Below are 125273 nucleotides of genomic sequence, written 5' to 3' on the forward strand. Positions count from 1 at the left end.
ATCAGCCAAGTGTGAACACATGCAAAGAATATTACTTTGCATTAGCTCCACAAATGCAACATAAAGAAAAAGGATGAAAACAGAGAAAAGGGGGTAGTATAATAGAAAAACTGTTATTGTCCACTTGTGTCATTGGCAGATCACATGAAACGTGATAATAAGGGATTAAAAAAAACGTCCCATGACAAAGACAGTTTACACAAAGATACATACATACTTACATACATACTTACATACATATATACATACATACATACATACATACATACATACATACATACATACATACATACATACATACATACATACATACATGGGATTCCACTAACAACATTGTTCAAACAATACAATACGTATAAGAAAGCGAGCCTGTAGAAGTTTGAGAGTTTTGAGAGAATAAAAGAGTTCAATAAATGGGGACAAATGAAAATGAATGTGCTGAAGTTCATGTGATAAAGAAGCTGAAGTGAAGATATCCAACATCACTCATTGAGGGTAAGTTTATATCTCTTTTTTTTAAATGTCAATCATTTTATTTTCTTGCTTTAATTTTATGGTAAACTCACAACATTTTAAAATCAAATAACTGTAAATAAGGTTTTGTTAAAATACTTTTTCTGCGCAAATAAATAATTATTAAACATCGAGTTCACCGCGTCTCGTTTTGTTTTTCTTGGTATGACCCTCTGACGTCACTTTTGAGGAAACAGAAACATGCTGCGCTCCACCCCCCCCCCCCCCCCCCCCCGGCCTCTGACATAGTACCGTCCAAAGATGGCGTCCTCCGTGTTGAGCCGCTGTGTGACTGCTGCTGTCAAAGTGAACCGTTTCTCTCCGTCTCTCTCAGGTCAGACTCTCCTCACCCCGGGAAACTGAGGCTTTAACCCACAGCTGCACCTTCAGTGAATGTTCTCCCGCTCTTAAACAGCCTGTCCGCCATCATGCGAGGCCTGTGTGTGTCTGTGTGTGTGTGTGTGTGTGTGACCTGGTGGTGTTTTGTGTGTTGCAGTCAGAAGATGGTTGCTCTCCGCAGCTTACACCGACACCAGACTGTGGGAGGCGAGAGAGAAGGACCCTCACAACCTGGGTAAGAGATCCACCTGAGGGGGAGCCCACACCCACCGAGCACTTTATCAGGAACACCAGGCTGCCTCCGTTCTGTGTGTCCTTTCTGACCCTGCTCCATGTTGACATGTCCACAGCACACGTGTTTTATCACCTTCACATTCTTCCTGATCTTGGCTTTATCGTCCTCTCTGGTTCTCTGTCATAAAGTCCATCCCACGTGCTGTAGACCTTTCCTTTAACTTGGTGAATCCTGCAGACACTGTGTGGTGGGTTTCCTCCCACAGAGGGGGGGGATGTCTGTCCTTATTAGAGACACAGTGATAGACTGGCAGCCTGTATATGCTCCTGTGGGGGATAAGTGTGTACTGGAGCAGGACATGTGTTACAGTGAATGTTTCTAGTCGAGAAGGTCAGTGAAGGAAGCTGGCACTAAATCAAGAGAACGTTAATCTATGATAGGATATCAAACCTTTTTTTATTTTTTCGGTACAGGCTTAAATGCAAAGTGAAAAGAACATTGTCATTTAACGGCAGGTCAGGATCATAACTGCATTTTCCTCTTTGATCACATAGTTCCTTATTTAATAAATAAATAAATTAGCTTTAAGAGTGCAGCTTATTGTTGGTTTAATTTAGTATTAAGAACACATTCAATGTTGCATGACTGACTATGTGCTGTAGTGGAGCTTATACTGTGTGTGCGTGTGATCAACACAGGATGGCAGTGTAACACTGCAGCATCACGGTTCACTGATTAATAAGTGTTCAGTATGATTATCACACAGTCCGTCATGGCCCATATCAAATTCTATTTAAATGAAGATTAAAATTTCTTTAAATCGATCTGAACTGAAGAGGAAGGATTTGATGACAGAATTAAGCAGAAGAGCCTGTGTCTGCAAAGGCTAAACAGTTAAATTCCTCACAAAATCTGTCATGTTTGATTGGACATGACTCCTCAACTATTGAAGATACATACAAACTGTTGATTCCCTTCTGAATCCACATTATCTCAACTACACATTAGTGGTAGTTACAGGTTTACAGCCATATTTGTTACTGTACAGTCAACAGTCCCTGAAAAGAGCCCACCCCCAATGAAAACCCATCTGCTAGATCTAGATTTTTATTTGGATCTGCACCAAATTCCACACACTAACTGAAGCTACACACAGAAATCAGTCCATTAAATATGCCCAATTTAATCATCAAGATCCACGAGTTATCCCCTGAGAAATTGGTGAAAATGTGAAATAAAACACTGAATCTCACAATGTTTAAGAAAGCGACAAACATTTCCTGGAACCGCCCCTTTGTCCAGATCCTCACCAAAATGTAATGGCTTCTTTCTTGGCTCATGTCCCATCCTTCCACCAAGTTTCGTGAAAATCTGTTCAAGCAGGTGTTTCTCAAAGGGATACCTTACTATACAATAAATTCTTAATATTTTGATTATTGCTTGTTTCTTACATGTTAAACTGTGTAATAATAGTGTTGTGTTGTGTGTTGTGTCACAGCTCAACTGGCTGCCACAATGGACAGGACATATGACAGGAATCTCCCAGTTAGCTCTCTGAGCGTGTCGCGGGTAAGCTGCGTCCACATGGAAATGGACTGTTTAATTTGTTGTTTAACTAACAAATGTGTTTGAATATTCAGTAACGATTTATATTTTTCTGTTTGTGCTTCAGTTTGTTGACAACATATCATCTCGGGAGGAAATAGATCAAGCAGAGTATTACCTCTACAAGTAAGAGGAATTACTTTGACTCTTTGTGCGTCTGCATGTCTTTGTCAGCCATCTGCTGCTGCTGCCTTGGTTTCGGTCCACTGTACCAACTTGTGTGCTTATTTTGGAATGAATTGTCTGTTTGGTTTGTCTGTTTTGGTTTATGTTCGGTCACATGCTTTTCTTTGTTCCGGGCAACTCCAGACTTTCCTGTTTACTCCCTCCTCTGGAATCTGCACCCATTCTTCTGATTACAAGATTTAGGATATTTCCCAATCGCACACTTGTTCGCGGCCCATACATTTTCATAATTGAGTAAGAATTGAACAACAACTTCTCCGCTTTGGGAAGTTTCGGAGTAAAACACACATTGAACAGTTTTTGATGCGTTTGGTTTTCACACATTGTTAATATTTCTGGATGAAGTCGGGTGCTTCAGCAGCTAAATGTTTTATTATACATTTGTGACATTTGATTACAGCTGCATGTCACTTCTTTTCTTTTTCACATCTTTCCTGTTAGCTGTGTGCGGATTTCTAAGTTTATTACCCCCCGCCGAGAAGGTTATGTTTTCACCGCTTTTGGTTTGTTTGCTGGTTTGTTTGTTTGTTTCTAAGCAAGTCGGTCAGAGAACCCATTCAAATTTTGTGCAGATCCAGGGAATAATACATGGGGGGAAAAAATCAGGCACATTTTTGGAACTGATATCTGTGAGTGTGGGAGATTTGGTGCAGTTTGACTGGATTTTGGGGAATGTTGGGGCTTGGCGGAGGAATGAGTTGACTGAGTGCCATTCACTTACATATATGTGTACATACATATGTTTTTCATTCCTCCAGGTTTCGTCACAGTCCAAACTGTTGGTACCTGCGAGACTGGTCTGTTCACAGCTGGATCCGACAGTGTATAAAATACGGGGCCAGGGATAAGTCCCTGTACACGCTTAAAAACAAGGTACACGCATCATATTCTCTTCCCTCTGTTATTTAGAAGAGGCTCATCGTCAAAACCAGAGAGGAAATGTAATCAGCGGCTCTGATCAGGGCTGACAGCTGCGGTTATCTTCCAGGATGAGCGATTATAGATCCCATCTTAACAACCCAGATGCATTTTCAAACTGATCTGAGCAGCACAAATAACATCAAACATGTTTGACATTTCCCAAGCATGTGTACTGTTCTTGAATGAGTCGTACTATCTGGGAATCGCTGCATTATTCCAAAGGCAGAGACGTCAACTGGCCGGTGATGTGTTTACATTGAGGTAAAGCGGCGTATACTCTTGTTATGGCCGCCTGTTGTTTTGATTGGTGTCAGTGTCAGTGATGCTGTAGGAATCTGCAGTTGTTATTGTTGTGCATGATATACACCGTCTTTACCAAATCATGTCAAGTAAACAATGTTGAAGGATAAATAATGTAAAAGATCGAGTTGTTGTACATGTGGCGTGAATATTCAAAGTGTGTGTGTGTGTGTGTGTGTGTGTGTGTGTGTCTGTCTGTGTGTAGGTCCAGTATGGAATATTTCCAGATGATTTCACCTTCAACCTGCTCATAGATCCTTACATTAAGGATGGAGACTTTAAAAGTAAGTAACATTTTTCCCACGAAAGATTTAGGGGGGGAAAAAAACAGACAGGCGGCTGAAATCAAGTACAAGCCGCTGTGGCTTTCCAAACACTCTCTTGTTGACTGTGAATATTGCCAGGAGTAGGAGCCGCCTGTCAAATCACTAAAATCATATTTCAAACATTTCTTTCCTTGTTTGTGAAAGACAGAGGTAAAGGAGAAGCCTGATTACTTCTGACATTAGACAGTAAACAGTGTCGTCTTTCAACTAATGAAGGCGCATAGTTCTATCACATAGTTTCCAGGTGTGTGGGCACTGTAGTTTTTTTTTATTTCAGTCAAGACTACAGACACAATCCATACTGTTGGTACATCATCTCTTCTTGTCCTCCTCCTCTGAGGTAGTTAGATGTCACCTGACAGGACAGTTAGCTCCACCACACAATCAACTAACTCCTAATATTCACTTAACAGTAATGCTCGAAACATACTTTTATCTGCATTTCCTTTTGCTTATATTCTTATAAGTTGTTTAAAATGACGATGGAAACTTGGCTCGAGTATTTCTCGATTATAAGAAAACTATAGAATAACAGCAGTTTTATCCAGGGTAACTTCATCCCTAAGTTTTGGCAGAAGCTCCTCTCCCAGAAAAGTTTTCCAGATTCACACACACGAGCAGTCGCTGGGGGCCGCCCACCTTTGATTAGAGGGTGTTACTTTTTTCACACAAATGTCATGAGAAGTAGAGACGTCCCAAATAGTTGACTCTACGTAGACTTTACGTAAACTCTACGGAAGCATTGGCCCTGCAAGGTTCAGACGTTTTGAAACACTAGGTGGCATTATGAGCCATGTTTAAACCACAAATGTAGAATATTATTTTTATAAATTTGATAATACAAGTGATATAAACACCAGTAAGTGTTTCAGCAAAGAACACAAAGTTTCAGTATCACTTTAACTTGATCAGGGTCAAACTGACTCTGCCCTAAAAAACACTGTAATGTTAGCTACAATTAGGTCAAGAAGCGTTACTGAAATATAATTTTAGATGGAAATATCTGAGAACATCATCCAGTACAGCAGCCTGACAGAAAGAAATCCATGATAACAACATTAGAAGACAGTAAAAATGCCCCTGACATGATGTTTCTGTGGTACAGGTGCGTGCTCTGTGGTTGAAGAGGTGATGCTTCAGGAGGCCTTCGACCTTCCCTCCACTCAGATTCTGTCTCTCTACGCTCTGGGCTCTTACTTCGCAGCCAGACCACAACTCACTGTGAGTGAAACTGCAGCCGCAGCAACATGGACGGCGCTATGAAAATAAATGATAGCAGAATATTCTTACTCTTGGCAGGAATGCAGTGCATTACTCCTACGGTAAAGTCATCAATGACAAGTTGAATGACTGCTGATGCTCGGAGTGATGTATGAGGGCTTTATTCATTTTGGAAAAATGGATTCCTGAAAGTCATTAGTGTGTGAATGTTTGTAGCAGAACCAACCAATGTGCTTCCAGATGAAACGTGTGCACTTGTTCCTCGCTGTGTTCAGATGTCAGAGGATCGGGCGATGGGGGCGTCGCTGCTCATTTGCGGACTGAAGCAAGAAAACACTGTCGGCCTAAGTGCTCAGCTACTTGGAAATGCTCTCCTAGGTGTGTGTATTGATTACCTTTTTTTTTTTAAATTTTATAATGGTTGATTGGTCCAACACGTTTTTCATTATGCTCCATGTCTCATTAATTCTCATCTTCCTTTTCCCATCCAGGCAAAGTAGAGATTTTAGGGGGCATTCACGCCGTGTTTCGAGGCATGCCTCTCTTCTGGGGTCGTGGATATCTGGACCGAGCGCTGGCTGTCATGGAGCGAGTAGCTGCTGCTTCTGATGACATCAAGCTGTCCAAAGACACGGTGAGGACATAGACATTTAGATAATTGATCTCAAAGTTGATTTTTATTTAGTTTTATTTGTTTTTGAGGGCTAACACAGTGTATGATAAGGAAACTAAATCAATGCAGCATGGTGTAACCATTGTAGATGGCATTACTCTGAACTGATGCATCAGAATCTGTAAAACAGGAGCAAAATAGTTGCATGATGCAATATCAGAATTCTCTGTCCGTCTGTATGTGGAACGCATATCTCCAGAACCAATAATCTTATTGGTCTCATACTTAACATTTGTATTGTTAAGGGCCCAATAAAGTGCAGACTCGAAATTTGTTGCAATTTAGACACATGATACATACAATATTAATGACGTTTTTAAATAAACATTCGACCAGGGCTCTGTAGCAGTGGAGGCTGAGACTTATCAATGCAAGTATTCACGAAAACGCCAATGATAACTGATTCCCCAGGTTGAGGTTCTTTGTTCTGAGTCAGTCTTCACTGAACTTTGAATAAACACTGAACAGCTCCTTGTGCAGCAGCTTCAGGGCTCTGTGGACTGAGTCCAGCAGTCTGTCTTTACTTTGACGTGGCTCAATTACTGCAGGTCTATTTTACAGATTCAGAAAGAAAATCCCCACAGGAAAGCAAACAGCCCCGTCCAAACAGACATATTACTGCCACTGCACTAGGATAAAAGAAAACAGGAAAAAAACGGAGGCTTTGGAGTAGGTGGAAACCATATTCTTGTTTTGTAATATAAGTAGGTCAGCAGTTTACCCTTTTTATGCTAAGCTTACCTAGACACGTCCACACCAATGAATGAAATAAACACTTGCATGCATGCAGTGTTGTGAGGTTGGCTTATTTCTGATTAGTTCACACATAACTCCTAATATCAGTGACATCATACGTGGTTTATCTTACCGGCAGAAGAGAATAACACAGTACAAACAGTGCACCATAATACACAAACATGGCTCATACAAGCACAGATCAACAAACACGCTGCATGAATAAAACACGCTGCCAGACAGCCTCACAGCCTGTGCTCATTTGGACTTTTGCTATTGATCTGCTCCTCAGACTGTGGCTTTGACGGGAAACAAACAAATTTCCCAAATTATTGGTGTGAGATCTTCTGTGTTTTGAGTGAAAATGCTGCATAGACTCAAAGAGTGATGGTGGTTCTGCACAACATCATGTGAAGAGACAGGCCTCTGTTACTCTCCAGGTGTGGTGTGTGACATAGACAGTCTTCATCCGCTGAGATGGAACACGCATGCTGTCATTTAGCTGTTATTTTTACATGTATGCACGCACATGCGACCGGCTGTAGCGCCTCTAATCCGCCCTGCGCTGTCCAGTTCAATAGCTGAGCTTTGTTCCCGTCTAATGAGATTCTGAGGGGCCTGGAGCACCAAGCATGTCTGTGAGAATTACCGCAACAGGAATTAATGCAGCCAGCGAGACGGCGGCAGAGCAATAATGTAGACGCAGCAGATAACGCCACAGGACACAGAGGAAATATTACATCTCAAATGAAGGTGCTGGCGACTGGAGACTGCCGCCTCAGGTCACCGTTAATCTTACCTTTTCTCTGAGAAGAAGAGGTGACTTGTCATGTAACGTATTCACCCTCTTTCATCATTGTATGACTCTTCCGTCATCAGTCAAATGGGGAAAATATCAGATGCTTAGGTAATATGATAACACAGGAAAAGGCCCTACCAGCTATTTCTGAAGATTTCAAACTGCACTGAAAACATAACATCCTAACATTCATTTCAATTTCTTTTCAGCTGGACTACATGAGTGACTTGCTGCAGGAGTTGTCTTCCAGCTCAGACTCCGAGTCCTCTGGAGAGGAGTCAGGAGGAGAGGAGGACAAGCAAGAAGAAGCTGTAGATGAGGATGATTTGGCCGAGCAGGCTAAGCTTCCTCAGTATGTCACCAGATTCAAGGTGGGTTTCTGTTTCCTGTCATGAGTGGGGTGGCAACTTAAGATTTTTGAGTAGAATCTTATTACACAGCATCCTAGGGTTGTCTTTTTGTAATATTAGTATAACACACACACACATGGGAAGTGGTTTACGCTGTCGCCTCAGAGCAAGAAGGTTCTTGGTTGGTTCTTCTGTGTGGAGTTTGCAGTTTTCCCTGTGACATGCAGGTTGGGGTTAGGTTTGTCTCTGTATGTCAGCCCTGCAATACACTGGTGTGTATGAACCCCCCCCCCCCCCCCCCCCCCCCCCCCCCAATACCCTTAAAGGATAAGCCGTATAGATCATGGATGGAGAAAACACACAATCAAGAAAAAGATTCAGTCTGAGCTGAATTACGGTGTTTGATGATAAAATAACTTTGACCTAAAGTAATGAGACGATGCACATTGTATTGAATTATCTAACTAGCAAGTAAAATAGGGGATGAAGAAACCTTTTCATCTGTTTAAAACCCAATTGTCAGCTTTGGAAAATGATTTGCATCATCTCCATGATAATAATTAGACAGTGATTTGCAGGCAAAGATGACGCTTCATCACTGTAAGATTCTATCCTGCTTTGTTCTATTGTCAAATGCAGAGGGATCCTTTTTTTAAATGATTAGATTAAGAGAAAGTTTCACTGCATCTCTCCAATTGATTAAAATAAAGCTATTTAAGGGAGCTGCCAAAGTGTTATTACCACACTCGTCCTGGGAATCTTTTTAATTGCATTCAGTGTTACACCCACTCAGATGAATTTTATTTGTTCTGAAGATCTGACACATGTTTTGGACAGATTCTCTTCCCCGTAATGCAGTTTTATCTTTGTTTATTAGCTTTCTCTCTTTTCTTCTTCCCTGCCTTTTTTGGCACATGTTGATCTTCTAATCATGAAATTATGACATTGTGTTTAATGAGAAAGTATTGGCTGGATGCCTTGATCACAGAGATTAGAGCTCATATGAAAAGGCCAAATTCCATTAAATTCAATCAAGCTGCACCAAGTTATACACACTTGTAGATATTAGTCCTAAATTTGACAGATTTTCTTTCCTTAAAATCCACGAGTTATTCTCTGAGAAATTGGTGAAAATGTCAAAAAACCTTTCTAGCAATGTTAAATGTTTTATTAAAACTGATTTCTAAATTGAAGTGTGTCTTTATGTGAATATCCAAACCTTAACGTATTTATAGACTCAAGGAAATCTGTCTCTTTTTGTGGGGTTCAGGAATGTCAAAGCTGGAGCATTTGAAATGTATTAAATAGAGTTTATTGGCTTTGGGGAGTTTCACCAAAGTTATTTAAATAATGTAATGAGGTCACCGTTTGACGCCTTCAGCCTTTTTCTTCTTTCTCTACCTCCCCAGGATCTGAGCTGCCAGCTGGAGACTCAGGGTAAAGTGGACTCTGCCTCCCTCCAGGAGTTGGTGAGCACGCTTGCCCAGCAGAACCTGGCTGCTGCAGAGAAACCAGACCTGGAGCAGTACGAGAGCCGGTTGCAGGCCTGGGAGGCCGAGAAGAGGCAGCTGATCCAGAGAGAGAAGGAGATGAGGGAGAAGGCCAACCAGGAGAAAGAAGAGAGGTTAGCTGCCAAGGCTGCGGCTCAGCAGGCATGAAGACGGAGCTGAACCCTCATCACTGATCTGTCCTCAGAGCATGTACAGGAAAGTTGTTTATACGTAGGAGATAACAAATAAAATTGTGACATATTACATCTGGTCGTTTCACTAGTTACTGTTGTAAATGGTCAATTATTGTTTTCTTATCTGATAAATATTGTTCTGTTTTTAATAAAGTTGAATCAGGCTAATTAAAAGTATGAATAATGTCACAATAAAAATAATTTCCATTTTCATTTGTTACAGAAACTCTCTCTCTCTGTTTTATTGTATTTCTGTGCAGGACTATGGGATGATATCATTATTGGAACACACGCTCCCATCAATTGTTAAGCCCGGTGGTTGTGGTGACCTCATGTAATCAAAAAGAAAGGAGAAGCTGGGGAAAGCTCTCCGCGACACATCCGCCCTGTCCTCTTCCTCTCTGCCCGCACTGTGTGTGTCTCTGTCAGTCAAAAGCATCTCTGGGAATAAAAGGGATATTGCACACAAGAATTATTTGCTGATCACCCGTCTAGAGAAAACCCAAACTCTGTGCATGGAACGAACGGAATGCATTTGTGACCAGAAACATTTCCGTTCACAAATGAAATCTTGCATCATGCAGTGCAGATCCAGGTAAAGACTCATAGTGAGAGAAGCGGTTGAAATATTGACCAGTCAGCTGATGCACGACCAGCACTCATCAGTAAAAACAGCACACGGCCAATGGACAAAAGCCTGTGTTGTTTAGAGTCTGCAGAAAGATAAGATAATAGATCTTGGGAGAAGAAAATGCTGTTGTGGTTTTGCACATAATGCATTCAATCCACTCACTATTCAGTATTCAGAACATGATCTTGGGAAGCAGCCTGGTATGCAGTCCAGTATGAATGAATGGCACAAAATCCTGAAACAAGAACCATTGTGAACCCGAGGCTCCGTCCTGGCTGCCATGATCGACCAAAGTTTCCTCGCCACTGTGATGTGTAGAGAGCCCCCCCCCCCCCCCCCCCCCCCCACACACACACAGCAGATGTTTTTAAAAGTCAAAGCAGGTGAAAAAGTATGAGATTTATCAGGTGTCCCAGTAAACCAGGAACTACCTCGCCTCAATTGGATTCTAAAAATACAAGTTTCATTTGCTACATTTACCCAATTTATCCAACTATTGACTGAATATCTTAAGCTGTGATTTAGATTATTTACACGAGTTGCTAATAGAAAATAACATTCATACTCCTGTTTACATGTTACAGAGCACGGTCTAATTATGACATCAAAGGGGAGCCGTTTTGTCAGGCCCAGGTCAAATCCCATGAAAAAAAAAATCCAGAAATGTGTTACTCACTCTCTGATGTAACCTGACCGACCATCCCTGAAGTGATTTGCTCATGCTGAAGACGTAAATCTTGAAAAATGGGTCGTAAAGTTATATTTTTACATTACAACTCAGGTCAGTGCAGTTTTTAGCAAGTAACCAAACAAGTAAATCATACATTGGTATGGGGACTATTTTCAGGTGCGGATTAATACAAATACTCCACTGAATATTACAGCAGCAGGACAATGTCTGCAGGATTGAAGTTAATTACTGTACATGTGTGTTGGTTATTATGAAGGACCATGAAACCCAGTGCATTGTGTGGTTCACTGTGTTGTTATTGGAGCTCTATTTGCACAGAGAAATTAGAGCCAATGAGACAATATTGATTCAAGAAAAATAGAGAATATTTCCAAACCTGACCTTTTAAGTGTTTATCGTTTTATGGCAGAAAAGGGAAAATATTGGATATTTGATTTTGAGTCTACACAGGCATCTCATAACCGCTAATACCATGAATAAAAGTAGTAGAGTGCTTTTTATTTTATACCAGCTTTGCTCCATAGGCTGCAATCGCTCAGGTCTTGTTTTGTGTGTGTTATCTTTATCTCGCACTGATAAGCTTTAAATGACGCATCTGAAATAATAAAACCGGGTCATTCGGTCCTTGTTCTCAATTTAAAATCACTGGTTTGAAAGTAAAAGGGCTGTTTACATTTCGTGGTCGTCGGTTTTTGGCCGTCATTTCGCAGACAGGTATGTTAACACTGGTGATGAACTCAGTCAGGTGAGGTGTCAGGAAGTTTGACGTCCGCGTCACTGGTCATCAGGTGCCCAGAGCCCTGTAAGTGCTTTAATAGGCCTGTGTGTGTCTGTGTGTGGGTTTTCATGGGTTTTTTCAGTTGTGTAGAATCTGAATAAGAATGGTTGATGCATTAGAGCGTGGACACACAACACCTGCTGCTATATCAACAATTTATCTCCACCACAGAGCCTTGTAGAATAAATACTTCAGCTGGTCGGAGCGGATAAAACCAAGGCAGCACATCCTCATCTGACGCTCTGTGTTAAGTGTGTTCTGTATCCACACTGAACAGTATGTTCATGTTTTTTTGTACCCCTAGATTTAACTTTCCCATGGCTGCAGTTTTCTCCTTGTCATTCAAACACAAACTATGCTGTTTTCCATCTCTTTTAACGTAGGTCAACAGGATTTGGTTCCTATTTCTGATTCGCAACAGTGATTTATATCAGAGATGGCAGACCGCAGAGTATCTGTCTCCCGCTCTGTGGAGCAGATTGCAGGATGAAATGTGCGCTGGTTGTGTTGCTCTTGGCCGACGTGCCCACAGCAGCAGAGTCTCCAGAGAAACATGTTTATTAATCTTTCATTACTCATCAAGGTTCGGCCGCCTCATATCTTAACATTTTGAACAGATAAGTGAAAAACTAATAAGGTTTAATTTGTCTGTCTGTTTGCTCTGAGGATATATGTGGCTTTCATGTGTCCTGACACATGGTGCGCTGCTCACATATTAAACTGTTATAAATTAGACAGATGCTCAGCGCTAATTAGAAAAGGGATTTATCTGCTGTCGGATTCATTTGTCTGTTATTTCGTCAACGTTGGCTGATGGGTGTAAACGTTATTAAACAGTTAAAATGTTTGAGTCAATTTATGAAAGATGAGTTTTTAGAAGTTCACCTTATTTACAGATTCATGTTTTGTTAAGTTAGTAGTTTCAAAGTATTTTGAATTAGTTTTGTTTGTCAACTTCCTCCTGTTGTACAAAAATAACGCAAAAATGTCCCACTATCTTGCATCTTTTCACGTCATTTGTAGCTGGAGTCTGTGCAGTAGTGATTGTGGTGTGGAGCCACGGTATCAAGTTCCCACTGATACATACCCTCGACCAATCGTGAGTCAGTCTCAGCTGTCACTCATCTCATCTCATCAGCTGTCTCATCCCGTTATGACAGCATCAAATAACTTATCAAACCCAAATTGGTTTGTTTTTTAAACGTGAACTCCCTTAAATGACAGAAACCATCTGTGAAAAATGTATTTAACATGTACTGTAACATTTATTTTGGTCCATGTCCTATCCACTGACATGGTGGCATTGGGGGGGGGGGGGGGCGTGGTTTACGTCTTACAGTGCAGCCTGCCACTAGGGGGCGATCAAGATGGTTTGGCTTCACTTTTGGAGAGCCGTCAAAATCGTCAATCTGTATCTATGGACACATTTTCTCTGTTTGTCGTATCAACATGACTTCAGGTATTTTTGGTACAACTGGTTAACATATGTCTGTGGCCACATGTTGTCAGGACTTTATTAAAGCTGACATGTGAAACCACTTACCAATTCAAATGTGAGTTGTTTTTTTCCCCTTCTGGTAGGTTGCAAGTGTGTGAAGTTGAAATGGGGGAATTACACAAATCCTGGCCACAATCCAAACCTGTCAACCCGCTCACAATGATGCAACACATCTGTCAGTGACAAAAAGTGTTTACAGCTGTTGCTCATGGCCTCACATGAAGGTGGAGCGGAAAGAGAAGTGAAAAGATGTAATTGATGGTAAAAAATGGGGATGAGAGCACACGCGTTTGGACAACGGTTGCTAAAACAAATGTTGTAATGTTGCGTTCAGCTGAACACTTGAAAAGTGTCAGTATTAAGTGTGTGCAACTATAGTCTATAGTCTATAACTATAGTCTATAAAAACTAGAGCGGCCCTCAGTAGAGTGTTCACCTCCGCCAAGGCCCAACAGCCCCTCTAGGTTCAATCAAGAGTCACCGAATTGCAAACACTCATCGATATCACACCCTTACACATGCTTGACTTTTTTCATCAAGATTCACACACAATTCTCTGGGAAATCAACGAAAATGTGATATAATAATCTTCTAGCAATTTTTAAAACATTTTTAAAAAGTGCAAAATGTATTCTCTCCACACACCTGCAAGGGACACAATTTCAATTTCAGAAAGTTTCAGAAATCATGGGATTTTGAAGATGGAAAGGTGTGTGAGTGTGTGTGTGTGTGTGTGTGTGTGTGTGTGTGTGTGTGTGTGTGTGTGTGTGTGTCCGCCTGCATGGAGGGAGTTGGCTTCTTCAACCATGTCGTCCTCTAACACTGTGTATTAATATTTAAATTTTGCCCTTCTATGTGTTATTAAATTGCTGCTTGTTGTCTTTATTGGTCCTGGATCAATGTGTTAATTTCTTACTATTTACTGTGAACATACTGTAAGGGCAGATATTGGCACTGATCTTCAGGTTCAATCTAATTTCACAAACTTCCGAATCATTCAATTTTGATTCGATTCTTGCTGATTTTCTAACAGAAGATACATTTCAGTGTTGCAAAAGGTGTTTCTCAGAAATTATACCACAAACTGGATAAATATAAAGTGCCTGGATACTAGAGTCACTGTTGGTGTGTTTTCTTTCAGTTGCTAGGGTGCGTTTGTTCTTAAAAATAGATGTTACCAGTTGGTGTAGTTCTCTAATGGATGGGGTTGGATTGGCATGTTTTTGATGCACGTTTTTATTGTCTGAAGCAGGTAATTTAGAAGCAATCATATAAAAGCCACTAGTATATTTTCACTCTTTTACTCACTTCCTGTTGCCCCGAGACTCACATTGACATTCATTAAGGATTACAGGGACAAGGAAGGTGTGTGTTCAACCATTCGACAAGCACTTTGGTAAAAGCTTACTGATCCGTTTAGTAAAGACAAACCCTGGTCACAAATACACCATTAAATGCTGCATGAAAAACATTTAGTATATTGTGATAACCCATCTGCATCTGATACTTGCTGTGATTTGAAATCTGAAGATGACTCTGCAGCTCTATTGGACCACATGGTGCAATGTGGACAGTCGGACATCAACATGACTGATCAACAGACGGCTCCTTGATGCTCTGCAACCAATAAACATTTCCTGTATCTCTCTCAACCTCTGACCAGATGATGCCATAACACTTTATCTAGGCAGCTTCGTTAAAGAGTGTTGACCCAACATGTGGTTAAAACACGTGTCTGAGTGTTTAATGATGACTTCACGTTCTGGCAGGACGTATCACAGCTGTCACACTGGCCTGATGCTGTGGCTCCATGAGGCAGGACGCTGAAAAGAAGCTGGAAATATCTGCAGACTTGTTTCCGCACTTTACTCAAACATTTACTTGACTGTATATGTATCTGCTTGTGTGACCCCTGTTGCATGTGACGTCGAAATTCAGCTGCTATGGGAACATCTGCTGCTTCCTCGGACACATTTTTAACTCTAATATGTCAAGTTTGGAAACAGGTCGGTGGTCCCTCTCCTGCTAGGTAGCCAGCTCATAGGGTACAGCATGTTGCCATGTCTGTCAGCATGAACACTGGGGGGACTGGGGTTGAGGGGGTAGAGCGGTCGTCCTACAACCAGAAGGTTGGATGTTTGATTCCAGTCTGCCCCATCTGCATGTGAAGTGTCACACAGTCCATTTACCATTGACTTACAGAGCAGTCACCGGGTTGGAGGCCTCACTGGAAATGCTGCTTATTGGCTTTGAGTGGGCTGATGTGATGTCATATGTTGCAGGAGGCGCATTGTGTTTCCACAAATTTTTTGGGTGTTTTTTTGGTGTTTCCAACACAAAAGCTCAGGCACCAGCCAATTGAATTGAATATATGCTACTACACAAGCACAGGTCCTAGATCCTGTCTGACGTCAAATGTCAAAATGAGGATGTTGAGAGGAGGCAGCAGCAGTTGGTGAACCCACGTGTTCATCTGGCTTTGGGGTTTCTATCCTGTGGCATTACATGTACAGCTAGCAAGGCATTTCAGCATGGAAGCCAGCTGTTGTTGCATGTCCCAAGTGGGACCTGGTTGTTGTGGTTTTGACAACTGCACCAGAAACAACTCAGGCTCGGCCACTGTCGGGTGCTAAAGCATGAATGCAGCGTCATGCACTCAAAATAGTAGAGATTTCTCTGGCAACAGAATAATCAACTGAAACCACTCGTTAGTGTCGGAGTAGATTTTAAGAAGATGTTTCACAGGGCGATTTCTCAACGACTTTGTTTGGTCCAGACTTCAGGGCTTCATTTCAGTTTAGTCCGACTGTAACTAACATGTGTGAAAGGCACCTTGGACCATGGTCTAAGCCAGCGGACCAAAGTTAAGTCCGACTAAAAACAGGTGGACTCAGTCTGGATCAAACTGAACCATGTTCTGGATCATATGTTTTAAGAACCTGTTTTTTGGACTCAAACACTTCACCCACCCCTCGATCGACATAGTGGTGAGTAGATTAAGAGTGAATTTTCTTTTTTGGTCGAAATATCCCTTTAAACCAGAGAAGATGAAAAAGAAGCAGAGGTAGTTTGCAGGATTGCTGCAGTCTCTGCCTCCGAAGCTGATGCTGGAAGTAGTATCACTAACAACATGCTGCCGTCAGACACAAGCCCATCTACAAACCACACAATGTCAAGTATAGGTAGAAGCAGCCCACGTAGGTAATGACGACAGGATGCATGACATCCGAAGGTCTTTAGTTCACTCCCTAAATTAAAACGTGAAACCAAAACTAACAGGAACAGATGTTTACAATGTAACGAACACACAAACCTTGGGTCAGACTTTGGTCTCATAGTAGAGAAAAAGGTCTGTGTAGATATAAATGTATATATATTATATGTTTGCATCCTTGCTGTTGACTTGTAAGTCACATCAGTAATCTGAATGGAACCCAATGTTCCCATTAGTGACACAGTAGGAGATCACAAACACCGTGTCCAAACAAACTAAGTAGATAGAATTTAAATGAGCAGATGAAATGAGATGCAGCGTCGGTCGCATTTCGCTCAGTTGTTTTGGTTTTGGCTCTTTGCCAGTCACTTTACACCATTTTCTTTAATTTATGCATCATATGCAGAAGAACATCCTGCAGCCTTTTTTTATTTTTCCATTCTGCTCTAATGGGCAGCTGAGGCTCTCTGGTTTTGCAAAGATTAGCAGAAAACGTTCCTAATGTAGCTTTGACTCTCGCTCCCTGTTAATGATTCCCACCATAACGTCTCCAACCACTGGTGAACTTGTGAGGGACGTTTCTTTCCAAGGAATCTGAGTTGTTTGGATGAATTTTGATGTTTAAAGCAACTTCCCATTTTGTGGCTGTTGCTTGAACGTTGCCATGATGAGCAACACGCCCTCTTGATGGATAAACTGTCAGGGAAGAACGTCAGGGAAGTTACTGTGTGAAGTTAATGTTAGGAGTTAAGTGCATGAGAGTAGAGTTCTTTGTCATTTTGACTTGAATGAGCAACAGCCACATGTTTTTATTGTTACAGCCTGAAGTACAAACTGTCCTTTCTGGGTTTGACGTGTGCCAAACGAGGACTCTCAACAATTGTATGAAGAGCAATGTTGACATTAGATGTATGGTTTATGCTCAGATCACTCAAGCTTATTTACAGAGGTTGTAAAAGTACATTTTAAAAGGAGTTAGTGATTGGATCCGTTTGAATGTGATGACCGAATCGACTGTCCAAGCAAGTTGATGGCACAGTTCGATCGGACGCTTGCTGCAAATAACCTCAGAAAGCAGACAGAGTGTTTCTGTCTTCATGTTGGCATCACATGCCAGTCTCGGTGCCAGTTCAAACAGTTTACATCTGATCCTCGGTGCTGCGGCTTTGTTATGTTGAGCGGGATCGCACGCGGATGTTATCTACAAATCTAGCAGAGCCCAGAATAAACACATCCAAACTCTCTCTAAACTCTACATTTAAAAACAAGCTGCAGACGGGGAGTCCTCAAGGGCAACAACCCGTCCACCTGGACTTATTCTCAGAGACGCTGGGAATAAAGTCCAGAGATTGGACTCTAGACAGTTGTACTTGTTTGATTTAGAATATTTTTAAATAACTCTATTTGAAAATACCAGTTCCGTGCTTGAAATAAAAGAAATATCAGGATTGACGGTCAAAACTCTTTGTTGCTTTGTTGTTCTTATTAACAGGCTAAATGTTTCTTAGCACCCTTCCAGGTAGCTAGGCGTTTCCATTTATGTCACTACATTATGAATAACAGTTTAAACAGCTTGAAACATTTGGGGAAATATTCCTTTTATGCCCAGAGTGAGATCGCTGATAATAATAGTCTGTGAATGTGTAGCTGGAGCCAGCATCTTCCTGCAGTCTCCCATCCAGGATTCTAATTTTAGTGCAGAACACAAACAAGATGTGACCTGTTGAACATTATTGATCCTTAAAGGTGATGGTAGGTGGATTTTATCAGCTTTGTACAGAGCCAAGTTATCTGTTCCCTCCTGGTTCCCGTCCCTGTGCTGAGCTGCTACTGTCAGAAGTTATTGAACAATCAAATAACATTATTCTTATCATCTGCGTTTCATTAATAGGCAGCATATATTCTAACAATTACCGTAAACTAACAAACATGAGAAGTATTGAAAGAGTTAAGATAAAACTATACATTTGAACACGTGCTATAAAATGTCAAATCCCTAAGCCGATGATGACCATGTGACACAGTCAAAAGCTCCAACGGCTTTTAAATGGACCTCACAGTGATTATCATGGCTGCTTTAATTATTACCTGTGACGAGGAGGTTATGTTTTCACCCCAGAAGGATGTGGTATGGGTCAGGAAAGAACAAATTAAATGTTGGTGTGGGTCCAGATCAGGGGATGGATCCAAGAACCTGGAGTATTTTTCAACATTTTCACCTTTTCCCCAGAGAATAACTTGTGGATCTTGGTGGAAAAAAATCCGGCACATTTAGAGGATTGATATTCATGAATTGGCTAAATTTGGTGCAGCTTGATTGAATTGAACAGGACTGTCTGGCTTTGGAGGAGGAATGTGCTCTGCCGAGTGCCGTTCTGGTTGTCAAAGTTTTAAATACCTGCCTGTATCTGAGTGATTCCATTCACAAAAAAGGAAATTGTAATAATGGCGGTTGTGAATTGTGTGTATAAGTGGCACATCCCTCCCTGCACACGTTCTGCAGATCCCCACCCTCGATACGAATATGGTTTTCCTTGGTGTGTCTGTACCTGTCCACAGAGACCAGTTCTTACTCCACAGGGAGGTTGTTTAACCAAACCAAAAGGCCTGTGGCAAACCCTAATCTGAGCGATACATCAGTGGCGCTAAAGCGAAACAGATGCACGGTTGTGAGGGAACTAATCCAGAGGTATTCCTGAACGTGGTGACAAATACACTGCACTGTGCCACACATCTGTACTTGTATATCTAGTTCTTGTCCCTCAGTGTAATTTTCTCTCTTGTTCGTAGAAACTGAGTTAAACCCGTGCCAGCTACCACAGAAGAAAAAGTAAAGAGTGTTTTCCACCAATTGACAGCACTTTGGGGTTACAGGGGTCTATAGAGCCAACAAAACCTTTCCATGACACAATGCAGAAATTCCAGGAATTAAAGCCCTGGAAGAAATGGTGTGTTTGGGATGTAGATTTCTCTTTGCTCAGCAAAACAAAACATACAAAACAAACATACACACAGAAAGACCCACACTCGGCCGCGCGATTGTCCATCTACAGAACATAAGCCCGGGTGGTATTTACAGGAGAATGGATTCTCCCGGCAGTGCTGGTGGTCATTACTCTGAGTTTACAGTGCAATCACGCTGCAGGTTATCTGACTTCAACAAACAAATCCAGGAAAAGCACATTCATGAGAAGCCTAATCTTTCAAATCTACTTACAGCATATTCCGCATGTCTTTGGAACCAGACGCACACACAGAGGAGAACACAACAGGGTGCTGAAATCATATTGTAATCTGCGCACAGAGTGGCACATACACACAACAACACTTTACATAACAGCCGTGTTTGTCAAAGGGTTGACATGTTAAGGACACATGTGTTTTGTATACGGTCTATGTTTGATTGGTATACTTAAATATATATTGTTTTTTCAAGGCTATACACATGCCTGTGATCTCAAAGGGCTTCTCCCTGTTCTCTGTTTAAATAAATGCAACAGAAAAACAACAAGTGTGTTTCCCAAGCACACAGGGTCAGTCTGACGGGATGACGTCAGGCATCAGGGCTCAAGGTCACAGGGTTCAGCTTTTTCTCTGAAAGCAGTCGTGAACTAGACGAGGGGGGGAAACTGTGTTTTTACCCATGCAGCTCCGGGTTTATTCAAGACTCAGTTCTTATTCGTGTTATTCAAAGGTCCAACATCCGCCTGCTGGATGATGTGGATGTCAGTGGTGATTTATCACATCTAATGCAGCTGACAGCTGGTTCAGGGTCAAGACAACATTCAGAGGAGCTCCAGACACAGGTCTGCCCCGCCCACTGCTGACAGCATCAGTACAGATAAGCTGGTTCGTCAAACGTGTTGGGAAACAGATGTTAAAAAGCACAGAAATAATGTGGAAAACTAACATTTTAGTTACTCGCACTCCAATTCTATTTTATTTTACAGAAAATTTGGACTCACTAAAAAAGGGAAGATGCTTTTGCAACTTATCGGGACAAAAAACTTTAAATAATAATAACAATATGAAACACTAAAAAACATTAATTTATTGTAATACACCTTCAAAACATATTGCAATACAAAAGTCCGTTGCAATTTACACGCAAGAGTTCTGCACAGCAGCTCTATGCTCCGACGTGTGGTTGGAGGGTGTATTGCAACAATACTGACGTGGGATTCTTTTTATCATTGGCTCTTGCAGTATCCTCAGTAATACACTCGACAAGTTGTTGAGTCTTAATCAGTTTCTACTAAAGACAAAGCAAAGTTTCTGCAGCTCTGCAATTGGTCTAGAAAAATTTACTTTTTTACTTTTTTTGTAGATGTTTCAAAGATTTTCAGTTGCAAAAGTACAACAATTTAATAGATAACTACCATAAATACACTATGTTTTAAAATGGTTTATGAGAAATACAAACCTTATATTTATTATCAGCTCTGTGATCAAATGTTAAAATTTAAATCTGTGATGAAATAAAATCATTAAATCAAATCTCATGTGTGCTACTTTTCCTAATTCAAATATAGGAAGTTTAACTTTTTACAGCTGTCTTTAAACTGAATATGAAGCCAATCATACATTTCAGGTGGATACAAGACTCGCCTCGTTTATCAAAATGTATATAATTTGTCTTTATACTTATTTTAACAGCAAAAAATCCACTTCAGTTTTACAGATGGCCAATTGCTTAACTTAATAATATATAACCCATTGCTGTTGAACATTTGCAGTGAGTGCTGGTGAACCTCTGTGTGATGGTGTTGCACAATATGTCCGAGGCCTCTCCTGCACCGGGCTGAACAGCTGATGAGGGTTGAAGTGAAGTGAAGGGGAGGGACCGAACCCGGCAGGAAGCTTGAAGGCAGAGCCTCATTTCAATGAAGCCACTGGTGTCTGTTGCCTGCTTTTATCTCTCTGTGCTGGAGAGTGAACTCCTGTCTTGCACATCTTTGAGTCTCTGATAGCAAATCACCACTGACACGTCGCTGACCACAGCAGCAGCAGCAGCAGCAGCAGACAGAGGATGCTCAAAGGCACGCAGGCTTATTTTCTAAAGTTTGTCTTCTGAGATAAGTTGCAAGGTGTTTTTTTTTTATTTGACAATGTCACTCAGGCAAATTTCAAGTACATATGAGTTTCAAGCTTTAGACTGGAAATACTGGCGCTAAGAAAAGTTGTTTCACTCGTCTTGAACTGCGTGTAGAGGGCAGAACAATGAATAATCAGTCGATGACCGGGAGGACCATGGTGCCGACCATTCCGTCTGTTATGTTTATTTTCGGGGTGGTTGGGAATGTCATCGCCATCGTGGTTCTCTGTAAAACACGCAAAGAGCAGAAGGAAACCACGTTCTACACGCTGGTGTGTGGACTGGCAGTCACGGACCTGCTGGGCACACTGCTGGCCAGTCCGGTCACCATCGCCATCTATGTGAAAGGATCGTGGCCCGGCGACGACCCGCTGTGCCAGTACTTTGGATTCACGATGCTGTTCTTCTCTCTGGCGGGACTCAGCATCATCTGTGCCATGTCGGTGGAGAGATACATCGCTATAAACCATGCCTACTTCTACAATGATTATGTGGACCAGAAACTGGCGGGTTTAACTCTGCTAACGATCTACATCTCCAACGCGCTGTTCTGCGCTCTGCCGATTTTGGGCTTCGGACAGGTGAAGAAACAATACCCGCAAACCTGGTGTTTTCTAGAGTGGAGGAGCAACAAGACCAGCGATGCAGCCTACTCCTACATGTATGCAGGTTTCAGCTCGCTCCTGATTCTCGCCACTGTCATTTGTAACGTGCTGGTGTGTGTGGCTTTGATAAGGATGCATCGGCGCTTCGTGCGCAGGATGTCGCTGGGAACCGACATGGGGCGCAACGTGGACCCGCAGAGGAGAGGACGCAGCTTCGGGCGTCTGGCCGGTGCAGAGATTCAGATGGTCATTCTGCTGATAGGCACATCGGCAGTGGTGCTCATCTGCTCCATCCCCCTTGTTGTAAGTTCTCTTTTCGTCCACTCACTGTGTCAATTCTAACCATTACGCACGTTTTACGCATGGCTCTTTTAGGTAGAAAATCATTTTTAGAACTGTTTAGTCAATCAATTTGACACAGAGAAGTGTGTGTTATTAGACAATACATTTAAAATATGATATTAAGCTCTAAATAACTTTTTATTCCCCCTTATAAACTATTACTCTCGTCTTTTCCTATATCCACTGTGCACGTTTTACGCACGGCTCTCTTCGGGGAGAAATGTACCATTTGAACATGGAACAATCTGTTCATGGAGTTTGATACAAGTCCACGTGGGTAATTAGGGAGGAAAGTTCAAACATATTCTTATTTATTTTTATTTTCCTCTTTTCTTGCTCTTGGTGACTCTTCTCTTTGGCTACTCATCCACATTTCCACTCTTCCTTTCAAAAACACACACGTGCACATCCAAATGTGCGCACTTGCAAACAATTTAAAACATTCATCCATCTACTCAGCAACTATTCTTGTTGTCCTTGCAGGCGCAGGTGTTTTTGAACCAGCTCTACAAAACTCCAGTTGAAATGAACTTGGAGAAAAACCCAGATCTAAGAGCGATACGCTTCGCCTCCTTCAACCCTATCCTGGACCCCTGGATCTACATCCTGCTGCGCAAGGCTGTTCTCCTCAAACTCATTGAGAAAATCAAGTGTCTGTTTTGCAAAATGGAAGCAAGGGGGCAACAGAGACAGGGAAACTTCCCCTGTATTGATGCTCATCAGCTCTCCTCGGTCTCCAACCGAGACTCTATGCGAGATGTCAACAGCACCTCCCAGACCTTCCTCTACTTGCCAGAGGGATGTGAGGTGTACCCTGGAAGCTGTCATAAAACAGACAGACTCTCTGGCTCACGACCTTCCTCGGCCAGAAACTCACAAGCTTCTTTATCCTCTGAGCAGGGCAGCATTAAAGCTCAGAGCAGAGAAGGGACAGATGTAATCAGGGACCTTTCAGCCGTGCCGTGTCCAAAAGATCCTGCAATCCAGATGTCACTGAACTCTGAGACAGCGGAGGAGAAATGCATCTGAACTAACTGAATCAGGAGAAAATTCTCAGATCTCTCACAGGTAGATCATCTACTGAATTACTCCTCAGTAAGTGAACCTTGAAAACCCTGAAGAATGGGGTTGGCACATAAAAATAATGAATGACTCCTCGCATGAAGTCGGACACATGCTGCGAGAAAGAGACAGAGAAAACTTGAAGTGCTGTGAGCTTTGTCATCTTGTTTCTGCACCCAGCTACCTCAGAGATGGCTATCTGTGACTGTGGGGAACAGATTTTGTCATTTTGCCCAAAACAGCAGTTATCAAAGCAGAGATGACCCACTTCTTCATGGCTCAAGTATCAGTGGGTGAAAAGCAATCCCTCCTAATTTCAGCTACTTTGTTCAATCGTTGTGGAAACCATTACAGTAAAGTGGATGGGGCCAGTAATTTAGAATAATTGAGTCACAAGCTTGTGGTCTATATGGTAAATGAAAACAGTGCTGAATGTGATCCTTATGAGTAATCACTGGCACATGTGCTGCCATTGTAAGGTTCGGGTTGTTTAACAAACTCCATTGTACAGTGCTTTTTGAAGGAGGTATCGTGTTAGTTCTATGACTAATGTACAGTGCAGTATTATCATGTCGTGAATACCGGTGTTTTTGTTCCTCTGTCCTGGAATACACACAAATATGTCATCTCAAATTAAGAAAACATTGTTTTCCATCATACGGGGGGGGGGGGTGACAAAGAGTCCTGTGCCATAATTATTAACACCAAACCAATTTGAATCTGACTGATGGTGATGTTGGACAATTTTTCCGCAGCTACAGAAGATGTGGTGTAAGTCGGTGGACAGATGTTGGTTGGTGCGGAGTATTAAGATGAGCACTTTTCGGCACAGCTGTCAGTTTGAGAAGTGCAATGTTCTAAATGATCCATGTTGTGTCAAATGTTGTCTGTAATAAAATTATTCTTCTCTAAGAGAAGGTTCTAGTTAATAAATCACAAGTCTACAGATGTATTTCTCCACATTAATTATATTCTATGTCTTTTAACCTTTGTCATGTCTGTCAAAGAACTCAAAAGATATTTGAAGAACATATTTGGATGTTGTGTTTCCGTTAGGTCTCCAACCAACAGTTATTCTGCCAGGGACTGTCTAACATAATTGGGTAATTATTTGAAAATTGTGAAAATGACCCATCACATGCACCTTCCAGGAACCGGGGGAAAAGTCTGAGCTGTGAACTGTTTATTTTTTCCAACAAAGGTCAGTGCAGAGCCACAAATATTCAGTTTCCAATGATATAAAACAGAGACAATCACAAATAACTAGAATTTTTTGCGTCAACACCCGCAAATGTTTGGTATGTTGTTTGAAAAGACACAGAACAGTTGCTATGTTCAGCTCTAGTATCCATTAAATCCCTTTCTGTGCAAAGCTGCATTTTTAACAGTGGCAATGTTCCCTCCTTTAATGTGCTATAATGTCAGTCAATTGACACCGTCTGCTCCCGTCTTACCAACATATAATAGACTGAACTTTTGAACTCGTGTTTCGTCTGAGCTTTTCCACTCAAATGAGCTTTATGTCTGCAGTTTCAGCAGCTTTGAAAATCGCTCGCCGCCTCCTTTTCCATTTTTTTAAATTGACTCCAGATTGTTGCCTAATGCCGTGGATTATGTTCTGCCATTCTCGTCTCTTATGTTACCATTGATTATATATTTATGTATATGTATAGATAAATGCTGAGTAACACGACCCTCTGGCGTTTCACAGTACAAGGATATTTCGTTAAAACCAAAGTTTGACATCAAAGTGACCAATTATATTAGGTTTCTTAATACATTTTGAATTATGCAATTTTTTATTATTTGTTTTTGCTGTATTTGAGAATGAAGTCTACATTTACAGTAGTTCAGCATGTTTTTTTCATTTAAATTCATACAATTTTTATGTGTGTCAAAACTAAGCAGAAATTACAGATAATTCAGGAATACAAATGCGTATAATGCCACTGTACGTTACTGCACTACAATTACACAGCTTACGTGGCCTTTGACATGTCGTCATATGTTGTCAACATAAAGCGGAAGTTGCTAATATGATCAAGTTTCTCATACTTCCTTATTCCTGGGTAGGTTTGGTGAGATCATGCCATGACCCGCATCAGTGCAGACAAATGGCCATGAGAAGAGCTGGCTACCGCGTTTCCAAAGTCTACAGACAAACAAACAAAAGCATAACACTCGCAATGAAGAATCCTGAAAGCTTAGAAAAAAAGCCTCTGGATCTTGGTAATGTGTCAAATGGCTAACGCTAGACACACAGAGAAGGGGAGAAAAAACCGAGCATGTTAGTCCAATGGAAAATAAAAGGAAAACAGGATCTCAGGAAGTAGACCTGGCCGAGAGAGCTTCTCCCCTGAAACAATAAACACAATCTGAGGCTTCAATTCATTGCAATTAAGCTTAAACAAGCAATGCAGTGGCTAAGGTAAACACATCGCCGAGACGCCTAAGACAGAGTGGCAGAGCGGCCTCCAGACTCTGGGAACGACACACATTAATCGAATTAAACTGTGAAAAATGGGATCGTACAACAGTGAGACGCTACAACAAGCCTCCCACTTCTCCGCAATTTGATCCTCTTTGCTCTCCCTCACCTAATTAAATGTATAAATGGACAAGCAATGAGGCTGATGTTTACCATCTGTGTGAACAGGTGTACATTCACACCCCATACAAATGAGCTGCATAGAATAGCCTCCCTGACCTCAGGTTTCAGCGTCTCCTCTCAATGTCTCACTCTTACTCACAGGCCAAGGGGTTAGTATTTTTGGATGTATTTGGGTGGGAAGCGGTGATACTTGGGTAAAATCCTAAGTGGATAAGTGATATACAACTTTGAACAAATGTTATTACAAACCTGTGGAGCTGCTTTACATCAGCGGGGTCGTTCAGTGACGCACTGCACTCTGTCACCTCCGGGCCCATTGATACACAGCAGAAAACACCTGCTGCTCCACGACGTCTGCCGTCACCCGCCATTGAAAAGGACACGAAACAATCCCGGTCCAGAAATGTGGCAGAGCTGAAGTAGAACAGATTCACAAAGTGATAATTGAGTGTTATAAGAGCCTGAGCTTCTGCCTATGAGTGAACAAAAATAGGTATGAAATGGAGTTTGCAGTTTCCCTGAAATTAGTGAGAAGACCACCTGTTTTCTTGTTCAGATTTTTTAAATATATATATATATACACACACACACACACTTTGATCAGTGAAGGTCAAGAGAAGTTAATATAAAAAAATACAGAATTGTTTTAATGTTGTTCCTATATGTCCAAAACAATATATTCAAATAATATTCAAAGCAATGGACACACTATTTCTGGGATATTTATATATATAAATCACAACAAGAAAACTCTCTTTATATATATATATATACATATTTAATAGGAACTATTTCATATAAAATTTATTTTCGAAGCAATATATTTGTAAATTTCAAATTAACCTTGATTTAATGTCTTACTATATCAGATCAGATTATCTGCAAAGAGTCAAAGTCTTAGACAAAACAAACGAAACACAAAAATAATAAAAGATGACAAGAAAAAGTAAATTAATTTTTTTTTTCCTTTGGGGGTGGGTGGGTGGGGGGGGGGGGTTAAAGGGGTTAGAATCCCAGCTTCATTTATGTTGGTACTTTGTGTTCAGTTACAGCAATGTGAGCAGCTCCAGGGAAGGAATGGCTCACCCTCCTGACTCTGTTAAGTCCCACACAAATATACAGTATGTAGAGCCACTTATTTCAAAGCCCTTTAAAGCAGAATTATGAACACCAGCAAGTTCCCATGAAACTAATTGGTAACTTTGATCTCCATTGTTATATAATACTCGTGCAAACAGGAAAAACTGAGCCACATTACGTGACCCATCAACAAGCCACAGAAAACACAGAAATCTAGATTTTTACAAGGATTTGTTTTACACCTTTTAAACTATTTGCAGATCAATTTGTTCCTGTAAATGGGAAGTGAAATAGTTTCCAGCAAAATGAAAACCTTATTGTGCTCAGACCTCCGAGTGGAAGGAAATACAATATTTACATATCTGATTATGTTTTTTTTCCTGGGACAAGTTTAAAGCGGACAGACAAAGGTTCAAAAGCAATGCAAGCATTATAGCGTCTGTTAATAGTGCAGATATGTGTGTGTGTCACTGCGTGTGTGTGTGTGTGGGTGTATACACCAGGGTCACATTTTTCATATTTTCCAAGTGTTCTCCACAATGCACAGTGGGTCACTTCAGTGGGTTTCTGAGTAAGAAATATCCATAAATTTCCAATTCGTATCACACACAGACCTCCCAGGAAAATTCACATTACTTGCACAAACTACATGTTGCTGAGGAAATTGACTGCTTAGCGTCCAGATGAAAGATTAACGACCGAAATCATCCGTCATTACGTGCTGTGCACCTCCCACACTCTGGGTCGAGATCAAACCAGTGACATCAGTTGTATGTCTTCATCTTAGAAATTACAAACGACAAAAAGCAACAAGAAATCACACACAAACACACACAAAAAAACAGAAATGGTAAGAAGATATAAGACATGCATCAGGTTTGGTGCTACAAGAAAATGCACTGAACGCCTACAACCATCTGCAGTCGCTAAAGCTGAAAACACACCTAAACTGCATCACTGTGGCACATCATATAATGTCTACCACCAATAGGAGGCGCCATGCTGCGACAAGCCGACAGGACAAAGACCGTGTGTTTATGACATTTATCAAAAATCACAATCTGTCTCCAGTCTCAACCTCAAGTGCTTTTTCTTTAAATAAAGATGGATGACATGAAAGCTCCCCAAAAGTGAAGCCAAAAGATCTCAGTCACCCCCTGGTGGCTGGCTACAGTATAGCTCATAAATCTCGCCTCATCCATCTCAGAACCTGCACGTACAAAGTTGGCCTACACAGCAAATACATTTTTTCCAAAGAGAGTTTCTGTCATTTTGGGCAGTTCTTATCCCACTGATACATGTGAACGTGTTCATGTTCTAGGCTTTAATTAGTCTACAGACTTTACCTAAAAGTTGAGTGTTTTAGACAAAAGTGTTGAAATGACAACTGTCAGTGGCATGTGGCTAATGTGAGCTAATAAAGTAGACAGTACCATCACGAGTTAGTTAAATAAATAATAAAGAAGGACAAAGTTGCTGATATCAACTTTTTCAAGACTGCGTCCTGCACAGCGGAGCTCTAGAAAAGTTTATAGAAGGAGCTGTGCATTTTTTGCCAATACAACTTTCCATTTGAATGATGTCACACCGGAACAACCCGAGTTGGTAGCGTTCCAGTTGCACAGGAACAATGTTTACGTTAGTAAAAACTACAGCTTTCACTACTGTCGGTGCCATCTTGGATTTCGAAGTCAGGGGTGGTGAGGTTCCTCTGACCTTCAAAGTCGAAATTCTGTTAGAATTGCAACTTCCGAATCATTTTGAGCTCTGAGGTTAAATGGAATGTGGCTTACGCTCTAATAGACTCATTACTGCCCCCTGAGGCTGGGCTGATTTTTCGTTTGGTCAGAAATCGACCACAAAAAGGGACAATAATGAGGTAATTCCACGTTAAAAAATAAAAAAAACTTTGTGTCACAAAAGGAACAAATTAAGTTTTATCAAACAGATTTCAACTTTTCTGGGGGGAAACTTCAATGGAGTCAAATTAGGTCGTTGGTTTGGCAAATGTACGTCTGGTTAACCCCACTTTCATTAAAGAGCAGCACACAGCAGCTCCCCTGGGCTTTTCTCAGGAACCTTCCAGACGAGCTGTACTTGATATATGTGGCTGTCGCTAACACTCTGCTTTGACACGGTGGAGAAATACTACACAGTGGATATGATGGTCTTGAACAGAGCTTTTTTTAACGTAGCATGTAAACCAACAAGTAAATGTAGTTGGTTAGTGATATACTGATGCTTTGTTGCCATCTAGGTTTTCAAGCAGATATACCCCCCCCACACTTTTGAACTTGTGTGTGTGAAAGATTATTGACAACACCTCACAAAGTATTTAATTCCAATGAGAAACTCTGAGTTTGACCTCAACACAAACTACTTACTACTGTCATTTAGCGAGACGTTGGGCCGACTGCCTAAACATCCTCAACATGATGAAACTGTTCATGGAGTCATTCGAACATTTGAGCATGTGGTCGGGCAAACTTGACTAATGTATGTAAATTTAGGAACGGTGGTTTCATGACCTTTGAAACAAGCCACAACTCAAGTGTGCTCGTGCACGTATACACGTGCGTGTAAGTGCTTTCCAGCACTCAAACAAATCGACCACGCCACTGTTCCATAAATACATAGTACTAAGAGCAGGACCATAACTAATACAGAGAGTCATGTCCTTTGGATGTACATTGTTGTGTTTACATTTTGATAATTGTATTTAGTTAAACATGCCGGGATTTTTATTGGCTGATACCAGTATATTTTAAACTTGGTGTGGGTTCTTCAGACCATCAAATGGAGAAACTTTGTGTCATACATAAAACACAGACCAAAAAAAGGAAAAACGATAAATCAAATGATACTGATGTTTTCCACAGGTCTCTGTAGCTGTGGGTCGTGGGTTGCTCGGACATTATATTGGACATAACAGCAATATTTCTAAAATCTCTGGTTATGGCGCTGGTTAAAACAAATAGGAGAGAGGGCCAATGTATACTCCATATCACAGGGAGTCCAAAAGTTCATGTACCTCTTAAAAACTAAAACATTTAGAATAATATCTCCATAATCCAGTGCTCATTAGGTTGTTCACAGAAATAACTGAACAAGAAAAGTTGTTTTTGTAAGTATAGTACAACTAAGGATTTAGTTTACTATAGAAAAACATTTCATTAATCCCATCAGAAGGACTCATCAGTTTACAGTTGTTTGTATCTTATTTGAGCACAAACGCTGATAGTTAACACAACCGCACAGAGAGGTGCTCCAACAGGGAGTCACATGTCCACACCTACTGGAAGCCAACAGCTCCCCCCCCCCCCACTCGCGCTGCCGTCTCTGCCAACTCTGCTTCTTACTCAGTGATTCTTGGAGCTCTCAGCATTTTTTATTTTTTTTTACAGCTGCTGAGTCTAAGAATGTTTCTCCTTCAATGCTCAAATAATCATTATCCCTGCATCACCTATTACAAGCTGACTAACATTTCCCCTCCTTGTTTATCCGCACCATTAATCATTTATTTCAAAAACAGGTTAATTTGACCGCAGAGCTTCTCCAGATGCCGGAGGCCGTGCTTCTCGTCCGCCCGGGTATCGTGTTACCGTGTCTTGCTCTGAGGTTTCCTCAAAATTGGTGGTCAGAAACAATGTTGGTGGGTTAAACGCTGCTTGTTTCCTGATTTATTTTAAGATTTCAGCACTTCATAACTCAAACCAAGATGCCCTGGTTGCCAACATTAGCATTGACTGATGTATAGAGCCAATTCATAAACCACAGAGTGCATGAGTAGGAAAGCAAATGATTTATCAACGGGTCTTTGGAAGTGTATACGACTTAAAATAACAAAAATATAATGAAAAATACAATAATCGGGACAAAGTGGACACAGTTTTGGTCAATATAACAAATTTATGATACTGGGTTTACTTTACCCTGTAATAATTGTCTGTTTTTACTCTGTGTAAGTTATTCATATGACAACTGTAAAATGAAGTTCAACTTTAACCTTGTACCTATCACAAATGTAAAGTTCATTGTAAAACAAAGATTTTAAACACATAAGAGCAATCATATTAATATTTAGAAACACCCAACCATACCATAGTTTAGTTTGGTTAAATAACTTTACAGTAAAAGTTAAAGTTAACAAACACTGGTACTGGGTGGTTTTCCTCTCAGCTTGGCACCGTGTAAGTTGACACATTGCTTGCTTTGGTGCTCGCACGTGCACGCTCAGCATGTCTTCTGCTGCCTCTGCAAAGATCATTCCTACGTCAAGTATTTGAAAATTGCCTCCATCTCGTTAGTTGTGCCTCCGAGCCAGTGGCTTGCACGGGAATGCGTCTGGTGAAAGGTGCAGTGCACCCGTGAATCGTGATTTAGTGGAGGGGGTCATTTAGGTCACAGAGATGGATCAACAGCAACAAACCATAAATCAGGTGCTTTACGTCGAGCTAAAATAATTTATGAAATCATTGACTTCAAAGGCCATGAAATTAGTGGGGAAAGTATGTTTCTGGGTATTTCATGAACAAACACTTCTCAAAACAGTGACTATTACGCATGCTATTAATCATAATAAATGTGCATTGTGTGTGTGTGTGTGTGTGTGTGTGTGTGTGTGTGTGTGTGTGTGTGTGTGTGTGTGTGTGTGTGTGTGTGTGTGTGTTTAAAAACGTATCGTCCTACGGCTCAATTTTCGTCTTCCACTTGTGATTCTGGAGTTCAGCTCCTACCAAATGTAATGAGGCGCCTCCCTCACTTCGCCCTGAGCGGTGCCAGTAATTGTCGGCAGTGTGGATCAACGTGAATGTAAGTGTTTTACCAGCGACTGGGAACAAGTGCGCTGACTTGCACACAAACTATATCAGATGTCGCCTCCTGAGTGCACTTTCAGCAGGCATATATTCTTGATCTCTCTCTGTTGCACTCTGTCTCCTTTGCACCCACCACCTCTTACGGTATTTTCCAAACAATATACCTACAGGGGGAAAATCGAAGCCAGACTTGATGACTCTCCAGTGTCCGAGATGGACGTCACCTCTTTTGTTACCTGCCTTTATTTATCAGTGTATACTGTGCAATATAGTCCCATGCAGTTCCATATAGTATTCTCATATAAGGTGAAACAGGCTTTAGAAGATAAACAGACCGACTCACATGTCCTGGGCTTCGCCAATAATCTGAAATAGTTATGAATCATCTTCCAGGAATTAGTCAGATCAGAAAGATTATTTTTAAATGTTGAATTGAAGAATAGAAATGTGGAAAGGACATCTTGCTATCTTGCACTAAGATGTTGATCAATTACTCTTAAAGCACAAATAAGCAACTGTGTTTAATAATCATGAAATTAAAATAAATCTTATTTGTTAAGTTACTAAAGCATTAGTGATGTGATTGTTTCACAGTTTGCCCCAAACTGTTTTCTTATTCTAAAGTCTGCTTTCCAGGCATTAAAGGGTGTGCGCTGCGTTGTGTTATCCACTTATTTGGTTAAGAAAGACCATATGTTTGACTTAACTTATGGAAAAGTGTCTCGTGAATTTGCAGAGTCGTCTTTTTTCTATCATACCACTTTTCTCAACACTAACCACTGGAGGCCATAGTCAGGACAGCTACGGCCTAATGTATTCTCTGAGAGGAAAAACAAAAATCCAAATTCCAGTCATGTTCAGTTCAAGGACACTTCAGTCGTCTTTCTGAGACCATTTGCTCCATAAAAACTGCGACACACCGGGGGTGTCTTTCTTTAAGAAAGTAATCTGCTTAAAGTGCACATATCTTTTTTCAATTTAATTAGAAACTATAAAACAAGAGAAAACTCCCGCTGAAGGTTGCAGGTGGCGAGGAAAGGTTCTGAGCCCATAATAAGGTTTTATAATGGGGTTGAACACTGATGCTCACAGGGTCACATTCTTTTGATTTTGCCTGTTCAAGTCATGAACTTTGTATCACAACTTTTTTCTGTGCACCAAACAGGAAGAGCATGTTGTGATGTGATACTTTAATGTTTGGATTCTGGGCTGTTTTCACAAACAAGATGCCTTTCTACTTTCCATGAGAGGGAAGAAATTGCTTTAGAGGAAATTGTATTAACCAGAATTGGAAGAGAAGACAATTTCAGTTTATTTCAAACTGGTGTATTTCGTATAAAAATGGCTATTGAGTTATAAGAGTTTCAGGGGAACTGAGGACTCACATTGAGGCGAGTTACAGCAGGCAAGCATCCTACAACTTTCCAAATAAACAAGAAGCTTAAATGAATAATTTCAAACACTTGTCTCCGAGTCTGACTGAAAGTACACCCAGGAAGTGTTTACTAATGGCTGTTCCAACTGGCTACTTGCTGTGTTTACTTTTGGTTTGAGTCAAAGACAAGTGGTTGAAAGTTACATAAAAAAAATTGATGTTTATTTGGAAAGCTGGCGTCTGCTCGCACCGATATATACCTTGTTTTGTGCAAGTCGCCTTGTTGCTCCGAATCTCAACAACAGAGGTGGTGAGAGCAAAGTCAGCGCGGCCCCGAGATCCGCTAAGGCCACGTTTGTGGGAAACGGACCAGGTTGGAAAAAAAATTAATCCTAAATGTTAACAACTGCAAACACGACCCAAACCCAACAGTAAAATTCAAAGCAGAGAACTGGAGGCCAAGCTTTCTCCCTCGTCGATCACCAGACCTTCTGATTAAAGAACCAACACCAGGCTCAGTTAGAAACTTGTGAGTATAGTGTAACTTAATATCATATAAGAGAAGTTTGTAAAAACAAAGCAAATCGCACTTTGTCAATGACGACCAAAAACCTTTCACGGGCTCTGTGCACCTCCACAGGTGTGTTTGATTTCTCTCGCCCACCGGACCTCATGTCAAGTTAACGCTGGATCTACACAATACCCCACGGACCAATAAGAACAGCTACAGTGTAAGGTCATGGAAGATGACGACATTTATTTCATATGAACCCCCATAGGCACATCATGGTATAATGTGGACGTGGAAACATTGAGCGAGTAGCTTTATGCAGACAACGAGAAAATGATTGGGCCTGATAGCTGAAGGGTGACTGGAGCTGGACTGCATTTTGAGAGCAAAGTGATCTACTGGGGCGATGCAGAATTATGAGCTCTTTGAGATTCTATGGAGTTTGCTCATTAAAAGCTTTTTACGTAAGCAGAACTCTAGTCTGGGTTTGAACGGAGCCAATGCAGAGAAGCTGGTATGGGGACAAATGTTCTCTTTTTCCAGTTCTTGTCAGTTCACGTCTCCCAGGGAGGTTAAAGGGATAGTTCACCCAAAAATGAAAAATTTTCACCTGGAGGGGTCGATGGAGTGAAGTGTTTAAGTCCAGGAAACACTTTTGGAGTTTCAGGGGTAAACGGCGTCGCAGCCAAATCCAATACAATTGAAGTAAATGGTGACCACTTCTCAAAAACAGAAAACGTAAAAAACAGAAAAAATAAACCGCCTCCATACTGTTTCTGTGGTGTCATCCAAGTGTCTGTAAGCCTCAAGATTCAAATTCAACTCGAAACAGCATCATTTACATCATGTTTTAGACTAAATGTCTTCTGATATCTTCTCCTAGTTCCTGCTGCAGTTCTAAGGAGAACTCATGAGTATCACGAGAACTCACCATAGCTGCAAGAGTAAAGAAAGACTACTGAACAATATCAATAACAGTTATGAGTGTGGGACATGAAGGTGGTTCAGAGAGAACCTCCACCTGTACCAGGGCAGTAGTCAATGCAGCTGATGGCTGTTAGCTGATTACTCCTCAGTGTTAACAGGCAGCAAAAAGAGCTGCCACAGGGAGGAGAGACACATGAGAGACACAAGGACAGAAGAGAGCTGAGCTGCCACAGGGAGGAGAGACACATGAGAGACACATGAGAGACACAAGGATAGAAGAGAGCTGAGCTGCCACATGGAGGAGAGACGCATGAGAAATTCATGAGAGGCACATGAGAGACACATGGACAGAAGAGAGCTGCCACATGGAGGACAGACACATGGACAGAAGAGAGCTGAGCTGCCACAGGGAGGAGAGACACATGAGAGACACATGGACAGAGAGCTGAGCTGCCGCAGGGAGGAGAGATACATGAGACACATGAGAGACACAAGGACAGAAGAGAGCTGAGCTGCCACATGGAGGAGAGACGCATGAGAGACACATGGACAGAAGAGAGCTGCCACATGGAGGACAGACACATGGACAGAAGAGAGCTGAGCTGCCACAGAGAGGAGAGACACATGGACAGAAGCTGAGCTGCCACATGGAGGAGAGACACATGAGAGACACATGGACAGAAGCTGAGCTGCCACATGGAGGAGAGACACATGAGAGACACATGAGAGACACAGGGACAGAAGCTGAGCTGCCAAGCAAAGACTGCTGGTAACTTCAAGTAGAGTTAGTTGGATTTATGTTTGTTCCCGTTTGATTAAGATTAAAGATGCTGAAAAGCAACTGGTTTGTCTCTGGCTGTTGTGGCATCTTTTATTGCCTCTGTGACAAACATGAATCCAACCAACTCTACTTAAAGTGTCCAGCAGTCTCTGCTTGGCCGCTGTCTTCTGTCAACATATCAGCTTTAACTTTTACTCACTGAGGGTCACTTCCACTTGTCGCTATGTCACCTGTTAGCCAGAGCGATAATACTTTGACCTCTTTCAGTGTTGCATAACCACCACCCATCCACTTTCTGTGAGAAGGGACGAACCACCTTGTCCTTGTCAAATAAATCAGTGTTTAGGTTTCACCATGATCTGATCCCTTTGTCATAACATCATCTGACCACAATCATGGACTCCTGGGCTCTTGGCCGAGCAACATGACAGTCACTGTGTTCATCACGTATCCTGCTATGACAATCTATTTCCTCTTCATTTCCCTCTGCGCATCCTGCCTGAACCGTCGGACCCACCACTGCGTTTGTTTTGAGAGTCTTTTGCAGAGTGTCTTCTGTGTCGCGGAGCCGCAGCCATGTTATCACTAAGTTCCATCTGGACGGGATAGAAAATAAACATGTGTGGCTTTGGGAAACCAATTAAGCTTATAATCCAAAGAGTATGAAAGGATCCGCAGTCAGAATCACATACAGGAGACATGTCAGATTCCCACTGGAGGTCACATGACTCCTGGACGTTCACATATCTAAAATAAAAAAATAACGTCGTGAAATGAAGAGAGGACAAAATCCAAATCAGAATTATTGATGCTGAGTAAGACTTTGAATTGGTCTTAAAACTGTAAAAATAATTATCCAGCAGGTCTCATTTAAAAACTCAGCTCCAAACATGTTTACTTTAATAGTGCCAAATAACTAGGATTGTTTTTTTAAGGTTAATTAAAGTCATAATGCAAATCTATTTCTAATCTATATTGTCTCTGGGCAAATGGTGAAAAAATTAAATTACATAAACAACAACTTGAGGAAACAGACTATTTTTTGTGTAACCCCATCATTACATGTTTATATATTTAAGTTGATAGTTGGTTGAATGGACTGGAATTGGATTCATCCCCAATTTGAGCCAATTTATGCCAAAGATATCTTCATTTTTGGAAGGTCACCCAATTACCATCATACAATTAATGTGTCTGCTGCATCTCATTAGGTTTATTAGGTTACATTGGTTATTTAGTGACTCCAAATAGATTCCGAGAAAGAAAGAACCATTATGTGGTACTGATTACAGGTAGGAATAAAAAAAATCAATAATCGGTGGATACACTTCCTGGTTGTTAATTCCACAAAGAAGGTTATGTTTTCACCTTTGTGTTTTTATGGTTTGTAACTTTGTTTAATTGTCAGCAGATTTGTGCAAAAAGCACCAATCAGATCTGGTTAAAGGGGCCATTATATGATTTCATCTATTTCCTTTACATTGCAAGATATAACATTTTTAAAAACATTTTCTTCAATACTCAAGATTTAGTGTGTGGATCTTAATGTAAAGAATCAGACGTATTTATAGTAATGACTTTTGTGAGTTGGTATAATAAAATTCAGATCCGACCTCTACCGTTTTCCTTTTATTTTTCTACAGCGAGAGCCAGGCAGACTTGGCCTCGGTGGAGCTAAATGCATCACTCCACCAATGTAGTTTCAAGATGCAAAGCTGGCACAACCCTGGGACTTTTATTCATAGGATGGTAGTTGAGCTAAACCTGCATAAAGGGGAAATTTCAACCATAAATTAATAAAGAATAAAGTGAATGAGCAATTGCTTTGCAAGTATAATAAACCAGTGCATCCAACTTAATTAACCAAAAAAGAATGAGGTCAGAACTTCGACTTTTCTCCTAATTTTCGTTCCAAACTCTCGGGTTCTTTCCAGGACACTTTCATAAATTATTAGGAAAACAGATTATTGTTATGTTTTCTGTGCGTTGTGAGCAAAATGTGTCTGAATTTACTCCAGTCGGTGCTGATGGAATTTGCTTAAATCACAGAAATGAAATGACTACGGAGCCAAAAAAAGAAAATAATTTCCACCAACACATAATGTACGAAGAAGTAGACAGACTAATAACTTCTTGGTTTCGAGTTATAAGTTACAGATGATTCTGTTGGACCAACAATGAAAGGACGAATATAGTTTGGGTCGTTATCTGGGGGCCTTTACAGTTTGTTCCGATAAACAGCTCGGCAGTGATAATGAGTTTGACCGATGAAATGAACTCTGGGATTCGAATCCTTTGAATATGTTCAAAGAAATTACAGATAAATGCTGCGTCTGAGGTTGCGCATGTGGCCCCTCTGGACACGTACTCCCATGACAGTCGTCTATCTGCTCCTATCTGCTCGTTTGTAGTCCAAAGTGCTTCCTTCACCCTCTGAAAGAACTTGAAAAACAGCTGATTTGCTGAAAGGAAGCTGGTCGGGACAAACATCTTGAAAGACGTGATGGAACATCTTTCCTCTGCTGATACGCATCTCAAAAATATGTCAGTCTCTTTACCCAAAAGTCCCATCCCTAAGAAAGGTTGCAGAGCAGGGCCAAAAGTATCAGCGGCCCTCTCACTATCCACCCACACCGATTTAGAGCTCATTACTTTACTTGGTCTTAATAGTTTTTGTCATGTTATATAAGAGCTGTTTCTTTAAATTGATTTGCTGATCCATTTCAATCTACTCTTTGGAGTCAGAATACATCTGCAGAAACATTTAAAGGAACACTTTCCTGTGTACATTATGATTGCATGATGGAACAGCAGCCCCCGATGCGGAGTTTAAGAAAAAATATGACATTTAAAGTGAAATTTGACACGCGCTCTGACCTAAAACTTAGGCACCATTCTCTCTATAACCAAATTCTGCAAAAACACTTTAACATTTCTGAGTGGTTAGAGCATAATTCCAGGAATAAAACATTAAATTGACAAGTCGCAGGTGCAAATATGAGCTGTTAAATGATTCCAAATCAGAGTAGAGTGTTTAGAGCAGGGGCTCCAAGTTTGGATAAATCACCGCGGCGAGAGAAGAAGACGGAGAGGGAGGATGGGGGGGGGGGGGGGCAGGGAAACAGAAGGAGGAAGATGAGGACAAGGAAGAGGAAGAGCATCCAGGGATTCAATTCATCACACAAGGCAAAATGTCTAGAGTAGAGCCAAAGGAAACATCACAGAGACGGGGAAACAAAACACTTTGTTAGACACAAAATGAATACAGGATGAAGACCTTTCATTCCTTTTTCATGATTATTATTGTTATTGTAAATTGTGTATTGTACAGTAGACACAATAACACATGTTCTTCCATTTCGTTGTGTATGTGTTAAAAGCTTGATATATGACACGGTTTCGTTTCACTATTTACATGTGTTCCACTATCCCTGTGCATCCTAGTATATAAGTACAAAGAAAATGAAGGATGTTGATATTTTATTTATGTATAAAGCTTTACTTCTATAGGCAATGTTTGTTCTTGTTTGTTGTTTTTCTTCTTCTCTGTTGAACTGTGGGAATATGCAGACGTGTTTCCATCAAATGTTTAACAACTGAGTCCAACCATTAAGAAGAAAACCATTTCATTACACTAGTCACAATTTGCATGATGCAACCACTTCTCACCCTCTGATTAACAATTGTAATTGTGCAAATAATAATTAAGTTTTAACCATAGACTGTAGGTTTTAACCCACATGCAAATGAAGGTGTCTCCCTCTACTGGCTGTGATGAAAATAACAGAAAAGCCAAGCCCCTGCAGAAGATGTGAGTTCTTTGTCTGAAATGTTACGTTTACAGCTGAAGAGCAGTTCTGCATCCTGGGGTCTGACAATAATGTTTGTCTCCCTTCATGTTGATTTTTACAGAGGTTCTTCTTTGCACTATCAGATATCATGTGTATATAATCATTGAGTTTTATTAGGATGGAAAAGGCCTTGGAATTTAGGGTGTCGTACTAAATAGCAGTGATCAAAGGGGCATTCAGAGGTTTTAATTTATTATAAATACCAATTTGAGAATGTGAAAATACCTGTTTTCAAAATCCTTGAAAAAGTGTAAAAAGTACTTTTCCTGCAGTAGATGAATTTACTGACAAAACAAATACAACTCACTTTGCTTAAAGTCACTCAAGTCACGTCTTCCCTCACACAGAAGGTGATGTAATTCAATAATGTTTCAAAACAACAAATAAACAAAAAGTTATAACATTCACTGGTTCTTCTGGTCCTGGTTGTAACTTTATGTAGAATGTTCAAATGTTATGTTATAAATAGTTTGTGTTATTATATGTACATTTGCTTGAATAAAACCAAGTTAAAATAATCCATTGTCCATTTATAATTGGTTTAGAGGTCATCATCACCCACTTGGATTGTGCACATATCCAGACTCAGGCCGGCTGAGTCTACATGTTACATTATGTTGTTTTAGTTTTTTAGTTTTTTCATCCTGTTACATTATGAATCAACCATAATTATGTGCCTCATTAAGTCACAAAGCTGTTGGCAGTTTAACTTTATAAAAGCAGGACAATTACAAGCCACCGATTAGCAGCTCTCCACTCCCACAGAGGGTTTCCTCCTGTGGTCAGGTGACAAGAAGGACATTGACATTTTTAAGTAGGTCAGAGCATCTGCTGTTGTCGTGAGGTGAGGTTAACCAGCAAAGGGTTACCCCCTGGCTGCCTGTCAAACTTCAGCCTGAGAGCTCTGACTCGGACCTGTGCTGCCAGTGGGTCACTCGTGCTCTGTCACGGGTCAGTTTAATCAAGTTTCACCGGAACACGCGGGAATCGGTTACAGTTACAAGGTAGTAAATAAATTAAAGATGCCCACAAAAAAGAAAAAAACAATCCAGAGAGCAGAGGAGGATGACGAGGACTCGGAGGATCAGGAACCAAAGCCCAGGAAGAAGAGCAAGCAGCAGAAAAGGAAGCAGCTGAAAGACAGTGATGAAGAAGGATATAATTCTGACACATCAGGGCCTGATGTGAGGAAGAAGGGAAGAGAAAAGGTCAAGAAGAAGAAGAAGAAGAAAGCCAGAGAGGACAGTGGGGATGACTTGAGCAGTGAGTCACAGAACACAGATAATGAAGATAACAATAATGACTCCAAGGGTAAAAAGAGAGGAGGGAAACTCCCTGATGTGATCGAGACCACCAAGAGAGACTCAAAGAAGGTCCAAGACAAGATGGGTGGCAAGGATAAGAAATCCAAAAAGAACACTGACAAAGAGGAAGAGCCGGCAGCCGGGGATGAAGAGGAGGGGAAAAAGAAAAAGAAAGAAAAGAAGAAGAAAGGTTCGGTGGTGGGGGAAAGCGATGAGGACACCAAGAAGACAAAGGGCAAGAAGAAGAAGGCTGAAAACTACGTGGAGATCTACGAGAATGAGCTCCGCAACTACGAGGCAGAGCAGGTGGAGAACTACGAGGATGAGTATCACAAGAAGAAAGGTAACTCAAAAGAGGTGTAAAAGATGTGACGTGTGCGGATGAGACGATTAAAACCAACTCAATAGAGAAGCTGCACGTTTTGTTTGAGGAGAGACATCTGACACCCAGCGGAGAAGTGACTCCTTAATAGCAGATATATGATTCTGAGTGACTCCACTTGCGATGTGCTCATGCTTTTGTTGGATGTTCATGGTAACGTTACACTGAGTGAAGAGCTGTCCGTGTATGACCAGTAACCTACAGCTATATGACACCTGTCACTAACCTTCACACAGGCGGGTTACACATCCTACAAGAGTGTCACAGTCGTCTAAAGTCAAATGTAAAAACCCTAATTTAAAGACTCCCACAATGATCCCTCTCAAATCCTTCATCATAGTGGGATCAGGGCAATTCAAATGTTTTACAATTTTCAAAATGTAATTAAATTTTAAACAAACATTTACTTCTTAATTTGTACTAAATCAATTTATAATCACTTGTCATCTTTAAATGATGAGAGAATACATTGGTTTTTCAAAGAATAATAAAAAAGTTAAATTTTGGGTCAAATTTAAGTTAGTTGTGTTTTAACTTAGTTTATTTAATTTCATTTACATGGCCTTTTCACATCAACTATTTATTAATAACCTGCACTAACTACATGAAAAACATTCATTCTACTTCCACCAAACCACGAACAAATTAAAAAAGATAAAATGTAATAGTGAATCTTGATTCATTGACTCATCATCCACCCACATTCACTGACTTTGTCTGATGAGACTGATCTTAACGTCACTGACCTTTGCTGCACGTGCACATGTTGGGGCGCAACAATTGCAGACCCCAATGATTCAGCAGAGCTCGAATGCCACATTAACGTGATGTCGGCAGAATGTGAAGAAAAGGAAAAGCACCTCTCATTTTGACTTTAGTGTTAAAGCAGTATTGAAGTGTGGTTCTTCCTACAGGCAGTGGAAAAGTGTAATGACTCCTCAGAGACACAACCCAACCTCAAAAAGAGGTTACTGCTCCTAAGTAGGAAATGGGTGGGGTAGTCCTTTTCCATATCTAAGGATCCTTTGTCTCCGTCCATGACTCACCCAACATCACCCTTTATCTTAACTACTTGAAAGATTCTCCATTGGGTCTCCATGTTTATTTTAAGCAAATTAAACAATCAAAACTTTTACTCCCGTTGATTAGAATGATCCGAGCTGTGAAATGAAAAATCTGGTTTGTCACGTTGGTAGAGTAGTGAGAGCACAACATGCATCACGATCCTGCATCACGTTTGTATCTCAGTTTCCGTTTCAGAATCATTACACCCCTGTTTACTCCTGTACCTCACCATCCTGCTCCTGTTTGAATCATGTCATTAACCCCCCCCCCCCCCCCCAGTGTACGAGGTGGTGACCATCACCGGAGACGAGAGAGGAGCCGGCACCGACGCCAACGTGTTTGTCACTCTGTTCGGAGAATATGGCATCACTCCTAAAGTCCACCTGGCCAGCAAGTAGGTCCTCCTCAAAGATTGTTAGATTTTAGATGTAAACTCATCTCGTACTTGTTGTTGAGAAGATTTTAGAATTTGTTCAGATAAAAGCTAAGTTTGAATTGATTTAAACTTCACATTTCATTGAGCTTGAATTAAATACTTATTACTAAACACTGTTTTTATCTCTTCCCTTTAACAGCACAGAAAAGAGGTATTTATTTCTTCATGCAGTGTTGGTGGCTGCTCAGAAACACTGTGTGCTGTGATTGAGTGTGAAATTTGCAATGCACGGATTTGCTGCATGATTTTGTCAATGTTTTATTATGCATCTGAAGGGAATGTTGAATATTTTCTTTTTTTCCCACCTGACACTTTCCTGGTGGATTCTTTTGTGTTTACTTTGTGATCAAGAGTTTGATGATTGAAAAGATGATGAAGAAATTCAAGTTGGTTCCTGAAGAGTTTACTGTTTCATGATTTCAGGAGTCGCACGGCCTTCGAAAGAGCCAAAACTGATGTGTTCAGAATCAGAACGCACAATATTGGATCTTTGAAAAAGATAAGGTACGTTGGACTCAGACATTTCATCCCTGATCCGTTTTTTCTTCATTAATATTCAGTGTAGCATATAGTTACCAGCTTCTGGGATGTTTCCTCCCCTGATTTAATTACAAGTAACACATTTTTTGCTCCAGGATTGAGCACGACAACACAGGGCTGAGCGCCAGCTGGTTCCTGGACAGAGTGGTGGTGACGGACGTGATCAGGCCCCACTTGAGGTTTTACTTTGCTTGTAACAACTGGCTGAGCAAGACAGAGGGAGACGGCCTTTACGTCAGAGACCTGCTGGGCAGCATGGACCCCATGGACATGCCCAAATGTACGTATACACATAGTCCTAACAGTGAATATACAGCATCCCCATTGCCTCCAGTGAATCAGCATAAACGGGCCCAAACAAACTCATAAATCAAGATTATTTTTATTCTAATTTACACAGTGGTTAGTGTTTTTTTAATTGTCCTCTTGATTTTCTAGATAATAAATATATAGTGAGCGTTTTCACTGCAGACGTGAAAGGCAGTGGAACAGATGCAGACGTCTTCATCAATATCTTTGGGGAGCTTGGAGACACAGGTAAATAACAGAGAGGCAGGTTTTCACATGTGGTTTAAAAAGTCAACTTTTTCCCAAAGTTGATACCAGCTTTCTTTCACTTTGCCTGATGACTTTAACCATTTGTTTCTATTTTAGGCGAGAGGCGACTTGACAACGACAAAAATAACTTTGAAAAAGGCACAGAGGACAAGTTCACCATGGAGGCACCAAACCTGGGCAAAGTGAGGAAGATCACCATCGGCCATAATAACAAAGGCTCCTCAGCAGGATGGTTTCTGGACAAGGTAAAACAAAGATAAAACACATGGCTCTCAACCAATCGGTTATCAAGACAGATGAAGAAAGAACAACATTGTGTTTAACATTAAGGGCTTTTAGGGAATGATCATGAAACAAATCCTCCGTCGGCTCAGTTCTGTCTCTACACAGGTACTTAACACACAAGCCTCTTATTTCCTCTCAGTCATTTCATCTGCTACTCATGTCCCTGCTCCTCCAACATAACTAAGAGATGACAGACGTGTACACACTCACAAACACACACACATGTCGTCATCCTACCCTCTGTGTAAAGGGAAACCGAGCCCCATTAAAGGATTAGCTTACACCAAACCGACGAGTGGGTAGATTTGCTGCAGCACAGACTGACATCAAAGATCAGTGACAACAAAGATAATCATAGAAAAGTAATGTACTTTTCAATACTTTTTCGCATGTGGTTTATGCTGCTGTCTAACCTTGATGATGACATATTCATGAGTAAACAGTTTTTAGGGAAGGTTATTTGATTTTTAATATAAGTTGTGTACACTCCTACCTCTGTTCACTTGCAGGAAATAAATGTTAATTAATTTATAAAGTTAAAATATTCATTAGCTGCCAATTTACTATTATTTATTTAATTTAGCTAGTATTTAGTATAAAATGAATGGCACACGAAAAGGGACCGAAACATATTAGTATAATACCCAGTAGCTGTAATATCTATTTGTATCTTTGCAACCAACTTCATCTCATACAACGTCTTTACCTGTAACTTTTCATAACTTTTTTTAAAACAGATTTTCTATTATATGTTGGTGATTATGTGATTATCTTGTTCATTTTAAAATTTTTCCAGGTGGTTGTGGACGATATGGGAAACAAAATAGTTTACGAGTTTCCAGTTAATCGTTGGTTTGCCATCGACGAGGATGACGGGAAGATCCAGAGGGATATTCTAGTCGGGGGGAACCAGCCCACAGGTGAGGTTAAGATCTGGAAGAAATTTATTTTATGAGCCTGAAATAAAATGTACCTACCTCACATTTCATCTTCCTTATCAGTGAATGCAAATATGGCGACAAGATGAAAATAAGTTCAGTATTGTTTTCTCATTTTGACTTTTAATGCCAAGATGCTCTAAAAAAGAAGACTGTTTTCTTTCCAGCTCGCCAAAAAGCCTTCCATGTGATCATTAATTCTCCTGTAAGGATATCGATGTTTAGATCTGACGGACTAAATCCTACTCAGTTGCTCAGGGAGTATTGGTGCCACGAACCATAATGACCTGCTGGCAGAGCCTGGGATAGCCTGACATGTAACTGTACCCCCCAGGTATTGTGTACAACGTCCAGATTGTGACAGGCAACATCCGAGGTGCTGGGACCAACTCCAAGATCCATATCGTGATGCACGGCTCCAAAGGCACGAAGAACAGCGGCAGGGTAATGACAACAGACTGCAGACTAGAAACAGAGTGGACAACTTGTACTTTCCTTAACAGAGCAGTTGTTATTTGAAACTGAGAAGATAAAAAAGCTTGCTCTTAATGATAATTGTAGACAGTTAAGTTAAGTATTTGTTCTAGTTTTAATCCGTACAGGTTTTATGTGAGTTTGGTGACATTGTACATACATACTCATCATTACAGTTTAATCTAGTTTAGTTGCTGCTATTTAAATTCATGATAATCATAATAATCAGTGTTATTGTCACATAGTGCTATAGACAACACAAAGACATAGACAACAACAACAATATAAGTGAATAAAGTAAATTAAAACAATACTGAGGTGAAAGGCTGATGATCTCGGCCTCCACCACCCCCACCCTGACCACGCTTCTTTCAGTGACCTGAATGTATTTCATCCAGGTGTTTTTAGAGGGGGGGAAGTTTGAGCGGTGCCTGACGGACATCTTTAACGTGGAGATCGCCGCGCTCCTCAGTCCCCTCAGCAGAGTCACCATCGGACATGACAACGACGGAGTCAGTGCTGGGTGGTACTGTGAAAAGGTACACTGAACACACACACACACACACACGCACACGCACACACACACACACACACACACACACACACACGTACTGTACCTGTGAACATTATAGTATGTGGATTAATAATCTATGTGTTTTTCTTCTTCACAGGTGGTGGTGTATTGTCCATTCACAGGGATCGAGCAGACGTTCCCCTGCAGTAAATGGCTGGATGAGAAGGAGGGAGACGGGCTGATAGAGAGAGAGCTCTATGAGATGGTCTCGCTCAGGCAGAAGAGACAGAAAAGTAAGTTAAACGTCAATAATTATAGTCGGACAGCGGTATCTAAGATGTACCAAACCATGACATGACTGCTGAATCCAAGATGCTGATTTGACCTGGTTCTCCTCAGAGCACCCGTGGTCCTTGTGGATCTGGACGTCGGATATTCCCAGCTCAGGGACGGACGCAGAAATCTCTTTCCAGGTGTACGGACAGAAGGGCAAGTCAGACGAGATCAGGCTGGACAATAAAACAGACAATTTTGAACAGGGACAGGTGGACAGGTTTATGGTGAGAGGCCTTTCCTATAATTCAGTACCCCGCATATATTATCATCCACTATGTTACATAAGGTCACTGTGTAGAAAACTGCTTTTATCTTGATGTGTATTTGCAGGTCGAGCTGCCTGATTTGGGAAAATTGACCAAATTCCGTATCTGGCATGAGAAGAGAAATCCTTTTGCAGGATGGCATCTCAGCAAGGTGAAGAAATCTCATATCTAATATTAGTATATTTTAAATATATATATATCAGATATCTGGATTCCGTTTTTGACATTGCTTTGTGATTATTAAGCAAAAGTTGTTTTCGAGTTCATGTTTATCAAATGTTTAAATCCTTTGCTGCCTATTTAAGGTCTAGTTTTTTCTGCCCACCTTTACAATAAGCAAAGGGGACAGTTCTGGATTCCAGACAGAATTCAAACACTCAAACGAAATGATAATCCAGACACAACCTCACATATCAACTCCAATAGACTTTTCCATTGTGTTTTTCCTGTCAGGCGACTCTGATGAAGACACTCACAAAGGAAAAGTACACGTTTCCCTGTGAGCGTTGGCTGGACACGAATGAGGACGATAACGAGGTTGTGAGGGAGCTTCCTGCCACCGGAGAGCGGAACTCCGAGCCGCTGCCGTGTATGAACACAACCAAACACAATCTGCTTTGCCAAGCACACAGAATGATGTAAAAACTTAATTGATCTATCTTATTCGTCTCTGCAGTGATAAAATACAGAGTGACAGTTTGCACGGGGACTGTCGGCGGCAGCGGCACGGACGCGTCTGTGTTTCTCAACCTGATCGGAGACCACGGAGACTCCGGAGATCGTCAGCTGGTCAACTGCAAGAACAACATCAACAAGTTTGAGAAAGGAAGCGTGGGTAGACGCAGTCCAAATCACTGATCAGCATGAGTTCAATGAACCCAACTAGCTGCAGTTTGTTGCTTCTGGTGTTGATGGGTTTTCTTTGTCTTTCTAGTTGGACGAGTTCATCGTTGAGGCAGTGGCCATTGGGCAGATCCGCAGGGTGAGGATTGGACATGATGGGAAAGGTGGAGGCTGCGGCTGGTTCCTTGACAAAGTGATTGTAAGAGAGGAGGGCCAGGCCGAGGCCCAGGCCGCCGAGTTCCCCTGCAACAGGTGCAATGGTCACAGCGTCAATAGTTAAATATAAAGTGATAGAAGAAATAATGGCAGAGATGAGAGTTTGATTACTGAATATGATTTACAGGTGGCTGGATCGCAACGAGGATGACGGACAGATTGTTAGAGAGTTGGTGCCGTTCTCAGATGGACAGCGTCTTTACAGTACGTCCCAATTTGCTTTAACGTTTATATCTGATCCCTGTACACGGAGCTGACTGTATATTTTGTCTTTGTGTGTCAGACATTGACTATCACATCGCGGTGAAGACAGGGAGCATCCCCGGAAGCAGCTCGGACTCCAACGTGTTCGTCAAACTCTACGGAGAGAAAAGGGACACCAGTAAGATGATGCTGCTGGTCTCCGCCAACAACCTGGGGAACTACTTTGAGACGGGCCGCATTGACATCTTCACCGTGGAAACCTTTGATATTGGACAGGTGAGGGTTTTAGAATCAAAAATCAAAGGGGAACAGTTTAAATAGCGTCTTCCATTTATTCCTTTTTCCAGATCAGCCGCCTGATGATCGGCCACACCAATGAAGGCATGCGAGCCGGCTGGTTCCTGGACAGTGTTCAGATCATGGTCCCTGTCCACGGGAGACATTACATGTTCCCCAGTCACCGCTGGCTCAGCAGGGACGAGGCTGACGGCAAGACAGAGGTGGAGATTTACCCGAGCGAGATCCTGGACATGGAGCAATGTAGGTAACAGTCCCACTTTCTTACGCTAGAAGAAGAAACACTTGTGTTATTTTAATCGATATATAAAATGGGATTGTCATTTCAATATCTGCTCTATTTCAGTCATATTTGTCAAAGCAATATTCTCAGATTTTGTGCTGTTACTCCTATTTTATTCACGTCCTTATACATACTGTAACACACACGTATTGAATGCATGTTTATATGAACTCTATGCATCAACAGTAAACCTGAACCAAAAACGATCTGTGTGTCCTTTGTCAATTTGTATTTTCCAGTGATAAACTATGAGGTAACAGTAGTGACTGGAGATGTGATGTTTGCCGGCACCAACGCCCGAGTTTACCTCCAGATCTATGGAGACAAAGGAAAGACAGAGATCATCAGGCTCGAGAGCAGGTCCAACAACTATGAGCGGAACACCACAGAAATATTCAAGGTATGGAACCTTGGATTTCAAGCTTTTAGTGGAAATGCATCTCAATGCCAAAGTACAAAGTTATTGTCCAGATGCTTGTTTGAGATGAAACATCACACGTTGTTCCCCAGATGAATGGCAAAGATGTGGGGAAGATCTTCAAGATACGCATCGGTCACGATGGTTCGGGGATCGGATCCGGCTGGTTCCTGGAGTCAGTGGACGTCAAACATTTAATCATGGCCCTGGTGCCCAAAGAGAAGAAAAAGGAGGACAAGAAAAAGAAGAAGAAGAAGAAGAAAGATGAGGATGATGAGGAGGAGGATGGAGGAGAGGAGATGCAGGAAGTGGTGCTCACGTATCGCTTCCCATGTTCTCGCTGGCTGGCCGGGGGAGAGGAGGATGGCGAGCTGGTGGTGGAGCTGCTGCCCGAGGAGGCCGAGGAGCTGGAAGGTACAAAATAAAACCGACCAAGTGAGATGATGGAGAGAAGAGTCGAACATCAGATCCCAGGCTTCATCTGTCCCATGTCAAAAAAACACACACAGTTCATCTAATCTCAGTGTCTTAATGCTGCTTCCAAGTGTTACACATATCTCAGTACGTCCCACAATTAGGCAACTGCTTCACACCAGTCCAGCTGTGGGCAGTAGTGAGCATATAAACCGGTTTTAGGACTGACAAAATTTAATTAAATATAATCAAAGAAGATTAAATGACCTGGAACACCTACATTTGCTTTCTATATTCTTCCCTCTTCAGAGAGCCAGATCAGATTTTAGAACCATGAATACGGACATATACATATAGTGAATTAATTAGTAAAAGAGTTTCACAACATAGACAAGCTACACACCAGTCATTTTTATCTTGTTGCATAAGAACACTCTCTCTCTCATTATTCTTTCCAGTGTCTGTTTTATCAGTTGTTGAGTTCTCTAAATTACCGTGTAGAATATACAAGTACAGTCTACACACAGACATATGCATGGGTATGTTGGCTTATTTATATTTGAATTATTTGTAATAAACCTCAGCACATATCTGTATCTTTCACTCTGAGCTGATGTTGAGGACACGCATGGTTTTGATTTTGACACAGTTTCCTGACCGACACGCAGCATGTGGCAGGTTAAAGAGGTGTTATTAATTCATCGCTTGTGTTGTCTGACAGTCAACACCTATGAAGTGTGCGTCTTCACTGGTGACATGCTGGGAGCTGGGACTGACGCCAACGTCTTCATCAATATTTACGGAGAAAACGGAGACACCGGAGAGCGCTATCTGAAGAACTCTGACAACCTCAACAAATTTGAGCGCGGGCAGGTGTGACATTTTAAATCAACTGAAAATAAAATGAAGGGATTGAATTATTTAGATTTGTTAAAAAAACCTGCAGGGAAGGTTAAATCATTTATATTACATATTTTATTGTTTTTCCTCAGCTGACAACAGTAGGAATGTTTAATGGGATTTTCAAATTTTACACAACATGCATTTTTTACCAGGGCTGCACAGTTTTATCCATATTCCTGGAGGGGTATCCTGCTGGAAATGAACCAGCGGTTAGTCAAAGACTCAGGCACTTCCACAGTGGTGTGGGTGGGGGGGTATTCTGGGGGGATTACAAACTCCCCTGCAGGCGAGCCGGCTGAGACGGAGAGCAGCTCCGAGGCCTCCTCTGTGTCATTGAACCTGTCCTACTTTTACTCATTACTTAATCCTGACCGGTGAATTATTCATGTCTGCATCACACCTGCTTCTGTCGGGAACAAAAAACTCACATTCACAGGCAAGTAGGTTTATTTCTTCACACGGATTAAAAGCCACAAGAGCCTCGTGTCAGTCAGTGACAGGGATGTTTGCTTGGGATGAGAAACAACGACACGTGCTGTATTTATTTCAGACAGAAATGACTAACTAATAAAATATTCTGATTAGAACAATAACTTAAAGATTTTTTTGAAGTTTGAGGAAGATTAAAGGTTCATTCTCCACAAACAAAAACAGATGTAATTTGCAGGCCTGGTTTATTAGGCTGCATCATAGTGCGTCGGTGTAGCTAATGAAGCGTCCAATGTGTAATTTATATAAAAATAATATTGAGAATTGTAATCGATAAATAAGATGATTAAAATTAGTTCCATTTCAGTCAAGCATTAAAATGCTGCTTACACGTTAATGTTTCTGGAATAAGGAGTCAAATATAACGATGTTAAAGTCTCAATTTTACATAAGAGATGCTGAATTTTGATATTATAATTATATTTTGTTAAAATATTAATGTAATATTAATTCATAATATTTTTGAAAACAAGACTTTTGCCGGTAAGGGAGTATTGTGTTGTACTGTATTGTATTGTATCCGACCATCCTCACCATCATTTCCACTTTATCAAATTAAACTTTAATGTTGTCGGTAACAGAAGAGTATCTGCGGTTGCCATGTTTCGCAGGAGGACGTTTTCACAGTGGCGGCCATTGATCTGGGTCCTCTGAAGAAGCTGCGGATCCGCCATGACAACACCCATTCTTACTCCTCTTGGTACCTGGATCGTGTCGAGATCGTGGACACGAAGGATGACACGACGTAGGTGAAACCGGCAAACAGCTGGTCAGGATGTAACAGCATGTGACCTCTGAGTTAGAGTTCTGATTGGAGAGGTTTCTTGTGTCTGCAGGTACTACTTCCCCTGTAACCGCTGGCTCGCTGTGGATGAGGACGATGGGCAGATAGCGAGGGAGCTGGTGCCAGTGGACGAGGCCTTCATGAGGCAGGATGAGGATGAGGAGGGGCCAGCTGCCACCCTCGGCCTGGAGCAGAAATGTAACACACTTTCAAAGCTTTGTTTTAATAGAGGGGGCGATCAAAGGGTTCATGAATTTATCTAAGTGGTGGTACGTTCTGGCGTAGACAACAGCATTTGTGAAGATGAAAAGGATTATTGTATTGACCTGTTAAATTCATCTTACAGCCATGTCTACCACATACACCATTAAAGTCAAAACCGGAGATAAGAAGTACGCTGGTACCGATGCCAACGTCTATGCCATCCTCTTTGGAGAAAATGACGACACAGGTGAGATGCTGCGCCTCACCAACATCCTGGCGTTGCTGTGGTAACCTCATGCTGCACGTTACCGGCCAAGCAATCTGAGTTCAACATTGTCATTGTCATTCACAGGGGTCGTCAACTTAAAGTCTTGTAAAACCTACAAGAACAAGTTTGAACAGGGGATGATCAACGAGTTCACTGTGGAGGCAGTGGACTTGGGCGATCTGGAGAAACTTCGCGTCGGTCACGACAACTCAGGTGGGGAAGAAACGGCTCCACAGACAAACAATAATAGCACAGTACATGAAACTGAATAACATGTCCAATTGACAGGGGGTTCTCCCGGTTGGTTCTTGGACTGGGTCGAGATCGACGCAGCCTCGCAGGGTCAGAGACTACGCTTCCCGTGTGGCCGCTGGTTGGATAAGGGCGAGGACGATGGGGTGATGGTGAGGGATCTGTATCCCGCCGATCTGCAGACTGAGCTCTACATGCCGTGTAAGTGAACAGCCGTGGAAGAAGTGCTCGGATCCATTAGTGAAAGTAGCAATACACCGACTGAGAAACGTTCCTGTAAAAGTGCTTCATGGTAATTTTGCTCAGCTGAAAGTGTTGAAGCATGAGCAGTAAAAAGTAGTGAAATTGGAGTTTTTAATACTGTGTGTAAGTGTTATTATGTCGCTGTGGATCCTTTTAAACTGCACAACCGTAATAGCACTCTACGCTTCTTCAACCACACGTGAAACCGACCAAATTACAACATTGCAGCCAAAAATACAGTTGCAGTCATGGCCATGGCTAGTTTATTTTCCTGAAACTCTGCCAAGGCCCCACAGTCCCCTTAAATTCAATGATGCTGCACCGAATTCAACACACTCATTGATATCAGTTCCCTAAAATTCCATTTCCCGGATTTTTTAAATCAAGATCAAAATCCAATGTAAAAGTCCAGAATATGATACCAAAATAACATCAAATAAGATAACTTGTGCACACAGATTATTATCCTGCACTGACAATTTATTATATTTTGTGCACAATATTTAACAAAACTTTTGTTAAGGTCTTCATGACAGAGCCCATGAGTGTCAAAACTGTGCTTATACGTTCTTTACCTTTCTGTCCTCCCTCTTGCCTGTTTCCCTCTGATTTTCAGTCGTTCCCTATGAGATCAAGATCTACACCAGCGATGTGTTTGGTGCGGGAACAGACGCTGATGTGTTCATGGCTTTGTACGGACCTAAAGGAGTGAGCACCCAGCAGAAACCCCTGTGTGTCAACAAGAGAGAGAGACGTCTGTACTTTGAGAGGGGAGCTGAGGACATGTTCATCGTAGAGGTGAGTGTGTAGATTCGGATTACTACGCTCCTGTAGACCGCGGCTGCAGCTCTGCAAACACTGTGCTGTCTTCTCCCAGTTGGAGGATGTCGGTGATGTTATAGAGAAGATCCGGATCGGACACGACAACAGGGGCACCAACCCGGGATGGCACCTGGACAGAGTGGAGATCAGGCGACAGCTCAGGAAAGGAAAGGTGGGGGAAACCTTTGAGATTACATCTGCGTCAATAAGTGCATCATGTAGAGTTTCCTTATCTATGGCCTCATTAGAAGATGAATAATGTAACACCTTCTGGCTCACACATCTCTCACAGTCAGCTGCTCTCTCCTTCAGTGTTACACAGACACAGCTGGGCCCAGTTTGGGGATGAATATGTCTGTGTTTAACCACAGGGTTCAGAGACAACCATTTTCCCATGTGAGTGCTGGCTGGCCAAGTCTGAAGATGACGGAGAGACGGTGAGGGAGCTGGTCCCCTCGGACATCATCACGCAGAAGCTCCTCCGGGACGGGACGCTGAAAACCACCGAGACAGAGGTGGAGGACGCTCTGGAAAGTAGGTTTACTCTGATTTCAGCGCTGGCATGCAACTAGAAAACAAGGTTACAGACAAACGGGTGGATAAACAGACAGAGCGAGCAGGAACAGACAGCAGGAAACAATATGCAGGTTCCTGGTGCACACACTTTGATCAATTTGGAAAACGTCATGAAGTCCAGTAAAGATGCGAAGGAGAATTCATAAGGAGCAGGAAATCTGAATAGATTATTAATTTTAGATTATTAAGTGTTCATGTGGTGTCAGAATAATCGGGGAAAAAATTGTTGTTAACACAAACTCAAGTCAGAAAAATCTCAAATAAGTTGCTGACATCATCCCTCTTAAACCAATGAACATCATTTTACAATCAGCCTTAAACAGAACACATGCAAACTGAATGTCCATCTCTTACAAGCATTTTCATAATTAACCTGCAAACATTTTAGATTATTATTTTTATATATGGTCTGCCCGTGTTCAGCGTCGCTGAAAATGCTGCTGTCGAACTGAATCTCATTTCCTTTTGTAAAACATGGTCCAGATAAGATGCACTAAAGCTCCTTTCCTCATCATTCAGAGAATTCAAACATCTGTTATTATGGCTTATTTCACTCAATTATAGGAACCTTCCTGTTAAAAAGACTATTTAACCACAACCAAACACACACAAGGGGCGATGGTAATGAGACACAACGGAGCAAGTAATCACAAAGGCAGGAAGTTAAACAACCAACACACACAAGATAAGTAATTAAATAGTAAATAAATAAATAAAATAAAACTGGAAATGAAAAGGAAGGGAAAACACTAGGAAACCATGAGGGTTGTTTTTCACCATTTAGATTTATTGTATAGACAAAGCATTTCCTCGAATAATTGAAAAAATAGCATATAGTCACAGTCACAGCATGAAAACTCAACATTTACTCATTTTACAAATCCGTGAGAAAACAAAGTGTAGCCTGCATCTACTCAGTTGTTGATTGATTTCTTTTTTCCACCACAGCTCACACGTACAAGGTGTCAGTGCGGACAGGTGATACGCACGGAGCCGGGACTGATGCCAACGTCTTTCTCACCATCTACGGAGACCTGGGAGACACAGGAGAGCGCAAACTGGTCAAATCTGAGAGCAACAAGAACAAGTTTGAGAGAGGAGCGGTATGTGGGGAAACGTGGGATTGATTACGTCACATTTCTTTCAGCTCTCTTGAGGTAAAAGCGTGATACATCCTCTCTGCCCCTCAGGTGGACAAGTTCTCCATCGAGGCTGTGGATCTGGGGCAAGTGTTTAAGATCCATATTCGTCACGACAACTCCATGATGGGGGCTGACTGGTACCTGGACCAGGTGGAGGTGCTGGATTTGGAAACGGAGGAGGTGTACATGTTCCTGTGTGAGCGCTGGCTGTCCAGAAAGAGAGAGGACAAACGCATTGAGAGGACCTTCTTCGTCAAGGTGGAGAGAGGGAGATGTATAAGCTGTTTTCACACATGCACCGTAAACCTGAACTTATGGAGACGTTCCCCGGAGGAGCTGCATGTGTGAAAGCAAATGAATGGAATCAGTTTAATTACTCTGCCGGCTTCCTAGTAAAAATAAAATCGGTGTAATGTCCCTTTAAGCTATGTTAAAGGGATAGTTCACCCAAAAATGAAAATGTACTCATTATCTACTCACCACTATGCCGATGGAGGGGTGGGTGAAGTGTTTGAGTCCATAAAAAATGTCAGCTGAGGTTTTTCTATCAACTGCTGCTGCATTGAAACGAGTTCTGAAATGGGTGTTATTGTGTTATTTGTCTGGTGCAGGGGTATGAAGGTGAAAGAAGCACTGATCCATTTTCCAAGATGTTGGCTCAGGCCAAACTGGGGCTGGACAGAAATGCCAACAAGAAGAAAAAGAAGAAAAAGGTGGCAGTGGTGGAAGAGGGTCCAAGTAAGATCACAAAACTGTTCTTCAAGTTTTCCGATGAGGAGATTGAGTCCCTGTTGATGATCTCCTGTTTTTCTGGAGGAATTTAGAGTTAGACAAAAGGCTTGATGCACTCTCACATCCACACAGTAAAGAAGTAACATGCAGCAACAGATTGAAAGAATGGAAAATAGCTAACTAGGCTCAGGATGAGAAACCATCTGTAAACACTTTAACAACTTACTAATTAAAACATTATAGGTTTGGTTAATTCAACGTTAATAGACAACAATTGCGGCGATGTAGGGGATAAAAAAACTAAATTGTTTTCTAATCAGAGGTTTAAAGAGCTGCTGATATGGGGATATCAGCAGCCCCCCCAGATCGAACCAGGCAGTTTCCCTTTGTTTTCCATTCTTTATGCAAAGCTAATATAACCAGGTGATGAGACTTTTTACTGCACAGACCCAAGAACATGAGTTTAGATAGCGCTAATAAAGAGCCCTTGGAATATAATCTCCCTAAAGTATTTCTTCTCTCTCTCACCTAGTCATCCCCTATCACTTCACCTTGTCCACGGGGATAGACCGTGATGCCAGCACCACAGCCAGGGTCTATGTCATCATCACCGGCCCCACCGAGACTGAGACGGAGCGACTGTGGCTGGACCTGCCTGAGGGAAAGACGTCCTTCACAGCCGGCACCATGGAGCACTTTGTGTCTTATGGAACTGACGTGGGAGAGATCAAGAGGGTGGAGGTGAGAATCTGGGACCGTCTCTGTTGCTAAATCTGCGAAGCCGTCTCGTCTCTGCCACCTCCTCAGATGACGTCGAAGATTTAAATAAAGCCATTCTCACGCAGCATAATTCATTTCTTGCCTTCCGGTGCCAATATCAAACAAAATCAAATGATATATCAATTCCTACTTTTATCTTCCCCCTGATTCTCTGTCCTCCTCAGCTCGGCCATAACGGCGTCACACCAGAGAGCTGCTGGCTGGTGAATGAGCTGTCGGTTGCCGTGCCAACCAAAGGTATCAAGTACAATTTTCCATGTAAGTGCTGGCTGGCGAAAGACCGGGGAGACGGTCTCACTGCCAGACTGTTCAACGTGTTGGACTCCAGCACAATCAACATTATCCGCAAAGTGAGTCAGACTGCGCCGGAAATATCACAGCGTGGAAACCCATCTTTTTACGTGTTGTATAAAAACAGATTCTCTCTCTCCTGTATCTGTGTTGTTTGCTGGATATTGTAGGTTATTTATTCAGCCACAGTGGTCACGGGTGACACTCAGTACGCAGGGACTGACACCAACATTTTCCTGACTGTGTTCGGAGCCAATGGGAGCACAGAGGAAATGCTGCTGCCCAAAAATGAGATCAGGTCAGTCCTCCTCTGACCTCACAGTCACACCGATTACTTGTCAAGAAAGGAACTGTGAGACATTTTGAGGAACATGTTCATTTGCTTTCTGCATGAGTAGACTTTTATATATTTCCTGTTATTATGAAGTTGCAGCCAGCAGCTAACTTATCTTTGAGTGGAAACAAGGGAAGGTAACTGGCTCAGACCAAATGAAACAAAATCCAGCTAACGACACGTCCAATGTTTACACATTCAAACACAAGTGTGAAAACAAACATTTGTGCTAAACTCTTCTTTGGCGTGAGTGAGTCTCTGAACTCAGTCTCCAGAGAGTCACTGCTAACAGCCAAGAACGTGTAAACACATTTTTTAAATTTCAAATTTGTTTTTCTCTGGATTAAAAAAAGTGATATAATGTGTTAGTCAGTGACGTGCTGGTAGGTGGATTTTGTTTTGTTGGGACATAGACAGGCTTACTGCTTCCAATCATTTCCATCATAGACTGTTTACAAAGATGGACGACAGGTCTCCACTTCCTCTTGTGCCAAAATTAAGCCAAAACATCCTGGATGCAGGTGCTGCCATCTTGTGATTTTGACATAAACTGGAGCCAGAGGCTGGGCAGTATCGAGGTCGTGCTTGACCAATCACGAGTCAGCCTCAGCTGTCAATCATGATGTTTTACACAGTTTTAATAGCATCAAATAACTAATTCAAACCAAATTTATTTGAAAAATGTGATAAGAACTACTTAAAATGTATTTACATGAACTTTGACTTCTTCATTTGGTTCATGGTTTCCAATATGCTAAGATAAGCTAAGCTAAATATCTGCTGTTTCTATAGCTACATAGTTAGCATACAGACACATCATCTCAACCCTCACCAAGAAAGCAAACCACTTTTAAAAGCGAGATAATACTTACACCAGTATATTGTCCACATGCAGGTTTGAAAGAGGCCAAGAAGACACATTCAACCTGGAGATCGATGACATCGCTCCTCTGAAGAAGATCAGAGTTCGGATCGATGGCAGCGGGAGTCGCCCCGACTGGTTTCTTGACAGTGTAACACGATCATATTTTTACGAACTTTAACATATCAACCTACAGAATAATCACGAAAATCATTTGCAATGGCACTTGAATTGTTAAAATTCCTACAAAGATCACAGAATATCGTTTTGTAACAGAAGGCACAGATTTCTTTAGCAGTGCAATCAATGGGCCCCAGCTAAAACTTCACCTGCTCCAGGTTCTTAAATGTTAATTATGCAGGTTATAATCAAAACTGTTACTCATGTGATTTGAAAATTGCAGTCGTCTGATTTCAATAAAAAACAAAATAATAAGTAGATAATAATTAAGGCTGAATTCAAAGAGCAGCTTCAATATTTTGTCCAATTCAGTTGAATCAGAAGCAAAAATACGAATGTGATTATGATTGGCACAGTCATATCTTGTTTAACACTTTCGGGCCACAAACACAGACTTAAATGTCTGAACAAACGCTTTTAGATCCTGATGCGGAACCTGACCACAGAGGACGTGTATCTGTTTACCTACGAGAACTGGCTGTCGAAGACCAAAGGGCCAAAGAGGACGAAGGTGTGTGAGCTGGCAGCGGTGGTGGACGAGGAGGAGATGGTGGAGAAAACAAGCTACATCATCCAGGTCCAGACCAGTGATGCCGGATGTGAGTCACCTGAGTTTTATATAGTGTTAAATAAATAATAGCATCAATGAGTCAACAGGAAATTAATCTGCAACTAATTTGTGAACCGTATTTATATCCAGTGTTAACAATATGTGAGGCCACAGGGTTCATTGGTTCATGTGTATTTTACCAGTAGACGATTATGCTGTGTCCAGGTCATGGTACCATTCATGCAGCCTTGTTCGGACAAATCTAACACTGAGTAAATACCTCTGGTGTTTTAGGTGCCGGCACTGATGCCAACGTGTTTGTGATTGTGTTTGGCGAGTACGGCGACACTGGGATGCTGCCCCTGAAGGAGAGCACCAACAGGAACAAGTTTGAGCGTAAAATGAAGGATGTGTTCAGGTTCCCCGACCTGCTCAGTCTGGGCGAACTGTCCAAGGTCCGAGTGTGGCACGATAACAAAGGTGAGTAAAAACTATTTTTTCAATGTTCTTTTACAGCTTATCTCAATTGGATAAGAGTGATTTGGATTTTTGGTTTCTGACACTGAGATGGGTCAAAGTAATCTACTTTTTTTTTAATTAAATTTACGAAAGTCTGAAATCTTTTAGCTTTTGTATTATTCTGTCCCAATCGTTTGGATCCATTTTTACAGTTTATCACTGTACATCAAAATATTTGAGTAAACTAAGCTAAATTTAATAAGTATATTAATTACATTTACAGCAAACTTGAAGGTTTACTTATTTGAAAATAACACAATTCGACTATACTTGATAATGTTAATATATTATTGTTTTTCCACAATAATTCTAATGTAGCAGTACTTAATCTATTAAAAATCATCTAACTTAAAATATACAGTCTGTCGTTACTATATTATTATATTACGATATCAATTTACTTGTATGACCTACTTAAGTCTTTGTTGCATTCAAATGTCTGAACTCTGCAGAAACAGCAGATAAAATACCAGAATCTTCCCTGTTTGTAAGAAGAAGAAAAAATGCATCTGTTCCCCGACATTAAAAGAATCCTTAAGGAAACATGGAAACCTGTCGGCCTGTGCAACTTTGCATTCGGTTGCTGTGACACACAGAGGGTGCACAGCGTGTTTTCAAATTTGTTGAAGGGTGAAAATTCAGATGATTGCTTTAATAAATATTTTAGTATAGAGATGGTGAAGTTTGTTGCTGCTGCTGCTGTAAACAGGCCCTTCTCCTGGTTGGCACCTCGAGTACATTGACGTGAAAGACGAGGCCATGGACCAGACCTTCAGGTTCCCCTGCGACCGCTGGTTGGCTAAAAACGAAGACGACGGGCAGATAATGAGGGAGCTGGCCTGTGCCAACAACGACTCCATAGACCTCAGTGACAAAACCAGTGAGTTGCCACTGAAAAGTCTGTGGGCTTAATTATAAACTCTCTAATTGCCGGGGATTAATGACTTGCAGCTAATTTCAAGCATCTGCCAGATGTGACTTGATTACAGAGCGACCGTCTCTCTGCAATCCCACAGAATATGAAATTGCCACAACAACTGCGAACACAGACGGTGCCTCCACCACGGAAAACGCCTGGATCGTGTTGGAAGGAAGAAAAGCTCGTTCCAAGGAGTTTGTTCTCGAGAATAAGAAAAAGAAGTTCTTATGGTAGGTCTTCAAAGGGAGTCTAGGTGCCTCGGCTCACGGTAAAACCCTGTTATGTCGTCTTACGTAATCTCTTCTCTTTCACATGTTTTGTTTCTCTAGCCCCTTTTATCTTGTAGCTTCACTTTCTGTTCTCCGAGCCTGTGCTCTGCGGAGAGCTAATCCCATGAGACGCACAGGAGAATAGTTCTCTGGCAGACCAGTGAATTTAACTGTTCACCGTTCAGGAGCAAACTCGGCTTGTAGCTGAAACTTGTTTTTGTCCTTTCACAGCGGTGCCACCGACACATTTGAGTTCTCGTCCAAGCACGTGGGGGAGATCGCCGGCATCTGCATCGGCCACATAACGAAAGAGGGTAAAAAGGTGAAGGGTGAAGCTTTCTGGCACGTTATGGAGGTGGTGGTGACAGAAAAGGAGCTGGGGAACAAGTAAGTGGAATCTACATTTTGTTACATTAAATATCACGTTGAAGGAGTTGATTTGACTCTGAACTTTCCCTCCTGTTTAGATATTTCTTCCAGTGTGACGCACAAATCCCCTTGGCGGCCAAAAAGGACAAGTTCCTGAATTTTGAGTGTTATAAGTCCATCGAGAGCTTCGCGAGCAAAGTCCGCAACCTGGTTCCCGTCAAGTACGAAATCATCGTCATCACCGGGGATGTCAAAGGAGCCGGCACGGACGCCAACGTCTTCATCACCGTCTACGGCGTCAACGGTGACTCGGGCAAGCGTCACCTGCGGCAGAAGTTCCGCAACCTTTTCGAGCGAGGGCGGACCGACCGCTTCGTTCTGGAGATGCTGGACCTCGGGGAGCTGCTGAGGGTCAGAGTGGAGCACGACAACAGTCACTCAAACAGCAGCTGGTATTTAGAGTGCGTGGAGGTGACCAACACGGCCAACTCCGTCACAACCATCTTCCTGTGTGGGAAGTGGCTGGACCCTCACAAGGCCGACGGGCAGATTCACAGAGTGCTCTACCCCAGATACTAGCAGGACACATGGGATGAAGAGTGGGCGAGCGTTTCCTTTAGAGAGAGTTTGTTTTTTAAGGCATGTCAGATGAGCTTTGTGAGGAATAAGATTGAAACTAACAGAACTGAATGTGACTCTTTTAAAGGATAACACCTGTGTTCTTTTGTAAGTTTGTGCCAACGGTTTAGTTCGTCCCTCTACCAACCTCCGAAAAAGCCATTTGCGACAATCTTTTCTTGTACGTTAAAAATAAACAGACCGGAATATTGCCCAAAAGAGACAATCCAGCAAAACAAACATGTAGTTTTAATTTCGTTCTTTCTTTGCTCTTTGTTTTGACGCCAGTCTGCTTATTGTACATCACCTACAGGTGGAAACAGCCTATATCGTTTATTAAGTCTTTCCAATGAGTCCAGCCAGCAGAACATTCACATTTTCACAAACTGAAATTAATGCTCACAGATAAACGCTTTACAATAATGATTAATTGGGGACAAAATGGTTTTTCAACACAAACTTTATTGATAAGGATCCTTTAGATTTTATATGAATGTGACAGAGATATATTCTGAGAAGGACGCTGTGTCTAAATCATTTCAAGCAAGATTGATTAATTTTAATTGATTAATTGCATTTGAATGATTAGACCAGGATGACAAATTAAACCACACTAGATTAGTTGTCAGCATTTTAGGCAGTTTATTTGAAAAACACATACAAAAAGATCATATACAAGACAATAAATAAAAAAGAGACAGAACAGTTTGGGTTAAGCTATGCAACTTTTTGCATCATCATTAGTAATAAATACAGTACAAAATCCACCCAGAGTGAATCTAAAGATTTTCCACAATATTCACTGATCATGTTATTCTTCATTATGATTTAGCTATTGCTTTCATATTATTGATACATACTTCTACTTTTCTATAAAATACTCAAGATCATAAAACATTGCGCGGTTACAGCAAAACAGCAGTGTGTTGTACAAAGATGGCCACTTCCCTTTTTCACTGGCAGGTTAATAATCGACAATTTTTTCAGCAGCAAAGAAACATCTGAAATATTCAAGAAGGTACAGCATCATATTAAACACATCTACAGAGCTACTCCCACATACACATAGGAAAACCTGAGAAGGACATGCATTAAAAAGCTTGTGCTTTAAGTTCTACTGTTCATTCCGGTTCATCAGCTTGAGTTAATACTATGGCTACTGTCCAGTTCGCTCTGGAGTTATGGGGGTACACTGTGGAGGGCGTTGGGTAAGGCCAGTGAGAGCACGAAATGAAAGAAGAAGAATAGTAAGACCAGCCAGCGTCATTCCAATCCGATACAGGTTATAATAATTTGCAGGATTAGTATTAGTATTTTTATAAGAAATGCACACCGAAAACGTAGTTAGCTTATTATACCCAGGTGTAAAACACGCTATCTATATTGTATAACCACAGTACACCAGAAGTTTGCTCAATAAGATCAATGGCTCAAGTTAGCATGTTACATACTTCCAAAAATCCCACACAAAGCAACTGCCAGCAATACAGAAGAACGAATAATACAGCTCGTTATGTGGGTCCTAAAACAATAAGCACTAAACTGAGATCCAGATATGATTGAATATTGTGAACGTGGACGTAATAATACAAATAAACAAAACAATGAAATGTTAAAATTAGGACTGATTATGGGAAACAAAGCGCTATCATACGAGGAAAAGCAAGCAAACCGTGGAGCCGCACTAAGACAAAGGGAGCTGTACCCCGCCATCTGCTTTGAATCAAAGCAGGGACGATGTTTAAACAATAAAAATAAATCATTCAGACGTAAATATCACGAGATGACATGAATGGAATGTAATCCAGATCAACAGCACCATGCTGGCTAGTAAATGTGTCGGGAAACTCCCCCCCCAGGTCAATTTTTCAACAATTTTCTTTTTTTCCTCCTTTGAAAAAGAAAACACAGACGGCATGCAAAAGCATCCCCACCGACCAATGCATAATGAGGTATTCTTTTTTTTTATATTTTGTGTTATTTTAAATAAATATATTGATTAAATTGCAAAGTTATGAGATAGAGACATTAAATATTCCACCACAATAGCTAGCTAGCTACAGTTAGTAATAAATAATGATTGTTAAATACTTAAGGCATCTTTAATCACAGCATTCTATGTGAACTAGCGAACCTCCATTTTTCATCCATCTGTAGTTTTTTGGATGGAGGTCTCATACAAAAAGGAAAGAAAAAAAAGCAACACAAACAGTCAAGTTACCCTCCAATAATACACAAGGAAGCATGAAAATACTTGAAACTGAGAAGAAACACAAACTCTAGGACAAGAAGAACCCACATCACCAAACCAAAAAATCAGGCAACTCCATATTATAGTGCATTTACAAAACACAAGCTACATTAGAACAACAATAAATATGTTTTTGCAGCATTGCAGCCTTTTCTTCACTATGGTTAAAATGGACAAGGACTCGGCATATTAGTACCATGTCCAAATTGGCATGTGAGCAAAAAGAATACAAGTAATAAGAAAAAACAAATAAAGAAATGGCAACAAAAAAAAAAGAAAAAACTCAAATCGACAATTGAAATAAATGTTAAGAACAATTGTTTGGTATTTTTCAAATGGATGGCTTTTTCTCCCTTTCACCCTCCTTCAAGTGGACTACGCCGACATGGTTCATGCATGATATAGAGAAAACGGCTTCTATCACCGAACATATCACAGTTGTTCTAGCAATACCGTACACGACTACCATGGGAGAGGGGGGGCTGTGGGGACAATCATACACATTCTAGCACATATCACAGGCAAACTAGTTTGTATTTTTCCCTGTAACACCAGACACAGTCTTTTTATTAAACAGTGGGAGCAACTTAGATTTGAAATGAAAGGAGCCGATACACAACAGAGGCAATTCGCCGCATATAAGAAATCACATGTGCTTGTTCGATAGGCAATAAGGTTCCGGTAATAGGTGACACAAATGTCTGATTTTATTCACTCTGATGGCAAGACTCAGGCACTGCATCCTCAAGCCCATGCCGGCCTCTCATGACCACGATCATGCCGTGAGCAAGGCAACACAGAGGAGTTGCTGTTAGACACGGACCCACCGAGCAGCTCTTTGAATCCTAATCGTAGACACTAGGAGAGAAATGCTACATTTGTCCGAGATCTGTGTCTAAGGGCAACTTTGGTCTAAACTCGGGAGAGGGAGGGAGGGGAAGGGTGGTGGGGGGGGCGCGGGGTGCATTCTCGTTCCTCCTCTATGAATGAGTGGGATCGTCAGAGTCATAGTATACGCTTCACATGCACAGACACAGTCCCTGTTTCTACTGCTCCACAATATTAACGACACAGCCCAAGCCTGCCAGACAGCATGCACATCTGAGGCCTCCGCTCTAGATTATAGAGGCCCCGACTACGACACTACACAGATCACTGGAAGCCATGCCTGCAGTTAGCGGGTTTAGCATCAAACTCTGATGGCGTCCACCAACCGTTAATCCAAAACCGTGTTGGACGAGAACGAGGGATTTTTGGCCTTTTTACACAACTAGCTCTTCCTGTCGTTGCCTATGATTGAACGCGCGTGAGTGTTCTCACCGTCAGAGCTGCATTCACCCTCTCTGTTCTGTAGGTTTATTTTTGCACAAACATATTTCTCAAAAGGCTTTTTGCTTGCTACACAACACTGTTACTCTGTAAATACTTATTCAGTACTATACTCCATTACACCACAAGCATTCAGCTACAAGAGTTCACACCAAACAACCTCATGCTAATCATTTGATAATATTCTGTACAGATGTGCTGAGGGCTTGGGCAGAGTGCAGCTTAAAGGATTTTTCACAGGCCTGGGGGGGGGGAAGGGTTTAGATGTTGTGGCAGAGACATGGCCTTAATACACCACACTGAGCTGGGGAGGTTGGTGGTCAGTGTCCTCTCTCTCTCTCTCTGTGTGGCTGTATGGAGAAATGTACACAGGGTACACTGACAGAATCGTGTGAAGCCTCAGCACATCTGTCCATACGTGTCCGCTGCTACGTTTACATCCAGCAAAGTTCCATTCAACCAACCTTCAGTCCAGCCGCCGATCTGTGCGTCAACCCCCTGTCCCTCGTTGTGTTGTAGGTGAGTGTGCTTTGTTGATCCCTCTGTCCCGGCCGTCTCAGGAGGCGGGCTCGTGGAGTGATGCAGAGGGGGAAGAGGGGTGTTTGGCAGAGCTTTTCCCCCCAGACAGGAGGCAATGGAGAATTCACAAGACCAGATCCGAAGCTGCGGGAGTCGACAGGAGCCATCAACTGTCGGGGGTCAGCTGGGTCTCAATGTCTACTCTGCAGATGGGGCATTTCCTGCTGGTGCCCAGCCACTGGTCCACGCACGCCTGGTGGAAGAGGTGCATGCAGGGTAATCTCCTGCGGACACAGAGGAGACACGGTTAGGATTAAAAAAATAATTAATTTTGTACAAATCATAGAAACAAGTTCTAGCTGCTGCCTGCTTTGTATTTGAGTTTCTAGTATCTGAAATTTCTTGGACAAATCGGCAAAGATATTTTTTTCCTTCTGGTTTTTTTCTACTTTTTTATTATTTATAGTTATAACAAAATTTAATGCCTATTTTTTATGATATGTATGTCAGACATTGAGCGTCACCTCAGTGTTCATAAAGAGTGAAAACTGTGGAAATGATTCTGATAGTTATATACTATAAACACTGTAATAAATAACATAACTAAGAACGGTTCTAACAGCTGGATGTAACTGAGGTGGCTACTCAAGTCAAGTTAAGTTAAAAAGCACATGCAACCTGCCGTAAAATAAAATAACAGAGAAATAAAATATAACACGGTGAGAGCCAAGTTGAAGCCTTGAACTGGTTGATGAGCATGTGATTTAATGGCTCCTGTCGTGTTAAGTATCCAGATTGTGTCTGGAATAGACCCAGATGTCTGCCTGTGGTTCACATTTGGCATCAGACTGCGTCTCAAGTGACCTCTTGTGATCACGTTTCGCGTCACAGCTCACATCTGATTTTATCTGTGGGGAAACTGTGACTGCTGCTAAAAAATGCACTGCTCGACTTGACAATACTGTTAGCAAGAGAATTCCAGGCTATTTAATGAGGACTCCACATATTGGTGCTCTAGGAACATGTTTGCATTCATTCTACAGTTCATATGTCAACATGAGCCCTGTGATCTGAGTCTGTCTGTTGTTAAAAATTGCTTTAATCAACCAGTAAGAAAAAAAAGTCCAATTAAAAAGTCAACAGTTATAAAATATCTCAGATGTCCCTAACCCTTTTCTTAACATGTCACTCTGAGTTCAGATTACCTTGAACGCATCACAGGACACTTGTCTGGTTCACGTTACTTTATAAATCAGATTGTTTCAACTTCACACACATTCTATATTTTCTCTTTGGTGAGTGTGTGTCCTGAATGCAATAATAATCACCTACGATTTGTGTCCAAAGATATGTGCTCTTCATACATTTACTTATTTTAATTCTAAGTCAAAGCAGGCACGATTACTGAATGATCAGGAGACCGGAGAGTTTATGGATTCAGAACGTAACAGGCTGAATAAACATATTCTACAAGCTCATAATTAGAAATGCAGCTTTCCTCTGAACAGGACCCAACTCTTAAAATATCACGGGACTAGAAACACCCAACCCTGGAAATGATTTCACCTACTTTATTTATTCATGACTGTTTTTTTCTTTCTCAGAAAATAAAAATTAACTTGCTCTGTCACTTTGCCAGTTTGACAGATCACAACACTGGACACACATCATAAGATTTGTGAAATGCTAATGTTGTCTTCAGAGAGAGTTGTTATTTTTTTTAAGATGAGGTGCTGGAAGAAATCCTGTGATCGGATTTTTGGACCTGATGCTTTGAACTGACTTGGCAGAACCAATTTATGGTTAAAAACTGATTCAACTCTATGGCTGTGAATCCATTCTGAAGCACTGCTATAGGAAATGTGTGTTTCTCTCAGGTCCAGTGTGAGTGTGTATGTGTGTATGTGTACGTGGAGCTGTTCCCAAACAACCTTAAGAGCAACAACACTGTATCTCCATCGACTGCATTGTGTAGTTCCCAAACCGAGCAAATGAGACACTGCTTTATCTCCATCTCAGGAATTTTCACGCTGATCTAAAAACTCACCACGCAAAAGAACATAAGGAGGATGATCCAGTGATTACCAACAAACTGAGCTCTGAAATAACACGGCAGTTCATCCAAATGTTTTCAGCTAAACAACACAACCTGCCAACCTCATGGTGGACGGAAAGTCAGGGACGTCTCGTCTGGAAACCGTATATATATATATGTGTATCTGTACCGAACTTCATGGCAATCCAATAGTTTCAAGATATTTTTATAAAATCCCAAAAGAAAAAGAAAAGTCTCGATCGCCAAGGTCACAAGCATGTTCCTATGGAGACTAGGGCTGGGTGATTAACAATAAAGATAATTATCGCGAAATAACTTTTCCTCGTTAGAAATAAAGACATGGTCGATACAACGTTGATAGAACTTATTCCATCCATGTTTTGACAGACAACACGAACAGCCAACGATAATGAGAACAGCATAACCAATCATGTGGCTGGAATAGAGTTACAGCCACGCACACAACAGACTGTGGGAGTAATAGACAAATTATTAAATAAAGTGGGGAAAGATCTGGATCAACCCATCTATCTGGATCCAGTCCAAAAGTTAATGGGTTCTTCCTGAGGTCATTCTCCACCCTTCCACAACATAACAGAGTAAACACATCCCCAAGCCGACAACAAATGATATGTACAGCTATCATGTTCACATTTGCATAACCCCCTATTGAAAAAGCGGTTAAATAAATAAATGTGCGGTTGTACCTGACGTCCTCTCTGTCCTCCAGCATCGACAGACAGATGGTGCACTTCTCATCTGTGTCCAGCTCCTCATCATCCAGACACATCTTCAGGTCCTGGGGTATTCTCTGCAGCGAGCAAAGCAAACACACTTCAGTTATCACAGCGTGTCGTGCAGCTGCGTGCTATGTTTTTGCCATAGGTGGCTCTGAGTCGGCCAGGAAACGAGGAAAGGAGTCCCCTAATCATGCTTCTCAGAAAGAGAGAGAGACAATAAGACATCAGATGGAAAAGTCTCAATTACTTCCCCTCACTCACAGTGCACTAAATGATCTGACACTCCTTCCAGAGAATTTGGGTCATATTCAGTGCCGACGCTTCTTTAAATTCATTCCACGCACATATCTGCAGACAACTGCATGAGTCATCGCTCGCCTCAAATTGTGCATGCCGCAGACCTGTCTCACTAATCTGCCAACGGAAATGAGTTTGACCTTTGAACTGCTGCAAGACTCCTGATCCCCTCCCAACCCTCGTCTTCACTGCTTGATCCTCTCCACCCAGTGCTGACCTTTTACATTCCTCTCTTTTCTCTTGGTTTAACTTATTTCTCGTCCAATTCTTCCTCTATACCACTCCATATCAAATCGGTCTTCCTCTCAGCGTGAAGGTATTATACCTGGGGGACTATTTTACCTTTTTGTACTTATGGGGGAAAGTGAATCTCTCTATGGTAGTCTGGACCGCTCCACGATTGACACTGCCCAGTCGGTCCTCCAGCTGCAGAAGCTCCTAAAAAAGGAGACCATTTGTGAATGTCTTGTTTTAATTCTGACTAAAAGTGCAAATGCCTGCAGAGTAAAACAGAATTGGCATTTGCAATCAAACATGCGAATATATTGATATAAGTTAGTGGTTCAAGGATCCGGAGAGCGCCTCTTAGAAAATAATAGCATCTTGTTCAAATGAAAACAAATGTCATGAAATTGAAGACAGCTGGGCCATTAAAGGCATCTGGAACACAGAGTAGCTGGAAACAAGACAATCAGTTACACACTCAAGCCTGTCCAGCACATTGGTCACAAAGAGCGCGGTGATAAATTAGTGTTGACTGGTGCGTCTGCTACGGAGCGGACAGATAGCACAAACCTCGTAGCTCTCTCTAACTGCAGACGCGTGGCGGGAGGGGTTGAGGCTCTGCAGAGCCAGCAAGTGCAGCTGGGGATATGGGTAGTTTCTGATCTCATGGACAACCTGGGAGATGACAGATAAAAGAACCTTGTGTCAGCTCTGCAGCAGTAATCAGGAAGGAGAAAAAAAAACCCCCCACAGGATAACAGGTCATCCCCGGTTGCTGGGTATCGAGATTAATCTCAGACAACCGGAGGAGAGTCGGTGCGAGTTCACCGAGGCGAGCAGGACTGATTGTAGTGAGGAAGAGGAGGCTCACCACTTGCGTTGAGGCATTGTTTCTAGGGAAGTGGTGCATCCTAGGAGAGGTCAGGTAGTGCTGATAGTGCTGTGGCAGTGGATGGATGTGATACTGGTGGGGCGGCAGTCCAGCATCGACACTTAGATCCCTGCACAGAAACCGAAAATCAGGTCAGTCATTTACACACTAGTCATTATTTACCGCGCATCTGTCAAATTGTCATTTGTTAGCAGAGCAGCAGCAACCCCAGTATTACTCAGCCCGGTGATTCCCAACCAGGGATATTTTTATCGCAGGGGTACTTCTGCACAAACTCTGATTTACGTGAAAAGATTGTGGACTAAAATCTGAATCTTTCATTCAAATTCAAACAAAATGAACATTTATTACAGTGTATATTTCCAAATTTAGTCTCTAATAAGAGTTGATTCGCTTTGGGCTTTTTCAACTTGGTATTAAACCCGTTTAGTGTGTGACGGCAGGCTGATGGTGCAGTAATACCAAAGCAAAATGAAAGAAAAACATATCTTGTCCAAATTAATCAGTAGTGTGAAAGTATGAATTAGTATTAAATTATTTGGTGTTATTTAATAAGAATTCTATTATGACATCTGAAATTACACCATGTTTTTCTCACAAATTAAAAGAAATAGCTGTTTGCCGCTGTGGCACTATGTTCTGTATTATCCAAGGTATACTTCTTACCAGTCTGTGCCCTCGGCCAGGTAACGGGGCTGCTGCACCACAGGCTGAGGGGGCACATGAAGAGGCGGAACAAACTCGTACCCAGGCCGTAATCTGTGGGGCTGGTGAGGAACTCTCTCTGGGGTGCGTCTACTGACAAAAATAACCAAGTATTTGAAGATATCCTTTTGTTTTACCCAGAGGAAACAGTAAATATGAAGCTACGCAACTGATCCACTCGAACCAACACTTGTACAGTATATTTCCCTGCCAACCTGTGTGGATACCTGGAGGGTGGCAGGATGTGTCGGTGCTGGGCCTCAAGGATCTGCTGCTGGAGGAGGTATTGCTGGTGTAATGCCTGAGGTAGGAAGGGAGGGGCGGGGATGTCCTGGAACTGGGGAGTGGGCAGGGAATTAAGGGACGGGTGGAGCTGAGGGCCATGCTGGTGGCCGGGAGGGGCCAAGTGGGGGTTAATGCCTGACTGTGGCTGCCCTGGGTGGGGCATGGGGAAGTCCATGGTCAGCGGGGCCTGAGGACCTAACTGGAAGTGCCGGCAAGAGGTAGCATGGCTGTGCTGCTGCTGCTGCTGTTGCTGTTGCCGGTTGAAATGGGATCCTGTGGAGGATAAGGAGAAGTTGTCAAGCACCCGAGGGGAAGAGATTAGCTGGAATTAATTGTGGGTGAAATGTGGTGTCACTGTGTGTGTGATATAGCATGTTAATGAAGCCCTACCTCTTACCTAGGGTGAAAAATACTTCTGTGGGGGTGGGAAAATGATGGTTACCACAAGTACCATGAGCATGACAACCATTTTCGGTCCTGCACACACAACGTGAGCTTTTTCATTTTCTTTAATTGCATTGCCGACCTCTGGAGTGACTCCTGGTCTTCTGAGTCACAGACTAGCGGACTGGATCAGAACAGATGAAATCTACCAGATCTTCAACGCAGCTCAGTTCTTAGCATTTCTGCAGCTGAGTGTGGGTCAATGCTCTCCTGCAAGTTAACCCTTAGTACCTTAGATTTACTTTACATTAAACTGTTTAGATGCCAAGCTTCTATCTATTCAACATTAAAGACTAATTCCTTCATTCTTAAAAATTAAACCAGACAATACAATCACACTGTTAAACGTGTGTGTTTCAGTAAGATCGACCGTCTCTTTGTGCCTTACACTTACAGTAAAGCTCGACAAGTTCTTCTGCCATATGAACATTCAGGATCTAGAGGAAATAGCTTGAATGCTTTTTAACTCCCTCCAACCACAGCTATTTGGCAACAGCGCCGAACAGACTGCTGTCAAGACTCAACAGGGAGAAAAGGACAGGCTAGCTTGTGCTGTGGTGCAATGTGGTATTAATACTGTGCTTTGGCTGAAACAGACCGTTTTGATTATGGAAGGACTGAGACACTATAGTAACAAATTTAACTTTGATTAGAAACCTTTGAGGAAACCCAGGCCAAAAAAGAGCCATAGTGGGCCTCCAGCGGAGCAGGACTCAACCCAACTGTGCTCTGTTAAGTCCATTTGGCAGAAAGCGAAGGAGTGAATTTTACAGAAACCTGCCAGTTAAGAGATTAAAATTGTGCAAGACGCTAAATTCCAGTACGGTTTGAGTTTAATCTGCCTTGACAGTGTAAAAGACATGACGAATTTTGATGTAAACAGTGGAATTTTCTTTTTTTTCCTTCTAAAAATCATGAGGATATAGGCAAAGTCTACATTGCATTTACTTGGAGTACGCTTGAGAAAGGCAGTATGAGTTCAAAAACACGCCCACGAGAGGTAAACCGTGCAGCTTTCCCTCAAAATGTACAGGTTAAAAGGAGGTCGCCGGTGTGAAGCCGGGCAGACATCGGATGACCTTGCTGCCGTGGGTCAAAGGCTCAAGTCTAGACTTTAAATAGCACACTGCGTTTTCAAGCATCTCAGTGAAAAACGATCACCATGAATGACAGCAGATAGACTCATTCAGGCCCTGTGATGGAGGAAGCGTGGAAATCGTCTATCTTTGTCACAGCGGGAGAGGAGGTGGGTGGGGGGGTGGAGAGGGGGCAGGTAGGGACAGGGGAGAGGGAGGACAATAAATGGAAATCAGCAAGAAGCACACTGAAGGTTAGGAAAAACACTATATTCTTTATTGAAAAATATTAGTATATGTGGATTTTGTGTTTTCTTTCCTGTTTTTTGCTTATAATAATAATAGTATAATTTCATGCAACAAAAATAAACAACATAGACTGAAGGCAAGGCCCACCATGCTCCATATAGGGTTAAAAAGAACAAAAGCGGCATCCAATGAGCAGACGTGTTTGCTACAGCACATGATTTCAGTACAGCAGGGTACATCTTTACTACAGAAAGATTACATTGGATTTTCACTAGTCAATGTAGAAAAACAAAAAAATTATGAATCATAAAATGTGATCATGCATTGAAAGTACTATTACCAGAACAAAAGGTAAAGAGAGACCACAACCAAACAATAAAAGACGTTATTACTAATAGAGGATCTCTGTTTTTTTTTAGCAGTGCAGGAAAATAGGCATCCCTGTGAAATGGATAGCATTTTGGCCGTATGTTAGTGGGGGAAAATAAGGAAGTGATGAACCACCAGTGAGCATGTTTTGATTGCTTGAATGTTTAGTTTCATTTGCCCATTAGACGGCAAACAGCCCTGACAATTCAGTGTGATTCGAAGCTTGAAATTTGCAAAGGGAACAAAAAGGATTACACAAAAATGGAGACAGTTATGGCAGGTTGTTGTGTGCAGGTGCAGTGTACCTTTACAGTCATTGCAAGTGATCACGTCACAGCGTTTGCTGCAATGTTTTAACAACAACAAACATGGCATGCATGTGGGTTCAAATTCGCATGCGCTGTTATTTATTTTTTTTAATTAGAGGGTCTTCTTTTTTTTGTTGTTAAATCACGTACATTGCACCTTGTGTGAAGAGAAAGGAGGATGAGCCGAATTCTGGTGTTCAACGATGCAGTGCGGTGTTTGAGATCATGCAAAATGTATCCACTTTACAGGAATTTACAGCATGTTGTCTATCAAGACTGGATGGGAGGTACACAATGACATTCAACTGATATCTAAAAAAAAGGATCTAAAATGTTAACTCAGTGCTACAGCAATTTGACAAGAAAAAAGACAAAAAAGGTGCTCTGGTCTAGGTGTTAGCGATTGTTTTAGCTCAACATGGAAAGTCTATGGCTGAGTACATCTTGGGAGGGAGGGAGGGGGGTGCTTTGTTTTTTGTGTTTTGAATACCAATGTCGTCTTCTGATGGAAAGAGGAAATGAAGAAGGGATTCACAATACAGCTAAATGCAGAGAACAGGCAGAGGCCACGCCACACCACACAGCAGCAGATGATCATTAGCTACACAATGGGGGGGACGACAAAGATCTGATAAATGCAGAATGTAGAGCCAGCCTCCATACTATGAAACAGGGAAATAAGAACAGAAATAAAAGCACAATGAAATCACTGAGGCCACTGTTATGAAATTAATGTTACACTGTAGCTTTATCATTGTTTTATCTGGTTTAGTTGTTTTTTTTTTGGTTTTGTTTTGTTGTTGTTGCTGCTGCAATTCGTCAGCTCCAAACAAACAGCTGCTGAATTGCCAATTAGCAAAAGAAAAAGAAAAAGAGGGCGAGTGATGCTTTGATGGATCGGGAGGTTCCACGCTTCCCTGTGGGGCTAATTGACCGTGTATCGGGGGGGAGTCTACGGGCCGATCGACGCGGAGAACACCGAGTGAAACCCCGGTGTGCAAGGAGAGAAAGAGAAAAACCGACGAGCGATAGCAGGAGCAGATGATCTTCAAATGACATCATCCGCGCTCAGATAAGCTGACTGGCTGGAGAGGCTACGTCTATTTTGCGGTATTTTTTTTTTTGCAGAGCAAATACGACTGGAGGGGGTTGGAGGTGCCAACCGTGCCCCGTGATGTGAATTAGAACAAACACAAATAAAATGCGTCTCGAATTGATATCTGTTGTTCATTTGAGGGAAGGGTGTGAGGGGGGGGGGGATTTGACCGCATGTGTGAATCCTTTGTGAGAGATGTTTCCGCTCCAAGACATAGCCTGAGCCAAGGAGCCAGTTAGCTTACCCTTTAGCGTTGGTTTTTGCTTATTAATTAGCCGCGATCGCACAAGATAAACTCGATGGTTCGGTAGTTCGCGTTAACCTTAAATCAACACGGGCTAAATAAAAGTCACGTTCGCGAATCATCCGACCGCTATTTCCGAGCGAGCTAACGCGAGCTAACCAAGCGGCTAAGCTCCGGCTAGCTAGCCAGCAGCTGCAGTGAATATTAAGATAAACAGGGCACATGTTTTGGGATCGATATGAATATTAATACCGTACCTCTGTTTCTTACGGAGCCGAATACGGGTAGAACCAGGTATCCGACATGCACTAACACCATCCTGGGATCCGTATCTCAAGGTTCCGCTGGGTTATTCGGAGAGACAGAGAAGTATGAGCCCATGCGGATCTACATTCAGGCGGCTGCTTGTTGCTGGAGAACCGAGCGGATCGACTGTCTGACTCTGACAAAAGCAGACGTGTCGTGCGGTGTCCGCGGCTGTAGGGGGCGATGTGGCGACGCTGCGAGTCTCCACACTGACCTCGAAGAACAATGAAGTCACCGTGAAAAGTTGTTCTGTGTTTGGATTTTTAATTTTTTTTTTAGTGAGGATTGAGAAATGATCACATGCAAAAGTCCGAATGGTTGTTATTGACGTTTTGACGTTTGAGCAGCTCAAGTTCAGTCAATGTCATTTAGTAACAAAGGTTATTGAAATCTCAGAGGTCACGGAAAACTGCAAATCCAAATTATTAAACTTTCAGGCATCAAGAAACGTGTCACAACCTCACTTACAGCGTATCTGCTGCAATAGAAGCAACATCAATCAATCAATCATCTATAAAAAATGTATTTATAGAGCCCATATTCACAAATCACAATTTGTCTCATAGGGCTTAACAAGGTGCGGCATCCTCTGTTCTTAACCCCTTAACAAGAGTAAGGAAAAACTACCAAAATAGCCGGGGGGGGGGGAAGACGTAGAAACCTCCGAGAGAGCCTCATGTCAGGATCCCTCTCCCAGGACGGACAGAAGTGCGATAGATGCCACGTTAAACTGAGCACGTCAACAAAAATAACAGTATTTACAACATTGATGAGAAGAAACAGTTTGTAGCATAATGGAGATGTGTTGAATATTTTGCTTACTCATTCATATAAATATTCATTATAAAATAAACTGGGTAACTGCAAATGGTTGATCATTCTAGCCACTTATACATACATTGTCTGCTGCTTATGTGGCCCCAGGTCAGGCCTATAACGGTTAATTTTTAACGAAGCATATTGCAGTTTTTAGAGGAGAAATCGTATAATAAGGAGAATTATTGTCACTCTGATGATCGCAAATTAATAAAAACAATCCTCGCCATAAGTATCAGAACTTGAACTTCCCGTGGCAAATAACGGGCTAACTGTACTTGTTGCACAATCCCTCCCCTGGTGCTTATAGAATTTTCTATATTTCATTTTTGTTTCCTACTTTTATACTTCTTATGTTTATACTTGCACAAATACACCACAGCAAATTCCTTGTATATGTAAACCTGATTCTGAAAACAGAGACACGACAGCATGTTTAGGTTAAAACAAGATTGATGGGCATTTTTCAATCTTAAACAGTTTGATAGTATAGTATAGTATAGTATAGTATAGTATAGTATAAAAATCTAGCCGACAGAGTCTTATTCCTGACGACAGGGGGCAACCAAGAGTCGGAGCAGGAAATGTGACATGGGTGCCACATAAATAGAAGAAGAGTCCATTCAGCCATTACATTGACTCCCAGGCGGTGTAGCGGAGGACAGGTCATTAGCATCCCGACAACATGTTATCCGTGAGAGTTGCAGCAGCTTTGGCCCGGACCCTGCCAAGAAGGGCTGGACTTGTAAGTATTCGAGCTAATCAATGTACAACTCGATGTTGAATTTGCAGCGATTTACCGTAATGACAGTGTGAACCTTGTGGGCGTGAAGGGTAACGTGAACGCTACAGGCCGCTAGCTAACTTGTCATACCTCTAGTGAAGGCGGCTTTTTTCACGCAACTAACCCGAGCTCGGTAAAAAACAAATGTATGCTGATTATTTTGCGGTCGATGTCACGGATGCGTTTGTTGACGTTGCCGTTGTGCTGCGTCAAGTCTTCGTCCTGCAGCAAGGCTAGGCTACCGTTAGCAGGTATGCTAACGGTAGCAGCCGGCTAACGGCTCATCCAGCCACGCTGTGAAGGTCAGAAAGTCTGACAGCGCACGTCCCCTCCGCTGCGCAGTCAAACCTGCGTTCAACCCCGCACCGAGTTCAACAGCCTCGCTGCGGATGTACACGGTGAACTTTTAATTTCGTGCAGCAAGACATGTTATAAAAACTCAGTGTGACGTTATGTGCGCAGGTGTCCAAGGCTCTGCCGGCCGCCTGTGTCGGGGTCAACCGCCTCCACACACACAGACCATGGCTGCAGAAGACAGGTGAGAGTCCACAACACCCGGACACGAGCTTTATCCTTCAACTGTCAGGCTCCCAGACATGGTCCATGAAGGTCATTGGGATTTTAAGAGCTTGTTTGTTAACTGCACTGTCACATTGACTACAGAGTTTTCTACAGGCAAACGTATTTATTGAGAACTGTTTGACAAAGCAGCTCCTCATATTCCCAAGACTGTTGATTGCATTAGTTTGTGAAATAAAGCTGATTAGCAATAATTCCAGCCTTAATGTCATTTTCTACATGATTTAAAAAGGAAATGCTAAAATAATTCTATCTAAATCTCTTTCCATATATGAATTTATTGTTTTGTTTCAGCTGTCAAATTAATCTGGGACACGCTAAGATTTGGTTTTCATAATATTATATTGATCGTGCGTGCATGAATAAAGCTTCTGTATTCTTACAGGTTGTTTGTCTTCTCTTTCACAGGCACAGCCGAGGTGTCTTCCATCCTGGAGGAGAAGATCTTGGGAGCTGACACCTCTGCAGACCTGGAGGAGACCGGCCGTGTGCTGTCCATCGGGGACGGTATTGCCAGAGTGTACGGGCTGAGGAATGTCCAGGCAGAAGAGATGGTGGAATTCTCTTCCGGTCTGAAGGTACGCCTAAAAAAAAAAAGGGACAAAGAAAATGTTGAACTTTTTTGTAAGATGTATCACAATCTTAAATTTCCAATGTCTTGGCAACTCAAACTTGCTAACAAGGTCTAAAATGCTTTTTTCCTTCAGGGTATGTCTCTTAACTTGGAGCCTGACAACGTTGGTGTTGTGGTGTTCGGTAACGACAAGCTGATCAAGGAGGGCGACGTTGTGAAGAGAACTGGTGCCATTGTGGATGTTCCAGTCGGCGAGGAGCTGCTCGGCCGTGTGGTGGACGCTCTGGGAAACGCCATTGACGGAAAGGTTAATTGAGATATTAATGGCTTTTTAACAACCAATAAATGAACTTAGAAGAAACTCAATTAGGATTCTTCTAAATAATCATTGTCAAAGAAATGTTTTCTTTTATTTATTGTCGTTATCTAGTTTTTAGATCTTGAATCTAATTGTTTAACTGTTAACCAACATTAACCCAAAATAGTTAATACCTTTTACTAAAATCTAATTTAGTAGATAATCAATTTTATCATCTTGATATGACGGCTCATTTGTTTATTTACCAAATTTTTTTCAGGGTCCCCTGGGTTCCTCAATCCGTAGGCGTGTGGGTCTTAAGGCCCCTGGTATCATCCCCCGTATCTCTGTGAGGGAGCCCATGCAGACTGGAATCAAGGCTGTGGACAGTCTGGTGCCCATTGGCCGTGGACAGCGTGAGCTGATCATTGGTGACAGGCAGACTGGGTAAATGTTCTGAAACAAATGTTTTGATCAAGGGGAACTGTAGCTTTAAAAATGCATAAAACTATTCTCTCAAATAATCGGAAATCTTCTCTCCAGCAAAACCGCCATTGCCATCGACACAATCATCAACCAGAAGCGTTTCAACGACGGAACTGACGAGAAGAAGAAGCTGTACTGTATCTACGTCGCCATCGGTCAGAAGAGGTCCACTGTGGCTCAGCTGGTGAAGAGGCTGACTGATGCTAATGCCATGAAGTACACCATCGTGGTGTCTGCCACTGCCTCCGATGCCGCCCCTCTGCAGTACCTGGCCCCCTACTCTGGCTGCTCCATGGGAGAGTACTTCAGAGACAATGGCAAGCACGCCCTGATCATCTATGACGATCTGTCCAAGCAGGTAAGGGCTCAGATCACTGGGAGAACGTTCTCTCCTCATTAATATCAATAATGAACTTAAGGCAGTATTCCCACATGTGACCTTTTGTAAATTTACTCCCCCCCCCCCCCCCCCTCCCCTCAGGCCGTTGCCTACCGTCAGATGTCCCTGCTGCTGCGTCGTCCCCCTGGTCGTGAGGCCTACCCTGGTGATGTGTTCTACCTTCACTCCCGTCTGCTGGAGAGAGCTGCCAAGATGAACGACAACTTCGGTGGTGGCTCTCTGACCGCCCTCCCCGTCATCGAGACTCAGGCCGGTGATGTGTCCGCCTACATCCCCACCAACGTCATCTCCATCACAGATGGACAGGTTGGTTTTAAAGTTCTCTCGCTGCCACATTCATGAAATGTTCTGCGTCATTCTGTTATATTGGCTTTAATCCAAATGTGTTTGCTGCAGATTTTCTTGGAGACTGAGCTGTTCTACAAGGGAATCCGTCCAGCTATCAATGTGGGTCTGTCTGTGTCCAGAGTAGGCTCTGCTGCCCAGACCAAAGCCATGAAGCAGGTAACATCTTACTTTAAAAAAATGAAACATCTGCAGTGTCTACATTAAAGTAAAAAAAAATAAATAAAAGCTTTTCATCAAGCAGGAAGCTGCAGTCACAATTTCTATTTCCTTTTTACCTCCTAGGTGGCTGGTACCATGAAGCTGGAGCTGGCTCAGTACCGTGAGGTGGCTGCCTTCGCCCAGTTCGGTTCTGACCTTGATGCTGCCACCCAGCAGCTCCTTAGCAGGGGTGTTAGGCTCACTGAACTGCTGAAGCAAGGACAGTACTGTGAGTGTTAATTACAATTTCCTTTTCTCACTTATAGCACCATATTGTCCATAGCAGCAACAAAGGAAATGTTAAAATTTAATCAACAGTTGTCTTTATGCAAGCTTAATTGGACCCCTGTCTCTGCCCTTGCCTCCAGGTCCCATGGCCATTGAGGAGCAGGTAACAGTCATCTATGCTGGTGTCAGAGGTCACTTGGACAAGATGGAGCCTAGCAAGATCACAAGGTTTGAGAAGGCTTTCCTGCAGCACGTCCTCAGCCAGCACCAGGACCTGCTTACTGCAATCAGGTGAGACTTTTTTTCCTGCTTGTAATTGGACCATAAGACAGAAATACATGCATGCATACATGTCATATTTACATTTATGTTTTAACTCTGTTTTCTGTTTCAGGGTTGAGGGCATGATCTCAGAGGCATCAGATGCTACACTGAAGCAGCTTGTACTGACCTTCCTGTCCAGTTTTGAGTAATGGATAGCACTTCTGTCGTTCTTCAGTGAGCTCCCTGTCTTTGTCCCCGTTATGCTTATATATGTGAACACACTGAAGGCCAAAACCTCCATGTACAGATTTCTCCAAATAAAATTTTACAACCCTACCGTGCTGTAAAATGCTTCTGACTGTGCACTTCGCTTAGCTGTAGCAAGTAAAGTGTTTAGTTTGGAGCCCTCGGAGCAGATTTCACCAGTGACAGAAGAGTTGGAGTCATGTGAGAAGTACAAACACATCAAATGTGTTTATTTGTATTTCATTGTACCAAAATATAAAGTTAACATGTGTAGCAACACAAGTCATCTGTATTACTGTAATGAATTGTTCATAAGAGGGTCAATTAGTGAGTTGAGGTTTCTGGACTAGTATCTGTTCACAGTATGAGAAGAGAAAGTGAAAGCCTAGTTTTTAACTAGGCTTGAAATAATGCGGTGAAGTGTTTGATACTATCGTAATAAACTCACAGTTACAACCCATCTTGAGTTGTCTGTATTATTTAGAACTTATTTGTTCAATGTTTAGTGTGTACTTAAATCTATATTTCATAATATGCAAAGTGTATATTTCAAAGTGGGATTGTGACAAATATGTTTCTTAATCATATTTTAAGTCAGTCATTTTGGCTTTAATGTGAACAAATGCTAAATTTATTGCAGTCTAACATATTAAGGATTGTTTGCCCAAAATTCAGAGTTATATTTTTTACCTCCTCACAATTGAAAGTATACATAGTATACTTAAATTTTGCTTTAAAACTGAAACCACTAAATGTACCTCTTTTTTTGTCTAATTATCAATAGAATAATCAGGGTTATTTATCAGAATGAAACCTGACACAAAAAAAGTTTTGTGAAGACTTTACATCATTCATGTCCACTAGGTGGCCCTAGAGCCCACAAGGAAGACTGAGCTGCTCAGGCTAAACAAAGTTTCGACTGTGGTAGTGGGAGAGGAAGTCACATCTCACTGGAGTTGAGATTATTCATTCAAACCTTGGTAAAAGTACAAACGCATCAAAATGTACTTAAAAGTACCAAAAGTAAAAGTTCTCATTTTGTAGATTGGTTAATTTCAAAATAGTGTGTGATAAAGTGAAAAGAGCATCATGTAAAAGGTTTACTAAGGAGGGATCAGATTACAGCCTTGTTTTTCCTCCACCACAACCTTAAAGAATTGTATGGAAAAGTTTAGTTGTCAGGGCTGGAGTTGGGCTGAAGTACGTCAGTGGTCCCCACCTGCTCCTTTCACATCTCCCACTGAGGATATATTTCCCTCTCTGTCAGGTCAATTTGTCTTTTCTACTTCTCTATTTGAGGGCGTCATCTAAAACAGGAACCAAATTAAACTGACACGGCTGTTGCTCAAGTCAAGAACCTGTCTCTGGGTGATTCTATCTGAAAATGTAAACTCTCACGGGTGGAGTTCAACCTCATTCACCTTCCTGTTCTTCTTTCGATCTGTTCTGTTCTCCAGGGTCACCACAGGGGCCTCACAGGAGCCAGCAAGAGGTTATTTGATTTGTCACTAACTCAAAAAATCTGTCTGGCACATTGAGTGTGGAGGAAATAACAAATCTGAACTGAGACAATTGTTTCAGCGACGGTTCTTTAAATGCTGTCATTGCACGCTGCTCTCTGCCTGGCCAGATAAAGTGCCACATGTGACAGTGAATGGGGCTGCTCTCAATGAGAACGATTGTGGAGGTCAGCGTGACCACAAGAGAGAGCTCTGTGGAGCAGCAGACAATACGACCGCTCAGATTTCAGACACAACAAGACGCACAGAGCACTTTTTCAATGGCCAAACACTCGTGGCTTTTTTTTTTTCCATTGGACAGGGAGAGTGAGGACAGACAGAGATGAAGAACGTAGAGGAATGACTGGGACTCGAACCAGGGACTCACTGAATCATGACGCAGCATCCAACATCTTTACGATTGTCTTTTTCAGATTGTTATAGATAACTAACTTTTGCTGATGACTTACAGACTGAGAAACCCCTTATTCTTTATTTATGGCTTAACAGCATTTATAACTGCAGACTTAGAAATATCTCCTTTATGAAAGTGCCAACATGTGGGAGGCACATTTTCCACAACTTGGGAACCCAGACGTCCCCAGTATTCTGAAAAAGATTTGCACAGCATTAGTAAACAGTTTTTAAAGCCTTTTTAAATAGTGCCTTATCAGAAAGAGCGATAGAAAACCCAGCTGTTCATATTCCGCCCAATCAGCCATGAGCATTGAAACCTTTTGTGTCTTAAATGTGAACAAAGAAGTGTTGTTATGCCTCTAAATCTAATTTGTTCATTAGAGTCACCAGATTTCAGTCATAAAAGAGACAATGGAAACTCTTCACAAAGGAATTTCTAAAATTCATCACACCGACACATTCCTAAGAATTACATGCAATTGTAATTTATGTGTTGAGTTGAGTGTGAGAAGGACTCAGGAAGTGAAAATGAGGAAAAACTAGTTTCACACGAGACAGTGAATTGAAGCAAAGATGAGAATTACGACTCCCTGAAGAGAGTCACATCTTGTGGCTGCGTGTGTTTCCATTTATCTGCTGCTCCAGTCCCCTTGTTAGAGCCGTGTCTGGCTTTTATTAAAGTTGTTTTGTGATGGATCATTTACCATTAAGTAAATTAAGTTGTCCTGTAATTTGTGAACCAAGCTATCGATTAGCCAGCTGTCTGAGGCTGATGTGGGGCCACTAAAACATTATAAGTACCTGGATTAACTGTTCAGCCATAAATAGACAGAAGCAGGAACTACAGAAAAAATTAAATAAAAAATAAGTAATAATGTATTTTGGTCACTGCTCACAAGACACATAGTTACAATAACTCCAACGAATGAAGCTATTATTTTTCACATGTCTGTGGTTATAATCTACTTGGCAAGACAAACCATTTGAGACATGTGACAGCTAATACACTTTGTGAATCCAGTTTCCATTATAATGTTCTACTTCAATTTGAAGTCTATCTAAACATTTTTTTGATCTATCTATCTCTATCTATCTGTCTATCTATCTATCTATCTATCTATCTATCTATCTATCTATCTATGCCTCTGTACTGCACTCTCTTTCTCTCTCTGTTTTTGCTAAGGCTATGTGTCCTTCCTCCTGTAAATAACATGCACACTGTCAGTATATTGTGTATATATTGTATTGCATATTGTATATTGTACTAGTATAAAGTCACCAAAGTCCATGTGTGTGCTAACTCACTTCCCCATTCGGATTCTGACCCTGTTACTCACAGGATGAGGTTGCCTCTGGTTGAGACTGAACAGGCCGAGTCCTGCATGTCCTGGAGTCAACCTGTGCTGGAAACACAAATGTCCTGGTGACACACACATAAGTGTTTTTTCCCGGAGCACACAACTATGACACAGGAGGTGAGTATCAAGTTGTTCAACTGCGACGTGGACTCGTTTGTGTGCTTTTTGTTCAAGCTGACGATCCATTGATAACCTGAAGTTGAAAATGATGACCTTTGCTTTATTGCCGTCGCTGTGTGTTACATTTCTCAATCGCTGTAATAGGATTAAAACTCAGAGGCAGCAGATCTCTGACTCGGGACACACAGTCAAGGATCGGCGCCTCTTCTCCGCTGACAGAAGTGTTCTTGGCTTTTGCACAGCGAGGTTGTGCAGTGATGAGCCTGTTTGTTAATGGGCTGACAGCTGCTTGACATCCATATCCATGACACCAGTGGGATAACAAACAAACTGACGTCAGGAGGAGTGTCCTCATGTCTGCACGATTGTGGTTTGTGTGGTCGATGTGCACAGACGGAGAAGGTGTTATCTGAGGATACCTTACTTTCGGGTCTGCATTTGTGAGACACGTGTTCATGAATCACTTTCTTGTTTTATGCCCACATACCTGACACTGCAGTCTTTGTGTTAGCTGGAAAAACTTCATCACTCACCCATTATATCTGCCTCATATTCTCCACAAACAAATCACACAAATCATTTCCCCACATTTATATAAGTAGCAAAATGGAATCTCCTTTTATTTGTCTAGTTTTTTCCAGCACTGCCTCTGTTGAAAGCTTCAGCGTGGACAAAAACACACAGAGCGCTTCATACAAAAAACACACATGCAAATGAATCCACTGTCTTTTCCATAAAGTACAGTGTGATAGGATCAGGTGAGGGTCATAACAGCAGCTAGCAGCAATCTGACCAAGGCAAAAGAAATTTAAATAAAATATGGAGTTCATGCTCCATTTTCATTTTAAGAAGAGTCCAGGTTTTCTTCTTCTTCTTCACAGGTGCCAGGCTCTCTACAAGCCTGCTTGCAGTGCGCACACAGACGCTCATTATATTCTGGGCAAAAGGAATTTCAAGGATGGCAGCGTCAGACCAATATAAACTAGAAACCACATTTCCAACAAGTGTACACTGTGAACCCACATGCTCCACTGTATTTTGCGGCGTCATTCCATGATTATTTGTATTATGTGGGATTCAGGCAGAAACTTGAAGAAATTCTGGCTTCTTTATATCTCAGTAAAGTGCGAGTTCTGCCTTATGCATAACACTTTTCTCCCTGCAGCTAAAGTTTACCAGCGACAACAAAGTAAGCCTGCGGGCCGCGGCGTTGTCTCCATGAGACAAACTGTGTTGATGAGATGCACAGAAACAGCCGGCGGTGGAAGTCAAAGACCTGTGATGTGTTCAGGTCCACTCTGGTGGTTCTCAGAGATTTAGGCCCTGAACAGAATTGCCTGTGAGGCCTTGGGTTCAGTCAGTGCTGCCATAGTGGTTCAAAATGGAGGGGCTTTCATGTAACGTGGCAGGCGAGGAATCTTCTTCCTGTGAAACCACCGCATCCGCCGGCTGCTCGAAGAAGTCAGACACACAAAACACCTGCAGAAAAACAAGCAGCAGAATTACCAGTCATCCTGTTCTATTATCGTGACTGGTCACTAAAGTACATTAGTATGTTACTGTGTTGCTGTGTATACAGTTTAAATTCATTTTTACTTCTACCTATTTACTGAATTATATATTTATTAGAGCCTGAATAATTTATCAATTGCCTGATAAAAATCTGCAGATATGAGCCTTCACATGTATCAATGTCAGTGTTTAGGTTTATGAAAAAACATATTTTAGGATCTTGTGAAAAATGAAACACAACACATCTGGAATGTTTTCATTTGATTTGAATGGTAAAGCTATAAAGAAACATGACATTTTACCTTTGAACATTTTAAAGTGTAAACTCCAGGTGATTTTTTCTGACCTTATAACTACAACTGTCTAGACTTTCACTGCACGGTCCTGCTTTTCCGTGACCTAATAGATGTCTCAGTGAAACTTACTGTGAAAACAGCCACTAAACCCCCCTGCAGGAGGCCAGTGAACACGTCGCTCCAGTGATGTTTGTAGTCAGACACCCGGGACAGACCCACATACACAGCAGTTGCAATCAGGAAGAATTGGATCATGGGACGCAGGAGCCGCGCCCACTGTGACAGCAGTCTGGCTTGAATGTAAAGCTGCAGATAGAGCAAATATATATGTTACAATCAAATTAAGTTATCAAATTTAGGCTTTAAGGAGTTATTGAAGAAAATACTAGATGTACTTACTACGAGGAACAGCATGCAGTACATAGAGAAGGACGAGTGGCCAGAGTAGAAGGACAGTCTGCAAAAGAGATAAGAAATAAAATCAGGCACAATCACATTACTCGCAGTTAACTGTTCTAAACTCAAATTTTACACTTCATAATGAGGTTACTGGCTGTGTGCAGCTGTACTTTAAGCTGGGGAAACAGTTTGTTATATGTCTCAATATTATTGGAGAAATGTTCATCAAGTTATCTCGGCTCGATCTGCACATCTTTACCTCCACGAAGGAACTTTATCTTTTCATTGCCATTTGTTTGTCTGCTGTCTGGATTAGTCAAAAATAACTGAACTGACTTGCATGAAGTTTTACGGAAGGCGGATCCAAGAATTTTTGTCACATGTTTTAACATGGTGAGAGGTATGTGCTCTGCGAGAGCCTTTCCAGTTGAGAAATAGCCTAAACTGGGGGCATAGAGTTTGAAATACGTGGCCAGGTAGGCAGGGTCGAATGAAAAAACCCTATTACACACGTTGGTTCAAGTTTTTAATACCTTTTCTCATAAGTAAATTGCAGATGTTCATATTCTAGATTTAAAACCTTCAATGTTACGTGTGTTAGTAGATATAATGCTGCTATGGCAATGAATGAATTCTTCAGACATTTTCCTGCTGTTTTCTTCTTTTTACAACAGGCCTGGCAGGAAAAAAACATCCTGTTCAATACATGTCTGAAAGCAGCTTTAGTTTATCAGGCTCCGATTGTAGTATAACTTTATGATTTAAAGGAAATTAAATCTGTTGTGAGTTTCTTTCAGAAGTGGCTCTTGGTGATTTCATGCCCAGGACCATTACCTGGCCTCATCCACCAGAAACTTGTCTCCAGTGCAGGTGAAGTTCTCGATGTATCCTCCAGTTTTACAGTTAATACGATCCCACTCTGGTTGGCATACAGCCACGAAGTTAGGACGCAGACGGCCGATGGAGTACTTGGCGACGTCCGTCAGGGACTGGCTAGCCGCGGCTCCAAACACGTAGCTCCCCACCGCTTTGTAGACGCACGCCACATATTTGGTCCCTAAAGACTGTTTCTTGACGCGAGACAAGTAAACGGAAAGGCACTCGCCACAGACGACCTGCAACAGAAAAGATATTTAAAACGTTGAGGAAACTTTTCAAATGCAAAACAGTCGTGTCTAAATTCAAGAAGAGGAACACTGACTTACCACAATGAGCGTGAAGGGGATCATGACTCCTCCCAGCAGCTGGTAGGAGATGGTGTCCTCTTTGAGCGGGTACCTGATGGACTCATCGTTACAGAAGAAGCCCCGTTTGAAAGGGTTGTGTTGTGGGGTCAGGATGAAAAACGGAAGTCCAACTGTTAAAAATAAAAGAAAGAGACAGATGATGACTAAGACTGAACTTCAGTCTCATATCATGATAAAAACATCTTGTTACTCAAGCAGCAAAATACGACACGATACTCTGATGATCCACGGTTATTGTTGCACCACGCTTATGATTTAGTCAGATATGGAAACGTGACATGTTGAGATCACACGGGCACTTCCCCTCTTAAAAAAAGACACGGATGAGTTTTTTTGCATTAGTGGCTCTCGTGGGTTTCATTTAGCAATGAGCGGAATTCTCTCTGTGTTCGAAGGAACAGAAGTTACACAATAACTGAATTAGACGCCCCGAGGCCCTGAATTACAACAGAACAATATTACACGAGATCTCAGGAGGGACGTGATGGAGCCACACAACCTTTTTTGGTCATGTTCAGTCTTTCTGTATATCGAACTTAAGTGGGGAAATGAAGAGTATGATCAGTGAGAATCATCACAGTGTTTATCTGCTTGATAATCACCATCAAAACACATCAAGCATAATCTGAGTTGCTATGGTTACACATTCTTTATTCACAATCCTTCACAATTTGTTTTAGATGCAGCTTCCCTGGAAATCACAACCGAGATAAGAAACACGACAGTCGGCTAAACTGCAGTCGGTAATTCCTTCCTGGGCGTTCTCACAGGTCTGAATACTAGCATCGATGTTTTGGGGGCAACACAAGTTACCACACAGTCACAGGCTTTTGTTAGGGCCTGTTAGTTTAAACCCGCTGCAGATCAAATTACACTGACTGCAGTCTTTTGAAACTCTGAACTAAAGCTGAGTGGGAATGACAACAAGGGACTGAGCTGATGTGATCATGGAGTTAATCTTTCAAAATACTATTTACTGCGACTGGGATGAGTCTGTCGCCCACCAGAAAAGAGGCAAAGATAAACGCTGCAAAAAAAAAAAAGGGGGCATAACAACGAGAAAGTATTCTTTATTTAAACTATAAATCAAAAGAAAACAAAAATATAACAAGATATACAGCACTTCACTCATGGTGAATGTCTGCAAACATAAACACAGACACCTATATGTCTGTGAAAGGCTAAATTACTCTCTGTTTTTGATTAGGTTGTGTGTAAGTATGTAAGTATTGAGTAAGCCCTTTATGTTGCTATGTTAATAAGTGTTTAATATATGTGTGGCATGCCGATATCATAATCGTGAAACCACATTTTAGTGAAAATTAGAAGACATAAGCTTGTGAGACCAGGAATACAATGAAGCAGATGGTGCAAAGATATTAATTGGGATTTCTATATTTTGCCTGTGTGACCCCATTAAATGAGATGAGGGAAATTAACTTAAAAAATTGGTCTGAAAGAGTTGAAAATCGAATTGTATTTGACAAATTTAATATTGCGACATGATACCAGACGACTCATGTCTGAGCATTTATTCAGTCTCTGACATTAAGATCTATTTAAAAGCAAGAACGTAAGAACTAGAAAATGTAAATCACGTGAACAAGTAACTGAGAACACACTCAGTTGTGTATAACTACTGATTATTTTCCTCATAATATTTCTGTACTTTACATTTACATTTACATTTTTCATTTAGCTGACGCTGTTATCCAAAGCGACTTACAATAAGTGCATTCAACCATGAGCGTTTTGAGTTTGTGGTATTTACACAACACAATAAAAGGACTACACCCTTGTTTTATACTGGGAAGACATTGTAAATGCAGATTATTGCTGCCATCTCCACAACAATATGAGAATATAGGTTTACTGCTTTGTTGTATATCTCTGATTCAGAGCTTTTTTAATGTGTTTACTTCAGTGTCCCTGCAGCAGTGTCAGACATCCTGCTGCTACGTGTGTCTGTGCTGTGATTACAGCCCAAACACTGAGCTAAAAATACAGCTTTGCTTGGAGTAAAAAAAAAAAGGAAAATCACACACAGGGTTGGACTTTGTTGCGTTTCTTTTTCTTTTTTTTTTCATCTTCCTTCCTGGTTCCCTCAATCTAGAAAAACCTGCAGGCCTATTTCTGTGGCGTTCATGCAAATAAGTTTGAATGAATTTGCTTCAACAACCTCCTCGCGCACGTCTACTCCTTTCTGTTTGTGTTAGATAAATAAAAGAAAGAGTGTGAAGCCCCTTCTAGGAATAAACAGGAGGGATTAACCGGGCAGGGGATTATACACACCGAGGATGAGGCAGGTCAAATCCAGCAGGATGAGAGGGATCCCTGCGGCTTCAAACATGTCGCGTCCTCCTCGTCCTCCTCCTCCTCTTCCTCTGGGGTCCGTCTTGGTAAAAAAAAGCCCGGTCCTCCCGGTCCAGGCGCTCCGGACTGTCCCGGCTGTTTTCAGGCCAGACGAGACGCAGCTTTTCTGCCGCACATGTCTCACTATTCCAGCAGGAAAGTTAAAAACACCAGAATCATTGTCCTGCCAGGGGACTGGAATTTGTCCCAGAAAACTACAGCTACCAGGGGAGTTTTCTTTTTTTTGTCTTTTAGTAAAAAAAATACGGAAACTAAAAACTAAAAGTCTAGATCTAGTCTAACACCAGCACAGGGAGCCTCTCACCCTTCTGTCTGCTCACACACCATCATAATAACACTGAGCTCATCCTCCTGTCCTCTCCGCACATGAGACATGTCCTCGGACTCTGAGCCCCTCCACTGATTCATCACGCCTTCACTGCACCTCGGAAAAAACAGTGTTGCAGTGGAAGCAGCCGGGTGAATGTCAGGGGTCAACGATTAGATCCACCGAAAGCAACACCAACATTAGTTTGGTGAAAAGCATGTATGTTTGCTATAGTCTATATATTATTTTCAATTATTTATTTGTTATTCATTAAAGAATGTGGCAATTTTATTATTAAAGCAGAAGATTCAAGGTGCTGTAAAAACAACTCAAAGACCAAATTAAAAGTAAACAATTTGAAATCTTAAAGCATCTTAAAAGCTATTTTCAAATATAAAACAGACTTGTAAAGTTATTCTAAAATGATATAACCTTTGTAAATCCTTAATAAAGCAATCAAGGAAATTATATATAGAGGGTAAACTGTATATGTACAGTTTAAACAGTATTGCACATATAAGATATTGAAATTGTAAATGTTTGATGCTGGTGCACCTGGAGCATGAAGGTATGAGGATTGTATCCGAGGGCACATGTCGTATTTCCCATTCAACAGCTTGTACCTTTAACAATGTATCCAATATATAATAAAATATAATAAAGTATACAGTCTGTGATCACAGTCATCCTGACCGGAGCACAGTCCTGTTTGTCAAGTAAACACAGTCATGTCTGCAAAATCTTTCCTGGACAAAGTCTTGTGTGAATTTCCGAGGTGTCATTGAACGCATCACGGGATAGGAAGTGGTAATGGGAGTTCTGGACCAATCACGTGGCCCCTCTGACGCTGCGGCAGCCGTCTGCCGATGCAGAGCAGCTCCTCCCCCCTGGGCGTCTGCAGAGATGTAATGAGGTTACTTCTGCATCACTATTAATAGAAGAGACTCCACTGACCCCTCATCAATGCACCACACAGACCACATGCAGCTGATGGAAGGAGTCACTTTCCATAATGAACCCATTCATTCAGGTGTTTCAAATCCCATTCAGTTTTAATACAAGGCCAATTCACCAATAAGGCCTGGGTGTGAATTATTATTCTTACAAAATAAATGTGTGCTGAAGGTAAAATAAAAGAAGATTCACAAAGTCAATGCATAAAGTATACTAGTTATATCACTATGGAAATATTCAATTATAAGTATTTTTATAAGCAGTGTAGTGGCTTCTTGTTCAAAGTATATTTTTATATTCAAATGATCTTACACCCTGCTAAGTCACGTGAGCGCTCCAGTGGAAGCCCAGTATTCATGTCAGATAATGTTGTGACCTAACCTGATTTTAAACAGTTCTGTCGAAACGCTACGTTCACTCAAGCAAAGAGTGGGATCGTTTGTAAGATCCCTGTATCTGTAGGTTTTATGTGTGGAACCTTACTCAGCAATGTAAATAACACAATTTCTAAAAATTATATATCTTACAGGATAAAAAGTGTGGGATTGAAAAGAAGCAAAAGTGAAACCTGAGTAAATTCTAGAATTTAGGGTAATTTAATTCTGTAGAGAGGCTCTTTGAAGGGGCTTCCCCACATTAGGTCCACTGACCTTCAGGGTGTGTGTCTGAAGAGGTGAAAGTCAACTGTCCATTGATTTCTAACCAGCATTTCTTGTTGTTTGTTTAAAGGTGTTGCAGAAACTCTTGGTTTTTATGGAGCCCTTAGTCAGAAGTTAAGGTGTGTCTCCTGTAATGACTACTGTGTGTGTGTGTGTGTGTGTGTGTGTGTGTGTGTGTGTGTGTGTGTGTGTGTGTGTGTGTGTGTGTGTGTGTGTGTGTTTAACACCACTTTTGTCTCTTAATACAAAGCTTCAGGCAGTAACAAACACATCAGGGTTGGGGATCTGGATTGAAACTGAAGTTGCATGTTGGCATTTTTACTTATCTAACCATTATGTAAGATTGTAAATGCTGTAATAAGGAAGCTGTAAAAAAAAAGCAATGAGGAAAAGATGGTGGTGTCCATCAAACAAAAAGGAAACATCTTGTTGCTGCGCTCAGAAGACTCATGTCTTGGATTTTGGAAACTTAGTTTTAGCATGTTTGCATTTTTTATTCTCACCAATGAGAAAAGAAATATGCAGTTCACGTTCTTAATAATGTTATTTAATGTAAAAATCCGTCCTGGAAACGTATGGGTTGAACCCCTCAGTGGTTAGAAGAACATAAAGGAGACAAATAGATCCCATTCTCCATACTTTTATTCATACAAATAAAATAAAACAAAATAAAACCAACTTTATTTTGATGTCAAGTCACTGAACCTTTTTTGTTCACACTGATATAAATAATAAGAATAAATCTGTGATCTCCTCCTGTTGTCTGACACGATTACATGTAATACATGCTCCCATAAATTATCATGAAAACCAGAACAATAACATGTAAATCATCACAATCTCTGGCTCAGTCGTCCTCACTGTGCTCCTCACTTCAGCTGCTTCTTTGAGTTCAGATGAGCCTCTATCTCTGATTTGAAGAAGAGCTCCCCCAGCTGGCTGTGCGAGGCTTCGCTCATGGCCTTGGTCTGCATGCACATCTTGTATTTGTCCGGAGGAAGCTCGTCCGCACAGTTCTTCTCGTGCCACAGGTGGAAAAGGCCTCGAGACGGAGAGCGAATCACCATCAGCTTACTGTGAAGGTACTTCCTGTACAGGTGCACGTCCTCCAACCCCCAACCTTTAATGTTACGGTCAAAACCGCCTGTCGTGAAAAGTTCAGACACGTGAAGAAATGGTTAAAGTGTAAACTGAGTTATGTTTGTTAAGCAGCTGAAATAGTAGTTATTGGGTGTTATGCTGTATATAAAGATGGACGACATGACAGCTTTCCAAAAGTGAGGCCAAAGTGTCTCGACCCCCCTGGTGGCTGGCTGCAGTATAGGTCCTCCGTGTTAGCAGATGGGACATGGGCCCAATTATAAGTCAAAGCACGCGTTAAATAAATATTTCTTGATGACGGTTTCTGTCATTTTAGGTCGTTCTTACCACACTGATGTTTGTTCAAGTGTTCACTTGTAAGTTTGGTTTGAATTATTTGATGCAATAAAATGGGGTGAAATGTCACGATTGACAGTTGAGACTGACACACGATTGGTTGAGCTCGTGTATCAGTGGGACTTCGCTACAGTCGTGGAATTTTTATATAAAAATACACATAATTCTGTACTTTTATGCCTTTGTACAGTTTGGAATAAACAGTTATCAGTAATATTTAATCATATAAAGTCTTTCAAATAGGGGAAGTTACTGATGACACAAGCTTTTAATTACCTATGTTGATGAAATCAGACCTGTACTGACATGTCATGCCAAACCCAAAGTCTCTCCAGAATCCTGTTTCCTTCCTTATCAACTGAGAGGGAAAGAGGAGGGCAGAAATCAGTCATACTTTTGTGAAATAGTTTTGATCTCAGTCATTCAAGTGAATTTAGCTGTTTATATATGTGTTTAGTACCCACCAGCTGCTGTTGAATAGAGGGTAGAAGTGTATGATTGCTGTAGATGATAGATGGGTTGTACTGACTGAAGAGAACTGGATAATACACTTTCTTACCTAAAGACAGGAAAAAGAAAACACACTTTCTGTTTTAAACACCTACTGTCAGGATTTTTCTCTCTCTCCTTCTCTCCTACGGGTGATAAATTAATCGGGGTTTGATGCATTTTTCATCAAACAGCATTTTTTATTTTTCAGCAGCAGAGGTTTGATTGGAGTGAGACGAAAGAGAAGTGGCATCGTTAGTATGAGCAGTGATAACTCACAGGTCTGAACAGAGAAAATGAAAGATTAACTTTAACCCCAGTGACTCACATTACAGACGTGGACATGATGACTGGTTGATAAATCATCTAAAAGAACAACTCCCATAGATTAGCATTTCAACTACGAATTCCAGGCAGGTCCTCATACTCATGTTCTGAAAAGTCAAATGTAAAATCTGTTTAAAATGTATTAAATATAGATTATCTACCAGTCTCTACACACATCCTTGGTGTAGTCCCCCCCCATAAGTTTTCAGTTATTTTTTCTTGTTTAATTCTCTTATCCACCTTATTTCTGTTCCAATGATGCCTTTAGTGAATTAATGTTGTCAGTTACAGGTCTGCCAGAGTCTTTGTTTGTCCTACAGGTGTCTCACCTTTTCTTTAAAAAATTCTCAAAGAATAGAATGGCACTTAGTAGACTGCAAACCTCCATCAAGCCGCAGCAGTTCTCGTATTAATCCACATCAGCACCAAATTGCACATACTCATTAATATCAGTCCCACTAAATATGCCTGAGTTGTCTCTATTAAGATCCATGAATTGTTCTCTGAGAAATCCTCCTTGACAGAAGTAATTACCAAGTGCTTTTTATGAGAGAATATTCCCATTGGCACAGACAGGTAGACGGTTCCCCAACCCTCCTCTAGGACCACCAAGTGTTTATGGTCGTTTTCTGTATCTGTGTGTGTAAGAAACTGCTGCATGATGTTAACAAAGCTGCTGTGTTAATGTGTGGCACTGCTCAATGTGACTTGCCCCCCGTCTCTCACCAGGCTCTGCCTTGAGACGACAGGACGTTAAGAAGTCCGCTGTGAAGTGGATGTCAACATCACAGAAGAAGAGCAGGACATTCTGACTCCGCCTCCAGGCCCTGGCGCCCACGTCCAGGCCTCGACCTCGAGAAAACTCCTCGTTCAGCTGGATGAGAGTGAAGCTCCTGAACCGAGTCTCTCTGCGGGAAAGAAGAAGACGTGGAATAATCTCTGTGTGTGACTGGACAGGTAGTGGGATGTTTTCATTTGAAATGTGAAACACCAACAACCAACCTCCAGACATTAAGTGTCAACAGAGTGTAGCAGAATCAAATATTTAACAATAGCACAGAGAGAGAAGCTTAAAGTACAAAAAGATCATGCATCACGATTTTATCATCCCGGCCTCTGCATGATGGAGGGATGTGTGTGCAGCTTCCTGAAGGACCAGAGGTTTATTCTGCCTGCAGCTCTCAACCTCTGACACTCTCTGACTTACAGGTTTTATTCATGGACAAAATATCTGCAGTGCAGCACAGACACACCTGCAAAACTTAATCCTGTTCGAGTTGAGCAGAGGATACACATGTGTGTCCGGCAGTAATCTGTCTCCACTCTTTCACATGATATTAATTGTGTCATCAGTTTGTGCCATCACATGTTATTATCTTGGGAGAGGTCACGTGACTTTGATTAAAGACTCAACTCAAGGTTTGAAATCACACTCAGTGACCTGTCCCAGATCACAGGGAGGTTCTGCACGTTCATGTTGTTTAAGGGTAGCGTTTGGAAAATAGCACACATTACCTGGAGGTCTGGTCCAGCACGGCTTTCACTTGGTCTATCTGATCCCGACCGAAGTAGACGACAGTGAGATGAACCCGGCCGTCCTGCTTGATGCAAACTTCTCTGAACCAACAACACACGAGGAACATGTTAGGATCCATCTAATGACCTTGTTTCAGATAAGACACGCCACGTTTATTTGTGAACCATCTTTTACCAACAAGGCAAACCAAAGTACTTTACATTTACCAAAGAGGCATTAAAGGTTCAGTGTGTAGAATTTAGAGACATCTAGTGGTGAAGTTGCATGTTGCAGCTGAATACCCCTCAACTCACCCTCCCCTTCCAACCATGACAGATAACCTGTGGAAGCCTTCAGTTGTCATTAAAACTCAAAAGATGTTTAGTTTGTCCAGTTTGGACTACTGTAAAAAAACATGGCGGCCGTAAATGTAAAGTATTTAAATGTAAATAAATATATATCCAAATATAAAGAAAACAACAATTTGTACAATTTAGAAACACACTCGTGAAAACATCACTAGGATTCTTTTATATTTAATTTATGCCAATAGATCCCTTTCACCTAAATCTTACACACTGGACCTTTAAGAAACACAATGTGACAAAACAAACAAACACAAAAACAACTTTTCTGTAAATTGGCTTCAGATTAAGATGAGGTTTCCCTCACAGTTCCTGCAGTGAGCAGAGGAGCGTGTGTTCGTTCACTACCTGAAGTTGTCGATGAACTGCCTGAATGCGTCCGGCCTCTTGGACAGAGGCACGATGATGTTGATGATGATGTTCCGAGTGTCCACGCTCTCGCTCTTCACCTTCACCACGGGGCCGAACGGTCTGAAGAGCACGAGCTGCGTGAACTCCCGCGGCCCGTCACCTTTAAACATCAGCTCATAGACGGTCCCTCTGTCCCGCTCTAAACGGGTCAGCCCTGTGACAGAGAGAAGAGGAGAAGGATTCGATTAATATTATTAATCAAATTCTTATTTCATTATTAATTCAAACCTGTATTTTGACACTGAAAAGCTTCACAGAAATTACATCAATGCAAGTTGAAAAATTGTGTAAAATGAAGGATTTTCTTAAGCTTGATTATAAACTGTATACTGTTCCAAATATAACTTATGGGTAAGTGGTATTAATATTAATGTGTGCCCTGCAGTCTGTTCCGCAGTTATACCATCGTGGCCGTGAGGGAATCTTCATTAGGTCTAGTTTCTCCGAAGGAACTGATGCATTAGATATAACACATAGCACATGTCTCTGGATTATTATCTGTTGTCTGGTTATGCTCTTAGTGGAACTAGAATCATTTCTCTCATAGTAAAGAAATGGACTACATGAATGCAGTGCTTCACTTATCCACAGCTCATAGCACTTTACAGTTCAAGTATCATTCACCCGCTCATGAGACACTTCAATAAACTCTTCTATCTCACATCACTTGGACCGGAACAAGCCAGGGATCGAACCACCGAACCTTGCATTTTGTGGACACCCCACCCAAACCCCTGAGCGACAGCCATGTGGAAAAAAATGACAGTGGCTGTGTTAGGGTCAGTGGTGACTGTATGAGCATCACAGGCCAACACTGAGGGTTTTAAAAGTATAATTCTGTGGCCCTACCTCAAGTCAAAACTTAGACAAATGTCCTCTTGAAAATAAAAACAGCATTAGCACAATATCAAACAAAAAAAATGATGTGAAATGAAACAGCAGTTCACTCAGATGATCTGGATTTTGGTTTCCAAGTTTGGTGGACACTTTTTTCGACAAATGTCTCCAGTGCTTTTTCAGCCGTCCACCATGTAAAAAACCATCAAGAAGATCAACGTGTGAATAAGTGAAGTTCGATGCTTCTCACCCTCTATGAAGTCTGAGGGGGAGTATGTGCGTTTCTGCCTGGTGTTGTCCGTGTGCTGCTGAGGTCCGTTCAGGACGTGCAGCGCCGTCTCCACGGTGCCGATCAGCTCGTCCCTGCGGTCTCTCCTCACAGGCCTCTCCTCCGGGTGCCTGGTCAGCCCCGTCTCCAGCTGGTACACCCTGGGAGATGCAACAAAAAACCAACACACACAGTGAGTCTGACAGCTCTACTGCTGCTGTGAACGGTGAACGACTGGGCCCCTCACCTGTGCAGAGTTAAAGTGTCGAAAGGAATCACTGCGTATTCGCTGGACAGCTTCGCACCTGAGTTGACCTCCGCCTGGTTCAGCTGGGAGCGGAAGAACTCCTGCAGGGACATGATGCATCATTTACTACTACACCTGTAATGTCACATTTCATCTCATCCGTCACCTCTGTATTTCTCCTGCGTCTCTCCACCTGTATCGTGTCCTCCTACCTTCAGGTCTGACTGTGTCGGGGTTTTGTGTAGACTCTCCAGACCCTGAGGCAGAACCCCTTTGGTTTTGGCATTATCCAGGGACTCCTGCAGCTGCTGCGTCCGCTCCTGCAGAGCCTCCTTCAGCTGGGCTATCTGCTTTGTCAGGCTGTTGATGTAATGTCTGTGAGAGTCCTCCCTCTCCTGCAACAAGGCCAAGTATCCCTCCTTGCTGGTGGTCCCTCCAGACCACGGCAATGACTGCTGGCTGCGGCGAGACGCGGGTTTACACGCCAGGAGGTAGAACAGCGACAGACAGCAGCATACGCCCGCCAGGATGAGGCCAATGCGGGCTGTCATGGCCAGCAGCCACCGTTTAAACATGGTGGGTTGTCTTTTAAATAGTTTTTAAACACAATTATAAAATCATGGCTGTGCTTCTGTCATGTGGAGATGCACCCACAAAAAGATGAGCAACCCACATCTCCGAAACTACAGATTAAAACGTATGGTTTTTAAAAAAGACTTGTTTTCTCATGTCGTCCTCATCGGTCACATCCACAGGCGGCATCTTCACTGGGCGTTGGGATGTGTATTTCTTTTGCACCAATGTTTTTGTGTCACTTTAAGTGTAAAGATCGTCACCAGAGTGTTGAAACTCCCTATAAGGACAGAAATATACATTTTAAAGAAGAGGTTCTCAACATGTTTGGCCACTTGAAGGATAATTCAAGGATTTTTGAGCCTAATAAGGAGGTTATGTTTTCATCAGCATTTGCTTGTTTGTCTGTCTGTTGGTTAGCAGCATTATGCAAAAACTACTGGGCAGATTACCATGAAACTAGCTGGAAGGATGCAGCATAGATCTGGATCAAGGGATTTTATTTCACTTTCTTTAACGCAGTGAGTGTTGGTGCAGTTTCCAGGGAATAATTAATGGATCTTGATGAAAAAATCAGCCACATTAAGGCGAAATTATATCTATGGTGATATTGGACTTGGAGGAGGTATGCGCTCTACAGTCATTCTAGTTTTCCCATGTTTTTGTATATAGAGGTTTTTGTTCCTGTCAATAACTTTCACCAAAAACATTCGGCCCCTGTAAAATAACATCCCCCTGTAAAAAAAATCCTGGGGTTGCATTTGAGATCTACCTGTGACCCGTCAGGACGCAAATTCAACAGGAGACCATCTCTAAGGACTTTACAGAAAGACGAAGGGACAAGACAGGGACAAGACAGGGACATAAAGACAAGTCTCATCACGTCTCACAACAGATCCAGTGACAACCAGAGGGATTGAACTAACCGGTCCGGTCAGTCTTTTCCTGACAGGCCTCAAATTTGTTTACCAGCAGCATATTTACCAGTCCATGGCACTGGCCCTCGTCTCTCTGCTGCTGGACTGTTGGTCAGGTTTTCGTTTGGCCGCTGCAAAAATGCACAGAGAGAGAAATAACCTGACCTTACATTCACTCTGAGTGCCACGACGCTGAAGGTGGGAAGTGACAGAAACAAGCATTTCTCTGTGTATCTCTCCACCCTGTGTGTGTGTGTGTGTGTGTGTGTGTGTGTGTGTGTGTGTGTGTGTGTGTGTGTGTGTGTGTGTGTGTGTGTGTGTTGCCATCATCAGTTTATTCACAGCACAGTTGGTTCTTTATTGCTCAGGTAGAGGCTGATCTCATGAAAGACTTGCTTATGTTTCCAGGTCCACCCAAGCAGCAGTGTGTGTGTGTGTGTGTGTGTGTGTGTGTGTGTGTGTGTGTGTGTGTGTGTGTGTGTGTGTGTGCGTGCGTGTGTGTGTGTGTGTGTGTGTGTGTGTGTGTGTGTGTGTGTGTGTGTGTGTGTGACGGAACATGTATTGGTGATTACATGTGTTCGTACCATGCAGACCCTTTTAAAGCAGTCCACCTGGGTGGTGATACAATTCTTCCACAACATTAATAGTTTTAAATCTTGAATATTAAAGTTGTGATTGTAATCTTTCATGTCTTGTGGCTCATATATAAATATGAAGCCTTCTCATCCTCATCATCTTGTTTTACTCACAACAAGGTGCCATTTCAGATTCATGAGCTCTCATGATGAAACTCATTGCAAAAAAGCTGGAATCACAAGCTGGAACATGCAATCGTGACCATACACTACACATTTTCACTCTTTAAACCTGAAGACAAAGAAACGTTTTGAAGAATATAGAGTGATACTCACCAGCTGCTGTGAATCTGAGGAAAGTTAAGACTGAAGGTGTATCATCCTAAACTGCCTCCTCTGTCTGCTTTGAGCAACACAACAGCATCTTCATGTCTGCAGGCGTCTGTCAGTGAGGCAGGAACGCTGTGTGTTTGTTAGTGTCAGGAAAGTTGTCCAGAAATGATGAAGCAGCTCTCCAACTGAAGGTTGAGGTGACTTCACAGCCGTCAACTCAACTGCTGAGGACCTCCTCTCCCTCTCTCATCCTCTCTCCTCTCAGTCCCCACCTTTTTCCCAGCACCTCCCTCTCCTCTCTCCATCAGACCCAGGCTTCCTCTGCACATCCTCATGATACCTCACACCATCTGCCTTCATTCTGAATCCCCCCCCCCCCCCCGGGTTCCTCCGAGGCTCCGCTCTGCCCCTCCATCTAATTAGAAGGCAACCCGAGTAAGGAATGCCCCTTCAGTCCTCGATGCTCTGCCACCTGCAATCTGTTGCGAGGAAATAGCTAGGTACCAGTCGGATCCCACCAATAGGACGGGGTCTTGCACATTTAATGAGGCAGCGTACAGATGGTCCTTGTTTTCATTCGGGTGTCGACCCCTGAGCTCCGACTCCTCTAAATGTGCAAGTTTGCTGCTATTCCCCCTGTTTTCTTAATGGAAATTCAGAGCATTCTAAATTGAATTCTGATAGATTAATCTGTGCATTCATTGTAATATAGTGTTTAACATTTAATTGTTATGATTAATGTTTTAAAGTGGCTTTGAATTCATCTGTACACCACTACAAGCAATTGAGAATAAAATTTTCTGTGTGAATAATCAATCTTTATAACTCTGGAACATGTCAGTCTGACAATATATAAAATAATTCACCTTTTTTTGTCTGTGGCAACTTGCTAATGACCATCTTACAATGTTTTCTGACAGTTTTAGCATAAAATATTGAAAGAATAATTGTAATTTACATTAAATCATAATGAAAATCATGCTACAGCCTTAATAAAACAGAAAAGAAGACAAAACTTGAACTAGAAAACTGGTAAACTGGGATCTGTCTCAGGCCAACCAGGAAGACAGGGTGTTTGTGAGCTTTATCAGACACTTTCCTGAACTGCACACTGCCAAGAACATTAAAGATGATGATGTCAGTTTTATAAATCTCTTTATACCTCATGCACAGTTTCTGAATTGTTTCATTGTCTGCAATAGACAAAAGAATAAAATGTATATATGATGTTAATCTTCCTGTTTATTATTCACATTTACTATATAGATAGAAACTCCAGAACCAACCATGATATACTGTGAGTATACTGAATCTATTACCACCAAACTAGAATAACCCACATGATAGTCTGACCAGGAAATATTCAATAGTCTTTCAAATGTAAACTTCAAATACTACATCTACTGAGTTATTTTAAATACAGCAGGTTTATGGAGCCAACATATCCAGGTCAGCTTGGGTCTCACAGATCTTTGTCTTGTGGGTCTGTGTTGTGTTTGTGTGTTTGTGTTGAGGTGTTGCAGGATAAACAGCTGTGTCGGACAGGCAAACCACCGCAGTTTCCTGCTGACCCTCTGGGTGTTCGTGCTGACCTCTCTGTATGGGATCAGTTTGATGCTTTGCAGCATCTGTCCTCGGCAGTATGTCATGACGGCTCTCTTCTACTGCCCTGGTGTCTACAGGCAGTCCAGGTACAGCACTCTATATATCATAAATAACTGTTTATGTATCATATCTTCTGTCTCATCCCAACAACTACATCAGAAGTCCACATTGAAAAAGTTCACCAAATTAATATAAACACAAAAATTGACTTTACTTGTTGCTATTAGATAATAGGTATGATATGATGATATTAGTAGAATTTGTAAGGACATATATTCTACTGCCTCATCTCTGATACATTGATGTATTAGAGTCATCAGTATTTGATTGTGGGAAACAGTTAAAAGAAGATTCTATTTGGAAGTTTTTGACTACTTATTTAAATGTTGTCCATGTTTTGAGGCAATTTAATTTGAAACAAGTCAGAGCCTTTGGAACGGCTGTCAAAAAATACAATTAACTCAAAACACATATTTTCAACTTGTGTCTTTGTTAAAATACTGTCAAGTCAAGTAACGAAAAGCAACGAAAAGTAATGAAAAGTAACGAAAAGTAACAAAGTAACGTAAAGTAATGTAAAGTAACGTAACGTGGAGTAACATAACGTAACGTAACGTAACATGAAGTAACGAAAAGTAACGAAAAGTAACGAACAGTAACTAAAAGTCACTAAAAGTAACTAAAAGTAACGAAAAGTAACGTAAAGTAACAAAGTAACTAAAAGTAACAAAAAGTAACAAAAAGTAACGAAAAGTAACTATAAGTAACGAAAAGTAACTAAAAGTAACGAAAAGTAACAAAGTAACGAAAAGTAACAAAAAGTAACAAAGTAACGAAAAGTAACTAAACGTAACTAAGTAACTAAAAGTAACAAAGTAACGAAAAGTAACTAAAAGTAACTAAAAGTAACTAAAAGCAACAAAGTAACTAAAAATAACTAAGAGTAACTAAAAGTAACTAAAAGTAACAAAGTAACGAAAAGTAACAAAGTAACGAAAAGTAACTAAAAGTAACGAAAAGTAACTAAAAGTAACTAAAAATAACAAAGTAACTAAAAATAACTAAGAGTAACTAAAAGTAACTAAAAGTAACTAAAAGTAACAAAGTAACGAAAAGTAACTAAACGTAACTAAGTAACGAAAAGTAACGAAAAGTAACGAAAAGTAACAAAGTAACTAAAAGTAACGAAAAGTAACGAAAAGTAACGTAAAGTAACGTAAAGTAACGTAAAGTAACGTAAAGTAACGTGACGTAAAGTAACGTAAAGTAACGTAATGTAACGTAAAGTAACGTAACGTAACGTAAACTAACGTACAGTAACGTAACGTAACGTAACGTAACATGAAGTAACGTAAAGTAACGTAACGTAAAGTAACATAAAGTCACTAAAAGTAACTAAAAGTAATTAAAAGTAACGTGTGCGTGGTACAGCAGCATTGTAACAGGTGGACTGCTTTACCTCTTAGTGGTGCAAGTTATAAATATCAGCTTCAGCGTGACGGAGCGGGAGGCTCAGCTGGCTCTGAGGAACAAAACGGGCCAGAGCCGCCTGTGGGGACTCGTCATCGACACAGGAGAGTATTCTCGTGGCTTCTGTTAGAACTGCATTGAGTTCCTCACCATGACAGATGCTTCAGTCTCTCCTCACTCCAACTTTCTAATTTACTGCAAACTTTAGAATATTTTTGAGCATGTTGAAGCCCTCAGAAAGCCCCTTCTTTTGCCTGAATAATAAGAATAATCCTTACAATTTCAATAGGGCCTCCCACCGTCGGTGCTCGGGCCCTAATAATCACAATAGTAAAAATTATTAGCACACATTAGCTAAAGCACTATGAGAATAACAGTTTTTTTGCATTTGAAGATGTGATAGGATGTCACACCACTTTTTAAAAAACTTATAAGAGAAATAAACAAAAAACTAGAATGAATCTGACTTTATTTCATTTCAAATCTTTTATATTTATTGTCTGCACTTGCCAGTGCCCTGGAAATTCCCCTTAAATTCCTTGTTCATGATTTTGTTTCTATTTCAGTCAATTTCCTATGATTTCAAACCTCTTTTACATGTATAAATATATTAATAATATAATTGTTCTTTATTTCAAATACTTACTATTTCTAGGTATTTTAAGATTTCACACAAATAAAAATAAATAAACCTCATGTTAAATGACTTGAGAAGGAAAACAAGTATTTGGTGGTTAAATATTTTTGATATTTCACCTGATGGTGGCGCCACATACACGTCTATGAGGAAATCATTAAACAAGAGAGGGGGGGTGCGCAAAACAGACAACTGTATTTATTATTGTTCCAAGTTATTTACATCTGTTGGTTTACAAAACGTGGAATGTGGTCAGAATCAGAGCGAACGTTTTCTCCGGCTCATGTGCAACAGGACGTTTTTATTTTTATTTTCTTGGCACACGGATGTGAAGTCAACTCTGTGTGTGTGTGTGTGTGTGTGTGTGTGTGTGTGTGTGTGTGTGTGTGTGTGTGTGTGTGTGTGTGTGTGTGTGTGTGTGTGTGTGAGTGTGTGTGTGTGTCTGTGGGATTACAGTACAAGTGCCTACTGTAAAATGTGCTTTGTGAGTTTTGTGCTAAATTTTGGCAGTGTCTTGCTTCATTAATCAATGTAAATAACAAAAAACACAACCAAGGCATGTAAAACAGAATCAAGAGAAATAATGCCTCAAAACCGTGTATGAAAGTGAGATTTTGTTGCTTCCCAGATGAATTCACGGAACAAGACCTCAGGTCTGCACGGCTGCTTCCCTTTTCTTTAGATGAAGCAGCATCCCTGGTGCTTCATATATACGTTTATAAAAGATTCACCACACCTGAAAACAGGGACCTGCTGTGTTGCGTCCGAGCCTTTGTCTAAAATATTAGACAGACAGACGCATAGAATCATTTTTTTTGAGAATTTCAAAGTGCAATATCAAAAAAAAAAAAACATTTTCTAACAAAGAATCAAAGTGTTACAGTGAGAGGCAGGAGGAGAAAGTTCCTTCCATTTATATTAACACAATAAAACATCCCAGTGGAATAAAAGCAACTGGAGCATGTACAGTATGAAGAACATACATGATATCACTGCAGAGGTGGGCACCCCCATGGATTTCACGCTTAAATCATCAGGATCAGTGGCATTGTGAGAGGACTTGGTTAAAAACACGTATTAATTTCCTGCAGCTTCTTCTGGGAGCGTATGAATAATTTAGTTCTGACTGATGAGGCGTGAATCTACCTTTTCCATCATTTTTCCCTTGTGACTTCAATTTATAATCTAATATCCTTGAAAGCAGATTTAATCAACCATGTCTGTGGCTTCACTTCAGTATTATTTATTCTCCTCTGGCCTCTGTTAAATTGTTGTTCTACTGGTTTATCTTTTTTATCAACTCTTAGAATTTTCTGTTTTGTCAGCAGTTTAACTTCTGTCAATGTTTCCTTGAGCTAATGTTAGGGATGCAGAAATTATCAATTTAAAGTTTTCTCTCACAATTTCTTATCTGAGAGAATAAAGGATCCATTTTCCTAAAGAGTTACGTCACCCACTAATACTGATATTACTCCACATCAGTGCCCACCATCACATACAAACAATCAGACATGCTCACAGGGGACCCTCCTTCCCGACGCTTTCATCCGTCAACACTGATTCGTCCACATCGCTGTGAAAAACAAAACTGTGTCTCTTCCGCTCCAGTGGTACCATTAACCTCACTCGAGGCGGCAGGAGGAGATGTGAAGGATTGGGTGGAGAGGGGGGATGTTGAAAAGAAGAGTGATGGAGTGATGTGTGGGCGGCTGGAGATAATCTCTCAGACACCACAAGGTGTCGTGTTGCCATCTCCGAGATGGTTGCTATGCAACAGCATTCTTCTGAGTCTTCCTCCGGATGGTAACTAGGTTACCCCAACTTAGTATCATCCTGTTGGTGTTTTGCTGTGTTTTAAATGCAAAACCGTGTCCCTCTTCCCTTTTGGTCTTTAACTTATACCAGCTGGTTTGACCAGGGTCCAGTGTGCCCCCCACCACCACCACCACCCAGGCTGGGGAGGTGTTGAGAGGTTAAACCAGTTCATCCAGCAGAGTGCCTATGCTGTGGTGCTGCTCGGGGGGGCCGGCTATGGGTTTGTTGCACATGGGGCAGACGCAGCGAACCTCCAGCCACTTCACCAGACACCTGAAGAAGAACACACACAGGAGAAGTATAACAGAGAAGCCAAACTGAGGGGCCTCTTTTACACCGAGAGATTATCAGGAGATTCCTCTTACTCATTTTCACATGATGCACTGATCGGAACAACTCGTGACCTTTTACTTAGGAAAAGCACTAATGTTACATATATACAGTTAAAATGAGAGAAGAGGAATGTAAAAGTATTAGCAGCTAAATGTACCTGTTTGTGTTCCATGTTTTTTGTCTATTTGTTGCATATATTTGTTGTTTTCTACTATTTTTATGGTGTTGTTTTATTTATGTGAAGGCTTTTGCGACTTTGCTCAGGAAATTAGTTCGACACTAACTAAACTTTATTATTAGCTTATAATTTACTTTATAATTTGACTTCAGTTTACTGCTGAGTTATTGAGCATGTGTTTTGTATTTAGGCAGAAAGGCAGAAAGGCAGAAAGTGGAGAAAATTCCTCCACCGATTCATAATTTATTGCCAGAGAAATTGACAAAAACTGTGAAAGATGCTTCAATTCGCAAAGTTAAGGGAAGTCCTGCTCTGCTGCTAAAATCTGATCCCCGTCAAGATAAAATGAGTTTTTCCATGAACCATGCAACACCTTTCTACGAAGTTTGTTGCATATTTGTTTAGATACTTTTTGCGTAATAAACAAAAGACACCTTGTCACATCCTTGGCGTACGTTACTACCCTGGGGTCTAATCACCAGGCACATTAGTCCCTCCTGACTGATATGTCCAGATTTTCTCTGGGAAAAACAGGCTCCACCAAAATATAACACAGTTTATAAACACCAACCCATGCTTCCTTCTCAATATATCAACATACACAGTGCATGCTGGGAAACCCTGCAGTCGTGACCGCTCCTCTCAGCCTGATAAGCATCGAGGAGGAAATATAAAAATATAAAATATATAAAAACGAATGAATCTGAGCCCCGTTGATTAAGACTTCATACAGTCAGAAAAACACATCTGTCCAACTTTTCATCACCGAACTTCCGAATGAATCATTTTCACGTTAACAAGCCCAGACGGGGGCAAAGCGGTAAGAAGAGCTTCCCTGTACTCACCTCCTGTGGAAAGCATGTTGGCATGGCAACACTCCCAGCTCGTCCTTCACTTTGAAGTCCTCCAAACACACGGCGCATGTCTGCTGCGTGAGCGACAGACGGAGCGCACAGTCGTTTGATGAAATTACCAGTAACAGTTTTAAGTTGTCAAAGACATCAGTGCAGATGTTCTGTGCATGTTAATCACGTTCTTACCCCGTGAAGATTCAGCTTTTTTGGATCTCCTTTTAAAACGACCTGTAGGAGGAACAAAAAATCAGGATGGAGAAAGATGTTTTGATTTTATTTAGACCTTAAGATGTGGTACTATGGACGTATTGGGTCTTGATGTCAGGCTTACCTCCCTGTATCCAAACCGCTCACTCTGGGCTTGGTGTCGTAGTTTGCTGTGGATGAAAAGAGATCAACACTAATGAATAACTTTGCAACTTTAGAATGTGTATAGTTCTCAATCAACCACAGTTTCTCATACGTGTTTACACTGATGGAGGAAATAATCTGATCTGTTACTCATTGCAAAATTAACCAAACACAAAAGTGCTGCAATTATGTTTTTTATGAGAAAATCAATGGTGTAATGGAACAAAGTGCATTTACTCATGTGCTCTGCTGAAGTACTTGATACTTCTACTCAACTAAATTAATACTTATTATTGATCTGGCTGATTATGAATTGACATTCAAAACCTGATTATTATCGTTATACACTATACCTAGCATTAGTTAAAATTAGCACCTTAACTAACAGCAACAGTAAAAATGCTATTTGTACACCCTTGTGAGCTAAATAAATGTTTCTGCTATATCTGTATTTAAGTAAAATTGTAAATGCAGAACTAATACTCATAGTAGTATTTTTACATTTCAAAAGATACAAAAATGTTTAAAAAAGTACAGAGACTGTCAGAAGAAAGTCCTTAAACCTGAAGTAACTAAAAATCTTAATCTAAAGTAAAGTAACTTGCAAGTATAGCTGAGTAAAAACTTACGTAATACTCTCTGAAATGTAGAGGATAAAGTACCATGGCGTTAGATTAACTTAATTACAGTACCTGGGTAAATGTAGTGACTTTCCATAAGAGATAATATTGTTTGTGTATTCATTTAAGTGTTAAACAGCAGGTCATTGGATGAAGGTTCAGATTTGAGTATGTGTGATTAGTTATGTGCGTGCAACTGAAGCTGAGAGTTGACCTAGTTCATGGACTGTCTGTTCTAACAGCTACAGTGGCCACACATACATGGACAAATATGTTTTCCTCTGCAACTACACACATTGTTGACACACCTAAGCAATCAGGAGAGTGCACGCACATGCAAACACACACACACACACAAAGACGGATAATGACTATGTTGCCTGCTTGAATCTCTGCACCACCCCGACCAGCAACAATGGAGAGGAGGAGATCTTTATCACTTGACAAGCTGTGTCTGTTCAGGCAGTTATTTTTGGCCTCTTGTTTTTACACGACTAAACATAGACTCATATGTCTATCGCTGCTTGTGATTCAGGGCCTGAAACCAAATGCGAGAACATCTGAGATGAGAGGTGAATGTTTTTTGTTTCGGTATTATGTGATCTGATCCCACTCGAAATAGAAAAAAAAAATCTCAATGAGTCAGTGGATAAATTAAGAAAATTACAGTTATTCGTTGTTTTTGCGATTCAGTTTATTGTTTACACTAATTGCTGCGAACAATCCTCCGCGTAGAACAATGTGAGGATACACATTTTACATGTGCAGAGGTTTCCCAGGCCTGGAGAATGATGCGGGTGAAGTGGGTGAAAGGGAGACATGGCGGAGCAGTTCACTGTTCCAGCTCAGCTATTGTGCCCAGTTTGCAAGAATAGAAAATCCTGCAGACAGCTACTATTGAGCAGTTGTTACTGAATGAAGGAACAATAGCATTGAAGAGGTGTAGAGTGAATGATATACAGTAATAATAGGTGCAGAAAATTTTAACTGCAACCAAAGCATTTGCTGTTTTTCTACAAACAAGCACAGCAGCGAATTAACCGTTCGACCAATCAGGGGCCGGGACTGACGGGTTGCAATGTAAACATGAGACTACTTATCCCTAGCTGTTTAACAAAGAGACTCTGAGACTTGAGATTTCTAATTTCAGTTTGAAACCGACAATTAAAAATTAGGGTTTAAACTTTTACTTTTGTTAGACAGGTTCGGTGCTTCACTCATGGACACAACATCTCCACAAATTTGGCACAAGCGTTCACTTGGACTCAAGGATGAACTGATTTGAATTTCGTGGTCAAAGGTTAAGGTCGCTGTGACCTCACAAACACATCTGTGGCTGTAGGAACATGATATCTCAAAAACACCTGGAGGGAATTTCTTTAAATCCGTTACAAACGTTCAAATGGACTCAACGATGAATTGCTTGTTTATGAAACCTCTTTAAAATGTCCTTTTTTATATTGCCTTATGTTGCTTTTACAATTAATCACAATAGCATTTACATTGTATGAAAAGCACTTGTTGTTAAAATGTGCTGTACATATAAACTTGCCTTGCCTTAAATTTCCCGACAGACTTAAAAACACAGATTTAACCAACTTAATATTTGTCTCCCTCCTGATAAGCTACCATCTCTCTGTCTCCGTTTTAATACGTGTCAGTAGATGCCTCCATGTAGATGTCAACTGTTAGTTTATTTGCTCATGTCTCTGTTTGTCCTCCAGTCGTCTGCAGGTCAAACAGTTCCTTGTACGAACATTCCCAATGTCCCGGAGCTGCAGGAAATTTGAGAGCTACTTCTAATTATGAGATGTGTGACTGGGCACAGTGACCAGTCATGTTTCCTGTTGGCTCGTGAACAGACGTGAAGGAACTGCCCGTTACTTTGGGATATGCACTCACAGGACATTTCACAGCTCCAGTCTCAAAGATCAGTGACAGTAAATAATACTGGTCAGTGAATTTATTTGTGGAGAGGCAGCTTTCTATCACTGTGCTCTCAGTCCGTGTGCCGTCTGGCTGAAAACACCCTCCGCTTGCCCCCCTGCACCTTGTGCTCCTCAAAATATCTCTCCCACAGTGCGAACACTGTTATAGAAGTTTGGGGTGTAATTATAGATATGATATTTTTGCTGTGTGCGTTTGGCATCTGTGTGGTTTTGCACTCTTGTACATTGCAGGTGCTGCTGTGTAAACGCCCACTTATCCAGCGTTGGAAGAAACGGAACAGACCATGTGCGTTCAGCAAACCTCTCTCTAAACTCAACGGATTAATTCAAACTTTATAAGATTGCCGCATTAATTTGCAGGAGGAATCCTCACACAGAAGAAAAGGGACGGACTTAGATTTTTTCCGACATCGCCGACTCCTGGATACGCAGGATTTAGAGACGGACCCGTCTGAGAGCGATAATAGGAAACCTGCTCCCAACAGAGAATGGCATTCATCACTCAGTATTCATCAGATGAATCACCCGGTCTATAAATGAATTCTCAATCACACTCCCACCCGAGACTACCTTCAGCATGTTAATGGGGCCGAAAGGAAGTGACTCATTGCTTATGATTCATAGGCAAGTGCATTAAAGGGAGAGAGAAAGGAGGAGGAGCCAAGCTTTTCCTGATGGAGTTGATGGTCAATTTAGTGGCGAGGAAAACAAAACACGGATGATTACAGAGCTGACCTCAGCAAAACCAGCCGATCAATCAAAGATGGATCCTGGGATGAGCTGTGCTTTTATGATTTCTGACACTTTTGTCAATATTTTTCCTTTTAGGCACCAACTTCAGTTTAAAAATATTCAAATTATACATATTAAGCAAAAATTTTGCTTCATAATTTTAAATTGGGTTATTACTTGAAAAGCTTTTCATGCTAATGGTTCAGAAAAATATAATTTTCCTCATAGTGTCAACGTGCCAGACGTGCTGCTCGGAATGTAGCGTATTTTTTAACTGTGCAGGATTTTTACACACTATAGTAAAGAGAAACTTGAAAAAGCATAATAAGTTTACTTTAAGAAACAACAACATACAGTACTTTAAGTTTTTTCTGCAGCTGTAACTGTTTACTGGTCAAAATTGCCTTCTCCTCATAACATGTGATCTTTATCAGATGGAGTTTTATATATATATGTATTTAAAATATTGTTTTTTTCTGACGACCTTACAGACTCATTTGTATTTGCTATCTGTATTTCACTTGGTGCAATTATTATAATCAAAAAATAATGAGCTGCAAAGGAGGAAAATGTACAGAATTGAGCCAAAGGTTCTTCTCACCTGCTGAACACCAGCTACCAGTGTTACTGACATTTGTATTGTGACGTTTCCATTTTCATTTTACTGTGTTTTTCAGACAGCACTTGTCTCTACAAGCAACAGACATTTGAGGAGAATATCCAAATCCTATTTTACCACTTTAGGTAATTTGCCAAATACAGATTCTGAGTCTTCTAAAGACAGCTTGGGAAATAAAACGAATACTACTGCAGGTGTTGTTGTTGCCTGATGAGGTTTCATACAACACCAACGTTGGGTTTTGTGTACTCCCACTGTTTGCTGTGTGTATTTCGAGCTGAGTTTCTCTGCTCAGTTTCCCTCACTGCTGTCCTCACACATTGTGACGGGCCTGTTTCCCGTTGCCTCATATCCTGTCCTTCAGACACAAACGTCGCCTCAGCTCATCGGGGAGTTCACAGTCAGCAGCAGGAGAGGTCACCCTGTTTCTCTAATGGTTTTTTATAACGCCCTCCCTCCCTCACTGTGTTTCTGTGCTGCACACACACACACACACACACACACACACACACACACACACACACACACACACACACACACACACACACACACACACACACACACACACACACACACACACACACACACACACACACACACACACACACACACAATCTCCCTACTGTAGAGGTTTTGCAGAACAGCAAAGTCAGTTTGTCACTACGTCACACACCCAAAATATCTCAAAACGAGTGCACAGATTGACATGAAATTTGTTGCACACAAGTATGTTTGTCTATCTGCTTGTGCAACAACATGTACGTGCATCACAGACCATTTATTAAATGTGTCTATAGCTGCTTGCATAGACACTTATTTTCAAAGCTGCTTTTTTTGATCCTTTGGTTCATTTCCCCATCGTTACAATTCATTGGGGAAGATCTTAAGACAGAAGTTGTGCACAGATGCAGAACAACCACACCAGCACCCTTCAGAGGAAGTTGTCTCCATTCGGTCACAAAAACCACACTGACCCGACTACACTGTTTCCTGCAGGTTTTAGCTAAATGGTCAAATGCACAATGCCTGTTGGGATGTGGATAAGCATCGGCGATAGTTGCCAGCAGCTGGATAAAGAATCAAGGTCTGACTTACACCCCTCCATCTTGATAGTTACTGCAGATGTGGCCTTCATCAGGACCTTCTTCCTGTGGGTTTTTGTTGTTATGGTTTGTTAAGAATCTCATATTTCTGTTTGGGTCACCCCTCACCTGATGAAGTAACAGCAGAAGATGAGGCTCAGGATGAAGACGAAGATGCCCGTCCCGAAGATGACCATGTAGATGTTCAGAGGCAGGTCCTGGAAGGTGATGGGCGGCATGGTGCACGACTTGTTGGCGTAAACCAGTCCCAGACCACAGAAGCACCCTGAACAGAGACGACGGCAACATTTAAAAACACATTAAAGGGAAGAGGAGGGGAGGACTGACGCTGACTAATGCAGAAATGTCTCAAAACACAAGTGGACGCGACTGCACACATATCTCTTCTCGCTCATACTTCCTTTGTTGCGTGATTTTCATGGGCAGCTGCGGGTCAGACCTGCAGCTGTGTCCGTTTCAAATGGAAGCAAAACATTAGAGCTTCAATCACACTCGAATACACAGACAAAAAGGTTGTGGTTAAGGGGTAGAGAAAGACGGCCACTGCACCCCTGTGATGGTGAACGAGTCCTTTTCTTTTACTTAAACATAGAAAACAGTGTTAATGCGGTATCCAAGCAACTGTGTCGCTCTGCACGGCGTCTTTGTCTGATGTGGTTCATTAAAATAGACGAGAAAGTAGCGGTCAGACATCGATGAAAACATTATATTTAGTAAATGTACAAATTAAATATCTTTTCACACTCTTAAGAATCAGAAGGTGCAATTGGATTAAAATAGCACCATTAAATATCATCTTAGAAACACAATGTGGGTAGATTCAGTATTCTGGTTCATGGAGGTGATTCTATCAAAGTGAATTACAGACGAAGCAGCCTGATATTTTCACTTCTTGAACTGGCTGCTTCGCATTGAGCTTCACTCCAGACAGATGGTTTCCCCATTACAAGTTCCCTCCCTCGTCTCATCCGTCTTCCTTTACAGCTACGCTGCTGTGCGTGAGTGTTCGTTTTTTCCAGGAAACAGAAAAATCACTGACACAATATCACATGACATTGGAGAAGTTGCAGTATGTGTGCATTTTACAGCATTTGGCAAGTTGTGCGTGTTGTGTTATTTATCGTGTATGAGACGAAACATGTATTCCCCCATATCAAAAGAACAAAGTGAGAGGCTCAGGCTGAAAATGTAAGAGTTGTGCATTAGTCGGAGATACAAAGAGCTCACTTGTGATTTGTGTGAGTGTGCATGAGTAATGAGAAGTCAGTATCAGGAAGTGAGAGGGGGCTTTGTGAGATCGGGGTCACATTAACCCAGTGGGGCGATAGTGAGTCGGAGCGAACCCGGGACTCGTCTCTTTCTGCTGATACGAACCTCTCCGAAGGCCGCGAGCAACCGAGAGCAGAGAGAGTCTCACACTCCACAGCAGCAGATTTCTGATTAGCCCGCCTTCACCCAGAGACAAGCTGCTGATCAGTAAAAGCAGCCTGTGTATTGTTTAATCATCATACAGAGCTCCACAGTGTTGGCCTTCTAAACCACACAGCAGTCTGTCACACAAACTGCACCGTGCTAAACTGCACTAAAACAATTTTAAACACAAAGACAAAAGGTGCGGATAAATAGGAGGACAGACAGAAGGACAGATTGGTAAATGATGGACATATGGTTGGGTGATGATATATAGAGAAATGGACAAAAGGGCAGATTAATGATGGACAGATGGAAGCAGAGATGATGCATGAGTGGATGGTGGAAGGATGAAAATTGATAAATGAACAAACGGATGGACAGAAGCACCGATAAGTGAATGAAAAGACAAATGGATGAATGGATGAATGAATGAAGTCACTTTGACAGATGATGGAAATACAGATGATGCATGGACGTGGATGGACAGAGGGACAGGGATTGATTAATGGGTGGAGAGAATGATAGACTGACGAATGGATGAATGGATGCATGGAGACAAACAGAAGTATGGATAGAAACATAGCAGGATAGATGGATTGAAGAAATGCAAGAACAGAGGGACAAACCAATACAAAGAACTGGTGGATTAATTAATAACGAACAGATGGATGGATGGATGGACAGACAAGTGGACAAAGAGATGAATGGATGAATAGATGATCCGATAGAAGTAGATACTGACGAATGAATGGATGATGGACGGACAGACAGATGGATGGACAGACAGATATCAGGATGAAAGAGGAGACTATTAAGAAGGATGGAGACATTTACCCAGTTTCATTTCGCTGAGATGACTGTTGTTTTCTTGGGGCAGGTGTGTGATTGATTCCGGTATTTCTCGACTCTGCTACAGGCAAAGTAACACGTTGACATTTGTGTTTGACATTTCTCCCGCCTCACAGTGGAAATTGCAGCACGGGGAGGATCAATACCTCCCGCCTCTTAGTTTCACTCACATCGAATGAGCAGTGATGCTCCATTAATCGAGGCTCTTCATTGAAAGCTGCGCGTTCAAGTTCCACCTTTTAATAACTTCTCTCAGGAGAGGGGATCGTTGACAGAGACATGGACGATTGCCTGAACCTGCGTCAGCAACAACGTCATCACGACAGAGTAAACTCAACACAAACGGATAAAAGCGGATAAATGTGCAGAGCTGGAGCCAGGATCTTAGAAACACCAAGGACATGAGTCCTAACACTCATTCCTCCTAAACGAATGTTTGACTAGTCACCAACCAAAAGAAAAATACTATCTGCGGTGGTAAACACTGAAAGGTTCAAATCCCAGTTCACCTGGGTACCCTTTGTCAGCTGCATGGGATTGGCTCCAGCTCCCCCTGGCACCCTCAAAAGGGTAAGACAGAGGGATGGATGGATGGATGGTTAATCTTAAATTAAAGAGGGTACATCAGTGTAGGGCCCTGTGTCACATTTCACAAGTGTCTACAGACTCTTCCTCTTCCCCACATGCAGTCACATGTTTAGATATTAGGTCAGCATAAAACTAACACGTGAACCATGTGCATTATTTTTAAAAAACTCCTTTTTCGTGAAATCAGCTCCTCCATATTCTCGGAATATCACTGAGGGCACGACCTCCGTGTCCACGAGCGTAGCCGAACACATAAAGACGTGACCATCAAAACAAACAACCTCATTTTCTCTCTATTACCTTTATATTTGTCGCGTAGTCTGCTTCACAATGATCATCATCAGACAAAGAGACATGAGACGGGGGGGGGGGGGGGGGGGGGGGGGGGGGGACATGTCTCTGCTCCGTCTGTATTCATATCAGTGCACAGCTGACGGCACCAATCATCTGTGAAGCTGCTGCACTCACAATCCAAACACGGCTCATTTATATTCAAGTCTTTACGTGTGTGTGTGTGTGTGTGTGTGTGTGTGTGTGTGTGTGTGTGTGTGTGTGTGGGCTCATCATGTCACGACACACGTCTCTCTCCTCCACCTTTGTGTGCGTGGAGAGCAGACAGCTATACGTGGTATTTTGCTTTGGGTGGAGCTCTGTATGACCACTGACCTATATATTGGCAACACTCAGGAGGCGCCCCATTGCCATGGCGATGAGAGTCGCAGATGCAGAAAAAGGGGATGAGGGCTAGCCTGCGAAAGTTCTCGTGTCGAGGACGGAGAGGAACGGAGGTGATGGGCAAATGTGACAGGTTCTCGCGTTGTTGCTCGAAAAAGGCAGGAAAGTCCCTCAGTGATTTGACGGTGCTGTAAAATACCTCGAACATGGCAGCGTCCCTGACAGCTCCTGTGAGATGCCTGGTGGGGTTTTGTCCTATATACGCCGCGCTCACACAAAGCTGCTGCTTCTTCGCCGTCGTTCCGCTGCTGCCGCTCACACTAAAGGCAGAACTTCCCATCAAATATTCAGCAGTTCACATGAGGGGGAAACACTCAAGGCATGCCTGCATGGCTGCTGGCTGCAGTTTTCAGAAAAGGAAAAGCAGGTCGGACTTAAAACTCCCCCATCACATGCATGGAGGTGCCACACATGCACAATGATGTACGGCCGCGGATACATGCAGAGAGCAGACGCTCAGCTGCTTGATGTTGCTTTGTTTTTCCAGCAGATTTACATTCTTTGATACTGTGTGTGTGTGTGTGTGTGTCTGTACTATTTCCCCGATGAATAGCAGGGGAGTAGAGCAGCACAAAGGGAGCGATTGTTCATGTCTGAACACCAACAGTCCAGCGAGGAGGCTGCTGCACTCAAACAGTCAGAGTCAGAGGAAAAACACCTCTAATCCATCATCTCCACCAGGTCTCGCCGTGACAATGACCTACTGATGCACCGATTCACCGCAATGAAAGGTTTCTCTTTTATTTTTGTTAAAGCACGGCCGATGCACCTTCGAACACACACACACACACACACACACACACAACCGAGCGTTTTCAAACACGACGGAGAAGCTGTTTAGACTTTTCAAGATAATTTGTACGAGGTCAAGAGGAGTGTGAGCGAGTCACTTCAGATGGAGGCCGTCAATGTAAACAAGATTACCCACAGAGTCAAACGTTACACACAGAGCACAATGACAGGCCTTGTGTGCCTCGCAATCGGGATTAATCTAGAAGGAAATAAAGGGCTCTATTGATTAAGCAGTCTCTTTATTCTACTAGTAAATACACACATTGATTAAACATTTAGATTATCAGTGTTTTAACATATTCTTGATAGCCAAGAAATCCAACCTTTACTATTAGCCTGGATTGTTAAAGGGATACCATTCAGGTGAATTTATAAGCACCAGCCTGTATAAAGCAAAAAACACACAAAATGGTTTACCACACACTAATGAATCTGCCAATTAATCCTTTTGTCTATAAAATTTCTGAAAATTGTGAAAATATATACAATTATTGCTATATCATTTTCATCTATATATTACAATATAACAAAGATTAAATGTATATCGATATAAATTTGTTATGCTTTGTGCAAAAACTGTGAGGAGGTATAACAATTGATTGACCTCAAATGTGTAAAATATTTAGCTGTTTCTCAAGTGGTTGTCATATAAGAGTTTAAACACACAACCTTCACTCGGAAGTAAACATCATTCTTTAACGATAATGTGACATTTATCGTGATGCTTATAAATATCGACTGATATTACTGCTCGTTTTTTGTTTGTGTACAATATTTAGGCACACGGCCCAGGCCTGAGGTAAGTTTATAAGCAATATAGTATTTGTATAGTAGCATTAGTAGTAGTATTTTAGTAGTATTTATTCAATAAAAACATTTTAAAAAAATTGGTACACTATAATTAAATTTTTTGTCTATAAAATGTTGAACCATTAAAATTAATAGATGGCACAGATATTCTGTAAAGGCTGTAATGACAAAGATTTAAATCCTGAGAAGCTGCAAGAAACCAGAGACTGAGGGGATTCAAATAAAGTTTTTCAAAAGAATAAGGTGCTTTAAACTTACTGTCAGGCATCACTTAAGTCTTAATATAAGGGATTTTATTTATGGTGTGATTTCCTTCACACTGGAAATGTGTAGAAAGCCACTGTGGTGATTCTGTAATCTGTCAACCTTGAGAGACTGACTCCTCGGAAATAAACAGACAGTGTTGGAACACATTCATCCCAGAGGCCTGAGACAAACACTCCCACTAAGATATAAAATGACCGCTCACCGTTACACCACTGAAACGGGTGCATCAATGCACCAGAGGTGTGGGGGGAGAGTCCTCGCCGGCGGGATCCGATGCGTGTTTACCAACAAGCCGCAGCCGCCTGTGCAGATGGTCGATGTTGATGATGGTGGAGGTGGTAATAAAGCGGAGCCAGACACCAGTGAGCCAGCAGCGCAGAGATGATCGAGACAAAGGCACCTGTATGAAAAATAAACGGTGCGTAAAAGACGAACAAAAAACGTGCGTAAAAAGGCCAAAGTGTATGTCACATTATTGATGCGCTGCAGATTGAAAACGAGGTGATCCCCCTCTGCTCCGGTCCTCAGTGCGTCTGCTCTGACTCTGTTATTATTAATAGACTGAATGGAAGCGTGACCCAGCAGCAGCATCTGTGGGAGAGAGAGAGAGAGAGAGAAACTGGAGCACTGGAGCCTCCTCATCCCGCCCCCGTCAGCACCGGACTGACGTGCGCGCCGACCAATCCTCGGTCTGCCTGCGTGCGCGTTTGTTGTGACGGGCTGCGTGTGCTTTGTGCCACCGAGCATCGTCATCATCAGTTTCCTAATGAATGCATGTTTTACAGACTAATAAATCAAAGGATAAAAACCAGGGGCGAGATTTACAAAGAAACACTGAGGTTATGAGTCCAGGGCCGGATTAACCCTCTGAGGGGTCCTGGGGCTAAAATCAGCCGTGTGGCCCACTTTGCCCCCCTTTCTTTCTATTCATCCATTATCTATAGGCCTACTGCTTAATATGTGGGGGTCACTGGGCAACTGGGGCTAATCCCAGCTGACAAGGGGTGGGTGGTGGGGTACACACCGGACAGGTCACCATCACAGGGTCAACATACAAACTACTATTCACAACTGTGGCCACCTGACCTGCTAAACTGTGAGAAAACTCCACAGGCCCCTGGGATCAGGTTGGAACCCAGGCCCTTCCTGCTGTGGGGACAGTAATCTGAATATTTCTTGGTTGTTGGTCAGACAAATTAGAGACATTTGAAAATATCCCCCTGGGCTTTGAAATGATTTAAGAAAAAATAAAATAAAAATGTATAAATCAATAAATAATAATCTTCTGAGAAAGATGGTGTGATATTATTGTCCTTGATGTCTTTTAAACAAGCAGTGAGCTGAGACTGTTTTGTCAAACACTTATTTATTGACCTTAAAGTTGTGAAATATAAACAAGTGTAAACAACACTGGAGCAGAAACATCTCCACAGCGTAACAGACATGCACTGTACTGAACAGCAGACACACACACACACACACAGCTGTTACACACAGATCTGGACTCAAGGGCCATGTTGCACAATAAACTGTACAGAAAGGTTTGTTTTGTTCATCCACAGAGTGACACACAGAGTCAGAAGAAGTAGAGCTGCTCATATCCTGTGATGTTTCCAGCATAGATGGGCGTGTAGCTGTAAATCAGTGACGAGGCCTCTTCCTCAGGGTCAAACCGATGTGAACTTCTCCTTCCTAAACGAAGCAGAAGTGAGATCAATGTAAATAACATATACACGAGGAGAAAATCTGTAAAACAAACTGTACTGTAAAAGTCTTGACTATAATATTTGTGTTATCTTGAGCATAATCTGGATGAATTAAAGTGGGAAACTACACCTGTATGAAAGGTGTTATACAAATAAACATACAAATAAAGTTTGATGGATTATTGAAAAGTATCTTGCAATTGTTGGTCTGCATTTCTAAATCCAGAAATTAAATCCGACGTTATATGTAATTTAAGTTGCAATATCAATTTTTACTGGGATATTTAGATATAAGCATGAGTGAATGTAAATCACTCACAGTTATCTCATAGTAACCAGGGATTTTAAGGGGCCTTGGTGTTAATACTAACTAAAAAAATCTCTGACAGTTGCCAAATATATCTCATGTCAGAGTATTTATCGTCATATCCTGTGAATATAATTCAGACCCAATGATAGTGACTAGTGATGATGACCTGTGCTTTTCATCTTACCTTCATTGACAAAGAACTGAGCCAGCAGAGACGATAACTGGACAGCGTGAGGGGAGTGAGGAAAGTTCTTCTTTCTGTTCCACTGAAAACGATTCACCTCCGGGTGCCACTGCACTCCGTAGAAGGGATATCTCTTTCCTGGTGGGGAATAATTAAATATGCCGTTATTACAACCCCATTGTAGAGCAGGGATTAAGTTTGTGAGTATAAATAAAATAATCTTGTAACCTTCTATGGTTGAGACAAAGTGGGCTCCGTTTTCAGCAACGTTTGTAGACAGGAGGGAAAAGAAATTTCTCAGCTTGGCGTTTTCCTGGAAGCTCTGGAAGAACATTTATTCAAGTATTACAATATGATTTAAATACTCCATGTTTTATGTAATAGTAGAGATTTTTTTAGGTTGCTTCATGAGCGGATTGTCTCTGATTTCATTTCTCAGAGCAATGACAAGACAAAACCTCAACATGGAAAGTGAAACAAGGTGCGCAGTGACACTTCTTCTTTACCTCTACTGTCAATCCATAGTTGTGGAAATTACCAGTCAGTGGTTCTTGGGTCAAAATCTTCATAAACTCCTCAGAGAAACCCTGGAACATCCGGCTGGAGTGGGCCTCTGCAGGGAAAACACCCTGTGATCAGTAACTTGACTCTACTGACACTAAGTGGTATAATTCAGTACACACAGTACCTCTGGAAGTTTTGCTAAACAATCAAATATTAAACCTTGAGTCTATTTAAAACATGTTCCTTGTACTTTAGTAATAAAACTTGCACACATAAAGACGTCCACAGTAATGTAGTGATCTATTACCTGTGGTCAGGTTGAGGGGCAGCGCTATGTTCTCTGCTGTGGTGTTTGTCAGCAGATTTTCACCGGCCACCAGAACAGTCAGGAGCTGCAGGCCCATGCATGTGCCCCAGATCGGGAAGAAGTCCCCCGCGTCGTTGGCCTGGAACACACAGAGTCAGAATTTCACTTCTCAGGACAATTCAGGACCAAAATCTTATTGATGCAATGACAGAAAAACTATATTATTATGTAATTATGTAGTGTGGTGCTGATTACTGGGAAATAAAAAAAAGTTCTGTTATCTGAGTTTTGTTAGTCGTGTTGATCTTTTTGACTTATAGAGAAATTTCCTTTTAAAAAAACTTCTATTTCATTGATAATAGAATTTTTACTCTCGATATATGTTGAGTTGTACATTTGGAGACAGGTTTTGAATTATTTCATGTTCAGAGGACCTGCTGTGCATTAACTGAAAGATCATACTACAAAGATCATTTGTGTTTATCCATGAAAATATAGAAGCACAAGATAAGAATAGTAGCAACTATTTACATATAGTCTATTTAACTACTCATTTTGAAATGGTATGAGGCTGAAAAATATAAAGTTCCCTTAAAATGAATTCAAACGTTATACTGAACTGCACAAGACTGGAGTGAATTCGCTGTTTTTATACGATATACTTCAATAGACAGACAAAAATAATATTTAAAATAATTATTCAGTAGTACAAACCTTCAAAGCGAGTCTATAAAAAATCTTCGCCACCTTGGCAAAGTCTGACTTCTCCAAATCTACAGCTCCTCCGATGAGAAGCAGACTGAGGAGACATCAAACGGTCAGAGCAGGGAACTGATGTCGTTATTGTGTTTATATATGACATATACAACACATTTGCAGTTATATACTGTGACTCACCCATTTATCTGGTTGAAGATGTTTTCATATTCAGCAGCAGTGTGAGTCAATCTGCAGACACAACAATGTTAACTATATTATTTTACATGCAGGAAAAAAAGGCGACAGAAAATCCAGGGTTAACATCACCTACATTATGTGATTCACGGCTCCATGGAAACTGCATTTATGCTTTTTCATAAGAGATATCGTCCTCAAACAAATGTGTCTAATATTCCTATCTGAAGTATCACTGTCAACATTTCTATTCTGTAGATTTAGAAATTTGGGCCAGTGCCTGATCCCTGAAAATTAATAATTTTAAAACTCCAGGTAAATTCCATCCACATTTACTGTTGCAAACACCACAAATGAAGAGGACTCCACCTGATCGGCATCACTCTGCTGCCTCCGGACTCGGCGTACTTCACGTAGGACGAAGGTATGAAGGTTTCCCCCCAAGGTTTCAGGAAATCATCTGAAACGATCTGAGTCAAAATACCTGCGGGACAAAAGCACCTGTGACTGGTCTGAAAACAGAACCTGCAGATAAGGTTTTGTTTGATACTTTTCTTTGATGTTTGTTTGATCCAAACTTCTTTTTATGACCCTGATACTGACACTGGATTCCACTCACCGATCACTGGTCTGTCGTTCAAAGCCTCCTGGTTGAGTGCAGTCGGCATAGCTCTGCTGCTACAGAGGCAGCCGACGAGAACAAAACACAAAAATGATGAAAATCCCACGTTGGACATGTTTTCCCCTCAGTCTCCACTGATCGTTTGAGGCTGAATCGAGTGTCTGGTCCTATAGCGAGCAGTTACTTATGAGAGAAGCTGCAGCACACTGATATATATCGAGCCAGAAGAGGATATAGTCAGGACAGGGAAGTGAGGAATTCCCAGGTTTACATGCGATGACACATGTCCTGAACATGCCAGTTGACTGCTGAGGCAAACACAAATGTTCTGCTGACAGAGTCGGACTTTCTGGCAAAATTCTGATCGGTTAGTTTGCAGGAAGTAATGCAGCTTCGTGGATCAGAGGTGGGTTGTGAAAGAAGGGTAAAACAATTTATAGCGTGAGAACGTTTGAGAGTGCAGCTCAGTTCGCACGGCACATTGGAGTCAACGTGCAGTCAAACTGGTTCCACTGTAAAAGAAGAGGCAGGTACTTTACTGCATGGGTGTGCACAGACTGAGAGCAGTGCATGTAATAGATAGCGTCCTGGTAACAGAGGTCAAATGTCTTGTAACAACCAAGAAACACACTGATGAAGACTGTGGAGTGTCATTAAAAGATAATAAGTAGACCTTGAGTTAGTCAGATATATATGAAGTTTATGAAAGAAAGAAGAAATTAGTTGATCAATAGGGACTTTGGGGCACGATTACACTTTGAGTGATTTTTGGCTGTTGTAGATTTTTGTTTTCCAATTCTCACCTGGACGGGACACTCTGGATCCTTGTTGTTTTTATGATGATGAATAAGAATACCTGGTTAAAAATGTGACTTTGAGTTTTGATGTTTCTTTTATTGTGAATCAGACACTGATTTGTTTTCAGGTCACAGAGGAAAAAGAAACAGGGTCACTAGTTTGTCTCCAGTGTTTCTGATCCAACCACAAGGTGGAGACAAAGGACATCATTCATACACATACATAACCATAGATTGTGTATAAAGATGGACGACATGACAGCTCACCAAGAGTAAAGCCAAAGCATCTCGATCGCCCCCTGGTGGCGGGATGCGGTACGGGTCACATCATTATCAAGTTCAATTCGTTGATTGACAGCTGATACCGTGTTGCGATTGGTCCCCTGATCGCTACGGCACAGACTCTGGCTCCAAATGACGTACTCAGGCTCAAGATGGCAGTGATCGTATCAGGGATAGTTTAGCTTGATTACTAGATAGTTGGTGGAAGTAGAGAAGCGTCGTCCATCTTTATCTACAGTCTATGTCGTGAACCAGTGGCTGCTTTGACAAATTATAGGAAATCAAAATATTATTAATAATTATTATAATATAATATCCAAATATTAGTGACAGTCTTTAGCAATTATTTGTACATCAAATCCTTACATATTAAAAGACATATTACTGTGACACGAACAAAGTGTAACATATCACATCAGTTCACTGTATGTCTCATATTCAGCATTAAAAAAAAAATAATATTCAGGTTTCCCAGAGTGTATCCTAACTTTGTAATACTGTCCGTTAAAAGAGGTTCACTGTTATGCTGACAGCGTCTCTCCAGACTCCAGCTGTGCAACTTCATATACTACAACATCAGTTCATTGTTATCCACTGCTTTGGTCCTTTCCGCTGCAGTGGTCACCACCTTCAGAGGAGTTCAACTTTTTCTGTCTTTCTCTGCAAAAACAAGAAATCCATGAAATCAAATGAGTAATCTGACACATCAGAGCATCATAACACAGTGAGATATTTAAGTCATATATGTTAATGGTGTTGAAGAGTTCATCCAAGGGTCTGTACCTCCATGTACACATTCATATATATATTTTTTTAATTCAAAATATTCACAGCCAACAAAGAAAACACAAAAAAATTACTTATTACTTCAGTATAATTTGTTGATGATGAATTGTTTTATAATACTTGCAGCGAACTGGCTTCAATTTACATCTGCTTCACTGAAAGATGTGTGTAGTCTCGACTGTCTTAAAGAAAACTGTAACTATTGAGTCAGGCAACAGAACTGAGAACGAGATTTTATAGATGTACCGTACTATCTCCCTGCAAACCAGTAAGGTGTCAGAATTGAATGTCAGAATTTTGTCCAATAATGCAAAGAGAAACTGACGCAAGACTCACTGAGAACTGAAACAGATAAATAATTGATAATAAGAAAATAAGAAAGATAAATAATTTGTGACTTGTTGTGAGAGATCTCCAGAGAAAAAGCTATTATCTCTAATACTTACCCCCCGAGTCTGTCTATTTCCTGACAAACATATTCACACACAGCGTCCAGCAGTTCGTCTTTTGGCTTCAGTCCATCCAGAATCACTAAAGAAACAAATGCTGAACATATAAGAGACATGCTCCAATAATCACAGACCCACTCCCATCCACACACCCTGAACTGAACAGTATCTTTGACTGGACTCTCACCTATTCCAGACACCATGCTCTCCATCTCCCGCCGGTTCTTCAGGTACATCGGCCACACATACCTGTCAAAGTAACCAGGAGGATCAGGAGGGGTGTACACCCGGGAGCTGTCAATCAAAAAGAAACGGAGGTAAACAAATTATGATGTGTGTTTATTGCAGCTCAACGAAAACTAAATCCATTACGAGGAACAGAAAACAGTAAATTTATTTGTTTGATGATAAAATAAAATCGGACACCTTCGTCTCCCCTTGCAGACGTCATATGGAATTTCCAGGAAGAATCTTTTGTCAAATAGATCATTCAGAGGCCTGGGAAGGTAAACAATAAACACACACACGATAAAATACATATAATATTTATACATATAAATATAATGTTTTTGGCAAATGTCAGATTTAGCATATTCAGCTGATTAACAATTATCTAATTATTATTTTAGTTTTGCCAGTATTGTGTAAGAAAACATTGAGCCTGTATAATACACTATTCCAAATTATTTATAATTTTGAAATCATTATGATAATGATTGAAATAAACGTGGTGACTGATTCCTGTCTCGTGTACCTGTGGTTGAAAATGAGGAATCCCTCGACTATCAGCACACACACGTCGGTCGGTGTCGTCGCCTCTGGGTTCAGGTCTCGCTGCCTCAGGAACGACTCAGGATCTCTTTGCCACGAGTGGACCTCGCTCATCATCGTGTCCATGTGGAGAGCACTGAGCGCTGAAACCCAGCAGCGACGCTACATGAGCACAAACACGTTCTCAGAGACATTTATACACACTTTTTCATCTTGTGACTGAATGTAAAATCTTGAAGAGATCAAATCCAGAGTAAT

At 41.5% G+C, this 125273-nt stretch overlaps 10 protein-coding genes across 18 annotated transcripts in view; 4 read left to right on the top strand and 6 right to left on the bottom strand.

Moving 5' to 3' along the window:
• The first annotated feature begins 692 nt into the window (after positions 1–692).
• mrps27 (mitochondrial ribosomal protein S27) lies at positions 693–10098 on the top strand. Its single transcript, XM_034596992.1, has 11 exons — positions 693–847; positions 1010–1087; positions 2586–2656; positions 2760–2818; positions 3637–3751; positions 4305–4383; positions 5531–5646; positions 5922–6024; positions 6138–6280; positions 8063–8224; positions 9613–10098. Exons 1-11 carry the CDS (start codon positions 775–777, stop codon positions 9859–9861), a joined length of 1248 nt encoding a protein of 415 aa, XP_034452883.1. The 5' UTR covers positions 693–774; the 3' UTR covers positions 9862–10098.
• A 77-nt stretch (positions 10099–10175) lies between these two features.
• Positions 10176–24755, top strand: ptger4a (prostaglandin E receptor 4 (subtype EP4) a). The gene is made up of 3 exons (XM_034596991.1): positions 10176–10482; positions 21436–22702; positions 23225–24755. The coding sequence occupies exons 2-3, from the start codon at positions 21920–21922 to the stop codon at positions 23768–23770; spliced, it is 1329 nt and encodes a 442-aa protein (XP_034452882.1). The 5' UTR covers positions 10176–10482; positions 21436–21919; the 3' UTR covers positions 23771–24755.
• A 15889-nt stretch (positions 24756–40644) lies between these two features.
• Positions 40645–64187, top strand: loxhd1b (lipoxygenase homology domains 1b). The gene is given in 43 exon segments (XM_034595474.1): positions 40645–41403; positions 42787–42901; positions 43083–43094; positions 43367–43447; positions 43579–43763; positions 43922–44020; positions 44138–44286; positions 45123–45246; positions 45599–45708; positions 46137–46277; positions 46410–46545; positions 46652–46812; positions 46919–47005; positions 47308–47443; positions 47531–47685; positions 47789–47949; positions 48041–48117; positions 48197–48393; positions 48465–48657; positions 48937–49097; positions 49208–49350; positions 50198–50402; positions 51533–51666; positions 51758–51903; positions 52052–52156; positions 52262–52390; positions 52466–52630; positions 53289–53470; positions 53550–53666; positions 53866–54028; positions 55019–55173; positions 55261–55470; positions 55824–55950; positions 56477–56685; positions 56889–57074; positions 57186–57313; positions 58245–58362; positions 58813–58990; positions 59236–59421; positions 60170–60340; positions 60477–60600; positions 60853–61035; positions 61116–64187. Coding segments are annotated over 43 exon segments (7050 nt in total). The 5' UTR covers positions 40645–40778; the 3' UTR covers positions 61597–64187.
• On the bottom strand, positions 62263–75201 carry rnf165b (ring finger protein 165b). 5 transcript variants are annotated; one of them, XM_034596996.1, is made up of 9 exons: positions 74978–75201; positions 71332–71349; positions 70865–71207; positions 70611–70739; positions 69924–70053; positions 69623–69727; positions 69170–69253; positions 68498–68601; positions 62263–66018 (listed from the first exon to the last, which is right to left on the bottom strand). In XM_034596996.1, exons 1-9 carry the CDS (start codon positions 75036–75038, stop codon positions 65901–65903), a joined length of 1092 nt encoding a protein of 363 aa, XP_034452887.1. In that variant the 5' UTR covers positions 75039–75201; the 3' UTR covers positions 62263–65900. The 5 variants fall into 5 exon arrangements, with proteins under 5 accessions (XP_034452887.1, XP_034452884.1, XP_034452885.1 ...); XM_034596993.1 differs by having other exon boundaries at positions 69170–69265; positions 74978–75196; XM_034596994.1 differs by having other exon boundaries at positions 69170–69265; positions 70877–71207; positions 74978–75193.
• Positions 75202–76433: 1232 nt separating this feature from the next.
• On the top strand, positions 76434–80707 carry LOC117768537 (ATP synthase subunit alpha, mitochondrial-like). Its single transcript, XM_034596999.1, has 11 exons — positions 76434–76587; positions 77089–77164; positions 77614–77783; positions 77913–78086; positions 78358–78524; positions 78621–78921; positions 79045–79269; positions 79360–79467; positions 79594–79738; positions 79878–80028; positions 80132–80707. The coding sequence occupies exons 1-11, from the start codon at positions 76528–76530 to the stop codon at positions 80208–80210; spliced, it is 1656 nt and encodes a 551-aa protein (XP_034452890.1). The 5' UTR covers positions 76434–76527; the 3' UTR covers positions 80211–80707.
• A 3694-nt stretch (positions 80708–84401) lies between these two features.
• LOC117768539 (phospholipid phosphatase 1-like) lies at positions 84402–89798 on the bottom strand. Its single transcript, XM_034597004.1, is given in 8 exon segments — positions 84402–85120; positions 85579–85755; positions 85849–85906; positions 86683–86963; positions 87054–87205; positions 89388–89502; positions 89504–89591; positions 89773–89798. Coding segments are annotated over 8 exon segments (1023 nt in total). The 3' UTR covers positions 84402–84994.
• A 2212-nt stretch (positions 89799–92010) lies between these two features.
• LOC117768538 (chondroitin sulfate N-acetylgalactosaminyltransferase 1-like) lies at positions 92011–99968 on the bottom strand. 4 transcript variants are annotated; one of them, XM_034597003.1, is made up of 10 exons: positions 99687–99968; positions 97498–98138; positions 97286–97386; positions 97021–97199; positions 95871–96087; positions 95157–95258; positions 94368–94549; positions 93290–93384; positions 93102–93183; positions 92011–92532 (listed from the first exon to the last, which is right to left on the bottom strand). In XM_034597003.1, exons 2-10 carry the CDS (start codon positions 97858–97860, stop codon positions 92258–92260), a joined length of 1596 nt encoding a protein of 531 aa, XP_034452894.1. In that variant the 5' UTR covers positions 97861–98138; positions 99687–99968; the 3' UTR covers positions 92011–92257. The 4 variants fall into 4 exon arrangements, with proteins under 4 accessions (XP_034452894.1, XP_034452892.1, XP_034452891.1 ...); XM_034597001.1 differs by lacking the exon at positions 99687–99968 and adding an exon at positions 98843–98906; XM_034597000.1 differs by lacking the exon at positions 99687–99968 and adding an exon at positions 98785–98904.
• A 3600-nt stretch (positions 99969–103568) lies between these two features.
• On the bottom strand, positions 103569–118011 carry rnf122 (ring finger protein 122). Of its 2 annotated transcripts, none has more exons than XM_034597009.1 (6): positions 117606–118011; positions 112058–112214; positions 106907–106952; positions 106762–106803; positions 106567–106646; positions 103569–105483 (listed from the first exon to the last, which is right to left on the bottom strand). In XM_034597009.1, the coding sequence occupies exons 1-6, from the start codon at positions 117628–117630 to the stop codon at positions 105369–105371; spliced, it is 465 nt and encodes a 154-aa protein (XP_034452900.1). In that variant the 5' UTR covers positions 117631–118011; the 3' UTR covers positions 103569–105368. The 2 variants fall into 2 exon arrangements, with proteins under 2 accessions (XP_034452900.1, XP_034452898.1); XM_034597007.1 differs by having other exon boundaries at positions 106567–106649; positions 117606–118008.
• A 741-nt stretch (positions 118012–118752) lies between these two features.
• LOC117768541 (gamma-glutamyl hydrolase) lies at positions 118753–122131 on the bottom strand. Its single transcript, XM_034597005.1, has 9 exons — positions 121928–122131; positions 121678–121792; positions 121312–121362; positions 121129–121213; positions 120415–120553; positions 120110–120216; positions 119832–119925; positions 119604–119741; positions 118753–119095 (listed from the first exon to the last, which is right to left on the bottom strand). The coding sequence occupies exons 1-9, from the start codon at positions 122043–122045 to the stop codon at positions 118980–118982; spliced, it is 963 nt and encodes a 320-aa protein (XP_034452896.1). The 5' UTR covers positions 122046–122131; the 3' UTR covers positions 118753–118979.
• Positions 122132–123303: 1172 nt separating this feature from the next.
• LOC117768542 (nicotinamide riboside kinase 1-like) overlaps positions 123304–125273 on the bottom strand; it is a 3356-nt gene continuing 1386 nt past the window's right edge. The window contains exons 4-8 of the mRNA XM_034597006.1: positions 124999–125158; positions 124671–124742; positions 124432–124538; positions 124243–124326; positions 123304–123669 (exon numbers count right to left, since the gene is read on the bottom strand). Coding sequence (XP_034452897.1) covers positions 123650–123669; positions 124243–124326; positions 124432–124538; positions 124671–124742; positions 124999–125158 — 443 coding nt within the window. The 3' untranslated portion in view covers positions 123304–123649. The remainder of the gene's footprint in view (positions 123670–124242; positions 124327–124431; positions 124539–124670; positions 124743–124998; positions 125159–125273) is intronic.

This window comes from Hippoglossus hippoglossus, chromosome 9 (assembly GCF_009819705.1).
Source record: "Hippoglossus hippoglossus isolate fHipHip1 chromosome 9, fHipHip1.pri, whole genome shotgun sequence".
Classification (NCBI taxonomy): Eukaryota; Metazoa; Chordata; class Actinopteri; order Pleuronectiformes; family Pleuronectidae; genus Hippoglossus; species Hippoglossus hippoglossus.

What these genes read in the sequence shown, in the direction of transcription:
- mrps27 (XM_034596992.1), top strand. Translation starts at nt 775, where the DNA reads ATGGCGTCCTCCGTGTTGAGCCGCTGTGTGACTGCTGCTGTCAAAGTG. An exon ending in GCAGAGTATTACCTCTACAA is followed by an intron (nt 2,819 to 3,636) that starts GTAAGAGGAATT and finishes TCATTCCTCCAG; the next exon opens with GTTTCGTCACAGTCCAAACT. An exon ending in TAAGGATGGAGACTTTAAAA is followed by an intron (nt 4,384 to 5,530) that starts GTAAGTAACATT and finishes TCTGTGGTACAG; the next exon opens with GTGCGTGCTCTGTGGTTGAA.
- ptger4a (XM_034596991.1), top strand. Translation starts at nt 21,920, where the DNA reads ATGAATAATCAGTCGATGACCGGGAGGACCATGGTGCCGACCATTCCG. An exon ending in TCTGCTCCATCCCCCTTGTT is followed by an intron (nt 22,703 to 23,224) that starts GTAAGTTCTCTT and finishes TTGTCCTTGCAG; the next exon opens with GCGCAGGTGTTTTTGAACCA.
- rnf165b (XM_034596993.1), bottom strand. Translation starts at nt 75,038, where the DNA reads ATGGTGTTAGTGCATGTCGGATACCTGGTTCTACCCGTATTCGGCTCC. An exon ending in CTGGCCGAGGGCACAGACTG is followed by an intron (nt 70,054 to 70,610) that starts GTAAGAAGTATA and finishes GTTTCTGTGCAG; the next exon opens with GGATCTAAGTGTCGATGCTG. An exon ending in CAGTTAGAGAGAGCTACGAG is followed by an intron (nt 69,266 to 69,622) that starts GTTTGTGCTATC and finishes CTCCTTTTTTAG; the next exon opens with GAGCTTCTGCAGCTGGAGGA.
- LOC117768537 (XM_034596999.1), top strand. Translation starts at nt 76,528, where the DNA reads ATGTTATCCGTGAGAGTTGCAGCAGCTTTGGCCCGGACCCTGCCAAGA. An exon ending in TGCCAAGAAGGGCTGGACTT is followed by an intron (nt 76,588 to 77,088) that starts GTAAGTATTCGA and finishes TTATGTGCGCAG; the next exon opens with GTGTCCAAGGCTCTGCCGGC. An exon ending in AATTCTCTTCCGGTCTGAAG is followed by an intron (nt 77,784 to 77,912) that starts GTACGCCTAAAA and finishes TTTTTCCTTCAG; the next exon opens with GGTATGTCTCTTAACTTGGA.
- LOC117768538 (XM_034597003.1), bottom strand. Translation starts at nt 97,860, where the DNA reads ATGTTTAAACGGTGGCTGCTGGCCATGACAGCCCGCATTGGCCTCATC. An exon ending in CGACACAGTCAGACCTGAAG is followed by an intron (nt 97,387 to 97,497) that starts GTAGGAGGACAC and finishes ATGTCCCTGCAG; the next exon opens with GAGTTCTTCCGCTCCCAGCT. An exon ending in CCTCTATTCAACAGCAGCTG is followed by an intron (nt 93,184 to 93,289) that starts GTGGGTACTAAA and finishes TTTCCCTCTCAG; the next exon opens with TTGATAAGGAAGGAAACAGG.
- rnf122 (XM_034597007.1), bottom strand. Translation starts at nt 117,630, where the DNA reads ATGCACCCGTTTCAGTGGTGTAACG. An exon ending in TTCTGCTGTTACTTCATCAG is followed by an intron (nt 106,953 to 112,057) that starts GTGAGGGGTGAC and finishes TTTCATCCACAG; the next exon opens with CAAACTACGACACCAAGCCC. An exon ending in AAAAGCTGAATCTTCACGGG is followed by an intron (nt 106,650 to 106,761) that starts GTAAGAACGTGA and finishes TCGCTCACGCAG; the next exon opens with CAGACATGCGCCGTGTGTTT.
- LOC117768541 (XM_034597005.1), bottom strand. Translation starts at nt 122,045, where the DNA reads ATGTCCAACGTGGGATTTTCATCATTTTTGTGTTTTGTTCTCGTCGGC. An exon ending in GAACGACAGACCAGTGATCG is followed by an intron (nt 121,793 to 121,927) that starts GTGAGTGGAATC and finishes TTTGTCCCGCAG; the next exon opens with GTATTTTGACTCAGATCGTT. An exon ending in ATCTTCAACCAGATAAATGG is followed by an intron (nt 121,214 to 121,311) that starts GTGAGTCACAGT and finishes ATGTCTCCTCAG; the next exon opens with TCTGCTTCTCATCGGAGGAG.